We start from the raw sequence: 144179 nt of genomic DNA on the forward strand, positions 1-144179 counted from the left end.
AAATGCTGCAAGATAATGGCTAAATTTAATGCAAAGTTGAGCTTTGTTGGCAGAAGTGGCTCTCGAGAGCATGTTAATATGTTATGAAATGCCGCGTATTTTGGAAGATTCACTTCTTTCTTCACTGCTGCCTCCACATACTTATTGATGTATGACCAAAGACACAGCCTGGCATACCACAACTTTAACTGCAACATTCTCGATCCATCGGTGAGCAACAAATATGCGAGGGAATAGGATCTGTCCAGTAACAAGTGCCTGAACTGCATTCGCCCTGTCTCCTTTCACTTCACACCCAAGCCTTGCTCTTGGAGTAGGTTACCGGGCTATGGCAGTCATGCCTGGCGCCGGAAAAAGACATGGGACTTCGTCTGCTTCGAATCGCACCCACACTAACACACCCACACAAAAAATGTGTTGCCTCATGGTGGTCTTTCGGTAAAGTCATCTGCAACAAGATGACTTGTGAAAACAAACTTTAAAGGATACTAGCGTTTTACCGTGACCATCCATCCCACCACGCCAAAATTAATGGGTTTTCAAGGGGCCCACAAAAATTTCAGGACTCTCAAAGCCCTTGAAAAAACATCCAAATTCAAGGATTTTCAAGGTTTTCAAAGACCTGCATGAACCCTGAATTCTGATAAAGAGCACATTTACAAACTTTAGGTGCATTAAGTACTTTTTTTTCGATTGTTAGTCACGTAAGTGGCCCAAAATACCTAGAGATCTTTAGATTGCTAAAAAAAAAAAGACCAATCTGGTAAAAGTTCGATTCTGCAATTAGCTTGTATAAGAGATATTTTGGTCTCTATCTGTGTTGTGAAAAATAAATACAAAAATTTTTGTCTCAGAAATTGAGCAAATCACACTCCTAATGATGTTCAGGCACATTGCTAGTAGCTTTTCAACAGCAAAGTACTAAGAACAGAGCACCCGTATGTACCAATGTGAGAAGAGCTTTTGCTGGTTACAATGTTAAATTTCTCTGATGAAAAACAAAAGTGAATAAGGTTAAAAATGTCATAAATTCCAAGTTCAATTTTTTTCAGTTCTCATCTCTTAAGTATTTGTTAAGAAAAAAAGAATGATTCATGCACATTCCAATAATCTGGTAAAGTAACAAAACTTACATGAAAGGCCACGACATAACAAATAAACCCTACTTGTACGGCATACAAGCGCATTTTTGCGGCGTAGTTGGCTGGTAATGAGGGTGCAAACCTTGGCTGAAATTTGTGAAAGCCTAGCCGATGGCACAATTTTCTTTTGTATGGTTGTTTTGCACCCTCAACGGTAAGCAGTATTGTGGTACCCTTTTTTACAGCCAGTTCTAGTATAAATGTGGCTACTATATTGGTTAAGGGAATATCGGGGCGCCAGTGTGCATGGGCAGTGTGCTATGATGAAAAGTCTTAGGGAATGCTTATCGTCTCCCTAGGTGCTCCGACCCTATTCTAAACAGCCCAATATAATAATGAAGACCCCCATAGGCAAACAAAAGTGGTTTTGTTTTCTCATACTTTTGTCACCAGTCTCGGCAACGGGGGGTGGGGGGACAAGAGATGGCACAACACGCAAACATTATGTGGAGATGTAAGTGAAGAACATTGAGATTCACTTACAATTTTTCTAACATTGCAGTGTGCTTACCAAGGAGTGTTTGAAAAGGGTCATGGCTGTCTATTGCAGCTTCCTTCTTTTGATTTTCTCGATAAACATACATTCAAAGTAGTTTGCAGAAGAGCTGCATTTCAACACCATCAGCACCAATTATAGAAGACAAAACTTGCACATATGAGCCACACCAATCACAGTCACACCAGTTACCATTTAAAGCCACAGTGTCAAAGATATCACTCATATTGTTTTATTGTCTCGCAAACCACCCAAAATTACTTGAGATGGTTTTGACTCATAAGTTCTTCAAAAAAGGCACCCTTGCCATGACTGTACAGATACCAGGCATCCTGGCATCCAAAAGGCAAGGAGGAAAAAATAGAGAAAATACCCAAAGCTTGAAGGAACATATCACAATTTTAGAATGCATTGTATACAGATAAAATGCATGGGCCCTAGAAGAGGCACCAGATTTGCCATTCTGAACAGAACTAGGAAAAAACGCAAAGAATGTGTAAGAATAAGTCTACAAACGACTTGCGATAGCGGCAAAAAATAGCCTTAGAAGACGCAATGCAACTGTGACTATCTCCAAGAAATATCCACCCTAAATATGCACATCACAAGAAATAAAGGGACCAATAGCACAGTATGAGACAGTCTCGAAACATGCACTAGTCAACTTGCCTACGGCCGGCCTAAGACCACAATGCCACGACAAACAACGTATTGGTGGCAGGCTCAGACAGCCGCACACAGCTTTTTTCCGGTAAAAAAAGAAAAAAGCATGTTGAACACGTCAACAAAACAAAGACGTCGCAACGAAAACAAATGACTCCCATGCAACGATTACACATTACAAGCACAACCAGCCACATAGGGGAGGTTCCTACACCCATCTACACCTGCACATATTTCGTGCAGCGTATCAAAGGCATAATACAAAATGCAAAAGATTCACGCACAACTGAATCATGGAACCCCACAATCGGTGGCTAATAAACTATGTAACTACCCATTATGAAGAAAACACGTCGAAAATCCTTGTCCAGTAAAAAAGTACAATTAATGGTCCTGTATTTTGGCATCTTGGGCATTCCAAGAAGCATGCAAAGCATGCGCCTTGCACCACGAAATAAAAACAATTAGCTTTATAATCAATCACTGCAACTGCACAACATAGTGTGTGCCCGTATCCAATGCAGTAGTACATCGTATGTCTTGTACAAAGGCCTGAGAAAATCCATTGTCCGAGCAAATACTAAAAGACACTGTAACAATAAACACTATGTCGGCATCATCGTGCCCTACTTGCGCTTCTTATGCAATACAGTATGGCAGTGCACTTCAGCAGCTAGAAAATACTGGTCAGTCGACACGCACTGTCACGAGAGAAGAGCTTTCCTGGTGCATAATTCCGCGTAGTCATCAGACCAAGAACTGCACTACTGCTGCCCAGTTAACACTACACAAAAATTTGCATACCAACAGTTGCTAGTGGTCTGACCAAGAAACTCTCAAGAGAGTCTGCTTGGTGTAAATGAAAAAAACAATGCTACTGACATGAAAAAACCTCGATGGTAAGCCAAAAAGAAGCACACAAAAAAGCAGTCTTATCTGTTGGGCAAACCATCTGGGGCACCCACAACACAGAGAACGACCAAACGTATCAATGATGAAAAACTCATTCAACTAAAGCACGAACAATGTGCACAAGGGTGGCAATTCTACAATGCAACAGTACCACCTCGCTGTACAAGACATTGGTAGCCCGTTGGTGCACAGCGCAAGAAACGACAATGTGGCACACTTTTGCAAAGTGCGCCGCTTTTCCAGGGGCACTTGCATCGAGATAACACGGCAAGAATTCCTAGCAGGACTCCAAACAAGCCCTACGCCGAAAGCACAACGAGGTTAACGACTTCCTCCGCAAGGCAACCGGACCCCACTGTACAATATATCTCAAGATCGTCCCCTTCAGCTAGTCACTTTTCAACTTCAACCAAAAGGCTGAGCTTTTCCGTCAATAATGATTTGTCGCAGAGAAGATGAGATTCGACGCCAGCATCACAGACCGTCCGTCACTCATCGGACATTCAGGCAGCACCACTTTCCCCCGCAGTGGGCGAGTCGGGTGTCAGTGCATGGCGGTTGGCTCTGGAGTGATGAAGAGAGCCCACCGTTCTTTCGCTCCACTTCCCATTCACAAGTATTCAAGGGCTTCGGTGCCAAAGTACCGGTCTCCGAAGTTTCCTGGAAATGCAATGTTGGGCAGATGAATGTTTGCTGTGAAATTGACTGCCTACCGATCCAACAACTATACTCTCTATCGATCACAAGAAAATTGTACAAATTATGTCACCATGTGATGGTAATGTTGCAAAATAAGAACACAGAAAAATTTTAGACCTTTAGAGCTTCTACCTGCGAAGACAACAGCACCAAGGCAGTGAAATGCACGGAAAGACCAGACCTGCTAGTTTTGTATAACACTTGTCCGTTGTAGAACACACCGCTCACAGCAAGCTTGACGATTCATGTCTGCGTATAAATTGAAAACCTGCCCAAAGTAAATGTGCAAAGTTTCGTGCTTACATGCAGCTTACGACGCATACATGAGGAGGGAGTTGGTCCAATCTTTAGGGGGGAAACGTCCAAGGTACAGTAGCCTTGTAACAAGGGAATACAGTTTAGGCTTTATGTAACGAACCTCCATGCAGCGAATTCCACAATATTACGGAGTTTTTAGATTCCCCAACACCGCTTTCATTGATGTGCGTGCATTGAAAACTTCATGTAACGAACATGCCGTGGCAGTTGATCGTGATATAACGAACTCAAAGCGCTGACTATCTCTTAGCTAGAATCACTGGAAATCAGGTAGAATCCTACAAGTTTCACGACGATAAAACACGAATTGAGGTGAAAAGAATGTCTACGATGGCAATGAACAACTGCAGTTGATACAAGGTGCCATGTAAGCTGGGGGGGTAAGCTGGAGACCTGAAGAAGATGAAGAAAAATTAGAATTACAGCACAATCATAAGTCCTAACCGCTACGGCGACTGAAGAAAACAAAAAATAGCTGAGTGTTTCTCACGGCCCGCTCCCTGTGCTCTCTTGCCATTCATTCCTTTCCCTACTCCATGCAACTCTTTCAGTGCCTTTTCTTCCTCGACGCCTCCTGCCACTTCCTTCCCACCGTCTATTTTGCCTGTGCAATGCCTTGTGGCATATCACACAGCTCTGACGTCATCAAAAAAACGATATCCATAGATAGATATCCAGACAGATTGATAAAGAGGGGGAGGAAAGGCAGGGACATAAATAAGAATGGTGTTTCATTTGGCTGCCCTGCACTGGGGAAGAGGAATTGGGAGATTAAAAAGGAGAAGAGAGAAGGGGGCAAACAGCACAGCCATGATCTGTCACTCAAGCCAGTCAGTGCCTCATAGGCCTTGATGGCAGTTGAATGCTCAGCAGCTCGCAAATCTAGGGGTTGTGAATTTCACTCTAGCAGTCTTGAACAGCAGTAGAAAATTTATTATCTTATTTGTACCTAGGTTCCAAACATGCAATGCACTGAAACCAATACAGCGAAGAAAAGAACTCGTTATGAATTGCCGTGCACAATGTTAATGGGCACGCAACGTGCCTGACCACGTGAACGCCAACAAACATACACTTGCACTCAACAAGCTTATCACTCAGCGTGACGATCACAGATTGTCACAACCTCTGACACACTGAAGTGCTACTCTGTGTATGAATCACCATACACAAAATTAATGGGCACACAATATGCCTGACCATGCGAAATGCCAACCAACACGCACTTGCACTCAACGAGCTTATCACTCAGTGTGACCGTCACGAATTGACCGTCACAATCTCAAACACACAGAAGCGCTAATCTGCGTATGAATCACCATACACAAAATTAATGGGCACACAACATGCGAACGCCAACAAACACGCACTTGCACTCAACAAGCTTATCCTCAGCATGACCATCACAGATTGACTGCCACAAACTCTGACACACCGAAGCCCTAATCTGTGTATGAATCACCATACACAATATTAATGGGCACACAACATGCCTGATCATGCAAACGCCAACACGCACTTGCACTGAACGAGCTTATCACTCAGCGTGACCATCACGAAATGACCGTCACAACCTCCGACACACCAAAGCGCTAATCTGAGACAGTGCACTCACCAATGCCGGGCTCGATGTAGAACTTCTCAGTGATCACGGGGTCGACGGCCGTGGTGATGATGCGCACCTTGGGGAAGGCGTACGCCACTGAGTGGACACCTGACTCGGCCATCAGCAGAGACACCAGCATGATATTCTCCTCAGGCACATCATGGTCGAGCAGCACACGCACAGCCATGATCGACGCTGCACCAGTTGCCACCGTCGCATCCATCAAGAGGATGGTGTAGTCCTGAGGGAGAAATACAGTATGGTAAGAGTGTGGGCTAGTTGGTGTTCCAATATGTATCACCACAACACAGCAAAAGACATGCCTAAGGCACGAGGGCACACAAGCGCCGAACTTCTAAGTGGCATTGTTGGGGTGAAGCGCTACTTATATTATTGATTTGGCAACATGAAAATTTCTTAGCTCGTCACTTCGTCACAAAGAGCAACTCTTCATTTGTTACATTTATTAACTCTACATTTGCACTTGCTAAACCTGCAGGGATCTGCCGAATGGCCGCTGAATGCAGGTCCACAATAGAGTAATTGGTGTCGCTTTCTGCAGGCTTTTGGCATTCTGCGCAGCCAACTGTCATGTCGCGTCGGAATGCAACAACACAAATAGTAGAGATCGCACTGCAAACACTGCACCACCTTCGGTGTCCAGAGGCTCGACTGAACGAGCAAGTGCACTGGAGGCCTTGTTGACCTCTCTGCCTCGCAAAAAGAGGGGGCGCCTAGAACCGCAAAATGATAACAGTGCCTGGCGAGCCTCAAATATTTTTTTTCTTTTTTTGTCTTGTGAAATTCAGAGATGCCATTCCGTAATTTTAAGCAAAAGAGGTGGAAAAAGTGGAAAGAGAATGTTAAAGAGTGACGCAACACCTTGATGTCCTTGGGTAGGCGTAGGTAATAGAGCTCGGGTTCCCCCGTGTTCTGGTTGGTCTGGATGAGAATCTTGCCCAGCCGGACGTCCTTGAGGACATCACACAGGGCCTGCTCCATGGTCTCAACCGCCCGCAAGATCGACACGCCACAGATCTTGCCGGCTGCACTTCGCTTGCCATTGTAGCTGATGCCCTGCAATGACAGAAACACAACACCACAAACTAATTTCCAGAGGTTTTTTGACATATGCACATTCTGGTAAAAATCTAACTGTAGGTTTTCCTCTCCACCCCGACGATTTAGACGCCGTGTTACAATTCATTTGCACGCAACTCGATTTTAAGATATGCAGTTTTAGTGGCTCCGGTTCAGACTATTTCTGCGGGCAACAATGTGTTTGTGATATCACAAACATTATATTTGCGCGACTGCCCGCTCCCAGTGTGATCGTGAAATTTCGCGGCCTGTATTAGGTTATCTTGGACATTTTCGGTGTACTGCACAACGATTTGCAGGTTTTATTTCCACCATTCAATCGTTTTTCCAATACTGTATGTGACAGCACCGTTTCATCAACTGGAATGTCGCTTCTGGCCATGAAACCGGTTTCAGTTTTGATCTGCTGCTCTTTCGTTTTAAAAATAGTTCTACTTGGAATTTCAAGAAAACAAATTTTTGTGTCGGAGTCAGGACACATCAAGGAATTTAATGCACTCAATAAATAAAAATCATGGAAAAAAAAATACTTCAATTGCCCTTTAAGTCAATGGGTTTGGAGCCAAAAGCTTCCTGTGCGTCACCAAAGCACAAAAAAAGAAATGGCAACAGATATTTATAAGGGGCTGTCAGGTTAATGTGATTTTTGCACCCATGTGCAATGTCAGTGCAAGAACCCCAGGTGGTGGAAATTATACTGAGCTATCCACTACGACATCCTTCATAGCCCAAGTTCTTTTGGGACACTGAACCATACAAACCAAACTAAACCAAACCAAAATGATAGTACTACCAAGGAACTATTCAAATATTTTTGCCTTAACTTATGAATGTGCTCAAATGCATGGAACCAGCTGTATTCAGATTTTGCTTTGCAGGTTTAGGCAAAAGGTTTTGTGAGAGTATGTGATACATATATTTCTTTCCGCTGAGCATAACTCGTAAGAAATAGAGGGAAGAATGCCAAGAACAGAGTATGTGCAATGCCTACGTTGCCCACGACGCGTTAGCCAGTACCACCCACCTGCGGCGTCTCCACGGCAACATCCTTGAAGGGCAGCTGAGCAACGGTGTACTCCATGAGGAGGCGCATCAGCCGCTTCGAGTAGAAAATGAACTCGTCACGCTGTGTGGCGCGGTTGCGGATGAATGTGTGGATGCCGCGCAGCTGCGGAGTCTGGGGCAGCAGGTGAAGCGAAGCGGGCAGGGGTTGGCCGCTGTGTGACTCGGCCATCTTGGAGCGCAGCTTCAAGCCCCGCTGTGGTGGTGGCAAACCCAACCATAAGAAAACAAAGGCCAATCAATCAATTAATTTTCATCAACAGAGGGTGATAAAATTTAGACGACAAGTGTGGCAAACAGCAACTGCAAAGCCAGACAGTTGCTTGAGTCAATTCAGAGTTCTCGGCAAATTTGTTTCATTTATTTACTTACGTAATACTGCAGGCAGTATAGGCCCAAAACATCACTTTGTTGCAAACAGCCACTTAAATTTCACAAGGCCAACTTCAACAATGCTAACGAAAAAATCACCACCTTTCTTTTAACGCGGCAGTAAAGATGCGGGCGCAACAGCAAAGCGAAAAAAGAACTAACCTGCAGCGCCCTTTTCCACAGTACAAATCAACACATATGGCACATATGATAGCGCTAGTCGCCATAGCCGTGATGATCTGAGGTGTTGGCACAATAATTCCAGCCAAAACTAATTTTTCTTTTTTCAATCTTTTGGTCTGTGACAGCATCCTTATACTTTCTCCCTCCTGTCACCAAAAATTTCCGTTATCTCATCTTTCGTTCGCATCTCCTTTGATCTGTGACCCTGGACGTACTTCACCCACACAACAGCTAAGGGTGGCTCTGTATACAGCGAAATCTCACTGACATGATCCTGCTTAACCCTTCCAGGACTGAGCTATAGTCCATCGCTCGCATATAAACAACTGTGTTCAATGCGCCGCCAACCGGAAATTTTTTGTGTAGCGGAACAAGTCACCTCATCTAGGCAAACAGGAACTGTAGTTTTGGCAACACAAAATAAATAATTAATAGGAGCAGGGTGGTCTCAAAAGTCGATAAAAATGGCATTAAGCTCACGTCAGGATATGCTACGAATTCAGTGTGACTCTGCTGCTTTCAGAGTGGAGTTTTCGGACGACAGCTTGGGGCACATGGTCCAAAGACATCGCAAACCCCTGACTTCAAGCTTCAGATGATGAACCGTGCAACGATCAGCCTGGAACTTCAACTAGTGGCCCGAGGAAGCCACATTTTCAATTTCAGCTCGCACTTGAGCAGTTAAACGTGCTCGCTTTGTGTACCCGCTGTTTTATTTCCATTAGCTAGGGTTTCAACACGCGAGGTGGCTGCTCAATCAGCCGCATCGAGTGGGATATTTGAGCACCCAGATTTCAGAAAACAGCTCTTAGAACAGATTTTCAATTTTAAAGGCAAACTAGATCACTCTCCACCGCCCTCTGCATTATGTGTCAACCATAAACGATGGAAGTTTGAAAACACAAAAAATGAAGGCGGTGCCAAGAGCTGAGAAATAAATGCCAAGATGAAAATTAACGTTTCCATAAACTTAACAATGTTGTTGTGAAAAAGGCGCACCTGACAGCCGCACCACATTTTTGCACCTATAATAATAATAATAAAAAAAAAAGCTATGCAGCATATTTTGTACAGACTTAATAGTTTTTATTGCGAAGTTCTATAAAGCCTTTCTCAACTTTCGGCCACTTTTTCTGGCAAGTTCATAGAGCGATGCCCTTTCGTCGTGTCATGCATAAAGCTAAAACCAAAGGAAAGTAAGTATTTGACCGATCATCTAAATACGCAGCTGCATTTTAGTTTGCCGTCGTTAATTGCGTCAATTTTTTCATTTCATGAAACTTTTTTCTGAGATCCTCTAGAGTCCCCGCTTTACTTAAGAGCCCTCAAAAAAGTTCAAACAAAACAGCGAAACATACACAAGCTACGATTTATTAAAGTAATTAAAAAATAATCCACATGGCGAAAATAACTGCCGATTAGGCTGGCGAAAAACCTCGACAATCGAAGCATTTAACCTCAAAACAACAGCAAAGCAAATGATGTCTGTGATTTGTCTACATCAAATTATCATGCATCCCATGTAACAAACACCCAATTCTTTACTCTCAAAAAAGAAGCAAGCCCACGGCGACACGGGCATCCTATGAAATTATGTACATACTCTCGATGTCATTCACTTCTAGCGAACAAAGTGACTATCACTGGATTCATCACAGTTAGTTACTTTTTAAGGATATCTGATGGAACAGCACTAAACTAAGCTAAATCATGCAGGTGTTACGTACAGGGCAGTTAAACTGATCTTTTAGACAGCAAGAATGCATGGAAAAAGAAGTGAAATGATACAATCATGCATTACTGTACTCCAAATAAAGCTGTCGAAAGAATCAAAACTAGGCCAAGTAGAAAAAGCTCGTCCCCCTGCTCGGCAAACTAATTACCACTGACATGCAGTTACTAACACAGCAGCATCAAACTTCACAGAGGTATACAGCACTGTCTGCAAAATGACGAGACTAAATCAAAAGAGAACGAACAAAGGCAATCACGGCAGGGTTACAGCGAGAGTGGTAAATCAGAGTAGCGTTTGATAGTTATCTCGAGCAATCTGATAGCGGCCTCACCGAGACTAGTTGTGTGTGGACATGTTGGACAATCAGGTTGATGGCAATGTGGTTCTCGCCACCTGTATAAGGCAAATGGACACAACAGAGCAATTGTACAGAGGGAACCTGGAGACGGAGACAAAACTTTTTTCATGCAGCTCAAACAGGCTTCCATAAAAGGACAGACAACAAAATAAGCAGGAACAGTAAACAAGAAAGCAAATTATCTTCATGTACATTAGTTGCACACGCACGCTGTTGAACATAAAGCTTGTTTTAATGAAGTCGCTGACATGGCAAATGACTCAACCGTATATGGTACAGTGCTAGAATATGCAGACTTAAATAGACAATTATGAAAATCAAAACTGTGCTCAGCGGTCCCATAAAGCCATTGAAACAAAAAATTACATAAAAATGACAGCTTTTCTAAAGGATGCACTTATTTTTATATAGCGAAAAGGTGTGGCTCCACATTAAAAATTAATTTCAATTTTTTTTTGCTACAATGGAAGCCAGCTTATGTGTGGCCCGGTTCATGCTAAAAATCGTGCCCCTAAGATGAATTGTTTTAAAAGGGCTTAAAAGATGAAAGGGTTTTAAAAGTTCGATTAGCTTCGGCTTGTTAGTTTTCAGCACAGACAGTGAAACTGCGTCAAACCGACCCAAAATGCCAACAGGCGTTTGCCAATAAGTTTCACTTTCTTCGTCAAACCGTTCCGCTGCTGATACGTGTTGATCTGCACGTGATCTAAAAGTCACAGTTCTTATCTGCAGGGCATCACCACCTTTCAGGGGGATCATTTGCCGCTGGTTGCACAGAGTCGTGGCTAGCGCGCTACGGACCGCCAGGTATCGACCTCGGCATTGCTCTGCCCGCTGGCACAATATTCACATAGTTCATAACATTCTGCACAAAAAGATGCTGACATATGCTGATATGACACTAGAGTCCTTCGGGCAGAAAACCTATCTCTTCCCATGCTTCTGCGTGCCAAGTTTTTGTTCGCTCTGATGACACGAATTTTTGGATGATACATATTTTTATGTGACCATGTAAGATTTACATTACAGAGGTTCTACGGTATCTGGTGGCTGCATCCATGTACATGAAAGATGGATATATAGGTCGATATATGATTATGCAGAAAGCAAGCTGTAAGCATACTGTTATGCTCGAAAGCCTTCACGAAGATCGAGGTGTCAGAAATGCATTGTCAGCTACTAGTCTCTCAGGTTCTGCGAGCGCCCTACCAACAAACATCGTCCTTCTACACAACACCTAGTGCCTCATTTTTTGGCCGTTACAATATGCTAACTTCTAGCATAAAACTAACGTGCAGGTTTTCGATTTTCCCACTTGTTTCTTAAGCGGTGACAAAACTAAAAAATATGAGTGTACGGCCCGCGGCGCTTAGCCAGCGGAGATACAAAGTATCCTCCAATGATCTCACATGAGCAGCATATATGGTAACTTAAAGAATCTTTTTCCCTCAAGTACATGGACTTCGTTGAAAGGTTAAAGTTTTTCAATACATAGGGACTTCACAAGTGATGTGTAGTGGATGGACATGTCCTACTGTACATGTGTGCTGGTGGTTATTAGTGTGTGACTATGTGACTATGTGGTGATCTCCGTGACTGTCCAGCGGGGTATGAGTTTCTGGGCAAAGCATCAAGGGTCTGTGCGAGCCTGAATTCCTTGTCCTAAAACAAGGCTTCTTTCGCGTTCTTTCATCATTTGAATGAGTTTGAACATGTTGAGTATTTTTAGGAGGAATGAAGCAATTAACGCGAGTTCCATTATTTATACTTAAAATGCTGCAACAATTTCACCACAGTTATGCAACTTTTTTTTCTGCGGATCTTAAGGCCACACGCACACAGAGATATTTAGTGTTCTACTGCCATTTTCAATGCCTCCGAAGTCACGCATGAGAGATCGAACCTTCATTGGTTACAAAATCACGCGGATGGGTTATGGCAATTGCATGAAAAGTGAAAGCTGAGAAAACAGAAGAGCTAATTCCCACATTTACCAAGTTCATTATCCTCATGTTTATTTTAGTGAAGTTTAGTCATAGGATTTGATGCACCAAAGCAACCCTGATTATAAGCGGCACCATTGTGGAGCAAACCGGAAATTTCAACCACCTGCGATTCTTTAATGTGCTCTGACATTTCACGGTATATAGGAACCTTGCTTCTTGCCTCCATCGGAAAAGAAATCACAATAGCCGGAATTGGAATACATAAGTTTTAGTTTTCAGTGTACAGGCCTAGCACTCGCGCTAGGCCTGGCAACATTCATAAACGTCATCTCACGGTTATCCAACATCTCACTGTTCTCTGTTCTCCTGTTTTCATCGGCTAGCCGCATCGTAACATTTGGTGGAGACCCCCTCATCCTGGTCCAGAGCTTCGGCGCCCAGTGACTTCTTGCGCCGTTGGCGAAAGGTTAGGAAGCATCGCATGGCTGTTCCCCAGCCTGCCGGACCCAGCAAGACCTTGCCGTTCCTCCGCCCTGTCCCCCCCGCCCCGACCACAAGACACGACGAAGGAAAGACTGACCCGAGACGCCACACATGACCACAAGACACAAGAAGAGACCCGAACGACCATACATGACCCCACTGACCAGATGTACTGACCAAAAACCCCACGATCCAAGACACCGCTACACTTCAAGATATCCTCCCCTGCCTATGCCATGTGGTGCGTGCCTTGGCCTCCGCCATCAAGTCGTGGGAATGTGTGGTCCGAGAGTGTCCTGGACTAAGGTTCATCGGGAATCATCGTGCCGAATCATCAACATTGGTAAACTTCCTCGTCCACAATCGGGACGATCGCTCGGTGACCCCGGGTCATGTTACGGACGATCAAGAAAGAAGAAGCGGGCAGTGGCGCCGACAGGAGCGCTCGCGCTAGGCCTGGCAACATTCATAAACGTCATCTCACGGTCATCCAACATCTTCTCCCTGTTCTCTGTTCTCCTGTTTTCATCGGCTTGCCGCATCGTAACAATATCAAGAAGGTTCCATTGTACAAGGCAGGGCACATCTTCGCCTTGTGACTGGTTATGTTCTGCATGGCAGCAGAGTGGACAATAAATGGCTGCATCCACACCATTCTAAGTTACGCCATACCAGCCTGGCATTCGGAGTGAAGTTCACGGAAATGTCAGTGGCAAGGCTGTTTCAGGCCAAGCAACACTGTTGCGTTTACACAAACATCAGGCTAATCTTTTTTTCCCTTAGTTCAAGCAACAACGGACAAAATGAAGCTACAGTGACTAACCATATGGCACGCGAGCTGGTAGAAGAGGCCAACGTTTGTAAAACGTTTCTCTTGGAGCAAATGGCATGCAAGAACATGGAAAGGTGGTGAGGGAAGTTGAGAAAGTGGATGCTCGGCAAGTGTTCAGTGTAAAAAGGGTGAACAGACACAGGAATGGACAGCACAGAGCTCACAGCAGCGGTGGCACAGCTGTGACAGCAGCCTCTTTTCGTCAATGCGGAACGCCTTGTCCATTTTTTTTTACTGTGCCCTCGGATGTGTGGATGAAAGATAGATAATAAGGGGACATGATATTTTCACTGTGGCAATCACAGACAATAGGCGGAAAAAAAAAAAAACAGCGTTTGTCACCGATAATATTTCTCTAAACACCCTGGCCCCTACAGATAATAATATGTATAGGTTTCAATACTTTTCTTCTTTTTTTTTTCTGTGCCAGAAATCCGTCGAAGAAAAACAGACTTGGGTGATGCTGCTGTTATCCCTGCCTGATCTTATAACCAAACCCCTTTGTGAGTCGGATCTATTTCTTATATCGACCACAACAACAACGATGATGATGCTCCACTGGCAACTAAATTATTTCAGACCTGCGCACCACCTTCTCTTCTCAATTAATCTACCTGCAGCTAACATGTTTCTTATGTTCCTCATCCTGACGGTATGCCTAGAAAGTTCATTTTCTTTTTTATTGGCATGCAGGAGGCCTACTGACACATCAGACGGACGGCACTGTGCAGACTGCAGTTTTCACAGTGGTGTCTACTTGTGGCACGCCATGTGTGTGCAGTATTGTTGCGAAGTTTCAAAAAGAATGACTTCTCGCATTTAGGAAACAACGCCGTACGAAACTTTCATTTCATGTTGGGCACGGCTGAAGGCTCGTAAGAATGTTTGTTGCATGCTTTCGTTGAGTTCATTGCAGCATAATACATGAATTAAGTTCCTACCCACGTAGTCATAGAAACGGATGAGCAAAAGGTTTCGTCACAATACAGTCAAATTCACTTATAGCAATACCGGTTAGGACAATACATCAAGTATAACAGTGGACTAGCACAGCAACGACATTTTTCTTTTCCATGACTTTTACTATAAATAAAAACGCTTGTAAAAATGCTCTCATTGCGCATCAGTTATAACAATCGCATCTGGTCCGAGAGCCAATCTTAAAAGAGCCAAAAATGTGGAAGCACTACAACCACATCGGCTTACAATGTGAAAGCATGTGCACGAAGAACTGGAGGAGCCGACCGACGGATCGACCTGGCGCAAGGAAGATGAAAATACCAAGACTTTGCAATGTCTCCTTTGATAGAACCGCCCATTATAATAATGTTTCTGAGGGTAAGCTGATAGCGTGAGCGCAGTTTTCCTTTTCTTTTGCATCATCACTATTCCCTCTGTCCTGCAAGCACATCAAATTTCTCACCAAGAGTTGCTTGTGGAAAGCGAGCTTTGTTCGAAATGCTAGTGATGGAAAGATTAGGGAAGCTCCCAACGGTGTTGTGATCATGACGGTGTGTCAAGACTTGACAATATTTCTTGCACACTGACGGTACAATCCTATGGAAAAGGCGCCTTGCAAAAAGCACAGTCCCTCTGGGGCCTCATTTTCTTTCTTTTTTTTTATCGTCCCCCCGCTTCGGTATGTGCATTACCGCGAAAAGCACCATTATAATACGGGCCTGCATATAATATGTGTAATTTCGGGATAGCAAAAACGAAGAGATTTTTTTCAGCATATAACGCGAATGAGAAAAGATCAAATTTATTTGCAATTCATTTCATTGCCACCTCGCAAGGTTCGCATGCCCTCCCTCCATTTGTGTGTCCAATAGAAAGAACTCTGTGCCAGGCACCGAACGCTAATTCATTAATGCTAATTTGTTCCCTTTCTTCAGCAGACACGCCTGATCAGAAAGTTTTTGAGAGATAATTGTCATTCTGTGTATCATTTAACCAGAATTCCTTGCTAGAAAGATCTTCCAGCAGGGAGAAGCCCGTGCAAAATACCGAGTTCTGCTTGATGGTCCAGACATCCTACATGGTGCATTCGTCCTGCTCACGGTAGTGTGCGCATCGTGAAAAGCAAGCGCCGCAATCATGACGGTGGCCACAAGATCAGCGCGGTGAAACTGAAATCCTCGAAACAGTCAACCAATGTCACCGCTACATACTTTTGCTGGAAACCTGATGCTGATAGTGCTAAATAATAATGAAACTGGAACTGCAAAATTTATACTGAGAAATTGCTCGGATCTGCATATAATACAAGGTGGAAATCTCACACAATAGAAAAAGAAAGTTCCTCGTATAATATGCAGATTTTGCAGGAGATGCGGTCGTGAACCAATCAAAGCTGATTAATACAGATCTTTCTCAGGAAGGAAATCAAAATTTTAAGCTGCTTTACATTCAACAAATGCTCCGATATTTGTTATTTATTTGATTCTTGGCATAACGCGGCTAAACAATCATTGTTTATAACAATATTCCCTTGTCACTTCAATACTTTTATAAGTAGATTTGACTGTACTGCTCTCCTTGTTCTCCAGAATCCTTTTTTCTCATGAAAACAGCTGCCTGAACCAGGCTGGACCAGATGGCAAACATGCACACCGGACCCAAGTAGGAAAGAGAGAAGAATACCCACCTCGGGGAACGATGAGATCAGCATGCACCATGGAAGGAGCGATGTAGTGGTCGAAGGCAGGCTTTACAAAACGCTCGTACTGGCCAAGGCAGCCCTCGAGGTCACGACCGCGCTCCGTGATGTCGCGTTTTAACCGCCTGGCAAGCCGGATATCACTGTCCGTGTCAATGAATATCTTCATGTCCATCATCTGGCACGGGAAAGAAGCCAACAGCGACACAGTGTCAGAAACTGGCACAGTTGTCTTGCCAACTCTCATCTTGCATGGTGTACTATATGCTAGGCTTGGCTAATAACAAAGCATGACAGGGCAAATAAGCTAGGCAGCCACATTATAATCAACATAACGCTACAAATCTGGGCCCCTCTAATATAGTGATTTCCACTGGTAGCACCGGAGAACGTTTTCTTGCTCTGGGATGACGATTTCAAATTCCATTGGTTGACCAAGATAGGTTGTGCGTATTCCACTGGCCATTTGGAGCAACTCGGGTTTTGTTTGGTTTGGTTTGTGGGGTTTAACATCCCAAGGCGACTCAGGCTATGAGAGACGCCGTAGTGGAGGACTCCAGAAATTTCGACCACATGGGGTTCTTTAACGTGTACTGATACTGCACAGCACACGAGCGCCTAGCTTTTTACCTCTATCGAAAAACTGCCGCCGAGGTCAAGATTCGAGTAGCCGAGCGCCATAACCACTGCGCCACCCCGGTGGGGGCAACTCAGGTCACTGTTAGCTCGATCTGCCGACCAGAGTCTGATCTTGCTGGAAGTTCAAGTCGATGATGTGGTAACTTCCAGACGCTGCGGGATTTTTTTGGCTATTTTTAGCCGTTTCAGCAGTATCGGCAGAGGACACTGGAACCACAGTTTCTTTCTTTTTTTTTTTGCTCGAACACGTCGAAGTGAGTCTAAAAAATACCTACAGCAATAAAATTGTGCGAAAGCAAGTTGCTGTATTCCTGCCTATTTATCAACCGCGAAAATTTCACTGCTGAGATGTGACTTCAACTTCCGGAACCAGGTCAGCATTACTTCCATTGCGTGCTCTACCAATTTCCGCTGGTCAACCAAAGCTGACGGCTGATTCGCTCTGTAGCGCGTTAGGCCGGTTTGAGTACCCAGCTCCGATCGACCAGTGAACATTGCCACAACTGATGTCGACAGTGGGCACTTAAAGCGGAAGCCACTGGCGTGGTGAGACCGTGGTACCATTGAAGTAAGCAGCACAGTTATGCCATCACGAAACACCATATCTGTACTTGACGATAGCTCCTTCAAGGCAAAAATACAGGGGCAGAGTGTCCAAAACATTTACTGAAGCTTCTTTCAACAAGACGTGCGTTTCGAATTCGCTGTAATCAAGGAAACTGCTCGTGCTGTTGGGACACGTGTCTTTCTCTCGCCCTCTTCTTTTTCCATCTCTCTATTTTCTCCTTTGTCCATACGAGGCAGCGGAGGTGGCACCATCGCAATTTCCTGCCACTTCAAAACCTGTCAACCATAGCTGGTAGCTCCCTCCTCGTACAAACGGTAGTAGAGCACAGGTGGTCTAACCATCTTGCATGTCACAGAGGATTCAGAAGCACAGCAGACTGATTTCGAGTTCATGGATCACCTAATACTTTCATTTGAAAAACGCAAACATTCAAACTCTTACTGTTTACTGTAAATTACACTTCTACTGGTCTCTGATACATTCTGAGATTCAGTACACAAGGTTTGCATTATGCTATAAAAGCATTGCACTCTTGCAAAACAAAGAAAAGGTGATCCAGTGCAAAGAAAGCAAGCATGCACTTCAACCCCCATGCCTGCACAAGTGATATACCTCCAATATCAATCTCTCACAACACAAATTACCTTACCTACCAAAGGTGACATTAAGGAACGCTTAAGGATTACATCGACACAGCTACTAGAGAACCATGCCTACTACATGAACTGTTTCAGTCACCAGGCTCCTCTAACATACTGGCTTAGTCCTGGTTTAGCTGCAGAACCACAGTCCTCTAGGCAGCGTGCCTAGCAAACCCCTATTTTCAAAATCCCCGACTTTTCCAGGTTTTCACTGATTATTTCAGTTTATGTTCCCTTACGAGTGAAGAGGCTCAAAAGTGTAGCTGCTAGTGATAATGAGAAAAGACAAATAATCCAGAACAAAAAGCAATTTATTAATCATATTCTGCAATTTACAATAGCTAAAAGGCTGTCTTTAGTATTAATGGTCATTAAGAACGTCAAAAGCTTAATGAAAATTAAAAGCGCACTGATGCTAGCCTCAGAGCACGAGAGCTCATTGTCTGCAAGCTGCCCACCCCGCAATCAGCCGAGCCAATCCAATCCAATATGGCTGCACGCGCATTTGGCAGCAAAGCTCACTGATCGCTTTCGCGCTGGCCGCTGGCGGCACTGTTATTCTTGCTTTCTGTCGCGTACTATTCTCACGCAGCACTTCCGCATATTTTATTGAGTACCCACCTCAATGGCGTATTGGTACTTCTATTGTGGCAGCTCAGCTATGCGCTGGCGTCAAAGTAATATATCGCGCCTCGCCTCGAGGTGCGGCCGCCGTGGAGGCCACGCGATAATTAGACCGCGCAAAAAGAAAAAAAAAAAAGGAAAAAAAAAGCATGAATACACGAATAACATACTTGCTGTGCACCTGAATATATTGTGCAATTTTCCCTGACTTGATGAAATTTTTGCTGGTTTCCCCGACATTTAACTGATTTTTCCTGCTGCATAAAATTTCCCTAACAATTCCCGATTTTCCAGGTTGCTAGACTCCCTATCTAGAGTGGAAAAAGCTAAATGTAAAGTCTCTGAGATGTATGTCACATAGCAGCACTTGAGAGACTGCCGGTCTTTTACCTCTGCACATGATTCACAGCAATGTCACACTAACCGAAGCTGCTCTGCTTTTTACACAAAGAAAGCGCTCCAGTATTTTAGCAGAAACTACAGAACACTGGTCACCCTTTTAGTATGAAAAACAAAAACAAAAAACAAAGCATAGAAAAATAAAAACATGTTCCATGCAAAGCAGAGATAACCGCAGAGTGGTGCACTCACGTCAAGGAGCTCCTTGTTGGTGAAGCAGAGGATGCCCTCGAAGATGATGACGTTGGCCCCGTACATGAACTTGAAGCGCTTCTCACGGGAGTGCGTCACAAAGTTGTAGATCGGCACTTCAACGCGCTTGCCTTCCTTGAGCTTCTTTAGCGTCTCGATGAGCAGGTCAAAGTCAAACGCATCCGGGTGGTCAAAGTTGAACTGGTTCTCGTCAGCTAAACGGTGCTGCTCTTCACCCAACACCTGCGGTGCAATGCACGCGCACGTCAAGACTTGCACTAAACGTGCCAGGCAGCCACAGTTAGTGCCAAGCACTCTGCTGACAGTGTCAAGAACTAAGAACAGTGTTGCACACGGTTCCTTGACAAACAGTCTGGCTAGCGTTCATGGCATGGATTAACATAGAAAAGAGAGCTGCATCCCAAACAATCATGTTGGTTTATTTACTGACCAAATCTCCCCCCACCCCCTCAAGATTTGTGGACGTATTGTGCAAAGATTACATCCCAATCCAGTTGCAAACCAATCAACTAGCCCTACTCTTACTAGTCGATTCTGACCAGTGGATAAGAGTGGGGCTAACTGACAGGTTTGTGACAGTCTTCATGACGTGATAATGATGTGATTGCTGCATGATTCAGCCTCTGTGCACGCTTTTGGCATTACCCATACAGTGGCAGGTAAAGATTGCCAGGCAAGACCCTACCCTGCTGTATAGGGAGCTTTCATTTAAGCCATGGTGGTTGGCACTTCGGTCAACATAGGATACGAATATGCCATATGCATGTATAATATCCTGTCACAATAGATTTATTTTCCTTAGAATTGAATGAAATTCAATGCATCAAATATCATTCAGTTGCAATAAAAAAAGAACTGCTGCAATTAAGATACATCAATCTACCTAAATTCCATTTGAAATCACTGTGTAGGCTTTTAAAGTGAATTAAAACCTTTCTGCACAATATTATAAACGTCAACTTTTTTTTTTTTTTTTCTGGTTATACTGCAGGACTTCAGGCATCAAAAATCCAAGCCAAGTATGAAGTCACCCACAAATCCGATAAATGTCAACATTATGGCCGACATGACTGAGAGCAGATATATAGTACACAGATGCACGGAGACACGGGCAGCACGCAACTGATCCAATTCCAAAAAGCTTAAGCGCTGCGTTACAGCTTTAAACACTTCCGAGATAGATGCACGTAGAGAAGCAGCCAGCTAAAAACACAAAGACCCAAAGTGATCAGCACTCGCTAGTAGGCCACGGCTGCTGCTGTGACTGATAGTAATAGCTTCCTATGATAACATGTGATTTGAGTAGCTTCACCCCAGAATTAACATCTGTTTCTACGAAACTCGAGGAATAGATTTCGAGAATTGAAATGCAGCGATTGCGGCACACAGATGAAGAAGATGCCCCACATAGAAGATGCCCCGCAACTTTCAACTTCGGTCATGTGTACTTCTTTTTTTCTGTGTGTTACTTGTTTCTTTTGCATAACAGATGTCCAGCACATGATCAGTTCAAGGCCAAATGTGAATGAGTTTCTCAAACTCATTCGATAGTGAATGTCATTCCAACCTGATGGCATAAATGTTCTCGTATAGCAGGCAAATAAAGGCATTAGATGGGAATGCCATTCAACTGGAATGACATTAAATTTGCTAATGTGACAGGAGTATAACTGGCTTAGTTCCACCTGTGCTAGCCTACGCAGCAGAAACTATGTGCTGTATGCTATCGTAACACTTGTCACATCGTGTCAGCATCATCAGCCTGACTACACCCACTGCAGGGCGAAGGCCTCTCCCATTTTCCTCCAATTATCCCGGTCTTGTACTAGCTGCATCCACCTGACCCCCGCAAAATTCTTAACCTCATCCGTTCATTTACCTTTCTGCTGCCCCCCGCAGCGCTTTCCTCCTCTTGGAATCCAATTTGCTACCCTTAGCGACCATCGCTTATCCATTCTTTGCCCTACATGTCTGCCCATTCCCGTTTATTTTTACCTTCCGCTAGAATATCACTAACTCGAGTTATTTCTCTGACCCACGCTACATGCTTCCTATTCCTTAGCGTGGCACCTGCCATTTTTCATTCTATAGCTGCCGGCATTGTCCTCAACTTAGGTAGAACTAATGTGCAATTCCTTATACAACAATTACAATTCCTCATTACCTTGTAAAAGGAGTCCATGCTGAGCAACGTCACCCAGGGCACGTTCAAGGCCTCGATGATCTTCTTGGCCACCGTTGTCTTGCCCGAGGCACTACCACCGCAGATGCCAATGACAAACGGTTCCACAAGCTGACCCTGGGCATTATACCAGGGTGGGCGCCCCGCCGTATAGATGGTGCGCTGCCGCGTGTGCAGCAGTGAGTCGTCCTTGGCAGACCCCGACCATAGCCTCTCACGACGTATGCGACGCGGGGACATGCACGGCGTCTGTGACTCTGACAGGAGGTCACTGGCACTTGCCACGTCATCACAGCTGCCACTGCGAAGAAGAGAGGAGCAGGCACAAGAGCAAATGTCAGTGCTATGCAACTCTGCAAAACAGGCACCACGAGCTGAAAGTCCCACTGCACAACTACCCAGTTACCTGAGCTCACTCCAGGAGTTGCGAGAATCAATTCTTGTCCTGCAGAAAGTTATTAGACGAAAAGTTAGTAGGCATTTAGGCTTATCCTAGCTGTTATTGCTCTTCGGTGGGCACATGGGTTGACATGGAGAGGGTCATTATAAAGATAGTGCAAGAGATAAAAAAAGACATTAACCAGACAGACATGCATGCAGCAAACGAAAGGAAAACCAACTTCAATGAAGAAAGAATATTTAAAGTGCAGTAACATGCTGACTGTAAAAGTCATTAACGGGCTCCACAAACAGTGCATACCCATTCCAACTATTAAGATTTAAAAAAAGAATCGAATAATGATGCTTCCGGCTATTTTTCTTTTCTTTCTCTTACCACTGATCTTGTTCATCGCTACAGATTAAGATTCATCAATCGCCACCAACTCGAGAGAACAAAAGATTCCGTACTTACTGCAAGAAGCTGGAATAAAAAGATAAATGTCGAGAGGAAACCACTAGAGGGAAGATAAACGCCATCGGCAAGTGGAGGCGCGCAATAAGTGACGCCTGATTAAAAACAAGTACATGCTCACCTCTCGACATCAACTTGATCGGCCCTGTGCGAGCAGAAACAATTAGAGCTAAGAAAACAATCGTCACAGCGACAATCGTTTTCCATGAGATCTAAAGCTTTAGAATCCACACGCTTGCCTAGACGCTCGCGCAGTGTCGCCCAGCTCGTTATCAGGCTTGCCAGTCACATATACAGGCAGTAACGGCAGGAAAGTGCGCCTCGGGCAGTAATAACAGCACACTCAGTATTACACGCACCAGTGTGCGTAATAGCGCTTGACACGCATTGCTGACCCCGAATGCTGTTGCGGTTGTGCAAATGCACGTGGACGTGAACAGGGCAAGTCCCATCACACATCGCTTTGGATTACTGCCACCGCGTTCCGGAACGATGAAGTGCCAGAAACAAATCACGTACCACAACCTCGTTTACAGCGCGACTTCCTCATCCTTTGACGTAACATCAACAGCACGCTCACTGCGTCAGTCGATCGGCAAAAAGAGCACACGCACGACTACCAGTACGCGCTTGAACGATGAGCTCATTTTACAACAGCGCGAGGTCTCACCTGTCGGAACTCGCCGAACTCGGAGGGTTGCGTTCGCTCGTCATGACTGGATCTCACGGCCGGCAAGACATTGAGCGGCAAGAACACAAACACAAGTCTGTGGCAGACCTTCAGCAGCGTATGCTGTGCCCTTCTCCACGGCTACAGCAGAAAGCGCTCTGCGGCGAATCTACTGCCGACTCTGCGACTGGCTGGCTGTTGTAATCTTCACGTTTCGTGAATGCTGAGGCAGCTAAAAATACTGCGCTCACCGCGCCGCCCTTTCCTTTGGAGAAACGCACGTGCAACAGTGCAGAAAAAGAAGGCTACGATGAACCTCAAAACTGTTTAGCGCTGCCGGTGGCAAGACGCAGAACTCACGCTTGCTCAACGCCAACGAGCCGACAGATCACCAACCACCACACTACAACAATCGATACAACACGAGCTCAACTTGTATGCAGTGCGCGACAGGCACAAAATGCCGGCGCTCAAGCCGCTCATCGCGACGCGTGTTCATAAACAGAACTTCAACTAATCGCACGTTCACACGACACTGACAAATCAAAAACGTCTGACCACTCACTAGAGCCCAATTTGAAGTTGGTATAATTATTACAACCACGTAGTTATTGCCGAAAGCCGCAGTAATACAACCACATGTTTGGCGTCAAGCGTGTCACATTTCACGTCAACACCGATCCCACAGAACAACAAAAAAAGGCTTACTTTTCCTTATTGCCAGTAGATTTTTCGCACGGCTGAGGAGATTCAGTTGATTCTATCGATGCGATCTTTTCCGGGACTCCTCGCGGCGTTGTGTTGTCGCGATCGCCGTCCTGTAGCCGCTGCTCCTCTTCGGCTTTGTTTTCGCGCTCTATGGGGGCCATTGCCTCACGGCGACTAGCTGTGCTGCTAGCCGGACACGCTACACCGATCTTTTCATCTATGGGGCGTCCCGTAAGTGCACTGCCGCAAAAACTGGAAATCCCACGTGCTCTTAGTACCGGCTCACAGATACTCTGCTGCCGTCATGCAACGCGACGCTCAACCGATGGCAGCGCGCCAGGGACCGCGCGCGTACTAAAACAAAAACAAAACTGCCCGCAGCGCTGTCGAGTTGGCCAATCACCTTCTACCGCGGAGCGCGATATTACGAATCCTTCACATCTGTAACAAGACGCCCGGTGTAACGTTTATCCGGCAGGAAATGTCTTTCATCGTGCAAGGAACCCCGGAAAGACGACAGCGGAAAAGTTGGAGAAAGTTTTTCGATGGCGATAGTTTCCCAGGCTCGCTATCTTTGATGCAACGTGACCCAGTTGTAATATATCCGTGCTTATATAAATGATCCCCCCTAGACTATAGGCACCATCTTCCTTTTTTTTGTTTTTTTTTTTGCGATGAACTCGAACGCAGATCTACATCAAGCGGTAACCTAACTTGATCTGAAAACAATTCATAGCGCAACTCGCCGCATGGCAAAATTCTCATAAACACAATAGAGACTTCTAGTTTAGAGCTTGCCCTTACCGCCACCGTCTACCGCTATCGCGCGAGCGTCAGTACGCATGCGCAGATCACCGCGCGGGCGACAGATGGCGCCACGTACATTGCTGTCAAATTCTGGCGACTCCGCACGCAGGGCGCGGAAGCGGTAGATGGCCGCGGTAAACTAAATGTCTCTAATAAAAGAAGCTGCTGCATTCAAACTTCTAGCCTATTACACTTTGTCAAGTAATGTTCTATCTGCTGATTTATTTAGAAATTAAAAAAAAAAGTATAACATTCTCTGCTTTACAAATAAAAGGAGGTTAAGGAATTGCAAGACAGACGATGGTTGTAACATAGCATAGCCACCACAATTAAAACAAATTGCACACATACTAAAATTGCTTTTGGTATGGTATGCATGCATGGTAGTACATTGGTTTGAATATCCCAAAATTAAGTTGCATGGGTCACGAGAGATGCTGCAGTGGAGGGCTTCAGAGTAATTTCAACCACCCGAGGTTATTTAATGTGCACACACATTGCGCAGTTCAGAGTGCGAACTTCTGGACGAGTTGGCTAATGCTTTAGTGACAGAAGAACCACTGGAAAGTGGGGTGCAGAACTACAAGAGAAACACATATTTGCAGACAGTATATTTAACATTGCATACGGGCACATTAGATTTTGCCTCAATTTTAACACAGCCAGTACAGTATTATTAAACAATTCAAAAAATAAAAAAATTCTACATTAGTATGAGAAAGGTGGTGGAAAAGAGAGGTGGTCGGTAAGCGTGTCCTCTACTTGACAGGACTGAGTGTTGTTCGACTTTGGAGAAAGTGTGAAATACCCTCTTTCCTAAGATAAAGTTTAAAGGAACAGCATTTGGCAACTATGGACCACGGAACGTGGCATGTATATAACGAATCATCGGAATTTGTTTTTGATAGTATATTTGACTACACCAAACAAGCCAGACTCATTGAACATTTTAGGCTTACAGTTTGGCCTGATAGTAAGATTTCTTTAAGTAACCATATAAGTTAACAGTGGACCTTATGTCGGGGAAGAATTTTACGAGTCTGTTACTGTGTACTGGAGTTGTATTCCACTATCAGCACATCACTTCAAAATAGCCTCTATCAGTAGCGATGAGCTTGTACCAATGCGTGTTAGCTTCAGCATAATGTTGCAGAAGAATGTGGGCGACTATTGAGCACATCACCTCTTTCTTCACTGAATGCAATGTGCACATCACAATACTTCATGTATTACTTTAATAAAACAAGGACAAGCTAATTCGTATTGCATGATTGTAAAACTGCACAAAAAGACCATGGATGAGCAAAAGGCAGGATAAGGATATCTTATTTCTTGCTTGTCCGTGGCCTCTTTGCATTGTTTTACAATCTTGATACTCCAAAGCTATGAATCAAATGCAGAGACAACATAAAGCCTGAATCTATTTATTTTCATCTATGGCCACAGCCTGCTTTTATACAAGCTCTGTGCAGACAAAAGAAGCAACAACATTTTTTTCTCCATCGCACACACACACTCACACACATCCACTCACACGTACACACACGCACTGGAATGTCTGCATTTTCTGGGCAAAAATAAATTAATGACTCCGAGAAAAATACACTATGGTACGACATCGGCACAGCTTGAAATGACGCAGCCGCATGTGGTTCTTTCGATGTCCTGTCCCATGCAAAAAAACTGCTTCAGGACGGCATTGACTGACAGAAAAAAAAGGGCGAGAGGGAAAAATAAAAAGCTTTAACAGCAATGATTCCACAACAATGTTGCCTTACAAGCATGTTCCTTGCATCGGTTGCATAGAGAACGTGTTCTTTCTTTGCGCCAACCACAATGACGTTTCTGAAGACCTCTCCTTCACTACTTTTTCTTTTCCTGTTGTCATGCCACGTTGATGCGCTGCTCAATTTCCTTGCCAACCTGGTTAGCTGTGCATTCAAACATACTAATATATAAAAGCAATGTGAAGGAGGTAAATCACTATAACAAAGCCTTCAAACACATGCCTAAAACGAGAAGAAAAATTACCGGCTAGGTCGGGAGTGTGTCTAGAAAAGATCTCACTATCCTATAGTTGCTCGTGTACCACACAATGCCATTATGACAGCATGGTCGGCGAAACGTCACCGGAGGAACGTGCACTGATGAAAACGCCAAACCCCGTCCCCGTCTTTTATTTTCGCTTCTCCAACGAACACCTTGTTCCCCACCTATTGCACTCTGCACGCACCCTCCAACTGGTCACTTTTTGAGCAACACACGCACGCATTGTGGGCTGCGACGAAGGGTACCGTCATTTGCACAAGAATTAAGGTGCAACACGACAGTACTAAAAACACTACATTCATTTCCAACATCTCTGAAACGCATCCTTTCCGGCATTTTCAATGTATCCTGGCAAAATACAGGAGTGTGGAGGACCAGATTGTTTACCTTGCGAGAGCTGATGCAAAAAAAAAAAATGTATAGGATAAAAGAAAAACAATAGTAAAGCAATAGAAACAAAACAAAAAAAAAGGCAGAAGGGCTGCGTAAGCAAAACACACAATGGCGACTAGTGGTGCGAGATGTTGAAGGCAGTTCCGACGCGGAGGAAGAACTTTCGCAGCACCGCCCGTATTGCAGGCTTCACCTCCATGCAGGTCAGCTCACACAGGTACGGGTAGTACACCGACGCGTGGGCTCGAAACTGCAACAGCAAAGCAGCTTCTTAATTTCAGACAGAATTACTATGCATGTATTCACGAAATGCTCACACATCCCAACCACAACAGTTCTTGCTCCGTGTCGAAATCTTTTCGCACCTGTCTAGAAGTTCACGCAACACCACTCCGAGCACTTCAATGCTTTAGAACAATGTTATCCTTCTCAAATTCCACCTTCACCACAACAAGGCACTCTGGCTTCAGCTCTAGATTCAGTTCAGGATTTTAAAGAGACAGAACACGGCACTCTAGGCATCCAATTTTTTTTTTCACCACAATGTAAAGCTTCCTGTCTCCAGTGGTCGATTCTGTAGCGATCTTGTCAGAAACGCTGAGAATTTTTCGAATGGTGCATGTGCCTGCTTTACGTAGTCTGATGCTGGAAACCATGAGTAGTGAGTGCGATGACTGGGTGTCAACAAAAGTGATACGTCGAGAACTAAAATAAATCTTGTCCGCCAGACAGTAATGTAGGCACTTCTTAGTACAGGGTAGCGTCCATTTTAGTTTGTACAACCAAGCCAGTTAGGCACAGGGAAATATGCCTTGCGGGCAGAAGTTTTAGGGGGCCATGGTCACTGCTTCATCCAAGGAATTTAAAACATGTGGCGCCATCTACTGACAAACACTGAAAACCTATCATAGGTAATGTGAAAGGAAGGTGGTATTGCCGACGAGAGCATCGAAGAGAGTTGCAAATATGATAAAATAACGCAAGCAGTCATCAAAGAACAGAGATCACTGCATACTTACGAAAGCCAGTAGCATTTTCCAGAGATGTAGTCACGTAGGTTGCTAGAGTGATGATTACAGTGTTTCACAGCAAGTTTCAGTCATTTTTATGCAATCTTCAATGCCAAATTAGAATTATAAATTTTCGTTTCTTAGATAATGGAATGCTCGATCTCTACTATACGAGACACGACCTTTTTCCACCATAATCTCACAACCTTCAAGTTTAAATCAAAGCTCTATGACTGAGCAAAGGTGGTGTGGCATGAAGGCGGGTATGGCATGAACCACTCTGGCTTTGGCTACCATAGCAAACGATGCCCCGGGAGGAGAGAATGAACATATGGGCGATGGCCTCACCCGCTCGTCGTCGAGCCGCTGCACGCGTGTGAGGAAGAGGAGCAGGAGGGAGTCCCAGGACTCCCGGTGACTCTCCGTGGCCAGGGCCAGGTAGTACTCGAGCGCCTCCCGGCACACGCCAATGAGTCGGTCCTGCACCGTGTGCCAGGCCTCCTGTCGGCCTTCGTCCCGGTACATGCGGAACAGGATCCGCAGAACACACGCCAGGCTCTGGGCTTCCTGCATGACATCACCCGGATCAACTGATGAGGAGCTGTGCTCACATGCAGTGCTATTAGCGAGTTTCGTTAACTGTTCTGCCCATGAACAACAGAGGACTTGTCCAGCTCAAGCCCCCAACACTTGGCAACAGGGTTCATTAAGCATTGTAGGTGCCTACAGTATGGAAATTGTAATTGAAAAAAGAAGCAAAGAAGCAAGCGGCTTGCAGAGGTTGTGTGACCATTTTGGTTGAAAAGAAACTTGCATATGGTCACGTTGGTCAAAAAGTCACAGTCGCAAGCCATTTGAGCACTGCTCGGTTTTCCAGCCTTGTGACTGCTGGTTGCAAATCAGTAACCAATCAGCGGCGTAGCTGAAGTGAGCGTAAGCTAGTTTTACATCCGGCTTCATGTTGCTGGTGAACAACCAAGATTGACAAGTCTCTTTCCGAACAGGACCAATCTGAGAAAGTGACGAACGTGTAACCTATACAGGTGTGACCATTGGTCGAGCTGAGCAGCTCCCTGGTTGCATGCGACAGCCGGTTGAATGCCTTTGCAAGCCCACACATCTCAGCAGTGTTTTCTAGAAGTATGCAGAAGCTATTTGTCAAAGCTTCTCACATCAAAGCAGAAATGATTCTTAGATTAACGCCCATTTCAGCATAAAATTTAAACATGCTAAACAGGGCTTTCGGGTCGATGTGATGAAAGACCAGCCTCATGAACAGAAATCTGCAAGCTTTGTCACAGTTGTAGTTCAATGTGCATAGAGTTTGGAGATAAGACTAATTTCTTTGAGTTAATTTATAATGCAAAGATATACTTCCAAAAGCTGCCCCGCAATCAGAAATGATGGTCCACAGGCAACAATGAAGGCTAGCATCACTATAGGTTAAACTATAGGTCCAAACATTTCCCCAGCCTTGCTCTTGGCTTCTAATGGGTGAAATGCTTGGAGAATATGGGTCTTTCACCCCAACAAAAAAAAAATATCTTCAGCTTCAACGTCCTCACCATCAATGCAAGCTACTTTGTTACAGATCACAAGATAGTCGTTTGTTGGACACCTTTTGCCCAGCATTGATTAGAAAAAAAGGTACAGTAAAATAGTAGAATTGAGCCACAATATTATTACTATAAGCGCCATCGATTTGAACTCCAACCCAGATCCAACCAACTAGAAGCACGGTCCCGGTTGAAACCCGTGTAATACCGCTGCCACACGGGCACGTAAAATGACATTAAGCACCTAATGCCTTAAGTGTTAATGCCACTCGCATGGTGCCACACACGCGAAAACTAATGGCATTTCTCCTAATGCCATTCGCAACGTAATGAGTTCGCCACAACTCATTCGACTTGCCTTCGATGATGGAATGAATACTCTCGTGCCCAGCGCTTATGCCAGTTAGCGTACATTTTGCATATAAAAATTTATATATTAACTGAAAATCGACACATTCGTAATATATAGTTTTAAAAAACTGGTATGAGTCGGCTGAAACCGCGACAGCACAGGCGCCATTTTGTTTACAGTCTGTATTTGGCCAAACATACGGCCCTTACTGGCTAGTACCGCTAGTACTAATCCTCAGTTTGTTAAAAATGATCACCATTTGCTAAAACAATACCTTTATTCTTACATGTTTCTAACACTGAAATATTCTTTGCAAAATATTTATGATAACTTTAGATCATCATCATCAAAAAGTTAAATGGCATTAGATCTCAGCGTGTAATGGCATTAAGCAGTTTAAGGCATTAGGTGCCTAATGTCATTTTACGTGCCATGTGGCAAGGGTACAAGTCTATGCAGAGTCCTTTAATGCTTTTTACTGGTCATGAAACTCCTCCGTAACGCTACGGGAGAGGTTCATATACCGCCCGCACCTGTCGCACAGCCCCGCCACGGGGCGCTGAAGGGCACTGTTGAGGAGCTCAGCACTGTCGCGACTGATCAGAAAGCATCGCCGCTGGTAATTAGAGTACGAATTTCGACGTTTCGTGTTATGCTGTGTGTTGACATCATGTACTAGTGCGCATGGAACCATGCCGAACACTTGCTGCGTACCAGGATGCCGTTGCGGCTCCAAAGGTGCGACCAAGAAGGTCTCATTGTTTCGCTTCCCTGCTGCAAGGAGCTATCAGAAAAATAGAAGAGTGCAATACTGCGGGAAGAGACTGGTGACTTTACTTTCGACTATAAATATGCGCATATTTGTGAAAAGCCCTTCACGCTGCGGACATCATTCGTGTCTAGGAATTCACTGTGAACAGTGACGCAGTATCACTGCAACGGGGGAGGCCGGCACTCCGGCCTAACGCTATCCCAAGGATTTTCAAAGGCCTTCCAAGCTATTTGACAATTGTTTAAACCACATAGGCGGTCGCCATTAGCTCGAAAACTGGGGAGACCATGGTGATTCCAAATTTAGTGACAGCAGAGGGAGCTCAGCTGGCTCAGTTTACATTCTATGTGACGCGAACAGCGATAACTGTTTGTACACAGCTAGCAAACAGCTGTAGCGCCGAGGTGCAGTTATCGCCATCGACGCATTCCTGACAAAAAATTGCACACACTCGCAAATCGCAGAATCTTGTGCTATTATCTTTAAGCACTCGTTTCTCGAATTCATGACATAATTGAAAAACAAGTGGCAAAAAAAAAAAGCTTGAAGCAGCGATCAAAGTCAACGCCATGGAAGCCGCAGCAGCCGTGCGCCGCGGCTGTGGCCGGGCCCAAGAAGAAAAAACGGCCGCTATTGGCTGGCGAAGACAGCAGAGCACCGCGATGTGTAGGCCTACGCGTGCCCGACAGCTCCAATCTCGACAACGTGGTGGCACCGGCGGCACTGTGCCCTGACATCGGCACATCGCTGACCCTCACCATAGAGCGACAAGGGCAAATAAAGCACAGAAAATGTGTTGCTGACGATTTGCCAACCGATATCCGGTGATTAGCGTAGCGATCACGCGCTACGTGTTCAACACGGACTGCGGTGGCATTTCCGCTTGCGTGCTGCAAGTTTTGTGATCGGAGAGAACAGCGTGTAGGCAGGAAGCAAGTAAACGGTGCTGCGGCTCGTGTAGTGGGGCTAAGCGTGCCCTGCAAGTTTATAAATTTCATTCATAGCAGGTTTTTTGCAGTTAGTTTCACGCCTGCGTCTGCTCCGGTGAGGCATACGCGTATATCATTAGCGCTGTCCTTGTCTTTCGTGCAATTGCCTAATGAGAAGCACATCCTTACATCAACTAATACGACTATCATGAGACAATTTTAACTTTAGGTGCAAATAAAACTCGAAATATGACAGTCGCCTGCAGCTCTGGCAGTGGTAAATGCCCTACAGTGCCCAACTGTATCTCTAGTGGCCAGCGCTGACCCTATATGAAACTTTGGCGGGAGTTTCGTGACTAGAAAAAAAGCATTGAAGGACTCTGGTCTATGCACCACATGCTGATTAATTTGGTCACGGGCAGGCTCGAGCCAGTTCGCACTGAGGTGTGCTTTTTAGAGCAATTCAATAATTAAAACTTTTGAACAATTTTCCTAGTACCCTGAAGGCCAAATTAGCGAGGTTCACTCTATTACTCTTATTGCAATACTGCTCTTCCGAGACACTTATAGCAAACACATGCAAATTTTGCTCTTTGGAATGTGTTTATAGCAACCTAACCACCATCTGCTGTTTAGATGGAACTACACATGCGACAAGCCGCAGTGTGAAAAAAAAAAGACTGAAGCCAAGGCAGATTTTTTTTAATTCCCTCTTGCCAGCACCACTACAGAGTATACCGTGGTGTAGAGGTTGTACCTTTGCAGTAACCATCCTCCTCTAATGTGAGCTGTCATGGAAGTGGTGAAAATGCCGATAGCTCCAGGTCCAACGTATCACTTTCTATGTGACAAGACTGATCTCTAACGTGGGAAAGCCACCCTAACTTACACTTGACCTGCTGCAACCACTGTGTGCTGGCTATGGTGTGTGGGATTGCGAACCTAACGACCATTTTCAATTTTTTTTACATCCCCTTAACCACCATGAGCACCTTGAAAACGGGGCTCGAACTTTAAAAAAGGCATCCCTGTTAGAAGGAACGCTGCTGTTGCCAACACACCCCTTGGTCAACTGTGTACCTTTTGAGCGCATTTTCGACGAAATCTTATGTAACGAATTTCAGCTATATCCAACTATCTTAGTATTTTCTTTTTTACCTGTATGATATAATAAAGTTTCATTGCAACAACGATAAATCACTGAAAGGTGTGATGGTGAATTACGCATTGTACAACCAGGTGACCCTCGAGGCGGTTTGTTTCTTGACTGCGCTACATTTTCATGAATTGCATCCGTTACATACAGACTATGCTAAATTAGGCGGCAAGACTCCATCTTGCAAAGACCATTCTTTACTTCTGCCAGTTGGAAAATATCCGTACCCAGCCAGCTCATAAACTGCTTTCCGATCCTTTCATGCTTTAATGAGGCCATGATGAAGCAAAATAACACAATATCGTGTAGACAGGATGCCATTCCATTATCTTAACGCCAGACAACAATTTCACTGCATTCTTATCTATACTGCACACACAGCAATTCCACATCAACGATGTCACCAAACAGTAGGGGCACAGCAATTCAGGAGACCTTACTTGATGATATAACAGCAAAGATAAGGGAGAAGATTGGTGGTATCACCCACAAGGGCAATCAACAATGATAAGGAACAATGTGAAGGGTGACTCAAGACAAGTTTAGGTCACATATACAGTTCTTGGCTGCCCATGCGACCAACATTATCTAGACCCTTCAGGCTCGTTGAAGAGCTAGAACATGATGACAACGGCAGCAAAAGACAAATGCAAACCTACATGAGTCAGACACTGCAGAAAGATGACGTAGAAAAAATATTTACCCCTCTTCCCTATGGGACACCCCATAAGTGATAGAAAGGAGACCGAGCAATAAATGAAACAAAAAAAAAAGAGACAGACATAAAGAAAATCACGCTTTGTCAACCAGCCCTTTTATTTTTAATTTTTTTACGCTATGTTCATGAATATAAGATGGTTGAAACCTCAACACGAAACTCATCGACCCACGATTTGGGCAGTCAGTAAATTAATGCACATGATAAAACTGGTTTTCTACGCTGCATGAGTTTCAGCAAACCCCCTCCTAGGCTGCAAATATTTTATTTGCTGGCTCATAGGCTGATCGTTGTCAAAATTTGTTCCAGTATTTGCATTTGCAGTGAAACTGATCCTAATCATAAGTGAAAAAAAAAACTACATTGTTCCACGGTTTCATCGCTCAATACAACATTTACTATCCTTGTCCAGCCCAATCCTGACTTCATTTTAAATTAAATCATAAAAATATTGGGGGTGGTAACCATAACCGACCAATACTACAAATTCAGTGTTATGCTTGCCTATAAGCAAAAAGCCTCTCCTCAAGATAAAATTTCTTATATAACAATGCAGACTTATGCCATAAGAGCTAAATGTCAATGCCATAAGAAATGGATAAAACACCTGATGTGCTAGTAAAACTACAATAATTTTCAGAAAAGAACATCAGCTTTCAGCGGTTATCATGACATGTTCTAATGAAACTCATCGCATAGGTACGCAGAGCGGTGTTTTTATGAGTGTTCAGCAGCTTCACATGTGTGAAACCCGATGCCCACGACAGCCACAACAGCCCCAGATGAGAAGCCCAAAAAATTGTGAGCACAAATGCAGGGCTTCACATCATCCGAAGCCTAATGCACAAGCCCCAGACTTCCCACAAGGTGAACCACAATGTATAAAAGTCAGCAGCCTCCTCTTCTTATGAATATCAACTATTGGTCAAATATTTAAGAGAATCCCCCAAGGTGGAGTAGATATATAATAAAGGAGTAACTACCCATTAACTGTAACAAGGGAGTAATAAGGAAGTGATCACTCCCTTTCACATGTGAAAGGGAGTGAGTATTACTCCTCCCTTATAATAAGGGAGTAATCAGTAACAAGGGAGTAATAGGGGAGTAATTGCTAAATGGGTGGATGTCAGCCCTGGAAAAGCAGAGGTCCGGACTTCGATTCCAGGACCAGGAGGAATTTTTGTTCAATCAGGAAGTTTCTGGAAAAGCTGTATAGCTTTCCTTTGTAGTCGCAGACTGCGCTTGGGTGGATGTCAACGAGTAATTACTCTCTTGTTAGAATATCTACAATGGTGAACCTGGACAGCATTTTGGGACATTCTGAAGTTGAATTAATGGCAGCGACTAGGCGCAAGGGGAGGCGCCTTGAGAACTTTTACCGTCAGGGGGCAACTCACCTGAGTGAGCAGGTTGGGCTTGACGTTTCCACGGAAGCCCGCTCGCCACAGGAGGTTTCGCTGCTCGCTGTCCGAGTTGAAGGCCTTGGCGAAGCGGTGCGACTCAAGCAGGCAATCGACCAGCTGCAGCAGCTGGGCTGACGTTAGGAAGCTGTACATGCCCTGTTCCTCCTGCTGCTGCTGCTGGTCCAGGGACAGAGAGCGGGCAAACCGTTGCTCCAGCTGCTGACCGCCACTCACCGACATGGCCTGCTGCTGTGCCGGGGGCGCCACTTCCGCCTGCAGAGAAGACCGCAGACAGAGTTAGCCTGATTGTACGAGAGAAACCAGTACGGCATACTGTCACAGGTACAGTTCTGACAAAGCTGACTGACCTATAACGTTAGAAGATTATCGCGCAACTCGAAGCATACGAATTCACCATCACACTTGCTCGAAATGTAGATGTGACGACAGAAAAAAAGGTGCAGGGCACCATCAATCGCAAGTTTCCCAGTTCATGACGGGCAGCACTGCAATCTCTCCCACTTATTGCCAATAAATTTTAGTTCATCATCACCATCATCCTCACCTACTGAAGGGCGAAGGCCTCTCGCATATTCCTCGAATTAACCCGGTCCTGTGCTAGCTGCATCCAGTTGACCCCTGCGACCACCTTCTTAACCTCATCCACCCACCTAATTTTCTGCCATCCCCTGCTACGCTTTCCTTCCCTTGGAATCCAGTTTTTTACACTAAGTGACCATCGGTTATCCTTTCTTCGCGCTACATGTCTGCCCATGCCCATTTCTTCTTTTTTATTTCCAGTAGAATATCAGTGGCTTGAGTTATTTATCTGACCCACTCTGCACGTTTCCTATCTTTTAACGTTATTCCTACCATTTTTCTTTCCTTAGCCCTCTGCGTTGTCCTCAACTTAAGGGGGGACACGGGTCTTTCGGACCAAAAAATCACGAAAAAATCACTTTTTAGAAAATGTGATTTGTGAAATCAGTAGCTCTTTATCTACCTATCTGCTAAGTTTTTCATCTCTAGGGTCGGTATTTTAGTCACAATGCCAATTTATATAATCGATGTCGCCCAAATTTGGGCCGAAAACGACCCCCGAAACAACCATTTTCCGCGAGGCTTAGCTCCCATTTTGTGCGCGGCACCGTAGCCATCTTGGTCTTATTCGAAAGAGCCGCCTTTCGTCTTCAAATTGCCGCCTCTGCTGTTTACATTCGCCCATTGGTCGCATAAAAAATAGCAAAAAAGAAAACGTGGCATTTGCAATCCCATTGGCTTTCGGGGTGCACGTGACGATAAGGCGTCCCCGCATTGGTGGAGCTGGCTGACGGCGTCTGCTCGGCGCGCTCGAGCCGCGGGGAGACGGCGGAGACGTGACGCCGGCCGCGCTTGGTTCCGAACCGCGAGGTGCGTTCATGGCAAGAATTTGTGAAAAAAGTGAAAAAAAAATAGTTGAATAATCATCTCAAGTGATGCCCTGCCCCGGCTGTGCGCGCTCAGGCCGACGAAAATCGTGCGCCGAACGATCGTGTGTACGAGCCTGAAGTAGGCCTAGCGTGTTCCCCAGCACGGGGGACTGCTACTGCCAGCGGTCGCACCCGCCGCGACAGTGATAACGCAGGCCGCAGATGAGCAGAAAGATAAGCTCAAAACAGGAAAAGCTTGAACTCGTGCCAACTCCAGCAACGAAGCGGTAAACGGATTGTGTTCGTAACGATGACGGCAGCGCGGCGGACAGTCCGCTTGGCGATGCGGAGTTCACGATCGTCAGATCTAAACAGTTTGCCGAGATTGGCGAAGCGTAAAACATACGGCGGCGATATTGGCATTTAAAAAAGTGAACTGGGATAAGGAATCGCCGTCAAACTTATTCTTCAATGCGTAAACTGCGGGACACGTCGTCTTCGTAGAGCTCGCCACGCGTTTGCGCCGATCGGACCTCGTTTATAGTCCTTAGGGAATTCACTTGCTTCCAGTGCAATGCAGAGCACTGGGAAGCAGCAAACAGCTCCAAATTACATTTCTTTTCCGCAATAAACGTTCCTCACCGCAGTCTTGATGCGAGGACGTAGCAAAACGATGTACGTAAAAAAAAAAAATTAAAAAAAAAAAAACGAAAAAGTGACAACTGAATGTGCTGCAAGTGCAAATCAAAATGAAAGAGGCGACACTTGGACGTTGGAAAGCAAAGAGACTACATTCCTGGAGGTTTATAGCCATTTTAAGTTGTAAACGTGTGCATTGCACCAGTGAATGTCTGAGAGCAGAGAGGAAGCGTGCTTCCTCTGCAGCTTTTCAGACTGCAGCAAAACGAAAGCAGAAGGGCAAACCCAATGCAGATTACTGTCCAGGAGCCTTCTAGGCCACAGTGGCCTGCATTGTTTGACATTGCAATTAGTTTTTTTCATTTTTCTCAAAATAAAAATTTTGCCTACCCTTCTATTTTGCGGGTGGCATTGTGGCTCTCCTACTCGTTAGATTGTAATTATTTTTTTTTACTGGCTCGTGAGTGTTAAAGGAACACAATAAAGCTATTATACAAGGTCTCAACTGCATGAAAAATTTTTAAACATAAGAAGATGTAGAAAGGGGGTGGTTGCACTTGTGAAGCTGAAACTTAAAACTTCCATAACTTTGGCTTGTAGTAAGGCAGAAGCACAAAACTTATTTTATTGTGTTCCTTAGACATTCAGGAACAGATCCATGTGCATTTTAGCAATTTCCCTTCAGTAGATATTTTTACAAGCTTCCCGCAAGTCGGGAACAGCAAAGTTGCTGTAACTACTCAGCAAATTTATGTAGAAGAAAACTAACAACATATTTGAAACCAGCACAAGAATTTACATAAACCCTGCAAATTTCATACTGACAGGACAAATATTAAGAAAATTTTGCTCAAGACCCATGTCCCCCCTTAAGTAGAACCCTCTTTGTTAGCTTCCATGTTTCAGCCCCATAGGTAAGTACAGGTAAGATAGGTTCAGGTTATCGTAATTGGCAGAATTAATAAACCCTTGCTACGAGCTCTTCTCCACAGACGCAGCACAGGTGAAAAAATTAAATAAATAAAAAAATCAGAAAGCAAAAAATGATGCCGATGATGATTTGTAATGTTTCATAACGGAAGGGCACCTGAGGCAAAAGAGCGCTAGAGACTGACATTGGATGTTTACCATGTGAAATGGCGAAAAATCATGAAATGCTATGAATGTAAAAAAAAATAAAGGAAACAAAAAAAAAGTTGAACGTAACGGCTGGAAGTATAATCGAAAATTTAACTAGACATAAAATGATCTGATGGCCAGGTAAAGAAAAAGGTAACATTTTTAATAAAATGACAGACACAAATGGTGGACTTGGATACACGAGCCAGTTGTGTTCATTTCCGTTGGTTACTAATAGATATGCACATAGCAGAGCACTACACAATGCACTAGGCATTAACCAATAAAACCTTACCTCTCTGTCCTTGTGGAAATCAAAGCAAGTTATCATAAATTACTGCGCTATACTTCTTGCATCTGCCTGGTCTAGTAGCTGTGACAATTTTGCAGACAAAGCTCTAGCCCAATTCCCCCAGCCCAACAAGCAAGAAGAAAAAAAAAGCATGGCTTCATGTTAATATACTACTGCATCATAGCTTCATGTCTGGCAGGGTGCCATTTTAGGGCCCTCTTTCAAAACACATGCTGCCAATACGTAATTGACAGAAAATTAGGGGGACGCCTAAGGTCCACTTTGCGGGCACGACGCTATAGTGGCCTGTGATCCCCTCCAATCACACACATGCATATTATAGCATGTGGCCATAAGATACCACTTTCGTCACAGCGGGGCTATCGTAGACGACACGAATCCCGAGCGTCGCCTGCAGCAGGTGGCCAGCCGGCCCTAAGTGAAATACAACACGACACAGATACAAACCAAAACTTGCTACCAAGCCGCACAAGCATGCCCTGCATACTGCCTAGTTTTTAGCGTGTCTGCCACGCAACACCAAGGTTTTAATCCCAGCTAAAATTCTTGGAAGTTTTCCTTTCGGCAAAATCAGGTTTTAATAAAGTCAAATATATTTATTTTGCATTACACATCATGTTTTAATCCTTACCCTTCCGTGTGTGACATCCTGTTTAATGCAAGTGTTGTGCAGTGTTCAAACAATCAGGATTTTCCACAGAGGTCTAACGCCGCCACCGACAAATGATGGCTGACGGCAAATTTTCTGCACCACAGAATGAACCCTGAATGCTGTCGCGTCAAAAATGCAGACCCATCAACATTACAGATTGGTGATCTAATTGATACCACACTGTCAAAATTAGTAATTGAGGTATCTCGCAATTAAGCATTAAAATTTTGCTGGTCTCTAACTGGCATAGACTTCTCTGAAAAACAGCAGCTCTCTGTGTGCTACTTTTACGCTGTTCATTAAACTGTTCATACAGCATAAAAGTAACTACAAGTAAAGTAGTAACTAAAAGTAAAAGTAAAGTAACTATACACCGCAAAAGTAGCTATAACATAAAGTGAGATGCCCCTAAGCCTCTCATTTTCTCCAATGCAGAAAAAAAAACAGTTAAAATAGGTCCCATGGGACAAATGTTGTAGGTGGTGAAAAAAAAGAGGGAATGAAAAATGAGAATTACCTGGGCAGCGGCGAGGTTTTCTGCGTCTTCTTTCCGACTGGTGGCCGGGAAAAATACTATGTTGTCGATTGTCTGAATGAGCTCCAGCTGGACGACGCACTTGATCTTGAGGGAGTTGAACAGCACCTCATCTTCTGCGCATTACACAACGAAAAACATGAAGGTATTAGTGGCCCAAGTAGCTTTCCTTATTTCTTGCAGAAACCTGCGATATGCCACTGACATCTGAAGGGAAAGAGAACCTTAAAGGTGTATAGACACATTTTCTGTTTCGATATTTTTGCTTTAATCAATACATGATGGTCCAAAACAGAGGGAATGAGACCCAAAAAGCCTCAGCACAGCTCAATTAATTAATTATCAGGGCAATTATCAGGACCAGTTTCGGTTTCGATCTCTCCAAGCACGAGCGCAATGACGTCAAAGATGTGATGATGATGATGAGTTGTGGTTACACCCTTTGTATCGGATGGGCTCAGAAAATGCCACGAGCGCCCCCTACTGGCATGGCTGGCGAGACGTAAACGCGGAATCCAATGACGCATACGGGCAGCGTTTTTCATCTGCTTGCGATCGCGCGTGCAAGAAAATATCGTCAAGCAGCGCTTCAGCATAGCATAATTAGTATTGCGACGCTGTTCCGCAAAAAGGGGCAGACGTTAGTGACATTGCGAAATACTTTTGAGTTCGACCCCCCTCGCAAGCAACTAAAGCGACGAAGCAGGAATCAACAGCAACCACGAACGCTTGCTCGATTGGCGTGCAGAAAATTTCAACTGGTAGGGCATGTTGAACAAAGAAACTGACTACAGTGAAGATGCTGCTCTCTCATCCCGGTTTGCCAGCACTGTGAGCCAAGCTAGTGTTCGAAAAAAAAAAAAAAAAAGAAAGTCACTACAGAATTACAGCACGGAGTGATCAGCTACCATGGCCTGCTATCGCATTGCTCCCTATAGCTCCCGTGCTCACACCTGCTCACGCGCTGATTGACCTCGAAGCGCCAGGTCTGCATGCTACTGTCCAAGCATGTGGCGCCATCTGGCATTGTAAAGGCACCGCGATCGGCTCCCAAGCTATGATCTAACGCGTATTGCTGTTTATTCGCTTACATGACTCCTTGTACGAATGACGATCAATAACGATTAAATTGGGAGGATTGCTCGGCCAATACTGAGGTGCTGGTAGACGTTATTACAGCAATACAAGCGAACATTTTTTCCCACGTCACTTTGCTGCTGCTACCCGGTGCACTGCGCTTGGCGTCTGCTAGCTCTGCTGTTGAAGGCATCATGCAAATCAAGAACATATTTTATTATGAGTAAAGCGGCGCGAAAGTGCAACGTTTGTTATAGCGTCAGCTTGTTTGGAAACGCCGTCCGCTGGAGCTTCAATGTGAAACTAGCTAGGCTTAGCAACGTCAAGGGCAAGCAGGGAGCGGCGCAGTTCGTCTCCTGGTGCGGCAGCGGAAGGCGCCTTTACTGAATGCTTTGCACTTGTGCAGGCATGTTATAGGGGCCCAAATATAGCAGGCAGTCTGTATATGTACAACAGGTTCAAGTTGTACGAGTCTGGCATAAAATGAAAAGAAAAAATTCTGCTTCCCCTTTTCGAAGTCTGATCGGTGTGTCCGCGCGCGCCAAGTAAACCCAAGCTTTGCGCTTGAAAAACACGCCGACCGTGGAATCAACGCCAGTTTAAGTAATTGTGACGTGCACCTACGAAGGCAGTGTGAAAGGCAATCGAGTCAAGCTAGCAGAAGCGCAGAACGTTCCCATGGACGGCGGGGCCGGACTCAAGCGAGGCGTTCGAATCAGGCACGGTGAGCTACCCTGTGTGATCACTACTCGTTGCTTTCCTGACTCCACGCCACAGTTGTTTGAAGACGTCATGTTTACACATGTACACGTTTTCATCACAGAGATGTCACTGTCGATGAGTTATGAAAGGCGGAGTATTTACTTGGCTTATATTTAAAATAAAATATCTTCACAGCAATGCGAGAGGTTGGGATTGCTTGCGGAGAGTCTGTCTAATCAGGAAAGCGGTCATATTCTATTTGACGCTTCATAAATAGGTGTCTACACTCCTTTAATATGGCTAAAAAAGCTGTTCCGACACTTTCTTCTTGAACGCTATGTATGTGTAGTCTTCTTCAAACTCTAATCCCAATAATTCTTTCTTTTTTCTCAATGAAGGACATGTATTTACTATAATGTAACAAGAGTTTTTGTCATGATTTTTGGCTCTCAAAGTCTACCTTCGCGTTATAATCGAACACTGCGATTCGGCTGGCTAAAGCAGCACCACGGTGCAGCCATATTGAATCTGCCACCATACTGTTTCGGTTTCTGCGGTTCTACAATGTTATGTTGGCAACATGGGTACAAGGAAGCCAAATCAGCCAAATACCAATCCATCCAAAATCAAAGCGTTGCGCTTTTTCTTGTAGGCTCAGAATCATATTGTCCCCTTGATCACGCGCTTGTCGCATCTTTCGCAGTGGATTAGTGTGGTTACTTCTGTTGTTATCGCATTTCGCACGATGGTAACGCGCTGTGCACGGTACGACGCTCACTTTAAAAAGGCTATTGTGATAGCAGAAGGAATCTGAAATTCTGCGGCAGCTCGATGACTAGACGTTGCTAATCTACCTCACGTGGTTTGCAGGTGCAGCAGGAGGTGATATTTAAAAGTGGACCGGGCCGCAAAGGCTTCCGAATCATTTGGGAGGTCGACAGTGAAAAGGAAGACTGGATTTCCGAGAACTCGGCCTTCGACGACAACGATGAATGAGCATTTTTGATCAGACTGCAATAGCCATAATGTCTAATAAGGTACTTTTTCAAGCACTTATATCGCGTTACATTCATGTTTTTATTTTTTCCAACTGGGCAGTATGGAAAGTCGCCCCTCGAGCTACATTCGTGGTCGTGTTACATTCCAGTAAATACGGAAGTCCACGAGCACATTACAAGTTTAAAGGTCCATGAAAAGCCATTCTGAAAGTGGTTTATCAAATGCATATGTCATGTCACTGAGCAATGCAGTAAATGCAGTAAGCGTCACTGAGCAAGCATGCTGCGGTCAAGTCCTACTTACTCTGCGACATTTACTGTACATAACAAATGCACTCCCAGACACCTGACACAAAATTCGACAAGCAACAGTCGCCACAGCAACAAGTACAATTGAGACAGCACATAAACCGTTACCTCGAACTATCCAAGCAAAATTAAACAAACTCAACTTACTGACTTTCTGTTGCACAGACACACTACCTATTGCTCAGTGACAGAGTGGAACTACGAACTCACTGGATCTTGTGTCTGAATCGTCCTGACTGCTCACGGGCTCCTGGTGGACACTGCCATCTTTGTTGGGCTTCCATGTGAGAAGGCTGGGCAAAGCAAGAAAAAGAAAAAAAACAAAAAAAAAAAAAAAGGAATTAGGGACCCTCTCTGTGTGCCCAATACATGCCCAATAAATGGATACCACAACTCGAGCACAGTTGAGGTCGAATGATGAATGACTGGCACAAATGAAAGACTCCTACTTTAATTAAAACTTTCCAGAGCAGGGAATGCCTCTCTGAACGAACAACAATACGAGTTACTGAAAATGGTGCATGGTTAGAGAGACCATACATGTCTTACACAAACACATGGGAGGCGCACTGTCAACTCTTGGATACGGTTTGTGAGCTTCATGAGCGCCTACAGTGTGCTTCTGATGGCACGGTGAGGTGAAGGTTGTGGGAACAAATCTTAGTTATGCAGCTGTGTTCTCATTGAAGTGAAAGATGTTCATGTGTAATGCAATGCCAGTACACATTAAGCTACACTGCGTAGCTTATGTCAATAATTTGGAGGCCACCACAATATACAATTTGAATCTCTCAGCAGTACAGTATCCCAACTGTTGGCTTCACCTCGCAGCTTGTCTGACATCCCTCGTAAAAGGCGACTTTGCTCAAGAGTATCTCCAACTGCAGCCTACAACTTCATGCACAGCCAGAGAAGACTGTAAATGATTCTTTGTAATTCTCTTCACACATTGGTACAGTACTGTATCTCCCATTGTTCTCTGCAGGTAGTTTGGTCGCTAAAGCACTAAAGAATGCAACCTAAAAAGTATTGATACCCAGGGACGATGGTAAATCCTTTATTAAATTTTTGTAGAAAAAATAAGACGAGAGAAATTCCGAACATGCGGATACAAACTGCTGTTTTCCACATTCAGAAACGCTGCATTAATCCCGTATGCCAGAGAATCGATGAGAATGAGCACTTTTAATTGAGCTGCTGTCTGTTGTCATAAAGAACTTACCCTATTTAACGTAAAGTCTCATTGCTTAACCGGAAACTGCAAGACTATCAATGTCTCCCCTACAGCATCTCCCTTTCCTTAGTTACCTTCGTCCTCCATCCTTTACATCACAATGCATTGTAGGTGCACAACGTAAGAAAGTTGTTATGGCGTTCCTTTCCGGGAAACAAACAATTAAGACGAAAGCCTTAGATCTCCGTGTTTGAAGGTCACATTGCAAGGTACGGAAGACTAGAGAATGCTGGGAAAGAAAAAAAAGCAGTGCAGGAGGGAGGAACGTTTCGAGAAAGGGCAACAGAGTGCAGTCAGGGAGCGCAACCAGAGCTTCATTCCACATCCCTATGGGTGATGACATATCAGGCCGTAATCAGGGAAGAGGAAGAGATATCAACAGAACGTCCAACTAGGCTTTTACCTTCACATTCTTGCAAAGTTCTAAACCTCCCTTTTAATTTTGCGTCCAGCAAGATTTAAACTAGCTGCAAATAGGTGTCCTTCGGTAAGGCTGACGACTGGGCAAGTTGGTATGAATACTATTCAATATCGGCCGAAAAGATGCAACACAGTGAACACGGCCTCTGTCCTGTTTGCTCCTCTGTCCTCGTGTTGCGTCCTCTTAGCCGGCTTTAAGGCAAACAGGTGTCTGTTTGGGAGCGGGTGGAACACCACTCACGTGGCCGGCAGGGTGGTCCGAAAGATGTCCAGCATGCACTGGCATGTCTTGTCCCACGTCTCCGTGCTGAACTTGGTGCCGTTCGAAATCACCAGGTTCTCCAGGCAGTTGGTGCCTGACCGTGCCAGCTGCTTATTGTCTGTACACAGGAGAGAGAGAGTGCGGCTCAGTAAAACAGCCCCTTTCTATGTTACAATTGTTTCCAAGTTCCTGTGAAACACCAATAGCCCTCCTATGGCTTACTGTGACAAGAAAGTTTCATTACTAGAAGATACCTTTTTTTTTTTAAATTATTTTTCACAGCTTAGTTTACCAACTGTACACTGTAAGTCTTATGAACTTTCGCAGAATAAACTATGTGAGATGGAGAGTAACTATCTATGAACAGTCATCCCAAAGCCGGCAGCTACTCGGGTACAAAGCCACTCCAAATTCAAACAATCGAAGACAAAATCACAAGCCCACAGAAGTATGCCTCGGTGATTATAGGACTAAACACCTCTCGGAACATTCTTTAAGCTCATAAGGCTACACTGCGGAGCTTAGGCTTTTGACATAACACAAAAATGCACTAACGATTAGCACCTCACAAAAGAACGAGCAAAAAGGAGAGTTTCACATGTCTGTCAACCTGGGAAAACCTACCATTGCGACAGATTTTTTTAATCGTGCCAATGACGTGGGTGCATTCAATGTCTGGGAGAACTGGCAAGTACGATTTCTAGTTGTGTTTCAGGGTAAACCCCAGAAAATAAGCAACGCTTGGGTAGCCAATGATGTTGGTACAGTCGTTGACGGTGATGCTTGCGACCATGATCAGACTGCACATTCCGCGGTGCGTTTTTCACAAAAAACTACTTTCGTGCAGAGACAGAATTTTTCATGATATAGGGCAACGCTAGTAGGATCGGAAAGTCCAGTCAAAGTGACATGGGAGAACTGGCAAGTACGACTTTAAGTTGTGTTTCAGGGCAAACCCCAGAAAATAAGCAATGCCTGGGTAGACCTTACCACCCGCTTCAGCGCAAAATGCACACAAATTCAATGTTTCTGGTACGGGTTGACATTTCTGAACACAGGAAACACTGAAGAAGTTTTTTCTTTTTTGGTTGCTCAGAATTACACGGGCAAAGTGTCATGCTTTAGTCTTTAAAATCAATACGGTATCGATGCACAATTGATTCCCCATCAATACCTCACAATCGAATATGTCGCAGGTTAAACTGATCGCCTACACGCCAGGTTCCAAGAGAAGAAGCCACACAACGACATTGCCATCTTTACACCATGCCAAAAGTGAAGCGCTGACATGCCTAGGCAAATGTGCAGTCGGCCCCATTTCAGCTTTACCATCATTTCTTCCAGTCCTTCTACACACGAAAAAAAATAGGGTGCCAGAGTTTACGAACAAAAAAATCCCAGGGACACCGATAGAAGCAATGCCACACTGCACACGAACCCACACTACCACCGAACAAGCAGGGCTGCAATTGGATGACCTATTCCAGAAATGTGGAGCACTGCGTTATGAACGAAGAGAGAGAGAGAAAACAGACGTTCATAGCCGAGCCCGAACCAGCTGTTACGACGGCCTTGATCTTGAATACACCCGCTAATCTTATCGAGAATCACTCTTACCTTGTTGCACGCACCAGTGCAGCTGCACAAAGAGTTCGTCCAGCAGCAGGTTGCCCAGGACGTCGTAATACTGGGTGAACACGTCCACGATGGCATACAGGGCGTGGTTGCACGTCGTTGTCATCCACTCCGCCTTCTGTGCAAGGGCACGACATGTCAGCGGAGAAGAACCACCAGAAACAGAACACACAGACACATGCATGCACACGAACACAGCGATAATTAGCTACTGAAGGTTCTATTGCATCTTCGTATTCCTCATTTGGAAGAAGAATAAAACCAAAAGAAAGAAGAAGAGAACAAGAAAGCACAGAAGGAGAACCACGATCGAACCAAAAACAATGAGAAAGCGAGGAAAAGTTCCTGCTGTTACATCTTGCCATCACGAGTTTCCAGTTACCCAACTTCTTTTCTTGTCACCGACAGAGTGTCTCACACATCACATCTTTCTTATCTACAACATAAGCTTCATAATGCACAATGACATTGCGTACACTGTGAATGCACACGCACGTGACTTTGTGAAGTAAATACTTTGGCCGGAACTATATTGTCTGCTTTCCATTTTCTACTGCTTTCCAAAATGAAAACGCCTGCACCAAACTGAATGTGGGTCATTAAAGTTATGAACAGAATATTTTTTAGTAACAATGCTGACATCAGCTAGGTAATCCTATAGCTTGGCTTGATTTGACAGTGGACAATGACCTATAATGCAGAGCTGATTTTAAGATATGCTCTCAGATCTGTTGCTCCTATGCTTAAGGAAGGATGTGACCTTTGTGACTGAAGCGCTTGGAATCAATAAAGTAGGCTCACATCCTGGCAAGAACACTATGTACAGTACAGAGATTTCTAAATTTATTACTGATGAAACATGTATGCATCATAGAAAATAAGTAACCTATTCCGTGTGCAATTTAACTGATTATAGTGGTCAATTACAGCCCCAGAAAAGCAAGTGAATAATTACAGACAAGTATAATTGAATTGATTACTACAGCATTTACGTTTTTTTAAACTTTATTGCCAATACAAACTCACTCAAACTGAAATGAACCAGTGCCGCTTTCTTGAAATCTTTTTACATATTGTTAATTTTCAACAGCAGATGCTTTTCAAAGTTGTCGTTGTTAATTTTGCACTGTTACCTCATGGAGCCATCAATCAGAGTGTTCGTGGAGACCACTGAACACTCTCTCAATGTAAGGACTCGAAGGTAGGCATGAAGGCATGCATTGCATATGCCTAGGAAGTGCCCATAGAGCCACGTGAAGCTTTTGTTCCACAAACATCACTTGCTTGATAAGGTGAATACATTACTTCACAGTTTCGAACACCAAACATTTGGATCCAATCAAACCTTGAACACTTCGGTGTCTGACCAAATATATTCGAAATTGTCGAGTGCTCGCACGTGCCTACTTCTCTCACCTCGTTGTGCCTCTCGGGCAGCTTCATGTTGTCGAAGATGCGGAAGATGATCTGGAACAGGTCCTGCCACCAGTGAGGCCGGAACGACGAGCCGTATGTCTTGACCACTTCGAACATGACCGTCAACGCCCGTGTCCTAATGTCCAGCTTACACCTGCACGGTTCCACCAGGCGATGTAAGAAATCACTGGATTATGCCGATGTTGTGTGGGATCCCCACACAAAAACTGCCATCAATAACATTGAAAACGTGCAAAAGAAAGCCCTTAGATTTATTTATAATACTTACAGTAGAAGAGCCTCGGTCACTGAACTCAGAGCACGGTCCGGCCCCCCAACATTAGAATTTCGGCGCAGACTACATCGCCTACAAACTTTGTTTAATACAGTCAATAAACAAACAAAAATGGATTCCGACATAAATTTTAATAAGAGAACAGAAACAAGAGGCAAGCACAGCAAAACAATTGTGATGCCACAGGCTAAGACTAGCGCTTATCGCTTCTTGTTCTTCCCTCGAACTGTTCTTCCTGGAATGCCCTACCGCAAGAAGTCGCCAGTATGACCTCGGTCGAATCCTTTGCGTCTGCCGTGCACTCTTTGCAATGAAGTACGATAATTTTAGAGTATCCGGTCTCCTGTTTTTTCAGTTTGCAGAGTGTGTGTGTGTGTGTGTGTGTGTGTGTGTGTGTGTGTGTGTGTGTGTGTGTGTGTGTGTGTGTGTGTGTGCGCGCGCGCGCGTGCGTGCGTGCGTGTTCTTTTTAATGTTCTTTTTTGTAATTTTGAATAAGCTGCTTTTGCCCACGTAATAATCTGTATTGCGAGCCATTTCCTTATGTTTTCTTGTCACTCACATTCTTGTTTACCTTGATTTGTAGTGCCCACTTTGACTTGTATTTTTTGTACTTACTCACTCCGGCTTGGACTGCCAAGAGGCAGTTGGCAGTATCAAATAAATAAATAAATAAATAAAATAAATAAATGTAGCAGCATATGGTACCTATGATGTGGAACACTGTTTAAAAAAAGTAATGTTTTAGTTTCTTTTTTTCGGTCACACTAATAATCATGCAGCCAATAATGACCGATTTCTCATTGTTCAAAAATAGATTTCATTGCAGTGCGCTAGCTCAAAAGGCTTGTGTAGGTCTACGTAGCAAAGGATTTTATCCAAGCATTTGTAACATTTCAACAATACTAAGTCTAGTGATACATAAAGATAAGAATCAGGTTAAAAAAAAATTAAGATCACGCAAAAGAAGCTGGGAACTTTTTGCTGTACATGTCCACAGTTGGCTAAGCCTCTGTTCTTGCAAATGCCATACTTATCTAAACACCTAACAATGAGAGTAGACAGAATGCAGTGGTCGAAACAGTGCCACTACAAATAACACACTCAACAAATGGTCTACATCCACAGCTTCAACATAGTTTGGAGGGATGCGCGGCCCACCTGTTGACGATGCAGGAAAGCTCGAAAAGGATGGGGAACCAGCCTCGCACCCAGACTCGGTCCTCCTCCGGCACCGTCTGATCCTCCATGTTGTGGTCGCGGAAGGTCCGCGGCTGCTCCGCCACGTACTTAGCACAGTGCCGAATCAGCCGGATGGACTCCATTGATGTGTCGGGGAAGCACGCATTGCACGCAAACTCAGACAGGCACTTCACCGCGTCCTGTACGACATGAGGGCAGCAAGGTGCACTGTGTAAAGCTTTTCACAAACATTTATCCGATCCACCAAACTCAGCCCGCCTACATTTTCTTTTTTTTTTTTTTTTTCTGCGTGTGATTTTTTCTACCCTTCAGATTTCATTGAAATTTTTGTGGCAGATTTTCCAAAATTTTCCGGTCCATAGTGCCAGATTTCACAGTCAGATGGTGTTTTTACGCAGCGGAAATGAATTTTGAGATTTCCTACCATGTGGCTTCGACAGGAGAGATTTCAGTGTTCAATATTTCGGTGTGACGTCGCTGGTCGTCGATATTCCCTCGGCCATTGCTGAAGGACAAATTTTGAGGTTGGTTTTGATGATTTCAGGCAAATAATGACCTAGGCTGTTGACAACGGTTGCCAATCTGCTAATCTTTATTCCGATATTATGTACTGTGCATATTGTTACTGAGCGGTATTCGCTGGCCGTGCTGACGAAAAAGAAGTGCGACAGACTCCCAGAAGAAGAAGACGCAGACGAGTGCTGTGCTGTGCGAGTGCTGTGCTGTGATCATCCTCAGTGGTGTGGACAACTGCCGTACTGCTATTATTTCCCGTAACAATATATAGATTTTATTAAGGTAGCCATGGCATCATTGGACAGTCTATTGTACCATCATTGATTCAGCAATTTTGCCAACAGCTTTCTGGTTTTTGCTCCCCTAAAACACTTTTACTACTTATTTCGAACAACTGTTTTGGAACTGAAGAGAGGGTACTCCAAAGAATATGATTTGATTATGAACTGAAAATGCTTAACAAACTACCAGATTTGCCCTTTAACTATGCCCCAGAGCAAATGCAGCTAAAATACTTCTATCAGCAAGACTTTGCTGTCTCTAGTATTCACAAAGGAACACAAGCCATTGTAAGGATAGACCTTGACAAAAAATCGAAACTTGGAAGATGGCACTATGAGAGAGCTCCTGTACAATTCAAACTTCTGAAAAAGCATCTTATGGCAGAAGTCTCCTTACAAAAAGCAGCATTCATGTACGATTCTCAGCAGGGAAATATCAGAGCTCAAAAAGGGCACAGCAGTTCGTTGCATTGAAGTGCAGTGGTGGTCACTGTTGCCATGACCAAGCAAGTGTATTTTCTTTCAGTACATTCCCAGTACAGTGAAAGCTCGTTAATTCGAATTTTCATATGGTCCGGCCGAACTCCATAGAGATCGATTAAAAGCCTGTTAAATCGAACGCGAGTCGGTTCTGCTACGGATAATTCGAACATCGCGCCGCAGCATCTGAGCGACTTGGCGCACAGCAAGTGGGGAAAAAAAAAAAAAAAAAAACTCCACGTAAGAGCAGCATATGCAAGAGGCCTGCGCAAGTCCAAAACGGAGACAGAAGATGAAACCAAGTAAAACCATGGAAGAGTGGGTAAAGTCTAAATGGCGCCATGACTGGCGTAGCAGCCGGCAGCGCCGAAGGGAGGGGGTTGGCGTCCGCAGCAGCCTGCTCTCTTCCATGCAACCTCCGAAACTCGCAACTAAATACTATTTAATTCGAGCCTTGTTAATTTGTAAATACAGATAAGCTCTATTGCCGCGGTCCCAGCCAATGCTCATGAAAGGCTATAACTTTGGACGGGCGCTACGGGTTACGCGGACAAAAGGTCCTTTGTCTTTCTTTTTTTTTTTTTAAATTTTAAACAGGATCTTCCATTTTTCCACACGTCAGCAGTCAACGAAAGCATGCGGTCAGCCACGATCATGACGCTTGCTTTTAGCATCATTTGCTTCAAAAAGCGTTTGCTGCTAACGCAACGTCATGACATCCGCAATTGAACTCTGAAAGCAACCTCCTCGTCGAGCACTGCGAACGCGCTGACCACAAAATCACCTTTGAGGAGGTGAGCATACTTGATGTGGAGAACAACCCTTTCAAAAGACGTCACGTCGAGTCATGGCTCATCCAGCTGACAGCTGCAGCAGTGAACAAGAAACCGGGGAAACTACCCTCCGCATACACAATTGGACTTGCCACGTGTTGAGAAAGGGGAAGTGGAGGCCGCTGCCTGCTACTGCGGGCCTCAAACTTTAGTCGCCCCTGAGGAAGGGACCGAATTGGTCCCGAAACATCGGGTTATAATAAATAATTTGGTTGGTGATAAGTGTTTCTCTTTTGAATAAGCGATATGATAGAGGTAGTTATATTAAGAGTTTAGCATAACAGCTTTCATGATATGCGCACAGATACATATTAGCAGCACTATACTGTGGCTTGTGCTGAAAGGCATATTTTGCCACTAAGCTGGAAAGCAAAAGCAGAAAACAAACTCCCTTTCACCTAAAGTAAACACCACACAAATAGCACAGCACCTACTACCGCTTCCCAGTACACAACTTCCACCAGTCATGAACACACAAACTGACCTGAAAAGAGTCGACGAGAGCCAGAAAGTGCTGGCCATAGGTCTGCGTGACAATGCGACCCGTCGTCTGGAAGGCAAGTTCCACAATGCCTTCATCCCGATCTGATGCCGCGATATGGAACACACTGAAAATGTTCTTCCAGCCGGACTTGATGTTTGCTGCCTGCAAGGGGGAGGAACAACAATTAACCTTCAACACAGAAACTAAACAGCCTATAGTTTCATCTGATGCAACAGAAAAAGCTGAAGACAAAAAGGAAAACCACAGCAACTGAATGACCTGTTTGAATTTTGAAATTTAGGACATGCTTCACATTTGAAACACAAATTCTAAGTGTACTCTTTAAGTAAAAAAAAAAAAAAAAAAAAAAAAAAAACGTGAATTGGTTTTTAAGAAAGGAAGGGCGCAGTATCTGTCACACTTTCTCTGTGGACACCTGAACCTCTCTAAGAAAAGAGAAGGAAGGTGGGAGTGAAAGAAGAAAGAGGTGCCTTAGTGGAGGACTAGGGAATAGTTTCGACCATCCGGAGATCTCTTTACAGATGCCTCTCCTTCCTAACCTAAATTAAACTGGCTTATAGGAAAGGAATGACACTGTATCTGTAACACTTTCTGTGGACTCCTAAACTGTGCTATAAGGGAAGGAATGAAGGTGGTAGTGAAAGTGCGTAATGGAGTAATTTCAACTGCCTGGTGGCCCTTGACATGCATTAACATCCCACAGCACACAGGCGTGTTTGTGTTTCACTACAATGGATACATGGTCGCCGGGATCGGGATCGAACCAGGGTACTCTGGCACAGTAGTAGGCCATCTTAACCACTGAGCCACCACAACAAGTTTACTCTAGCGTGTATTAGAAGAAAATGGCTAACACCCACATGTGAAGCCCAGAGAGAGTGGCCCAGAGCACTTACCTGCGAGTTGACCATCTGGGCAACGCAGCGAACGACCATGTCGCGGATTGTGGGCGACCGGTTGCGCTTCACGATGTGCTCAAAGGGGCGCAGGAAGTCCTTCTGGAAGCGGAAATTGGGGAACTCGCCCTTCTCGATGAACTTCATCGAGAGCTGGCGCAGCGAGTCCAGCGCAAAGAAAGCCACGTCCTCGGAGGGTGAGCAGCCTACGCGGTTGAAGTGCTCACCCAGCACCTCCCAGATGCGCGACCACTGCAGTCGAATGCGGCCCATGTTGTAGTACGAGATCTCCACGATTTTCTGCAGGCTGAACATGCGTGGGTGCGACGGGTTGGCTAGCTCTTCCAGGGAGACCTGCGTTTATTTCGTGCGTTTAAAAAAAACATAATTAGGCATAGAAGGAAGACCTATAAGTCCGATTCGGACAATGTGCACATTCTTTCTCAGCATCCCAAATTGCTACTGAAATTCCATCACCCTTGCTTGGGTTCTTATTTTTATCTGCTGTGGCAGCAAAAGAAGGTTTGTTTTGAGGCAACCTTCTTTTTTTTTTTTTTTTTCAGCAGCATAAAAATAAAAAAAAATCAGGGACACTTAACTGCCAACTTTAAGAGTATGACAGGAAAGCGTGCCAATCCACATAAAAGGCCTCGCTTTAACCCAGCCGTATGAACGTGCCTGCGTGGCATAGGGGTAACGTAACTACAAATCTTAACAGGCTTATTCTGGTACCACCCTCCCATATAAAAGGAGAGACCTGAGTCGGCAACATATGTTCAGGCAACCCTGCGTCCAGTCAGTGCACGGACATGTCAGCAGCCAACTACAGTGAAAGGTCGTTAATTTGAACCAAAGCTCCATAGAAATCTGTGTACAAAAACGGCCGTTAATGCAAACACGAGTCGGTTCTGCTATAGATATTTCCAACTACGTGCCGCCACGTCTGGGTCACTTGGCATACATCATGGGACCAAAAAATAAAAAAAAAAAGACACATCCGCGAAAGAGTGGCATAATTAGAACCTGCACACATACAAAAAGGGGACAAACATAAAACCAGATAAAACCATGGAAGAGTGGGTAAAGCCTAAATTGCACATGCACCATGGGTAGGGATTGGAGGCCGCAGCGGCGGCTCCATACTCTCTTCCACGCAACTTCTGAAACTTGCAACAAAATACTCATTTATTCGAGTCCTGTTAATTCGGAAATATTGATACCGTATTTACTCGCATAATGATCGCACTCACGTAATGATCGCACCCCTGAATTTTGAGGTCAAAATTCCATTTTTTAAATTCCCCGCGTAATGATCGCACCCCGAACATGGAGCCGCCTGGTGGTTGATCTGCAGTCATCCCGCAGCGAATGCATTCCGACGAGTTCCCAACCTAGTCTAGTAACGTTGGAGTTCTCATGATTCCAAGCTTTGCGGCGTTCGCCATTTTGCAATTCGGCAGCGTCGTAGCGTGCTTTGTGTTTTTGTGCGAGTTTACGCCATTTCACCATGGGGCGGTATGCCAGTTACACCGCCGCGTTCAAGCTCAAGGCTGTCGACTATGCACTGGAGCATGGCAACCGCGCTGCTGGTAGGCATTTCGGCGTGGACGAAATGAGGATACGCTATTGGAAGCAGCAGCGCGAGAAGCTGATGGCTACGAACAAGACACGGCGGGCTTTCCGTGGACCCAAAACGGGCAAGTTCCCTCGTGTTGAGGAGGCGGTCCTAGAATACGTGAGGGACCTGCGCAAGGATGATTGTGCAGTGTCATTAGAAATGATACAGACGCAGGCGCGCACAACTGCCAGGAAGCTGGGAATCGCCGCAAAGGATTTCCACGCTAGCTCCGGTTGGACGACTCGCTTTATGCGACGGAATGGACTTTCCCTGAGGCGGCGGACGTCGTTGTGCGAGCGGCTCCCAGCCGCGTATGAAAGCAAAGTGATAGACTTCCATCACTTCGTCACTAGGCTTCGCGAAAAATGCGGTTACCTCATGTCGCAAATTGGAAACGCCGATCAAACTCCACTGACGTTCGACATGCCCCGGAATACAACTGTGAACGAGAAGGGTGCTCGGAGCGTCCTCGTGAAGACGTCTGGCGCAGAAAAACAGCGATGCACAGTCATGCTTGCTGTGACAGCCGACGGGCGGAAGCTGCCACCATACGTGATCTTCAAACGGAAGACTATTCCGAAGGGAAACTTTCCCCGTGGCATCCATATACGTGCACAGATGAAAGGGTGGATGACTGCAGACCTGATGGTCGACTGGATCAAGACTGCTTGGGGAAGAAGACCAGGAGCATTTCTGCTTCCCTTGCTTCTGGTTTTGGACAGTTTTAGGGGTCACCTTGTGGACAGCGTGCGTGCCAAGCTGAAAGAGCTGCGCACGGACATTGCAGTCATTCCTGGCGGCCTGACTTCGCTGCTGCAGCCTCTCGACGTGTCTTTGAACAAATCGTTCAAGGACAACGTTCGACGACTTTACGCGGAGTGGATGGCGATGGGCCAGCATGATTTGACGCCGAGCGGAAAGATTAGAAGGCCATCCGTGGAGATGCTGTGCTCGTGGATCACAGAAGCGTGGAGCAGTATCCCCGACGAGGTAGTGGCTAAGAGTTTTAAGAAGACAGGCATATCTAACGCTTTGGACAGAACGGAAGATGACTTCCTGTGGTACAGTTGAATCCCGCTATAACGAAATTCACGGTGCACGAAAAAAAATTCGTTCTCGCGGAACTTCGTTATCGCAAAAATTTGACGTGAAACGCAGAAAGAATTGCCCAAGCAGCAGCAAAGGCGTTTAATGCCAAAAATCTGTAAGCTTGGTTTGCTTACGCTTCACGGCGAGCAACGCCGTCACGCGATTTTCGCACTCGGTCAGCAAACCCATTGCAACATCGTCGTCTCGGACAGCAACGAAATTCCTGATGACATCAAAAGCGTCCATCACCTGTACGGCGGTTGCCGCAGCCGGCGCTTCCTGTACGTCGTCGTCTTCTTCATCGGAAGAGTCCTTATCATTCCGGGCAGCTTTTATGATCTGCTCATCACTCACATCTTCGTGAACAACAGCACAAGCGTCAGCGCCGATGTATTCGTCGAGCTCGAGATTAGGCGGCACGATTCCTATTTCTCCCAGCGTTTTCCAGGCGGCCGCGATCCCCGGAGCCGGTGACGCCTCTTCGTCGTCGTCTGTAACGCCTGGTGTTAGGCCAGCAGAGTGTACGGGTCGACCTTCGGCAAATCCGGCGTGCCTGAAACAGTTCACAATTACTGAGCGCCCCAGTGTGCTCCAGGCAGCAGACATAATCTGCAGTGCCACGTACAAGTCCACCTTCGTGTCTCGGCCGGTTTCAGTGTTAAAAATCAGCCGCTGAATTAACCTCCCGCGGTAAGCGCGCTTCAGGCTAAGAATCACGCCCTGATCGAGAGGCTGTAAGACAGACGTGCAATTGGGAGGGAAAAACCTCAGCTCCGTGTTAGTGAGCTTGACTTCGTCGGAGTGATGCGCTGAACAATTGTCCAAAAGCAAGCAAACTTTACGGCCCTGCCGCTTCATGTCGCGGTCGAATGCCATCATCCACTCGGTGAAAATAGCGCGGGTCATCCATGACTTGTTGTTCGCCTTGTACTGCACAGGTAGGCTACGAGTTCCCTTAAAACAGCGCGGCTTGGCACTTTTGCTATGACTAACGGCGGACGCTTGTCCGAGCCATCCATGTTTGTGCAAAGCAGCACTGTGATGCGTTTTTTGCTGTGTTTGCCGCCGTGACAGCGCTGCCCCTTGAAGTCGAGCGTCCTAGCCGGCAACATCTCGTAGAATAGCCCGGTCTCGTCGGCGTTGTAAATGTCTGCAGGCGCGAAGTTGCTTAAAATTCCAGCCATGTTACTCGCCTTCCAAGCAGCTGCTCCGTCCACGTCTGCTGACATTGACTCGCCGCACAACACTTTTCCAACGATGTTATGGCGGGCCTTGAAACGGTTTAGCCAGCCAATGCTGGCTTTAAAATCATCAATGCCAAGTAGGCATGCATAGTTCAAGGCTTTCTGCTGGACGATGCTTCCGGACAGGGGGACGTTGCTGGCTCGTGCTTCCACAAACCACGCATGCACTGCTTTGTCCAACTCTTCATGGAGGGGCCGCGTCACCTTTTTGTGCTTCGAGGATGTGCCTGAAGCAAGTGCCATTCTCACGCTGTCCTTATTGCCTAGAATCGTTGACAGCGAACTTGCAGGAATTCCGAAGTCTTCAGCAATTGCCGCTTTCTTCCTTCCGCTTTCTGCTTGGGCGATTATTTGAGCTTTTTGCTCAAGGGAAATAGTTTTGCGTTTTTTCACTTGCGTTGCCATCGTGTCCTGCGGATGAAAACTCGTCGTTGTCGAAGAGAAAGGCAGCGAGTGAACAACGCGACCACGACACAAAGCCAAAATGGCGGAACTGCAATCACGTGATTTCATGCTTAATGTGGCTTTGGATTTGACTTGGACTTCTCGCCAATAAAACTAGTTTCGGTTTCGATTTTGAACGCGAAAATTTCGTTGAAGCGGAAACGCTCTGCAAAAATGGTTCGTTGTGCAGAGAAATTTAGGCCATTAATTCTTATAGGATACTCGCGGGGAATAAAAAATTATTCGTTGTCGCGGAAATTTCGTTGTGGCGGTATTCGTTGTGGCGGGATTCAACTGTATTGTGAAGATGCTCCCAGCGACGACACTGCCGTTTCTGATGAGTCGTGCAGCATTGAAAGCGAGGATGGCGAGGATTCAGACTTTGATTAGAGTACTGACGAAAAAAAATAAATGGGCATTGTGCACTCCATGTGATGCTTAATGTGCGTGTTTATTGCGAAGGTAAGCCTTACTCAGCTTTTATTTTTGGTTGTAATCGAGATATATGTTCTAAGACGTCTGACCTGCAACTTGTTTGCGTTTTCGGTGCTCAAAAATTTTTTGTGGAAAATTTACCCCGCGTAATGATCGCACCCCGAAATTTGCGCCAGTATTTAAAAAAAAAAAGTGCGATCATTATGCGAGTAAATACGGTAATTGCTGTCGGTGCGGTCTCAGACAATGCCCATGAAAGGCTATGACTTCGGACGGGCGCTACGTGTTACATGGGAAAAACTTTTCTTTTGCAGCGAGAGTCACCCATCCTTCCATACATCAGTCAACGAGAGCATGTGCTCAGTCGCGATCATAACACCGGCTTTTAGTATTGTTCGCTTCAAAAGGCCTTTGCAGCTGTCGCACGTTCCAGTAGGTGCACCTGCTCCAATCGCCCATGGCATGATAAAGCTAACATACTGAAAACGAGGCTTGCACAACTGTACAAACTCTGGCACTCAGCCAAGTTCGAAAGGTAAACACTCCGGTAAACACACTGTGATGTTATCGCTGCGCAGCATCTTGGCGCACTACCAAGGATGCGCTGTGGACCGTGATGGCGCGAAAAGGGGGAAGAGCATAACTGACGTCATTTTTTTTTTTTTTCATATTTGTGGGTAAACATATGGAGTGGGTGGGTACATTGTGCGAGTGGGTTTATTACGCGAGTAAACATCATACATTTGCCATGACGCAAATGGTTCTTGTGAGTTTTTTCGAGGCCATTCGATAATTCAAAGATCGAATAATTCTAACTTTTCCCCCGGTCCCGCGAAGTTCAAATTAACGAGCTTTTCTGTACTGCCTGCCAGCTCCACGCCCGTTACTTATCTTTCCCAGAGCTGATTTCAAATTTTCTTGTGAACGGGACCTTTGTAACACTATCGTGAAACAAAGAAAAAGTTAGAAGGAAAAAGAAATTTACTCATTCATGGTGTGGTAACTTTAGAAAGAGCTCACTGTATTAGATGAAGCCGGGTCAACACGGCAAGCACTCTCACCTGGCAGAGAGCCCGAACAAAGTCCACGATGGCGTTGCCATCCAACCGAGTGGAACCCGTAAAGATGCGGTCCACAGCCACGACCACACTCTGAGAGCTGGTCTCCCCCATGGATTCCTGAAGCATCGCCATCTGCTTTTGGTCCATGGGCAGTCCGGGACGCGTCACTAGGGCACCAACAGAAGAGAGAACCCCGTCTGAGATAAAACATCTAACTCCAGAGCCTTTGAAACAATTTTCAGTGCTTTGACATGAATACTGGCACGAAAAAAGAAAGAAAAAGATCATCCCAGAACACATAGGCAGACAATTAACGAGGTGGATTTGACACAGAAGAGTGAGCCTAAATCCTGACACGCGTCGAAAAATGGCAGAGCTGTGGCATACACATAAGCACATATTCTTGCAAAAAATTTTGCACACTGCACTTACAGTGGAGTGTTTCATGTGGAGCCTCAAAATTCAACCTAGATAAAAGGCAACACGAGAATCGGTAAACAATTTGGTAATAATATTAAAAGCAGGGCACACTAACATGACACCACCATTTTATGATGCCTACAGGGAATGATGAAGTGCAGTACTCAAAAGAAGCTCTGAAGCGTAAGCCATAAGGCTTCCTTTTTTTCTCTCTTATTTCATTTCTCTTATTCAGAGTAGCCAGAAATTGCAAAAAGGTGGCATATATATGTTCGATTAAGGTTTGTTTTTGTCCCGACTTAAAAGCAAACGCCCTGAAGCAACTCAGACTGCAAGGAAATGCTGTAGTGGCGATGGCTCTGCATAACTTTAACCACCCTAGGTATGATATTGCCTTGTTCATAACGGCTATGGATGGGGAGCACTGATGTACTCGTATCCTGCTTTATCCACACAAAACATCTCAAAATCGCCCTGTCAGCCTACATGCAAAGCCACCTCTGCATTAGAATGCTAATAAAAAAATTTCCCTCGCACCAAGAGCCATGGCTGGCATATCTGTCTTTTCAGTCCAAACATTAACGATCGACTTATATGTCAATCCCATATTATTATGTGGAAGTTCAGAGTTGACAAAATAGAGCAGAAAACAGCATGTTCATACCTCGAAGTAACAAACCTCAATGTAACGAAATCCTTGATGGAACAACGTATTTCGGTTTTTGCAACTTCGTGCCCATAGAAAACCACGTATTTTTAGCTTCAGTATAATGAAGCAATTTTTAGTCGCTGACACTGAGAAACCAAGATGGGAAAGCCAGCATGGCTCGCCACCATCAGCCTTAATTTTTCCGACTCCCAGATGTTATGAGGCCATAGCAGCGGCAGAACGCCCTTAGGCGATTGGGTTGGCTTGCACCGATGATGGTGAAACGAAAACTATACTGGGGGCGCTTTGCATCCATCACTCACGTAACCTCTAATTTCACCAATGCTGTCGAACCCGGATATATCGAACTCGAAGGGGATCACGAATAGTTCGATATATCAATAATTCGATATACAAAAATCAGCTTGGGACAGCACTTATGATGCGAAAAAAACGATACCGCATTTGTCGCGTAATCAACTCACTCGCATAATGAACCCACCCTTCACTTTTGCACTCGAGAATTTTGAAAAAAAAAAAAAGCATTAAGGCCAGTTCGCTCACATGCAAGCGATTAAGCGATCTAAGCGACCAGCCACAGCGACAGAGCAAAAAATTTCCAACTTGTTGGAACTGCGTCCCTCTGCCCGTTCCAGCCACCGTGGCAGTCAGTGTCGCCACAGCAGAAATCGCCAGCGTTTTAAAACGCTTGCATGTGGCACTCGGTTTCATTTCGTCCTCTCATCCACAGCTCATTTCTTGGCAGCGTGCCAAGATGCTGCGCAGCGATAACATGATGTGTTTATCTTTTTATAGCTCCTGCAGCGGAGGGGAGCGTACTTGGCAGACTGCCCGTGAAGACTTGATTGCACAAGCCTGGTTCGATTTATCACGCCGTGGCACTTAGAGCGGGCATAGTCCACTGCCACAAAATATTGGAAAGCATGATACAGTAGCTGCAAATGCTGTCCGAAGCAAAAAATGCTAAAAGCCGGTGTCATGCTCGCAGCTGACCGCGTGCTTTCGTTAATTCATACATGCAAGAATAAACGACCCGCAAAAAAAAAGAAGAAAGAAAAAAAGCCACCTCGTAACGCCATATCTTACGCTACGCCGTGCGTACAGCACAACGATAAAAATAGACGACTCTCGGAAAACAAAAATATATAGATTTGCCGCTTGTTAACTTCCGCAGGCGCCATAGCCGGGTTCGCAACACACGCTGGGGAAAGCGTCCGACGTTCTGCCTGAAAACGGGCTGAGCTGGCTTGGCGCATGCGTAGCGCGTGCTACTGCGAACGAAGGCCGGGAAAGAGAAAGGAGAGAGATAGCTCGGCAAAAGAATAGGCACACTCTTGCGCTTCGCTCTGTCGCGTTTTTCTCCACTCGTTCCCACCGGTTCTCTCTGGTTCATTCAAGCATATGGCTTGCAAACGTCACGTGCTGGCGCGCGGGAAACGATAACCGCAAATGCGCGCGCCTTTAGGGAATGGGCGCGGCGCTGCCCTAGTCGAACTGTCCCCTCTCATTACTTCCGCGCGCGGTTTGAAAACGTCACGCAGCAAACGGCCGAGGGTGATGCGATCCTCTTTGGGAAAGGCACACTTTCCAGTGCGTGGTGCGGAGTTCGATATATCGAACGACCGGTGAAATTGAGTTCGATATATGACGCGGCTTTCCTATACATTTACATGGGATTTTCAAGGGGATATTCCGTGAGTTCGATATAACTGAAATTTGATATATCCGGGTTTGATATATCCAGGTTCGACTGTATTCAAGTCTCTCTCTGGGAATGGTGTTGAAATATATGCCAGGTAATAAATTTTTATCTGATGAAATTTAGATTTTACAACGTAAACTGCGGATTTGATTGATTTCATTATATTAAGGTTTGACTGTAGTGCGTTTGAGCATGCTGCACAACTACATCCATGTTTTTTCTGTAATGTTTCACTGTAAAACAGCTGAAATGCACACAACAGGACAGAGAAGCAGACAAAGCAGCACACTTGTCTGCTTTTTCAATCTGCTGTAGTGTCTTTGAATGGGCAGTTCGTTTCGCGACGCTTAGACCGCTAGCCTTCAAAGCATCTCAACACTCGTTCGTTGATTGCCAAAAGGCCCAACTTTCCGCCTTTTGCCAAGTCCGGTTACTGTGTTGCCCAGCACTGTTTGATAAGACGGAAACTCACACTCCATGGGATCGAGCACGCTGTCCTGGAGGGCCCCGTGGGCGCCACCACCTGCAGACTGAGCCGATCCGGAGCCGGAGCCACCGAGGTAGCGTGGCTTGACCCCCGTGCCGATGAGCTGGGCCAGCTCCAGCTGGGAGATGCAGCGCAGGATGTCCAGCCACGACTTGCCCAGGTAGTTGCCGTCCATGTGCGCCACCGTGATGAGTGTCTTGATGGTGTCGATGTTCTTGGTCTTCATCTCCGTGATGGGCGAGTTGGCCGTCAGCAGCGTGAAGCGTGCCAGCGCTTGTACGTATGCATTCCGCTCCAGCTGCATGGGGGCAAAAGGCAGACGACGAAACGATGGCACTAAATCAAGATAAGAAACATGTGGCCCCTATTCAGCCACTCTAAAATATAGAGGCTGGATAAAAAAGTGTACCCACTCTCGCAACCACAATGGAAGTAAAAGATGGTTGAGGTTTAACCCTGGTAAACCTACCTACCATATTTATTCGCATATAGGTAGACCTTTTTTTGTCAGAAATGTAATCTATAATTAGCAATCGACCTATATTCGTGACCAAACCGAGCAACAGTAGCGAGACAAAGGGCGCTCGCCGTTTAAGCAGCGCCGGCTACACTGGTACTATAATTATGTATGCTTGCAGTAAATACACACACAAAAAATAGCATTGGCAAGTCTAATAAAAGCGTTCGAAACGACTTTGAATGCTGCCAACTGCATTTGAGACGGCCATGCTGGCGACCCGACAATAGAGCAGTGCTGGGTGACCTCGTGGTCGAAAATAACAGCGAATTGCAGTGTGCACCCGCATCGCTCTTTTGCTCATTTTTGTGGTCTTATCATGTGGTAGACACCTTATGAAGCAGTGTACATTTAAATAGGTACCAAAGCCAATTTATAGAGGAGGTCGTTGGATGCCGCTGGATGTCGCCGTCAATAAACCTTTTAAAGACCGCGTCTCCAAATACTACAAGGAGTGGCTAGCGAATGACAGTGCAGCCATGACACCAACGGGACGTCACAAGAAGGCCTCGCTCAGTGAAGCGGCGACATGGGTCAAAGATGCGTGGGAAGACATTCCAGCGGAGATAATCAGGACAGCATTAAAAAAATGCTGCATTTCGAATGCACTCGACGGCAGCGAGGACGACATCATTCGGGATGCCGAGATCACCTGTGAAGCATCCCAAGAGGAAAGCAGTTCCGATGATGATGTAGCTTCTTCTGACAGCGACTAGCGAAATTTAGTGGCCAAGTTCATTATGAATAAAGGTTTGTTGTGTATGTTTCTCGGTTTTTAAAAAAATACAAGTCGACTTATAATCGAATAATTTTTTTTTTTATTCCTCGGTGAGCCTAGTGTATAGGGGTCGACCTATATGTGAGTAATACGGTAGTAAGGCGAAACGAAAGCGTGGCTTTGCTTGGTTCTGCTCTGGTTATGCTGAGGTTTAGACATGGGCAGACATAACTTTGCAGCGATTAAATTGGCGAGACTATGGAGTCGAGGATGCCGTCAACTACATGAGGGAACATGCGATGCTGTATTTGCTGTCAAAGGTGAAGGTCGAAGGTCAAGTGCTGGTGTGCCATAGATAGTACCATGGGTAAGCTATATAGCCACGCAGTGACCCTAGCGTGTTTAAGGTCAAGCAGCCGGTCAGGTTGACTTGGGCTGACACAGCGTAGTTAAGCCTTTGCTTCAAAAATGCATTTTGTTCAGAAACCAGTATTTGCGTTGGGTATAAGGTTTCAAGAACAGGTGTTGTTCAGTTACACTACGCTCAAACCTTTTTCTCTCAAAATACAGCAAGCAACCTGCACATACACGCCAGTGTCGAATTGAACATGTGCGATTTCAAATCATTAAAAAAATGAACACACGAAAAAGAGGCGCTTAAATAGGCTCAAACTGCCTCGCCTCTCCTGAGGAGCCAGGCTTGTTTCGGCAACATGCAAAAAGCACACCAGGCCCGAGCTCACTCACAGTCATGTGAAAGATGCACGCAATGCGGATGGCACAGCGAATTCCGTCCAAGCACAGCGCCGCAATCTCCGGATCATCGCAGTCCTGCAGCCCAACACTGAATGCAGCCAGAAACGGTGTCCAAGCCAGCTGGAAAACAAGTCACACATTTGATAACTGTATCAGGAAGTTACCAAATGACAGAACAATTGGAATTTTCATGCTCCACTGCAGAAGCAGCAAAAAAAGAAAGTAAGAAACTAGATAAGACGGCTATATTCTTCTGAAGCAGTTGTAATGACAAAGAACACTCTTGTAAAGAAGAAGTTCAGAACGTTCTCTTCACAGGTCTTGATACACAGCTCGAGACCTGAGCACATATGTACTAAAGCGGTAGCAATGCCGCTGAAAAGAATGCTCAGAAGTTCTTAATTGCTACAAGAATGTTTGTCATTACACGATACATATATTCCAACATAACAACCCTTGAAAATGAAGCTTATTCAGTGTTCAGTCTACCAAATGCATTTCAGATTACACAGGAAATCACACCAAATCACACTAAACGGTCAAGGTGGTTACCAATCCTACCAGTCTGACTACAATTTGCCATAGGATCCTCAAATAATCACACCAGGAAAATACATAAAAGAAATTGAGCAAGTGGACAAAAGCGCACAAACGATACAGTTTAGAAAGCGACCAAGAGTGATGCTTTTCCTTGCGTTGAGCTCTAGATATTCTCTCATGAAGTTTCAGAGATACCCCAAACATGAAATGAGAGACACGGGCAGAGGAAGTGCACATGCCTTGAACATCGGCCGGACGTGCTCCAAGTGCTTGGCGCAGGTGAAAGACGCCTGCACATGACTGACGCTCTCCATGAGTGCCTTGGCGGTGCGTGCCATCTGCTCCATCTCCATGTTGTACAGAAGCCGGCGCTTCTTTTCACTCGACACGTCTGTGAGGGTGCACAACGAAAAAAAAAAAGGACGACAGTGTCAAGCTGATATCAGGGCATCACAACGACAAAAATATTTCACCCGTCTCAGCCTCCAACCAAAGGTGCAATGCATCTGCAGCAAAGATTGTGTTTGCAATTTTCAAATCCCGCTCTGTGAAGAAACATTTCACTGAAATAAATCATACCCATTTAGTTAATTGATCACTTGATGCCTAATTAATTACTAATTAGCACCAGTTGAGTAGCAGAATGCAGCACTCAGGCTTCCGCCTTTTACTACTTTAGTCACTAAAGACCCTTGTAATTTTTTTTTCTGCACTTGGTTCCTTCGTCATCATCACTACAAATAACATGAATGTCAGCAATTTTTAAATAATGCATTTTTAAAGGTGTCATCAGCTGTTACAATAGATCAGGGATTCCCACAGGTTGGTTTCTAGGAAACCTAAGGTTTTCTAGGAGTGCTTTCCGAGTTAACCTGACCTAGTTACATAAATCCATGCATGCTTCAACAACCCCTCAGCCTGCTCCCATTTTTTTTGTGGCCCAGTTTATTCTGGGACTCACACAGCAATTGTTCAAGAGAATCGTTACACATTATCTCACAGTATGGCCAGTCAGTGCTAACTGAATTTGGGCATTTCCTGTGTTTCTGTATGCTTCTTTTTGCATGACTTTTTCCCTGTCGAAATCGAGGGTATGAAGAAAGTTCGCCGCTGTACATGAAATAACTTCTATAGCTTTTCTGCCCCATAGTAATGGGACTTTTTAGACACTCTTTACATTCCGCACACTTTTCTTCGATAGCATCGCTTACACAGTTCATGTCGCAATAATTAAAAAAATCAGAATAATTGGGCTAGGTTCCCTACTTTGTTTTCCAGTCACTCGGCTGGCGGTGGTCTTGACTTTGATCTCGTTGCCAGCAATCTCATCGTAGATGGCCGACAATTCTTCCTCGGGTATGTCCTTGCTGTCGTTGATGCCACGGTTCATCTTGATGTAGTCCTCCTTTGTCATCTTTGTCTTCACCTGCCCGATGACGAAGTTCACAGAAAAATAATGGGACACCATCAATAGCTTACCAGTTTGCACGTGCCTCATCAATAATTCTTATAAAGGGCATCTTGTTGCATGCCTTATATTTAGGGTTCCTGGGCAACTCTTGGAACAGTGCCATTTTTGAGCTGTTCACGCTTATGAAAACTTTCGACGCCAATTTAGCGATAGGCAATGTAGTGAATAAATGAGAACATACACTGCTAAAATATTGCCGAAAAGAGTGGAATTGAAATGGAATGGAGGAAAACTGCTATAACTTGCACTGATAAGGAGGCTGATAAGAAGCAGAGACAGCACATCTTATGCATGTTTCTCACACTTCACCATTTCCCACCCACCTTTTTCTATGCACTAAGGAAGCAAGAGAACACAGTATCAGTTTGGTGCACAGCTTGTCAGCCCACTTAAAATGAAAGCAGTGTTAGCCCAGTCCCCTTGATTTGACAGTGGCACCGTCGTCTCGCCCATAAGGCCACCTGGCAACCAAATTAGATTTAGAGGTTTAATCAAGACCAAGGTGCAGAATATACACTTCCCTTCAGCAACTGGTAATGTGTCCAATCACTTGAGGGCTATTTGTGCTTGATTGGTCATTGCAATGTGTGGTGTCACTGTCGAAGAATCTGCAACTTTTTTTTTTTTTTTTTTCATTTATGTTTTCCGTAATTTTGCAGTCGAATAAGAAGTCCCCCTAGATGTGGCTGCCAACAAGTTTTCCATTACTGCAAACCATCGTATTTCACTCACTACCAAACAATAGCTTTTCATTGAAACCAAAGAATGCAGCGCACAATAAAACGCCGGTAACAGGATATGACCACCAACAGAATGATGGTCAAGTCGTGAGTTGTAGGGATGAGAAAGGGGGCAGCGCTCTCTCACCTGAGGGCTGTGCAGGTCAGTGGTGAGCATAATGATGGAGTACGCCAACACGTAGGCCGTGTCTGCGCTCGCAAACAGTCGGTTACTGCAAAGCACAACAGGGGCGGTGCAAAGCCGATTCACAAACAGAGCACCAGCATTAAAACACACACACGCCGAAGTTCACAGAAAAGATCAGCATTACAAGGGCTCCAACCCCGAAAACATCCTCATCCCTTAGATTTCATTCTCCAAATCACCTGCTCACCTCCTTCACTGCCAAGTTGGAAAAACCATCAATTGCTTTAGCTCCAAACAGCTCCCCATATGCGAATTCTTTCCTCTCTTCACTCGCGACAAAACAAAAAGGGTAAAAATGTGCAAAAAGTTATGCAAAGATATAAATAACATTACAAACACTGGTAACACTTTTAGCGTTAAGTAACCGTATGCCCTGGTGAGCATAACGGCCATCAAATTAACGTTTACACCGGTCCACAGCACCACACGTTTGCGTCCCAGGTATACCAAAGATCGCTGCCCTCAATATACATTTTCTTTCTCACTTCAAACATTTGAAGGACAATTTCCTGTGCACGTCTTGAAAATTTTAAGCCAATTCTTTATCCAGAAGACCATCTTGAACTAGTCGGCCATTTGTGCTCCCCGTGCTCGTTAACGGCCAGTCAGTGGTCCAATTTGAGATAACATAATATTATTTAAACAATAATGAAAAAAAAAACAACCTCTGAGCTGAATTACATGCATGAGACCACTAGGCGACAATTGCGTAGGAAGTGTACATAATTGCAAAACAATGGGTCATGATGACGCCAAGAGCAGGAAAAGTTTTACAAGTCCCTCTACCTGGGAACACTTTTGGTAGCAATGGCACGTAAGTTACACAGCTAAAGTAAGTCCTCTCTTCCTACACAGAAGAACACAGTCCCTGCTTGCAGTTACAAGTTTATTCTTAAAAATGGCATATAATTTACACTTAATAATCAGGGCAAATTTCTAGCACAACTGCCAACTTTCAATGTTCAAAGTCAACTAAATAACTGTTGATTACAACTATTTTGCTTCGCATATTTAATTACAAGATGCCTCCATAGATGGTACTCACTACGCATTGATGGAATGAATGCGCCATGCAGTCAGACAAGCCAGGTACATCTATTAAGGACTCCCTAACCCTAACGGTGTATAGCACTAGCCCATGCAGCAACAGCTTGGGTGGCTAGAGTTGACGTCTTTTATTAGCTCTTACCGAAAGCCCATTACTGACCTATTAAGTGTAGCACTGTGTAGAAAATATCAACAGGCTACTTAAATGCAAAGAATGCAGGGAAAATCCCAATGCTAAGAGGGGCCTCTCACTTGGGGTTGGTCTCGCAGTACCGGGCGGCAAACTTCTCCATGAGCCGATCGATCTTCTGCGCCTCGCCGGGCAGCCAAAAGCCCTCAAGAAAGATACGCAGCGCAGACACAAAGTCCTTGCCAGCAAAGTCCATCTGGTCCACGTAGGCACACATAACCTCCTTGTTCAATCTGCAAAAAGACGAAAAATTAAAAATGACAAAAATGCGATGGGAAGCCATTGAGTGACAAGGTTGTATGTACACTTGCTCACTAGAATAGTCCACTACTCTAACTAATGCCCACATTGGGGGCTGGTCGCTTCACAGCACGATCGACATGCCATATTTTGCGATCTACAAGTAGCACCTCTATAATAGTTGCGCCCTCTGCTTGAACAAGCACTATAAAGGCAGTTGAGGATTCCATGGGGTAGAGAGTGTGATTCAAATACACGTCCGCAGCACCCACCGCCAAGATCCTCAACTTCTGGTAAGCCAGCTTTCTTTCTACAGCTCGCCTTTCATAGGGTTGGAAGCAGGCTCAAGCATTTTGGAGCAGCTTTGGGAGCAGTAATGAAGAAATTTTGGAGCAGCTTTGGAGCAATAAAATAAGAGTTTTGGAGCACTCAAATTATGTTTTGCAGCCTGTTTCTTGGCTCAAATGGCCTTATTATAGGCAAACTTTCACTGACATAAAGACAGCCTATTTGAATGCTTGCAATTCAAAATTCAATGTCTTGCTGAATATGCACGCATCTCTGACAAGACATGACAAACAGTCAGGACATGTACAGATCCTTAAAGTTACAGAACTGACCTGAGCAACAATTTGGAAGAGGCTACCAGCAAATGGAACGCTTGCTCCTACACTTCATAACTGAATATCAACTTTGAAAAGTCGTTTATGATTTTGACTTGACAGATTCAAAGGTGGAGCCTACCACTTTGATGCGCTCATATACCTACACTTTTAGCCCACATCGATGAGCAGCCAATTTCTGCTCTCTACCTTTTCGATCCTAAGCCTGTCCTGATATATTTCTGGGCATTGGTCAGTAGTGGCTTCAGGGAGGATAGATGGCACTGAACAGAGTAGCCTTTTCCTTCTCCACATTCTTTACTGTAAGGCCTTTTGTCAGTGGCCACTCATATTATCGCTTGAGCTATGATAGGACTTCCTCAATTTCAGTACACTGACAATAGGCCCTGTGTGGCTTACCAACACTCTTGAGAACTCTTTTAGTGATTAGCACCTAAGTGATGTCACCCCCAAAACAGTTCAAGTAGGCTTTCATCTCGCATAGCAATGACAGCCTTGATGACCAAGTACCTGGTGGTTTGCAAAGCAGTACCATTGGTACAACTCGTGTGGTTCTTTGGACAAGCAGTTAACAGCTAGTACTAGTAGTAGTTCACGGTGTCTGCTTCACTCATTGCTCGCTTCCTTCAGCACCGGTGATTCAAAAGGCTGGGAGAAAGTGCGATGTCATGTGCACGGAGCATATATTTCTGTCTTTTGCAATCAACTCCCTTCAATCACTTGTGACTCGTTTCAAATTTACTTGCAAACACACATCCAATATGCTCCATGCTCTGCAGTTTATGAAAATTTTATATGCATTACACCTCTGCCACTGGTGTGCTGCCCATAATTTTGACTACGCGGCCCCTATATCGTGTACAAGCAACTCTCGTGTAATCACCTTGCTGCGCTTCTCACAGTCATTCAATCAAATTGCATCGGATTGCATTTTTTGTAAGCAACATCATTATTGGTCGCTAAATTTGATGGCAAAACACAGTGGCAGCACATTAGGAGCAGTTTTGGAGCAATATTGCATTTCGGAGCATAATGGAGCTGGGAAAGCCCAGTCTGGAGCAGATTTGAGCAAACGGAGTAGCACTTTCACCCCTGCTTTTTAGAATGCAGCTCTCAAACGTCCACTAACTAATCAGCTGAGCGGTAAAAGCAGCTCAGCTTTGCAACAAGTAGAGCAAATGAGGAGCACAGTGGAGGATGAAAGTGACCGAACACAGAGCATAGCAGAGGATAAAATAAAGTGCGCGCGCGCACACACACACACACACACACACACACACACACGCACGCACGCACGCGCGCACATACACACACACAAAGAAAGATAACTCACTTTTCATTTTCTCCCAGAAAATCTCCTATTTGTTTCTGGAAAGAATAAAGAAAAAGAGCCATATGTTATTCATACAGGCATGAAATAATACTTCCTAACATTTCACAATATTACTGTCAGCATTCATATTTAGTATACCTGCTTTCGCATACCTATTTTTTTATTATGTGTCCATACCCCTTCATGAGGCTTTACTGTTTGTTCAGTTATCTGTGCAGTTCAGTTAATATATTTACGTAAATTTATCTCATTTTGCTAGTGGAACATGCCTACCCAAATCGATGCACCCATCTGAATTACTTCAGACACAGTATTTTCCCCACAACTGCACCTTGTTAGGTTTCACCGTATTCATGTATCACCCATTATATGTGCTAGAAAATATTTGCTGTATCTATCTTTTTCCCTCAGGACTTCATTTTAAAGGTAGCTATAAGGTTGTTTTTATTTACAAAACATATATTTATGAAGGATTGTTTCAACATAATTCTTAATAATGAATAATATGATCTTTGCTAGAACAGCTCCCTTGCAAATTGACTCTTGCTTTTTCTCAAAACAGTAATGAATAAGTTTGACTGATCGGCAAATGCTAGTTGCCTATTTTTTTCATTGTGGGTAATACTGTAGTGTATGCGTTACGTTTCAACATAAATGTCATGTTCCTTAAATGGTAACATCGGGTATTATAACAGAATAATGTGCAACAAAGTGACAGGAATTGCTCCACACTTTTAGGATTTTGCAGCCACGTTTTTTCATTGCATGAAATAGAGAAAGCACTATCTCTACTACCGCAGAGTAAGGTATGAGGAGCGAGTACGCACATTAAGAACAATACACTTCCCTTTTAGACATGAAAATATTATTCCCGCAGTCCTTCATTCACAGTTTTACGTTATGCAGAAATGAATTAAGAGATGGCTTGATGCAGCAACACAAGGGTCAACTGACTGCTAGCCATTTCAGTGTCTGCCCCAATGATTATTGGTGCAAAAAACGGGATGTCAGAGTTCGACACCTTAAAATTTACCGTTTGCCAACGTACACTGATGACCAAGATGGAGAAGACAGCTAAATGTGCTGAGAAGAATTTTCTGCGCTGCCTCCCATGACCAGCTTCTATGACTGTATTCAGGGCTCTTTAAACCCGGTGCCTTGTGCTCCGTGTAACTGTAGGAACACATGCCTACCCCTTAGGTTCGCTAACTCACCCGATGAGTCCACTGTTCATGCAAAAATCATGTAGTAATAAAGGCGGGACCACTTTTTCCTAGTCTGCACTGGCCAGGGGAGTACCATAACTCCCAGAGTGCACTGTGGTGGCGGAGCACAACTGCCTGTACAAGATACTGGCTCTATCAACGCTGCTGTGTCTTGAAACCGGCGCTGCCTTCGCGTACCTTGTCAAGACGCTCGTCCGAGTGGAAGAACTCGGCGATGTCCCAAGGACGGGGCCCCACGAGTCCATGCTCCTGGAGAAACTGGAGCCCTCGCTTGGGCTTCCGGTTGAAGAGATCGATGCCCTGCTCCATGATCTCCTTCTGCTGTTTGAGCACCTCCAGCTGCTCGGGGATGTTGCATCCACTGGCAGTTGAGTTCAGCGAGTTGCACGAGCCCCCATGGCTCACCAGCGTCCGGTCCTCATCCTGCATTGGTCCAGAACAACATGCACTTTGCATCAAGAGCAGAGCCTCAACTTGCAGCCATCTCTTAGCATTAGTCAATACAGGTGTCAATGCAATTAGTATATTGTAGCGCCCCCTAAGATGTTGATGTTGAGATGCTACATGCTATGAAAGATGAAAGAGGACATCGTTCTCTGCTTCTCTCACGTGCGTATCCCTAAGAGTACTCCGGCTGATAGGGCGCACATATAACGTTACCCCGTTCTTCGCAAAGGTCTCCACTTGGAACAACATAATAGAAAAAAAAAAACTCACTAGTTCGCACTCGGACCGACAAACTAAGTGGCATTTTGTAGGCGCGCGTGAACATTCTGAATTTTGAAGTTTTTCGAATAGTATGCTATTTTGCACTGCGCTTTCACTCTTTAAACTATTCAAAGCCCCCAAACGTTCGGAGATAACGAATTTAAACTGTAAACTTCTAGCTCACCTAAACCGGCTGGAATCATCCGAGAAATCTCCTAACTGCAGTATTTTTCCCTTGTAAAGAGAGTTAAGTTGTACACCTTCATTTGCAGATGCGGGATCATAATTTTTTCGATCGCACGACCAAGAGAAAAAAAAGAAAGCAACTGTGACGATGCCCACTACAACCAACCACACAATAATGCACAAATGCAGTCAGCGGAGAGTTCTTAAGCTCTCGCCAAGCCATACCTCTTCTGACCATGCAGTGGATTTTTGACAGATCCAAGTATTCAAAGTAAGTGCTCTCGTGAAATAGTATGCAGTCAACAATCTCGATAGTTCTGAAAAGTACAAGTAATGAAATTCAAAAAAGTGGTCGCAGTCTTGTACGTACAGCAGCTTGATACTGCATGGTCATAAACTACAAGTGCACCAATATAAGGTTAATTATTAAGTGTGCCTAATGCACTGCATTGATTTAGTTTAGAAAGTGAAATTTCTTTTCGTGCTCATCCTCCATGCTACAATGCCTGTTGTTTGACTATAATAACGAATGCGAACCAAGTGTATGTAGGTGATTTCATGAGGCTTTTAACCCTTTCGCTGTCATAAACGTACCAGTACGTTTTCGCTCTCCCCCCTCCATAGTGCCACCGACGTACTGGTACGTTCCCTATCGTGCACTTAAAACTTTGCGCCTAAGCGCGAAGCTGGCATGCTTGGACAGGCTGCGCCATCTGTAATAACTTTCTACAAGTTCGCATTTTTGCCTCTCATGTTGATACGTATATACTGAAGAGTATGGAGCGACCGCGCCCACCCCCACCACCTTCTTTTCTGGGGGGCGCGGTCGCTCCGCGCGTGCTACTCTATAGCGCTAAGCGATCATGCGGCACGTGCGTGCGCTTATGGGTTCAAGGGTTGTTTGCCATGCTGTTTTCGTTTCTGCTATGACACCGCGTCACGTTCAGGGGCTCGCGCCGTTGGCACGATTCGATCGCTGCTTTCGCTCACTCTTGCCACGTCCTTGCTTGCGGCCAGCAGCAGTAAAGGAGGTTGTTTTCATGGTTGTTTTAGCCTTTTTTTCCATCTCCCTCTGTCATCTTGATTTCACAACGTGCCATTTCTCTCCATTCTGCGGGACATCGATGGATGGTTACTTTCAGATGGCTGACCGGGCGGGGCATTAGACTGCAGACTGGAGCGATGGCTCTTTTGGTTACAAATACGAGCCGAGCTTGGATTCGGACTCTCAAGAAGTATTAAGCAGTTTTTCTCATATCATCCTTATTTAACTAATTTATAATTAGGCTGATAATGATGTTAATTAACAACCCCTGCAGAACACTGAAATGTGCATATTCCGTTGGCTATGTTATTTGTATAGCAATCACAATAAAAATAAATCGCTATGCTCGTTCCCTGAAACCAAGCCGACACTGGGGGTGCGTCATAGCCAGAAACGCCCGACAGCGAAAGGGTTAAAACAATTGGTTTTGTATGGCTTTTAAGGAGGGTTTAAAATATCCCACAGTCACTAAGCTCTGAGGGACGCCAATGTCAAGGGCTCCAGAAAATTCTACCACCTGGGAATCTTCAAATTTGGCACGAACCTGACTCGAGCTACTGGCTCGCTAGGCTGTGACAAAGACGAAGTGATCACGCTCGCGTGAAATGTGCTCGAGCTGGCTCTGGTCTGGGCGATTAAACCTCGGCCATTCTACAAACCTAGATGTCTACGACAATGCTTCATCTGGTCTGTGACATGTGTACTGACATTGCACAGCACATGGGTGCCTTTCTTTTCACTTCCTTCGAAAAGCAGCCGCCATAGCTAAGATCGAACCCACAGACTAAAGATCAGCAGTTGAGCGCCCTAAACACAAATCCACCGTGGCGGGGGATAACGATTACCAGTTATAATGATCAAATTTTTCAGTTTTATTGCGAAAGCAATACAGTAAAACCTCGTCATAACGAACAATTAAAAAATCGGAAAATAATTCGCTCTATTCATAATTCGTAACATAAAATTTCGTAGAAAATACATGCAAGAGCAGCAAAATTCAATCAGAGAAGGCACAGCAACTCGGCACAGAGAAGGCACAGCAACTGGGTCACGTCCATTTATTTACGTGCAAAGAACTGCATTATCGCGGCCTGCTTTTTTGTGTTGATTGCGCTCCATATCACGCCCTGTTCCACAGTTTGCAAACACTCAACAAGGGCAAACTAACTGCTCTGAATAGCACTGCAGTGGCGGCGCACTAAATCCAATGCAGCAAGCGCTTCTTGTGAAGTCGGAATGTTATCGTCTGCAGGGTCAGCCTGGGCTTCGTCTGCGGAATGTTCAGAAACTTCCATAGCGATTTCGGCGTCCGTCAGTACAGCCGTGGTCGCCGCGATGTCGTCGCCGCCTACAAAGTCCTCTACAGTCCTTGTTGCGGATATATTACGAACAAAAGGCGAAAAATCGTTCCAGGCTCATCGAGCTCGCGGAGCTCCACTTCTGCTTCGTCGGGATCGTCCCCATCGTCATTTGATGCACGGGCCTCTGCTGGAGCAAAGCCTGCGAGCCGAAAGCAGTTGGCAATCGTTTCGCCTTTCACGCTGTCGATCTTCAAGTCCTGCTTCACGAGAAGAGTGCCAATCAGTCTCCTTTTCACGTTCACCACCATCACAGCACTACGAACACCCGCGCACCACACTCGACACGACGACCGACGCAGGCTCCGCTGCGACGCCACGCCGCTGCTAACACTAAAACCAAAAAACGCGAAAGGCGCAAAAACCAAAAAGGCAAAAGCAACATTTGATCGCGCCGCTGCCGCCGCTGCTGAAACGGCGCTGTCAGCGATTATGAGATGCGAACAATTTTCCATGGCCTCCGAGATCACCTCCACGCGTACAAACAGGCGCGCGGGGGTGATCTCGGAGGCCACAGGTTTCTTTGGCTGTCAACTCCCAATGCCGCCGTAGCATCTGTGGCGCTGTTAGCGCCTGTGAGGTAGTCCTGACCGTTTGCTGCGCCGCACAACATACATGTAGTGCAACGAAGCCTGCCTCCTGCGCCGCGAAGTTCGTAATATCCGTTTTATGCCGAACCGCGTTCGCTATGGGAAGTTAAAAATACATGTGTTTGACAAATATATTTAGGAATACTTCGATATATTCAATAATTCGTTATATGCATGTTCGTTATATCGAGGTTTGACTACTACTCTAGGTTTCGAGCCTTCAGCGTAGCGCGGCCGGTAGCCCCGTCTTACCCACGTGACACTAGGGTGAGCACTGGGCTACCAACTCAAGCGGTCGGCAGCATGTGACATCACACCCTACGTGACACAAAAGAGAGAGATGGGCTGGCAGGAGCTGCCAACTTGGATCTCTTGTTTCACATGAGATGGTTATGTCACAATCAGCCTGCTAGGACCCTGGCATTCGCGTTACCCCTACAGGCCACTAAGGCACATTCATACGGCTTGGTTAAAGCGGAGCTTATATGTGGGCTGAGGAAAAAGAAAAAGAGAAGAAGAACGCTCGGTCACCCGCAGCTAATGCTTTCGCTCAATATTTGGTTCCGCAGCGCTGAACCCTTGTCATTTTTTCTCGATACTTTTATAAGTAGACTACACTGTACAATCTCCTTAACTCGATACTGCTTTTCTCAATACTGTTATGAGTGGTCTACAAAGTACACCCTCCTAAACCAAGTTCAGTGATAACCCTGGACCTTAGCTCTGACTTACTGCCTCGGATGCTTCCAGGTTGCTGCCAGCCCCCATGGCGGTGCTGGTGGTTGTGGAGGAGGTGGCATTGTTGCTGGGGTTGGTGTAGAGATCCTTGCTCCACTCTAACATGCACTTGAGGATGGAGACAAGGCACTCGAGGCCCTTGATGCGCATCGACTTTTCCTGGTGCACGGTGGCACCCAGCTCCAGGGCCTGGCGCCCCTGAGCAATCTTGGACAGGTCGTTCACCAGACGCTCAAAGATGTTGGCCGCATTCAGGTCGCAGTCGTAGTTGACGTAGATGTCCACCACGCTCTGGGCGTCTGCACAGATCCGCGTCAGCACCTGCACAGGAGGAGGCCATGACCGGGAGAGTGGAAAAATTTAACATTAACCATCGTGAACTGCATCGTATGAAGCGATGTGAAGCCCGCAAGGTTAGTCGGCGTTCAAGACGGTAAAAGTCAGCACAAAAGCTGTGTGATCACCTTCGCCACAAAAACTCTGCACAAGTTAAACTGAAACAAGAGAGGGAAAGAGACTGTGGTTGCGCTGTTCCTCGCCTCGTTCGTGTCTCTATGAAAAAAAAGTTATCGTATTTACTCAAATGTAGGTAGACTACGATTCTAAGTCGATACCCAAAAGTTGAAGGCCTCTCCAGGAAAAAAACCTTCCTCGAATGTAAGGCCAGCCGGAAAAAAAAATTGAGAACAACAGCAAGGACAGCATGCAAATGACATTTATTTGCATGAGCCTGCTCCCCCCCCCCCCCCCCCCCCACTTCCCATTTCAGTTGTCATTGCTGATCTCCTCATCACTGCCTGTTCATATAGTGCCGCAATCTTTTAAGCCATCAAGTGCATTGGAGATACTGTAATTTAGTTGCGAGCGTGCAGTGAAGCTTTCTAGGATGTTCTCACAGGCTACAGCGGTTTATCTAGCTACAACGCCTAGTGGCGCGTGCTTTGTGCGGCCTATGGAGTTAGCTCAGGTGTTTTACAATTTTATGTTGTGCCTTGAAATCCTCTAATCTAAACCAACCTCAGAGTTTTATATCTGGTGTATTTTTTTTTTTTAAGCTACCGGTGTGCACTCGAATAAATACGCTAGATTATGTTGACTGCAGGAAAAGAGCATAGCACAGTGGTGAGAAAGCTGGAGCTATACCTGCTTCTTCGAAGGAAGCTCAAACAATAGGCACTCAAGAGAGGAACAGGATGAACACGTTCCAAACAAAGCAGACAGAACGACCACTTCAGAAAAACAGAAAAATACAAGATGGATGGCAGCAAGACTAGTGAACCTACCTGGATGACCTTCCACTTGTGGCCGAAGGAAGAGCTGGACGTCTCGAGGATGTTGAGAAAGATCTCCTTGAAGAAGACCTCGATCTGCATCTTCAGGTGGGTCTTGAAGTTCTGCAGCAGCGCCAGGAAGATGGTGACTGAGATCTCAAACACCTCCGGCACAGACGAGACGCCATTCTTGGACAATGCCACACACAGGTACTGCTTGATGGCATTGACAAACATGTCGTTAGTGCGGAACACGGGACCCGCATTCTGCAGGATCAGCAGCAGCAGCTGCAGGGAGAGCACCTTGGAGCGCAGCTCGTGAGACCTGCACGCATGTCAAGGAAACGCAAAGCCCAGCTGGCCATGAGGGGAACGAACATTCCAAACAGAAATAACTATTAATAAAAGCAGCAGTACAAAAATGCAGCTCCAGCTGATCTGCAATTCGCTAGGTTCCGATATGTCATACATTGGGTTCAAATATGAATAAGAACAACGAAGAATGATATACGAGAACTCTCAACACCACACTCGCACTCAGTACTAATTTACGTATGTGCCAAACACGCACACATACATGAAAAAAAATTCCGACAATTATGTTGCTTCTTAATGTGAGATTTGAGCGCAGCTCATCAGCTGTTTCAGTTTTCTGATAGACTGAGGCGAAGAATTAGAGCAACACATGCATGTACAATTACAGACAAAATTTGAGCGCAGCTCATCAGCCGTTTCAGTTTTCTGATAGATTGAGGCAAAGAATTGGAGCAACACATGCATGTACAATTACAGGCAACTTTCAGGCAGGCGGCTCGCAGTGGCGAATGACGGTGGCTATATGTTTTGGCTCGGGTGGTGCACATATCGAGATCCGCCGCCACAGATCCGACGCTCTGATTGCCGCCGCACAGGGGTAGCATTGGAGGAGGAGTGAAAAGAGCATTAAGTTATCGGGAGGTCGCGGGAGGCAGCACGTAGGCCCATAGGAACTTTGAGCGGCAAAGAGATAGCAGCGACTGACTGATTCCGCCGACGCTGGTAGCGAGTCAAGTCAACGTGGCTCTGCATTTCGGCTTGCGATGCACGCACCATAATCCGCTGATGCCAAGCCGGCACTTTAACAACCGGAGAACACTGTCGCCGACACGCAGGAAGAGGGCAGGGGAGGGGGGGTACATGCAGCGGCGAACAGTGGCGGCAAGAGCGCGCTCAGTAATCGAAATACACGCGCGGTCACCGCCACAAAGAAAGCGGAAGGGTAAAACGAGGGAGAGGGTACACCCAGCCGTTAACGGTGGCAGCAGGAGCGTGCGCTGCCCCGGCTGCAAAGCTGGTTACGAGGGACAACGACGGCGGTGACGTGAAATGCAAGAACGGGCGCCAAAGAGCTGTGCTCTAAAAAAAAGGTTTTAGAGCACAAACCGATTTAGCGTGGTTAGGCCAAATGCAAATTGGTTATGCACTATTTGTTTTTCACTTGTTTCAGTTTCGGATTGCACATGCTCATTAGTATAACATTGCGTGAAAGACTGCCCGACATTCCTGAATGTCGCTGGTATTCTTGGAGTGAGGCCGAATTAACAAGGTTTTATTGAATATTCTTACACAGGTCAAGCCTCTATTGTTCTCGAGTCCCCTTAATGCTTCAAGGTACAGGGCTAGGGAAAGAGCTAGGGTTTGCACTAGGTTTAGTTGTCCTTGTAACATACCGGGGATCGGGTTGCCCCTCGGGTAGGGGCTTCATGGAGAGCTTGCAGAGAGAGCGGAACACCAGGAAGGCATCCTTCTGCACCACGTGAGCAAAGTGGGCCTGCACAGCAGATGTACAGCCCACCCCTTCCACACTGGCTGCCACACTCTCCTGGGAGCCCACCCGGGGGAGGAGTGAGGAAGGTGGCGCTCCAGCTGGTGCCGGTGCGTCACCAGAGCCAGCCACCACCCGGTTCAGGATCTCCTGCAACACCGTGGCTACCACTTCCTCCGAGGACTCCTGCAGGAAAACGGAAATGCGACCATCAACCGCATCTCACACATTCTCCATAGCATATACAGTCCTAAGCTACCATATTGTTCAGCTCAAGTTGTAAGTGATCACCCGACTTAGATATACAGTGCAGTCCACTTATAACGATACCAGATATAATGATATATTGCTTATAAGAATCAAATTCTCGGGAGTTATAGTTTTCCCATTGGCCCAATGTAAAAATAAGCCAGATATAACTATTGATTATCGGCGGTATATCGGATACAACGATAGCTTTATCCCTGCCCGGTAGATGTTTACCATGAGAATTTGTATGTTTAATAAAACAAAATACTAAGAAGAGAATGATGTGAAAACTCGACATATGCGGCGAAAATGGACTGTTGTGGAGAAATCCGCGAACGCCATTGCGTGCGGTTAGGAAATGAACCCTATCATCACCACAATTCCTGTCTGTCGCCGCCCAAAGGGTGCGGCCGCATCGTCATCGTTATCACAATCGTGGAAGATGGCGCTGACCACATGGACGGCGTGATAGCACTTGTGACGAAAATGGCAGATTCATTGGGATTTCTGGCAGGTTTCAAGGTTGCAAGCCTCATGAAAAAATACGGGCATTCGCACTCTATGATTTTAACGATCATCAAGGCTGGGGATGTCATGCCTACAGTTCATCGAGTCGCTAATCAGTTTCATGCACGCAAGAAGGACTGCCGCCAGCAAACGTGCTACTTAGAACGATGCACACAGCGATTGTCAAGCTTCAGCTGCTGCTCGAGTGCGAATTTCCGGCTTTTTTAAGTATCAAGTTATTTTATGGCTATTGATGCATCCTGTAATAAAGTGTTTAGTGTTCTTCAGGATGATTAGCATTGATCAACCCGATTTACTCATCACTGGTAAGTAGGCAAGCCTACATGCAAGAAAAAATATGCGGTATGTGTTTTTTCTTTTTTCTTTTTTTCCCTGGTCCAGATATAATGATAATCGGTTATAATGATAGGATTTTCCAGTTTTCCCAATATCATTATAAGTGGACTGCACTGTAAGCCCCACTTTAACCAAGCCATACAAATTTGCCTGTGCGTCCTTCTAGCTAGGACACTAGCTGGTAAAACATTTTTCTTTCAGCTGCATTCTAACCCCCTTCTTGCTAAGACATGGCTTCAAAAGAAAGGGATCTTCGTACCGTCGACGACTAACTGCTCATTGTGTAAAAAAAAAAAAAACACAGTTGAACATGCCTTTGTAGATTGCTGGTAGGCCATCTTTCATTGAGATATTCTACGGCCTACTCTTAAAAGAAGAACTCCCACAAACCCATATGAAATTTGACATCTCCCCATTGAAAGTGATTAAGGTGTACCGTTTGCTATGCTTATGGTCCTGAGCCTTCGCAGTTTGCCGAAGACAAGAATGGTTGTTCGTCATGCGATAACTTCATTGAAACTGTTTTGTTTATCAGATAAGTGTATTGATTGCGAAGCAAACACCGTGAGTGAGTAAGCATTCTTAATGATCTGGCATGCCCGAGGAAATTTTAATATGAACATGCATATTGTGTGGGACTGATGTGTTGCGCATACTGATTTGTATTTGCATGGCGTTGCCTAAGCAAGCAACAAAGAAGAAAAAAAAGTGCCGGCCTATAAGCAGAAAGCCTGGCTCGGCATCGAAGAGCTCTGGAAGTCTGATTCTTATCCCACCCTTCCATTTCAAATGAACAACTTGGGTTATTTTCTATTGAACAAGACCTTTAATGCTACCGCATTAGAAATAAGCCCTTAAGGTGCATGCAAGAGCACTACAATCTCTATATCTGAACAAAACAGCTCACCCCATGACTCCGGTCATCCGTCACGCTACTGGTGTCGTCATCCTCAGCAGCACTGTCTTCTGCGGCTGCTGACACTGGGGGAGGTGGGGTCTGCGAGGGCTCAGAAACAGATGTAGGTATTGCTGAGCTGTAACAGATGAAAAAGGAAAAAAGCCATTCAACACTCACGCCAAACTCACCTACGATGCATTTCAGGATTCAACTTAAAATTCCCATAACAGCTGCCCATGACAACAGCAACAATAAACCCAAGTGAACATGTCTCATGCCAGGCATGGACATGCACGAAACGATACAAAAGGGATTAACAACAGCTTAAGAAGGAAAAAGAGTATGAGATCCCCTCATTTCCAGAAAAATCACGTCACGAAACCGAATAACGAACGTTCGCTAAAACACAAAACATTCTAGACTACTATCTCACACTGCCCAAATGCATAACAAGCACCCTGCACTAGCTCAGCTAATAAAGTAAAATTTCATTATTAGACCCCCCTCCCCCCATTAATATGGGAATTCAAACAATTCTAATTATGAGCGTAGTACCGGCCGACGCCCGTTAATTCAAACATGGGTGGGCTAGCACTGATTAATTCGAATGGAGGGTGACACCGAGGTACGATTCGTTACATCATCATAGCGTCACATTGGCCAGTGCATATTTCTCTCTCCTGCATACACATGCTTCCTCTGTGTTTGTCAGTATTGCTCAACCATTGCATCTTGAGCAAGCTTCACCACATAGGCATTCATCCGATAATTACTGCGATTAAAATGATCTTTTGCCATCCTTCAGGGCTATCCGATCATTAGAGCTTTTCGATAACCCGAAAATTTTCCATGCTCCCTTGAAGGCCAAATCAACAAGATTTTCTTGTAGCAGTCAATGTGAAATATAAACTAAGCGTAAGAAATGGAAAACAAAAAATGAGGACGGCCACAAGCAAGCCGCTAAAATCTCAATTTTGGTAAGGGCTTGAAAACGCTTTGAATGCTACGCGTTTATTAAGGCGAAAGCCTTTAATGGCTCATGCTGTCGTGGACAAAATGTGTCCCACTTTTGAGGCGTTCTGATTGGCCGAGGTGGGACGACTTCATAGAGGTCTCGACCAATCCCAGAGCACCACCATAGTATGTGCGAATGCGTGCCTTAAATGGTCATATGTCAATCAGTAATTCATGACATTATTTATTTTATAATAGGAGATTAATTAAGTAATCGAATAATTAACTAATCAATAATTATTACTGATTAGTGTAAGTTGCGCAGCAGAATGCGGCATTCAGGCTTTCGCTTTTCACTACTTTAGTCGGTAAAGTCCGTCGTAATTTTTGGTATCCCCCTCCCTCCCACCGCTCTGCATTACAGTCGAACCCGGATATATCGAATTCAAAGGGGATCGCGAAATAGTTCGATATATCGATAATTCGATATACAGAAATCGGCTTGTGACGGCACTTACGATGCGAAAAAACGATACCGTATTTGTCGCGTAATCAACCCACTCGCATAATGAACCCACCCTTCACTTTTGCACCCGAGAATTTGGAAAAAGAAAAAAAAAAAAGCGTTAAGGCCAGCTCGCTCACATGCAAGCGATTGAGCGATCTCAGCCACAAGCGGCTGCGACAGAGCAAAAAATTTACAACATGTTGGAACTGCGTCCCTCTGGCCGCTCGAGCCACCGTGGCAGCTCGGAACAAGGTTTCTGTGTCGCCGCGGCAGAAATCGCGAGCGTTTTCGCTGCATGTCGAAGGCGCGCACCACTCCGTTTCGGTCGTCTCATCCACAGCTCATTTCTTGGCAGCGTGCCAAGATGCTGTGCAGCGATAACGTCAAGGCGCAGAGCGGCGTGTTTATCTTTTGATAGCTCCTGCGGTGGCGGGGTGCAAACTTGGCAAAGTGCTCGTGATGGCTTGATTGCACAAGCCTGGTTCCATATATCACGCAGCGCTTGGAGCGGGCATCATGATCGCAGCTGACCATGTGCTTTCGTTGATTCATACGTGCAAGGATAAACGACTCCCCCCCCTAAAAAAAAAAAGGAAAACCTGCTGCTTTTTAAAGTCCGCAGCCGGCCATATCTTACGCTACGCCCCGCGTACAGCACAGCGATAAGAATGGATGACTCTCGCAAAAAAAAAAAAAGAAAACATGCACAAAGAGAGAGGGAGAGATCTGCCGCTTCTTAACGTCTGCAGGCGCCATAGCCACGTCAGCCGCCGCGCGCAAAGTGTTCGCAACACACACTGGAGAAAGCGTCCGACGTCTGTCTGAAAACGGGCTGAGCTGGCTTGACGCATGCGTAAGCTTGTGCTGAAGGAAAGAGATAGCTCGGCAAAAGAATGGGCACACCCATGCACATGTCTTGCAAACGTGGTGTACTGGCGCGCGGGAAAGGATAACTGCAGATGGGCGCGGCGCTGCCCAGACCAGCCGTCGCCGAACTGTCCCCTCATTGCTTCCGCGCATGGCTTGAAAACGTCACGCGGCAAACGGCCAAGGGTGATGCCACCTTTTTTTTTGGGCGTGGTGCGGAGTTCGATATATAGAAGACCGGTGAAATTGAGTTCGATATATGACGCGGCTTTCCTATACTTTTACATGGGATCTTCAAGGGGATATTCCATGAGTTCGATATAACCAAAATTCGATATATCCGGGTTCGATATAACCGGGTTCGACTGTATCTAGAGTGTTAAGTCAAACCGTGACGATGTGTGCGTGTTCACACAACCTTTATTCTAAGGTAAACAAGGCTAGGCTCAGTGACTACATTGCACAAAGAAATGCTCCACAGGTTGCGATGCAAAATAATACGCTCCCTCCCTCGTGGAATAACCAGCACAAACCAATCAGAAGGCAAGAGGCCACTTGTTCACTAACTTCAACAACAAAGGCACCACAGAAATTAACGCCTGCATTATTTTGACACAATATATACTGTGTTGATGATAAACTGGTAACAATACTGAACTCCAAATTAGAAGCAGCTTCGGAATTAAAAGAACTTTCCGCTGTGGCTCTGGCAAAAACTATGGATGTATGAATATTCGAAATTTTGAATATGAATCGAATACATGTCGGTTATTTGATTTACATTCAAAACAAAAATCTGATACTAATAGAAATTTCCAAACATTCAAAAGCTATTACACACACTGAAAATTTTCGAATTCACTGCAGATTTCGCACTTCACTGCGACACCCGACCAATGCAGTAGGCCTAATATAGCAGAATCCAAGTGCTATGTTCTCATGCGGTGTATTTTCCTGGCTGCTACATTTTTGTGAGCCAGTCTTATACGGATAGCGTGGTATACCGGATACATGTTTCACAGGTTTGGCCAGAAGCATGTTCCAGAAATGTCATTAACGTTTTTCCTGCAGCCCACCCCTCAAATATGCAACTGCTAGGTTCCAACAGACAAGCACTGTGCAGGATTATGGCAGCAGAGGTAGATAAACTGTCCATCCCAGTTATATTGAAACTGGATATACCGAATTTGCTGTATATTACTGGGCATATGAAGAACACTGGCAATCACAATCTGCTTTTTTCTCATGGCCACTTCTGTGCCGTTTCTGCATGAGAATGTGGACTGGAAATTGAACAAAATAGCACTCGAAATATGAAAGCCTATAGAGCCATAATGCCTACGACAAACAACCATGACCCAAATTTTACATGTGCTTCCTTTGGATCCGCTACAGTGTTGAGAGGAACAGCCATACGGTATGTCCTCAACCGATTACTATGTCTGGATTTCCACTGTACCTGGAGTTCTCTATCGGCTGGTCCTTGACATCCTGTACTGGGCCTATCGTGTCCGAGTGCCGCGAGTCTGTGTCGGCCGTGCCCAGTTCAGTGTGAGCGGTAATGGTCGTGGCGGGCAACGACGTGATGTGCGCACTGCCACCGACGGTGGCGTTGCCGTTTGCAGAGGCCGAGCAGGCCTCCATGCGCGCAAAGATGACATTGAGCATCTGGGTGAGCGTGGCGATGGCCGTCGTCTGGTTGACCAGATTTCGCGAGGCCAGGTAGATGTTGTAGCATGTGCGCACGGGCTGCAGCACGCTGCCCTCGTGCACCTCGCACCACTGGCTCGTGACTACCGTCAGCAGAGCCTTGATGATCTGCAGCTGGACACCGTCGTCAGTTGTGGGACCCTGCAGGAACAGTGGGTGCGCCATTTTGGAGCTGCTCAGCACTTTTGCCCAACATGTTAAGTAAATGCACAAGGACTTAATTTGCACGAAACTAAATGACATGTTTGGAATCAGCCCACAAAAAAATTTGTTCCCATAAACTTCCTAACTGGTCACCTAATTAAAATGGTTTCTGAAACAAACACTCAGCGCTTCATCCAATTACTTCTGTAGTAAAAACAGATTTCCAGGCTCTTTCTGAGCATGTTAAAGGGGTCAGGATACCAATTTTGGAATGTAAACTGTTTATTACATCTTATTCCTGATGTGCCAAGCAACTAAACCTCAAAGTTTCAGCTGCATTGGAGCTGCAGATAGTTTTAAAACTAGTATTTTCGTTGCTTCGTGAACCAGTTGCTGATCTGGCAACAGGCGCAGCCGGTGACGACATAGGCCAACGCCGCATCTGCTGCATATTTTGTGAACGAGCAGCATCAATCACGGTTATGCGAAGCCGCGGTAACGCCAGCCAAACAGCACTCATGCCGCTAGCGAGGTTACCGCAAACTGAGCTTTTCGTCGATCTGTTAGCGCTTTTAACCTAGAGAATAGCGGCATCTGTAGGCAGGATTCAGGTGCATGTCGACGCCCGAGTACGAAAAGATGCAGTTCTGGAGGTGGTGACAGTAGTGGAAGGATTTACGAGGCAGAGAAACTACACTGTCACCTATGAAACCACTCAGTGCAGTGGATTGCCATGGCATGTTTCAGAGACTTTATGAGCAACATCACTGCAACATTGCTCCTCCTTCCATGATTACTGGCCAAAAGGTGGTTACCATGATTACCAGCCATCGGTTACACTGGCTACTATTCAAAGGGGTGTCCTTTAACCCTTTTGCTGTCACAAACATACCAGCAGGGGCGTGATGGCCATTAACATCTGAGAGCGAAATGGTTAAAACCGTTTGCCATAAAAGAATAAAATTCACCAGCAGTGGGCTTTCAATACTGCCATATATATGACTGTAGAACACAAAATGGGAGCCCACTTGGAAGCAGCCGCAGATGGTCTCGACGATGCGGTCGATGAGCAGCTTTCCTGGCTCCATGGGGTCCGGCAGGTGGCCTGTCAGGTGGCCATAGGCGATGAGCTTCTGGATGCAGTCTAGCGCCGTCATGACAATGCGTGGCGACTTGGACTGGCAGGCCAGCTCAAAGGGAAGCAGGTATCGCTCGGCCTCCAGCCCTGCCTGGCCCTTGGGCAGCGGCAGCGCCGACGACGTCTCCTGCAGCTGCTGGTCACTGCAAATGCACGCTCACATTCTTCCCTGCTCCATATGTAAGTAAACTGCTATTAGCATTGCTCAATACTAACCAAAGTGATGGTTCATCGTTTATAGGGTTTACCGTCCCAGAGTGACTCAGGCAGCGAGGGACGCTATAGAGAATATTCTCTACACCAGTACGCAGATATGGACAGCTCCGGTAAGAAGGGCAACAAACCTGACACATGCACTCAGCCAATGACTACATCCTACGTATGGGTGATAAGCACTCAGGTATGAGTGACAAGTACACTTCTTAGATATTTTTTATTTTCTAGTGTAATTTTCCCTTCGAAAAGTTGTCTTTACTCTTCAGTACAAACTTGCAGCTTCCATTTATATAGCACCCATCCATCCATACATGTCAGTGGACACGACAAAATAACAGCCAGTCTGCTAATATCAGGGAAAGTGGCTCATAAAGCATGAATCTGTAAATTTCTAGTATATACCAGCTTGAACTAGCCATTTTTCCAACTTTCCAGTCCACAAAGGTGCTGTGGCAACTCAGCTAACTTCGAAAAACCAGCTGGGGAGAAGGTCAACAAGAAGCTCAAAAGAACAACCCTGAAAATGACTTTCAACTTTTTCCAAGAAGTCTAAAGAGAATGCCAGCAGCCGGAGAGAGATGCATGTTTGAAAACTGCAGCAAGAACCATTAGGACCCTCACTGGCGTGTCTAAGATTTTCCATAATTATTAAAACATGACAACATAACACCTGTGGTAGAACTTTCAAACTCAATGCACGATGGTACCTGACAACACATATGAAACAGTGCACTGCACCTGCTTTAGTCTTGCTCCCAAGTGTAGCGAGAAAATGCACCAGACAGGTGTGCTCATTCACGGCTGAATAATTCCAAAAGTTGTCACTTGTTTCCGGGGAAAACAATTCATCCTAAGTGACAGAAAAATCTCAGGGGCCATTCGTATCATAGAAGTGCCAATCTGCCAACTTCTGCTCAAACTGAGTTTTCAAATAAAAAAATAAATGGCCCAGGAGCAAAAGCAATATCAATGCTTCTTCCTCCCGTGCTGTCACGTGCTTAATACAAAAATGTCTTTCAAAGCTAAATAATTCGGTTTACTTTACAAGATTTTAGCGTCCCAAAGTGACCCAGGCTATAAGGGACGCCGTTGTGGAAGGCTCCAGAAATTTCGACTACCTGGGCTTCTTTAACGTGTACTGATATCGCACAGCACACGGGCACCTTGCTTTTCGCCTCCATCGAAATGCAGCCACCATGGCCGGGATTCAGTCCCGCAATCTTGGGTTTCGCAGCCTAAATGTTCCAGCAATGTTCCAGAATATAGTACTGGAACCTACTAGGCATCAATTGTGTCGCATGCAGCAAGAGACAGAAGCATACGAGCTACAGAAATGATAGCTGCAGATCTAATACACTCAAGAATGCTTGGCTGCCTCCAGCATCACTCAGAGGGGTTTTTTCCAGTATGGTGTTTGACAGAAGTTCATACGCAACAAGTAACAAGCAGTCAGTGAAGCATTAAATGTGGTTTTTGCGTGCAGGCCTCGCTTAGATAAGCCGTTGGAGTGCAAACATGACAGCGCAAAGCAGCTGAGGGGCAACCATCTCTAGCTACTGCTGCCGGCAAAATTGTGTGCACTAATCTGAAATAACGATGAAACAAGCCCAAAAGTACAGTTAGAGAAAGTCAGCATCGGCACTCATAGCTTCAGCTGTGGTTATAAGCATTCTGCCTTTATATCTACTTTCTGCAAATTCTTCTACTTAAGTGATAACTGAACTGACCTCAGTCTCTAAACTAGAAAGAAGATATTTATTTCGGGTTTCCTAGGCTTCTTACGCACAGTTAACCCTTGATAATTCAATCTCACAGAGAACTGAATGTTTTTTTTTTTTTTTAGTTTTGTTGGGTTTGAAGGGAACTTGATCCAACGACAGCCGTCAGTTAAAATAAGCTGAGGTTTTTAACCAAGCAAGTCTGATTTACCAAGGTTCCACAGTACATATATATCCCAACAACCTCCACATCTACCCTATTCTTCCATCCCCCCACTACACAGATTATTAATGGCATTCCACTAACACTGATGCTTATGGCACAGTTAGTTTTCTGTCTTAAGTGGAAAAGTTTCAGCCCCGTGCCCTTCCACTCCCCTCCCCCCTTTGCAAATTATAGCACCAGCAACGACTTCTAATGTAAACACTGCCTTTCATGGTGCAGTGCTTGTCATAAGTTCCCAGGCCCCTTTGTGAATAGCGAGGCCAAGCGGCCAAGCCTAGTGTGGTGTGTGTGTGCTGAGTGACAGTTGAACGCTTCTTCGGCGCGGAGACGTAAAGCTGGGTAGTGGGGCACTATGCCTCGTTAATAAAGTTTGTCTCCCCTACCTGAGCCCTGTTCAATGCCGGACGCCTCGCCCAACTTCCGCCCAGCCTTTTTTCAGCCTTAAGTCCTCGCCCAAGCCCTCACAACTGGATAATCCCAGGCCCTCTCTTGGATAATCTCACTGCTTTTAAGCTCACTGTTATTATCATTACCCACTGCATGTTTAGCACAGAGTAGATTTTTTTCATCTGCATGACTCGATAACTGCTCCATTCACACGTGGCCTAAGAAGCTTTCCAAATACACTACGACCACCAAACAGAACTTTCAGAAAACTTCCCCCATCAATTTACATCTCAAAAAAAGCTACGTCTGTGCAGCCTTTACTTTGACTAAGTTCAACCTCATAAAGTTTTATTTAGTCTGCAACTTCGTACAGGAATAAGGGAGAGCAAAATATGAACTAGTGATCCCATCAGAGTACCTAGGATAATGTTATAGCATTATGACAGATCAGGTGCTAAGCCTGGTACATACACGCAGCAAAGAAAATGACCCAATATAAATGCAATACTCGTTTTCAATAAATTTAGATTCATTCATTCAATCAGGAAATATACGACCTAAGTGCAATGCCTTAAAGGTGCAATCAAAAGTGCATGGCGTAATGTTACTAGGCATGATAACAAGCTTCCAAATAAATTAGAAGTAGCCTAAAAAAAAAAAAAAAAATACGCAGCTACATACCCAGGTGCTTGGTTCTTGATTTCATTTTTGATCTCTTCTGCAAAAAAAAAAAAAGCAAAAAAGTCAGTCAGTGCAGTAGTACCTAATTAGAAACATCAATCACCTGAACAACAGATAGAATGTGTAAAAAGCACTTATATCAATCATAGCATATCTTAGAAACCTAAAAGGTATTGGTTGCTCGTGCTAAGCAACAATATGTTAGGCTGCACTGCACATAATGAATTCTTGCATGGCATTAATAGGATGCAGTGTAAGAAGCAAAAATGACCGGAATTAAATGATTTCGGCAGAATCAGTAATGTCCGGCAACACTGCGTGCCTGCTGCAACTATATTTGTTGATCGCCAACAAAGCGAGCCAGCAGCATAATAGGTGTTTAGGAAAATAATGAAGTCGTGTTAAAACTCGTGTCTCCCAAGCCAGTCAGGCAGTGGAATGTCAATCAAAAGTGAATCAAATATTTGCATTATCCTTGTTTCTGATATATTTTCTCATATTTCGCTAGTGTGCATATATTAGTGCATTTTTCCTCCCACTGTATTAGCTTACAATGACTGTTTTAGCAGCATTCTGAAAACACTCTTGTCCCTCAAGGTCATAGAAAGGTAAGTGAAAGAAAATGAGCCTGGATAGTTCAGAGGTATGTAAACAACTCGCATGACGTCTCTCCTGTCCTCGGCGGTTCAGAAAGGTAATAACAGCAATTAGCTAGTCCGCTGACAAAGACAGTCATACTATTCATTTATTATAACAATGTGACGTTTCATGTTTTATCTACTTGAAAATATTGTTTACATGTCGCGTTACGCGAACGTGACAGCAGAGTCAAGTTTCTCTGTAGTTGGCATTACATAACATAAATATAAAATACCTAACATAAAAAAAGTACAACCTGTCATGCACCATAAAAAGTGCATGCCAGCGGTCTTTTGAAATACAATCAGTAACGAACTAGAAGATAAAAGGAATAAATGTCTAGCGGCTTGACTGGCTGACCGCGAACGTATGCCAATGACAACCGACAAAACAAATCGGCAAAGGTTGATGAAATGCAATCGACATATTAACCCAAAGCATGTAATGCAAGAGTGAACAGAGGCAAACAGAACGACAAAACGAACTGTCAAGGTAGCGCAAATCGTCTTCCGACACGCGGATACGCACGCGAACGAAACAATTTCGGCCACGAAGTCTGGAGCAACTATGTGTAATATGACACGAACACTCCAGCGGGACAAGTAGCGACAATCAGTCGTCGCAACGGCGCAGGGACCTTGCAGGGAAAATATAAACATCAATGCTGAATAGAGCTCCAGATGGTTCCGGCGCGGCGAACAAATAATAACTAAAAGAAAATGGGCACGGTCCGAAAAGCTGCGCATATCATGAATTCAATCAGACGCGGTACGTCAATTGCAGCTCCCGGCTAAAGCACTTGGCACAGAAACACTTGACCTAATCTTTTAGCGTAATTAAAAGCGCTACTGCAAATCCTCACACCTCGAACGCAACTTCAAAAACAAAAACTACGCGAGATCGAAACACCTGCTCTCGGATCACGTCTCGTTCTCCACTGAAGCAAAGCAGGCCCCACACACAGGAAAAACTTATCTAGCCGGGACGACACGAGGCGGTGGACGTGGTTCGAACAACAGCGTAAACAACGACGAGTGAGCAAAACGAAGAAAAAAATAACATGCTGCGCTGCGACGAAACAAGCAGATTTCAGAGTCCACTTACCGAGTGCGAGCTCACAGGCTTTCCTCAGTTGCGAGTGATAGGATCGCTTGATCTCCCGATCGTTTAGTATCTTCTCCAAAGCACGGGTGATAAACATTTCGCCTGTGTTCGAACCTGTGCGCATTCTCTCCGTTACCTGATTGACATCGTTCGCACAGTGACAACGCTAGAATCGGCGCGCCGTGACGAGATTCTGAAGTTGGCCTAGCAGTCAGCCCAAACACCAGCCGCAAGACGCCATGCTGAAACCGAAAGGTGACGTCAAATTTCGGCCGCCGAAGTTGAAACCGCCGTTTAGTACTTACATTGCTTACATGCCACTCCACGTCGTCCGAAACCACCCGAAACTGAAACTGACCGTTTACGCAGTTTACGCTTTAATTCAGACGTACCCACTCGAGCAAGTGCAATTTTTTTTTTTTTGTCGCAGCTCACATCGAGCCCATGAATCGCGATGTTGGTAGCAATTTGGAGCAACGTTAACGTGGCTAAATACGGCCCGATCGCTCGATTAAACGCATTTAGCCCCGGAATTCACCCATTTATCTGTCTTGAACCATGCATTAGTAGCGACTACCATTGCTACAATCTTCAAAGCGCAAATGACGCAAGCTTATGTTATAGTGTTCTCATGTCTCAATAGTTCCATAAGCAAACAATAAGAAAAGCGGCGGATACCTGATGATGATGATACTCATCAGCACGGAGGGAAACCTTGAATGCAGTCGCTTTTTGTTCTGCGCGCGCGCAAGTCAAATTTGCGCTGAAGCAAACTTTGCATTGAAAACAAAGCAACAGGGTGACGACGTGTGAAACTTGGCAGTTCTTTTTTTATTCCTTGCCACCGGGAAACAAAACAAACATTGTGCTGTGCTTGCATGCAGCACTGCCATACTCCTAGATTGCGCTGCGTTCCTGCCTTAAGAAAAAACAGTGGTCTATTCTCGACTAGGCCTGAGGCAATGCTTGCTACAATGGTTTTGCATCCACAATCTTGAACCAGTATCCACACTCGCAGCGCTTTGGGTCCCCTCGGTGCAGCCACATCCAGTTGATGTGAGTCTGATCCTCTTCACCTGAAACGAGGAAATGGCAGAAAATGGAAAAGCTCAGTTAAATGAAAAGCCCTATGACAAGACCTGTACCTCACACTTTAATTCAAGCACTTAAAGGAACCAAACTTGTAATCACAGCCCCAACGGCATACAATAATGCTTTGCATCCATCTTATCTTTAAAAACAACCGTTCAACCATTCAGTATTAGAGTTAAATTTGACAGCTTTGCGTGGAGCTGATAATTTACAAACAACCTGAATACCAATAAGTGCAGAACCATGTCACCTGACGACTACCACCTGCCAGAGAGGCATGAACATATTTTTTCATTTGCTACGCCAAGTTGGATATTTCTGGTATATGGTGCTTTCAACACTGTAGCGTTAAAAAGGCAAGTGGAGGGGCTACTTACAAATGCAACCAATCATACGCTTCTCTAAGTGGGATGGGATCAGGTTTGGGTTGTCCTTGGTGCCTGGACCTCTCTTGAAGACCTTCATGTCGAACGGATCCTGCACGAGGCAAAGCAAGTGAGCGGACAGCAGACACCGACACATTTAGAATATTCAGGACACTTAGGCTCCGCCTTGAAGGCACGACACGAGAGCTTTATTGGGCCCGTTCAGAGGCCTGGGGCCCTCTTCGCGCATAGACATGGACACTTTCCTTTATTTACCACAAGACAGACAAGGCTCCCTTTTAGACAGGTTGACCAAACATGTTTTGATGGTCCAGAGATAGCACATTTGACTCTCAGACCAAGGTCACAGGTTAGATATCCATCAAACTACCTAAATTTTCTTTCCAGTGCAATTAAAATTCTTGCATGCCATAACGACGTTTGGGACATGTTCAGGCTTAATATAATCCCAGTTTAGTAAACATTTCAATTCAAATTTGGCATGACATCACAACTCTCCCGAAAAGTTTTTTTATTACAATGTCATTCAGCTGCTTCATTTAGCTTCGGAGGTGTGCAAGACTCAGCTTTCCAGTATGTATTTCGGGATGAAAAGGAGGCTTCTATGAAGCACACACTTCAATTTGTGCAGCAATATTTCATGAAAAGCAAAAGATTAGTACAAGATACCACTGACTAGCTTCAAAACAGTAAAGATATATTTTTGGTTGTGCAATCATTCTGCATAATGATTCACATAACATTAGTAAAAATATTTCACCAGATAGGATTTGTCAACATTCAGTAAATAAATTATAACTGATTTGATTCCCCCCCAAGCCATTTCGGCTCCTACAATCTAAAGGCTCACTCATACTTTGACCCGCGGAAGTTGCGTGACCATTTTGGTCGAAAAGCCACACTCACAAGCCATTTGAGTAGTGCTAGGTCTTCCAGCTTTGCAACTGCTGGTCGCAAACTGGTAACCAATCAGTGGCTCAGCTGAAAAGAATGAAGTCTACTTTACTCTATATGGTGAACAATCAAGATAGAGAAGTCTGGAAAGCGACCAGTGGGTCGCATTTGCAAGCTTGAATAGACCTTAATGGTGACTGTGACACCAAGGGCTTCGGGTCATGTGAGGCATAAAAAATAATCAATATAGTAGCTGTTTGTTCATTAATCTTGTAACTAAAACACTGAATCAGCTATTCTATAGAAGACTTTAAATGTCTCACATAACAAGGAGCCCAATTTGATCTCATCTGAAAGAAGAAATTCAATTATCAACTAGTTACTGTATGCAGTATGAACTTGCGTGGTGACTCTTCTGTACTAATTAATGCCTTCTGTACAATTCCGAAGGCAAAAATAAAAATCCAGAATTTTGGTGTGACTTCTTTATAATAAAAAAATTATTTTAACAATGTGTTTGCACTTTTCCGTCAGCCTCAAAGTTGCCCCGTCTACGCGGCCCACCATATCTGCCTTACCGGTGCATTATGGACTTGTTAATTCATACCGGATCCTGAGGATTTTGTAGTTAACAGCGTGTAGTAATAAGACGCTCGAATAAACCCCAAAATTAGCCCATAGTGACAGTATTTGCAATTAAATTGCATTTTCTATGTATTCATATATTAAAAAAGCTATTTCCATCATCACTGCTGCCACTTCCACCAAAAGTAGACAGCTGGGCTAGTTGGTTCTGGATAGGATAGGATTATGAAGCACCCTTCGAGAGCACAGAAATGAATTGACAGACTTGAAACCACAGATGCCGGCGTCCATAGTGACTATGGGCGCACAAGGGTGTCTTGTAATGCTACATCATTTCCAAGTGACACCTATTTTTGCTTTGCTGATAGCATGCACTGAAAGTGTCATTTGTTCAAAGTGTACTGCACGCAAGTAACAAAAATCTGCTCGTGCTCTTCAGTTAGGCAGTCACATTTAATCATGTATTTGCGCGAATTTCTTGTAAAAAAAATATAAAAATAAAGACCTATATAAAGACTAATACTAAGGGGGTTGGCAACAAACTCTTCGGGTTCCCAGTCCACACGACAAGCTCCTCGCGATTAAAAAGACTGCTCTTTGTGAAACTAGAAATCTTAGAAATGTCCTCTGGCATCCAAACCAATACTTTAAAATGAAGCTGACCTCAATGCTAAAGTGCAAATGGTTAGCAGGACTCAAAGCGTTGCCTCTCACATGTAAGCAGCTTTACATAGCAGCAGGAAGTGGCATTACCGTAAACTGCCCTGCCATTTGTGCAGAGGTGAGCACGCTTGTCCCATGCCGCAGCGATGTGCAGAGGGGCAAGCAATGTGAGATCTTATCATACTTGTTTTGCACTGGGCCCTGGCTTTCGGTCGTTCAATGCAGCTGCGCTGCAGTGCTCGAGTGCAATGACAAGCAGTGAAAACCGCTACCAGGCCTAAAATTTCGCACTTTTCACTCCACCCATCACAACTCAAGAACTCTGAACAAACCTGCCCCCGTCTGTAATCTTTTTCGTGGGCAGTTACCCCCTCCATGCCTCTTGTAATATTTTTGAAACCAGTTCATTCCTGGTTGTGTGAAAGGAGTTTCAGTGTACGGGCGCCACACCCTCTTGCTTTTGCAGAAGCAGCAGTTATAACAGCAGATGCAATATTGACGTTTAACCATAAAATACCAAATTACAGTCAAGCACATGTTTTCTCTGTCATGCACTGATCACAGTGCAGTCTTTTCCATGTATGGCTCCACAGTGCCACGGCAAAATACCACATTGCTGAAGCAATCTCAGCATTCAAACCATTCCAATAAATATATGAACGCACATCGTTTCCAGCTGCATGGGCTAGAAGCTCCTGCTTCTCGCGTCCAGTGGCGTATTCCATGCCCGAGTACAGTCCTAGAAAGAAAATAACGCGAATAAGTGTGATGTTCCGCCGTCACATTTGAAAGTTTTACTTATCTCTGATATCTTAAGGAATACAAATTCATGGCTGATGAAGTTGGGAGCAATCGGGTTCTACGCCCCCTAAACTAACCACTGTGCTCGTCAGGTTACTAGCAGCAGCAAACTGTTACAGTTAGCTTTGCTTTAACTACGAACTGTAACTGTGATCACGGTCCTAGTTTGCTGCCAACTCAAAGCAGTGCCTCGATATCAGATGCCAGGAAGCACCATGCAGTACAACAAGTGCTCAATAAGATAAATATCTCACAATCAGTCCACCGCTATAAACTGCAGTGATGCGCACTCAAATAATGCGACCAGTGGCACTAGCAGACACTTTCGCATCAACAATGTTGTTTCATACATTCATAAAAGCCGGCAACACATCGTCTCGAGTCGATCAGCGGCGTGTTTACGGGCTGTTTAAACTCCGCCAATGCGCAGTCCCTGGGCTTAAGCCACACTCGCAAGGTAGGTTAGAATGCAGTCAGGCAATCAGATGTAAAGGAGGTGCACTTCTGAGCTAAAAAGTGAAATGCAGTAGTTTCCAATGCGTGCGGCTAGGCTTAGCCGGTGTCCGACACACGGCTTGCATCGTCCTTATTCTCGGCACGGTGCTAGAAACGAAACCGAAGCACAATAGTGTTGCAGCGATAGGACTTACGTGGTTCTTCCTCGGATTTGTACCGCACTGCATTGATGCAAATCGTCTGTCGTGCACATCGCAGAAGTGACCTTCCTAACACAACGGTAGCAGCCATCCTTACCACTGTGAAGTTCACCGTGTGCGATGCTTGAAGGAGAACACAGGCTCACAGAAACTGCGCAAATACTTTTATAACACTAAAATACTAATCTCACAAGAATAAATTTATTTTTAATTTTAAAATAACAAGAAATTGTTTATATATTATTAAAAATGTTTTATTGATCTGTGTTTGTGTTTGTGCGAGCCTACGTTCTTGTCAATGGCGGCTGCCGGGTGATTGTAATTATTGGCAATCTCGACTTTTGCGTGACGATTCTTGACCGTCCCTATTCCACAAAGTGCCGGCATCATGGACAACCACATGGCGCAGAAAACCTGGGAGATGAGCAACAACGTCGAGACAGTGCAGAGTGTCGACGATCTGTACAAGTACAACAAGAAACAACAACAGGACATCCTCACCGCCAAGCCGTGGGATAAAGAGTATGAGTTTATTTTGCTTTGTCTGGTGCGCCTCCCGCGTCGTAATTCTACACATCAGCAACTGTTCACTATCTGCTCTAAAATGCGATAAGGCAGTGAGGCTGTTGTAGGAAATCCTGTGAGCAGGTTTCGCTCGCTTGTTTAGAACCTGGCTAGGGGCGGAATGTTGTACCAATGGGTTTAAATGCCCACTTGTGGTTTTATCACTGAATTCCAACACAGGTGGAGATAGCCTGCGGCGCTTAGTTACTTTAACGCACACATACGTTTTTGTCGAACATCGTAACTTTGTAAACGACGCGTCCAATCTCTTATGCAAGATGATTGCTTCTGGAAGATTAATCAGTGTTCTGAAAGAAGTAGCATCCTAGGAGCGTGTTTTATAGTACGGCATAGAATTCTATAGGACATCAAGTTTCCAATTAGCTCGCAAAAGTATATACGTTTTACCGCGATTAAGTGCTTTTGACCATACATTACAGCCCGCACTACTTCAAAGATATGAAAGTTTCTGCCCTGGCCCTTTTGAAGATGGTGATGCACGCGCGTTCTGGAGGAACGCTCGAGGTCATGGGGCTCCTGCTTGGAAAAGTGAGTTGCACCAGCAAGACAAGTCTCCTGTCGAACTCATGTTCCCACTGTGACTGGGCTGCAGCATGAGATGCATTGACAGGCATCTTGCTGATATTTCAACTGTGCTGCGGCTTGAAGGCTTTTCACTGAATTATAAGGGCTACTGCGGGAACAAAGTCCCGTATTTTTTTTTTTTTTTTTTAGGGAGTGCTTAAGAAGCTTACTCTACTGTTTAAAGTCAAACGAGCCAAGGGCTGCAGGTTACCAGCGGTACCAAACTAATGAGGTTGGAAATTTTCGTAACAAATTTTAATATTCCACTGCTGCTACATCGCCTTCTGGCAGCTCAGTCTCTGGGCAATGAATTAACGATGTAATTTGCAGGGACAAAATACTACTAATTTCCCAAAGCGTTGCGGGATCTGCGCGCGAATAAGCATATTCATAGTTGCAGCTCGTATTGGTTCAGCAAACCTCTCGAAGTTGCTCATGCAGTTTGACAGTGCAGTAGGAGCTTCTGTATGCATGGTCCACTCGATACTGTCTGGCATGGGCTGTCACCCCTGTGAGATTGACTCCTTGATTCTTTGATAAGTGGCTTGTGTGTTGAACGAGTCTTGCTAGTGAGTTGTTTGTGTTTGCCAACAGGTGGATGCCAATACAATGATAGTGATGGACTCATTTGCATTGCCCGTGGAAGGAACAGAGACGCGGGTGAACGCCCAGGCCCAGGCGTACGAGTACATGGCGGACTACACTGAGAATGCCAAGACAGTCGGCCGGCTGGAGAATGTGGTGGGCTGGTATCACTCACACCCGGGTTATGGTTGTTGGCTGTCGGGCATCGACGTCAGCACCCAGATGCTCAACCAGCAGTTCCAAGAACCATTCGTTGCCATTGTGGTAAGCGCGCTTGTTATGCCTCAGACTCCATAATTCTCAATCTGAAGAATCTGAAGGGTAGAGCACTTATGTCTTAGGTCTTGTGAAAAAGTTAAACTTTGGCTGTTGACCTCATCACGTTTCAGCATATTCCTAAGCGGCAAAAGCAGTTGTCCTAATATTGGTACTATATTGAGATTATACTGGCCATGTATTGGGTCGAACAGTGCCAACACAGTACCAATATTGGGCCTATGGTTTGTGCTGATTGGGTTAGGGGCCTCGAATCACAGCAAAATATATGGGCATTAAGATTTTAAAACAGTAGCCTTTTTTTTTTGTCTAAGATATACATTTTCTATGGCAAAACCTCAGTTACATTCATTTTTTTGCACAATAGGAATGCATTTTGTGGACGTGGCTGTACCTGTTCACTTCTAAAATTGGGAAGTCTGTGCCTACCCTGAAATAGGAGACTTTATATTTCTTTGCAATCTGGTTGCTCGTGCCCCTTGCTCCAAACTGTGTCATAAGGCTGACCCTTTGACGTGCTGGTACAGTATGATAAAGTAGAGCTGCTCCAAAAGCTCTGATGCAGTAGAATCTCAGTGATGTGCTCGCAGTTAATGAGGCCGCATAGAACTACCTGACCAAACTGTACTTTTTGCTGAACGTTCGGCCATGCCACTACAGACGATAGACAATAGTTTCTACCGCACTCTTCAGCTCTAAGCACTATCTGCATGCAGACACCACCGCTATCGCTGGTGGTGGGAATATGCACTGGTAGCATCTAGCTATGGCCATGCAGTCATGAATAAGTCCCGCAAACCATATACATGTCTGCATATAGGGAGCTTGCATGAAGTGATGCATGCTGGGTAATCTGCCATGATGTTGTTGTTGGCAGCAGATAGCGCAGCATGCTACTGCCACATTAGCCTCGTCTACATGGTTGCGTAGTGCGCGCAGACAATGCTGGAGCGGTCGGATAGGCCAACTTGGGGTTCTTCACAATTCCAAACATACTTCTGCACGAGTGCAAGAAGGCGAAGGATCCCTCTAACGACGCCTACACGAATGGCTCGCTCGGGCCTACAGACGGAGATCGACACCAATCCGGGAAAGTATCAAACTACTCACCAGAACTAGTAGTCATGAATGTTGGCAATGTCGACGGGTGGTCATAGGTCCTGACGCATACTGCAGTCAGTCGTCTGCGCGTAGCTTTAGCAGTTCCGCGCCACATTGCTTTGCATTTCTTCATAGCACGCCCGATTTTTCGTGCATAGCGTCAACGCGTACGTTCCTCACTGATATCTTGCAAGATACCTTGCACGCACGTAAGCGCAGCTCACGAAAAGCCGCGTGTTTGCTCGGTGCACCGTTGAAAACAACAAGGCACTCACTCCATTCAGCCTGGCAGCGCTGCCCGCCGCCTGCTACCAACGACAACATAATGACGGATTACCCAGCATGCATTGCTTCATACAAGCTTCTTATATGTATTTACCAAGCCAGTGCATAGAGATTTAGGGCATTTTGGATATGAATATCAGCTGATGACAAATTTTTTGCGACCGCATGAGATTAGCGCAATTGAGAATCTGTGCTACTTTCAAAACAAAAAGGGAGGGTATTCTTAGGTGCAGCTATTAGTGTGGCAAAATTATCAGTGCTGCATCTTGTGTGTCTTTTACGTGGCACGACTTGAGAGATCCAACCGTTGGTCCTAGGTTTATCACTTCTTTGACTGTGTCCTTTGATAGTTCGTGCCATAAAAAAAGGAAGAGCTTCGAAATGATTCGGCAGTGCACCAGCATCAGACTGTCGTCGTGCCTAGCACTGGAGGGCAGGCCTGGGACAAGCGTTTCACCAACATGCACAAACGGGATTGATGTTATGTGTCACGTCTTTGCTTGGATGAGGTGGGAAGTTGCGTGCTTCCCACCGTGCTGCAAAATTCTCGATTGGCATAGATTATGGGATTCGCTTCTTTGCATTGCCTAAAATTCTCAGAGAAGCTTCGAAATAACGATTGTATGTACACTAAAATTGGTGCCATGTTTTTTTTTTTTTTTTTTTTTTTTTTTTTTTTTACGCTGTTAATCCAAGAGAAAATGCTGCTGACATGTCTATGAAGCATTTTTTTTTTCCTTCATCTTATACCTGTAGTTACCTCAGTCGTGGAACTGTGAGGATGCCGACAGAGTGTACGGAGTTTCTGTGAAACAGGCTTAGAAGGCGGCTTAATTTGACGCTGTAATTGTACTGCAGGGCGGATGCTCCTTGCCTATGTGAAAGCAGAAAAGGAACTGATTGACTAAAAATTATTTATATAACTTTATGTTTCTATATGCGTGTGCATGCCTTGTGTGTACACGATGCAAATGCACACCACACCTGTCTATCTGAAATGCTCACTTTCCTGCTTCAAAAAGGGATTTTGGGCTGTCCAAAAGGTGCTCCTAAAGGAGTTGAACTGACCACATAACCGCACTCTATACATTAGTTGTTATATGTTCTTTTCTTTTTTATCGTAATAGTTTCTATAAAATGATGTTCAGGTGCAAGAATTACAGCTATTTTATATGTCATCTGAGTATATATTGCTTTGGAAAGGACTCAAGCCACTATGGTGTGAAGTGAAGGGTCCAAAGGTAGTCTTGTCTGGTTGGCATGGTACACAACAAAAATAAATGGCGCCGACCAAAAGAACAGAGATATGAGGGCATTTCCTCCAAAATTGCATGTGAGGTACATTTTATATATCCAGTCGCTATTAAGTAAGATATGCTTTCACATCTCATTTTTAAAGACTGATTCAGTGTTACACTCACATACTTTTTTATATGCAGTAGCTGCTAGTTATAAGTTGTTGACGCTTGTTTTATAGTAACTGTGGCCTGTAAATATATAGGTGTTTGCTTCAGATCAGCATTGGTGGCTAGTGTTTAAAATGCCGAGGCATTATTAGTCTCTAACTCTTGCACTCCTCGCCAATCCCTTGTGCAGATTGACCCCGTGAGGACCATCTCAGCTGGAAAGGTGAACTTGGGTGCTTTCAGGACATACCCAAAGGTGTCACCAGTGTTCTTTTATCTTTTGCATGTTTGTATGTAGGCATGTTAGGAATATTTTTGTATTACTTTACTGTAACGCGCCCCCCATTGTAATCTATACCCAACTTGAATCATTCTCATGGAAGCAGAAAATCCAGAAAGGTAAATGCAAAATGCCCAGCAAAACATCGGTCCTAACATCTCCAAAAAAGTGTCAACTACACTGCAAAAAAAAAAAGTCTAAAGTGTCATACGGTAAAACACTATGGATATGTCTAAAAAAATGCAAGAAAAAAAAAAACATCAAAAAAAATTGTTATCCAAATCGTCTAATACTGATGATGATTTTGAGAAAACAAAAAAATTCAATCGTTACAACTGATTATCGTTATATTGTTTGGACTGGCAAAAAAAACCACCAAAAGAATTCACCCATGCATTTTTCCACACATGTATCTGTACCTACTGGCAATGAGTGAATCACGTTGAATGTAAGTCATTGTGAAGAACATTGAAACTATTACAGGTTGTAGAAATAGTCATAAAATAACTTCAGCTGATTAAAGCAGAAATTGCACTTGCTTGAGTGGCAGCTGAAGCTTAACAATCACTGCGTGCATTGCTTGCAGGGGCCAAATTAGGCAATGATCACACACACAAAAAGATGTCGCAGATCGGTCTCTTACCGATCGGCTACCCCCTTCCTATTGATCGATTCTGACTGGCGGACCTGTCTGTGAATAGGAGCGAGGACTAATCGAGAGTTTTGTGAGAATTTTCGTAATGATATTGTTGCGTCATTCAGCCCTCGTTGCGCATACGCTGGCGGCAGTCCTTTTCTGTGCACAAAACCTATCAGCGACTGGATGAACTGCAGGACTTCCCCAGTCTTAATCATCGTCTTAACCAATCATGTAGTCCTGTTGTAATAGGCACATAGTCTTGTGGTTCAGCTTTCGGGGAAAAGGTGCATTGTTAGGACTGGGTAAATGCGGTAAAAGTGTAAAGCAAAAAGTCAAGGCACTGAAAATGAGGAGTACACACACAACGTTAACTACTTACAGCTTTATTGCAGTATACCTCACATATTTTGCAGTATACCTCACAGTGACATTCATACAGTTGAATGAGAACAGGATTTTCGAAGAGCATTTTGAGAACGCAGATTCATCATCGAGCTTCCTGAATGAAAGATGTAGCTGACATCTCAAAAGCTGGGCTTGTTTGGAAAGTAGCTTGAATGTTAACATGAATGGTGCAGTGCTTCGTCGGAGCATTATGAGTATCTTAAAGTTAAGCTCAGGATTGAAAGGAATCCTGGTCTTTGTCAATAAAGATCAGATAGTTACCCACATATCTGAAATCCCTAGCTACTTTCATATCGTCAAAGTCTTTCTTTCTGGACTTGTTAAGGTTGGCTAAGAGTAGGTCACGTAGGATTAGTTAAAAACAAGAACCGGTACATATCCCTCCTTTTGGAAGTCAGGTCTTTTGAAGGTGGGCCGCAGTTAGGGTGGGTGGGAAGGATAGACAGGGGAACTGGAAAGCTATGTGACATTGCATGCAGCATTGCTTTATATTTGTGATTGTGTGTTCATAGTTGACGCATGGGGGTGCGGAGACCCGCTGGACACTTCCTTTGTGTGCGCTTTGTGGCAGGGCTACAAGCCTCCAGACGAGGGCCCCGCTGAGTACCAGACCATCCCACTGAACAAGATTGAAGACTTTGGGGTGCACTGCAAGCAGTATTACTCGCTCGAGGTCTCCTACTTCAAGTCCTCGCTTGACCGCCGCCTCCTAGACTCCCTGTGGAACAAGTACTGGGTCAACACACTTAGTTCATCCAGCCTGCTCACGGCAAGTTGCCCTTCCTCTTTTCGGTGGCATTCCATGGACTTGACTAGAGTGCATCTTGGCAGATGTTCTTGATCTTCTTTTTTTCAGTCTTGGGGAACCTGAACAGTTTTTCGAGAGCTGAAGATGACAATCAGCTTGTGTTTTTGCTTCTGTTCACTGCCTGATTGGCTGCTAAAAGCAGTTACAATATGATTAGCCCGAAATAAAAAGAGGCACAGAGAGATTTGAGGGTGAGGCATGCATGCACCTAGCAGCTGGGGGGGCAGGGGGATGAACCAAAAGCTCTCCAAGAAAGCCCTGTGGTCTGTGGGACACAGTTTGAAACCCTGTGAATAAAGGAATATTTACTCGGATGTAACATGAAGTACGAACTTTTTTTTTTATAATGTTTGGCTTTCAAAGTTTATCCTCATGTTATAATCGAATACTGCGATTTGGTTGCCCTAAAGCAGTGCCAGGTGCAGCCATATTGAATCTGTCACCACTCGGTTTCGGTTTCTGCAGTTTTACAATGTTATGTTGGTAACATGGGTGCCAGGGAAGCCAAATCAGCCAATTCCCAATCCATCCGAAGTCCAAAGTCAAAGTATTGCGCTTTTTGCTCGTGTGCTCAGAATCACGTTGTCACCTTTATAATGCACTTGTCGCATCTCTAGCAGTGGATTAGCGCAGTTACCGTAAAAACCCGCGTATAATACGGATCCGCATATAATACGAGGTGTAATTTCGGAATAGCAAAAATGGAAAAATATATGTTTTCAACCGCATAGAATGCGAGTGAGGAATGATCAGCAGAAGTATTTATTTGCGCTTCCTTTCGCAGTTGTCCCTCGAATCGTACATGTTCTGCGCCTTCGCGTCCAACATTACCCTGCACCAGGCGTCAATAGTGCCACGAACCTTCATGTGCCACTGCTGTATCGCTCCCCTTCTCGCGCTGACATGCGTGAGAATTTTACGGACCATGATGAGAAGAGCACCTCATGTTCGCCCCGCTAATCAGTTCTCCGGCTGTTTTGAAACCAGTAGGTCGCTTCCAGCTCGGGCACGGGATGGCAGTGCACAAGCAGCCGGTCATCATGTGCCACACTCGCGCTTGTTCACGTCTTGCACTGTGCACAGGCGCGCGGCGTGTGTGACCCAGAAGTGTTCTCAGATTCGGAGTTCTCACGATCATCGTCATCCGGTATGTGTATCGTCTGCTGAGAGTCCTTTGCTTGAGACAGCTTTCTGTATAAAATCTTTTTCAGTACCTCTAAACGCGTTCGGATTCCTGCATTTCTCGAAAACGCGACCGGTGCACTCCTGGGGAGTACTGGTCAAGCGTCCGCGATTCAGCACGACAGCATGGCTCGAGAGGGCCGTGAGATACCCGTGCGGGGTGTGAGAGATAATGCGAGGTGTGCTCGGCCTGCTTCTGGTCGCGTGTGCGTTGTGGACACTGTGGTCGCGATAGTCCTGGCGTCAGCGTGGTGAATCCGAAACCGTCGAAACAGCCGGCCGACACCATCTCTAGATAGCGCCTCAGCTCACTGGAAGCCTGATGCTGATAGCGCTAGTTAATAACGCGGCCAGAACAGCGAATTTAGGCTGAAATTTTTTCGGATCCGCATATAGTACAAGGCGGAAATCTGACATGATAAAATTGGGGCAGAAATCCTCGTATTGTATGCAGGGTTTTACAGTACTTCTGTTGTTAAGTTAAAGCTCATTAATTCGAATTCCACGAGACAGCTAAGCCAGTTCGAATTAACCAAAATTTGAATTAATGAAATATAGCAAAAATGAACACGCCTGAAACACGGAGGGCACGAAAAATATTTATTTGCCAAGAAAATCAGCTATCACCTTCTGCCTCTTTTCTCTGAGGACAACAGTCCCCACTCTATCTTACAGGATGCGAATGCGATGCAGGGAATCTTCTTTTTCCTCTAAAAAGCTGAAGAAAAGGCGCGCGACATTCAGCGTTTCCACTGCTTTTGCCATGGACGGGCGCACGGGTGCCTCTTCCTCTTCGTCGTCCTCGTCTTCTGCATCTTCTGGGACAGACCACTCACCAACAACTGCAGCAATAATGTCGTCATCAGATAGGGCACCGCACACTGCTGCATCGCAGTCCACTTCATTGTAGTCATCAAAACTTATGTCCTGAAGCACAGTTCGCATCATCGCAGGCAGGGGTTCCTGACTCTCGTCGTCGCCACTTTCCTCCATTCCAGCAACAAAACCACAGTGGTGGAAGCAGTTCACAATCGTAGACGGCGTTACCTGCTCCCATGCACGCACCAACATGTGCATTGCTGAGAGCAATGTGATGCTGTGGCTTTTTTGGTTGCCCGGGCACAAAATTATGCACTCGAGCATATGGCACCTGTGGAAGCACCATGTTTCTAATGACGCCCTGATCCATCGGCTGCAGGGTTGCAGTCGTGTTGGCGGGCAGGAACACCAATCTGGTAGCTTTCAGCTCGGCGTTGACCTTGTGCGCTGAGCAATTACAGTGAAATCTCGTTGATACGATTCGGCTAAATACGCTTTTCGGCATAATACGTTTTTTTTTTCGTTCCCGGCCGATGCCCTATAGAGGTAATGCATTTTTGTATGGCTAATACAATCGTATTTCCACGTCGGTTTGGATAATACGATCATGGAAACGTCTTCCGTAAATCTCGCGCAGTTTCGATTTTCGTGCCAGGAGGCAGCAAAAGTGTCCTAGCGGGATCTGACAGTAGCTGCAGTGGTCGTAACTCCCCTAGCGCTCATGGCCGATTTTCGATGTTGGACATGACCTTTGCTAGATACGTGTAGGAATCACATCTCTCCAACTATGATGATGACATCAGAGCCAGTCCTTTGCAGAGGGTGGGCAGAGCTACTGAAATTATCGCATCGAGCGAAACTACAGGCACGGCGGACTGAACACGCGACGACATGCGCTTCGTATGCTCGAGGCTTGGCCTGGCTCGGCTCGGCTCGAGTCCGGCCGTGCCTCAGCACAGCGTCTGCAGCAGTGTGGCGGCCTCTGGGAGCCATTTTCCCAAGCTCGCACAACAAAAGCGCCGAAGCGCACCGAAGGTTTTTAGTGCCATCTATCCTAAGACATAGTAATCACGGTAAAATCACGTGACCAAGAAGCAGTGATTGGCGCATGCATTGACGATGCTGTAGGCTTTGTTGGCTTTGTGTTTGCCATTTCTCGTTGCCATTTTGGTTTTCCGAGCGTTCAGCTTGCACTTAGCACATGTCATGGGATCGCGTCAAACCCGACACCATCGCCAACTGCTTCAAGAAGTGTGGCTTTTTTTGTGCATCTGGCGATACGGAGGAACATGGAGCTGACAGCGCAGAGATTGACATCCCGGACTGGGGTGACCTCGATGTCGGCGTGTCTCCGGAAGAGTTTGTATCAGCAAACGACCAACTGGCGACATGCGAATTGCGCACCGTCCAAGACATCATTGCAGATGTTACCGCTGAAGAGGAGAGCGACGACGATGACAACCAAGACGCCGGAGATTGCAGCGGCGACCGTCAGCCATTAAATACTGACGGTGCACTCCAAGCTTTGGACGGGCTTCGTGGCTTTGTCGCGTCTGCGGAGCTGAGTGAGGAAACTGCTACTCGTTTCTACGAGTTCCAAAAAAGCTTTCTTCAGGACCTCGAAAAGCAAAAAGTGCAACGCAAAGTGACGGATTATTTTAACGTGCTTTAATAAAAGCAAGTTCTGTGCCAAGTATGTATTATTCGCGATCTTTTGGAGTCCGTTTTGGATAATACGATTTTCGGATAATACGCTTTTATTGTCGGAGCCCGTGGGAATCGTATCAACGAGATTGACGATGAGCAAAACTTGTCGGTTGCTTAGCTCCATCTTCGGTCGAACTTCAGCAGCCACGTTTTGAACAACTCGCCCGTCATCCATGCCTTTCTGTTGGCGACGTATTCGGTCAGCAGTGTTCGGATGTTTTCAAAACACCAAGGCTTATGTCTTCCCAATCACAAAAAGTGGAACCTTCTTCGTGCCGGTCGTATTCGCGGCGACCAAAACGGTAATCCGCTCTTTGCTACTCTTACCACCAACAAAGCTGTCGCCTTTGAATGTTATAGTTCTGTCCGGTTGAAGCTTGTAGAACAAAGCTGTTTCATCGGCATTAAATATATCCTCTGCCGGGAAACTGTCCAAATACTGCCGCAGGGCACTGCTTCGCCACGTCACACAAGTCTCCGCGTCCACTTCTGTTGCTTCACCGGACAGCAACCGGAAGACAAGATTATGTCTGTCTATAAAGCGGTGGAACCATCCTTCGGAGGCAACAAAATCTTGCACATTCATGCGCAGGGCGAAATCTGCTGCCATCACCATGATAATTGGGCCACTCAGGGGTATATTATTGCTTCTCATTTCCTTCACCCATGTGATGACTGCGGTCTCAACCTCGGGGTACTTTGCTGATCGTAGCCTTTTTCTGCTGTTGGATAAATCTGATTTGTATGCATCCTCGATGGCCTTTCTATTGCTTACGTACGTCGACAACGTGCTTGGCGAAATACCATGCTTTCTCGCTGTTTCCACTTCGCTGATCTTCCCTTGGTCCACTCCACACAAACTATCCACTTTCTCCTGCACCGTTTTGGCGCAGTATTTTCCGTGCGAACACATCTCATGGACACAAGCTCAAGGCAAGTGGCGTGCAAAACTAGGGCTCACAACACCAATCGTCTCTTGCTGCACAAAGGAAAAAGGCCTAGCCTGCCCAGTCGCCCAACTACGCCAGCGTGTCGACTGTTCTGCCACCTGTAATTAGCCGTGAAAGCTTTAAACGGTGGTTTTCAACAACGACGCTTGATGATTTATCTGTTGCCGTGTTCATGTAATGTCAAATTGTCGATATATCAAACTCATTGGAATCTGTTGTATTGCAGTTCATAAACTTCTGACTGTGACTGTAGTCTCTCTTGTGCATTTCAGATTTGCTGTATTGCTCACATATTGAATGTTCTTTATTTTCTTGGAAAAAAAAATTGGTTTCTGCTTTCATTTTGTGGTGTTTTACATATGTACGAAACGTTTATATTTTGACAGTTGTCTTTTTTTGTGAATGCATTCATTATGCAGATGTGTACAATTTGCAGTGGACCGCAAATGTCCAATTCATTTTACCTGACGGTTTGTTATTTTCAGCGTTAAATCTGTTAAAGATTCCCTTGATCTCAGCCTCACACAGGTTGGCCTGGAGAGTTGAGATTATCGAATGTCTATTATATTTGCTCATCTTGGCTGTGCACCAGGTATGCATTTTCCAGGTCATTCAACATAGGGGAACCAGAAGTGGCACTGTAACGAGTTTCATTATAAACCTTGTCGTTCTCACAGAAAGTACCCAGTGTAGGAGAAGTACTGTTCAGCAGAGTGAAGTTTAGGGCCGGTTGGTCAAAAATGTTATAGAAAATGAACCACAAATTGACGCTACGCTTTGGACATGATTGGGCAGTGAGAGGGAATTGGATTCCAAGGGAAGAAAAGCGTAGCAGGGGGCGTAAGAAAGGTAGGTTGATGAAGTTAAGATGTTCGCAGGGGTCAAGTGGATGCAGCTAGCACAGGACCGGGTTAATTGTAGGATTATGGGAGAGGCCTTCGCGCTGCAATGGTACAGTCATGCTGATGATGATTATGGGGATGATGTAAGGAGTGTGTATTGCCATTCGCTGAAAACTGCAACAAAGGAAGTGCCGGATGGCGTCACTAAAAATAAAACGCAACAAAAAGGAAGTCAGTAAAGCTACACGTTTTTTTGAGTATACATTGCAGTTCATAAACTAAAATGCATGTGCAATAAAATAGTTCGCTGGATTAAAATTGCTTGCAGTAATCCTCTGATTATGGCAGTTGCCTCCGTCGCACCATCTTTAGTGTGTTGAATTAAAACGAATAAGAGCGCATTTAAAGACCGCGCTACCCGTCGCTTCTGTGGCACAATGGATTAACGCGTGATTTCGTTCTCTCAACGGTAGGGTCCTTTGAGCAGCGTCACCTGGCGACAGATAGCGGAAATATTGTAAAAATGAATAAGATCGCATTTAAAGCCTGCCGTACTCGTTGCCTCAGTGGCGCAGTGGATTCACATTACTTACCTGAGCAGTCTGCGAATAAAATGCAGTAGACTCGCGATAATTCAAACTCTGATAAATCATACTTTTGGTTAATTCAAACAAAAATCAAATTTTCGGTTGGTTCGTCATGTTTTCAATGTATTTCAACGCCGCTTAATTCAAACACCGCAATTCGGTTAATTTGTACTTTTTGCTTGTCTATACTGGAAAATTATTGGCTATCGTTTCCGCCACTGGCGAAAAATCTGAGTTCTTATAACACTTCAACAGTGGAAAATGTGAAAATAAGCGCACTATGACTTAAAAAAAGAAAAGAAAGCGAAGAAGGGCCTAACAAACAAACGTTCAAAACGAAACAAAAGCCTCCCGAAAGGCGCTGCTTAACTTTTTGTGGCTTGCTAGCCGGTTCAATAGAGAAAATTCGAAATTAAAACAACACTTAACCCTCAAAAATTGTGGAAAAGACGACTGTCCGCTTACGCTTGTCAAAATTCTCAAAACTGCAGGAGAAAAAAAAAGGATGCAAAAGTGACTAGCGTCAGCCAACTGCAAATCAAGTGACCGTTGGTGCTTTTCTTTCCCTGGTCGGTTGCCCGCGTCGGTAGCACCATGTCTTCGCGAGGGAAGTATTGGACGCTCTCTGTGAAAGAAAAATTGGCACTCATAGAAGAGGTTGAGGCTGGAACGAAGAAGACTGCTGGGGCGTTGAAGTATGGGATAACGAAAAGTACGCTGACAAAGATTGTGAAAACGAAAGACAAACCGCAAAACAACGCAAGTCGCTTCGCTCCTGACAGAAAAAGGCTTAGGGGGGCGGCTCATCCGGAGCTTGAGAAGGCGGTTCTCTTTTGGCTTAAGCGCGCTTGGAGCTCTAGTCTACCAGTAAGTGGACCGATATTGCGAGAGAAGGCCGAAGAACTGTCTGTGCACATTGGAAGTGAGGATTTCAAATGTAGTGATGGATGGGTGTCGCGATTCAAGGAGCGACATGGCCTCGCTTTCAAAACTTTAAGTGGAGAAGCGGTAGCGGTGAATGAGGCGATTACTACCGACTGGCAGCAGACGTGTCTTCAGAGCATACTGCTTGAATACTCCCCGGCTGATATTTATAATGCTGATGAAATGGGACTATTTTTTAAGTGCCTGCCTCAGCAAACATTGTGTCGCAAGGGGGAACGTTGTACCAGCGGTAAGCTGAGCAAGGAGCGACTCAGTCATGGTTTGTGCCAATATGGATGGTAGCCACAAGCCCGAACTTTTCGTTGTGGGCGAATCAAAGCATCCGAGGTGCTTTAAAGGCATCCTGAACTCTAGCCAGTTCATATGCAGCAAATTCACGTGCGTGGATGATGCAATCTTTGTTTGAAGAATGGCTGCGTAAACTTGACGTGGTGTTCAAGCGTGATAAAAGAAAAGTGCTGATGATTGTTGACAACTATCCCGCTCACAGTGATGTGGAGGGCCTGGAGGCAATTCGTCTTGAATTCCTCCCTCTAAACACAACTGCTGTTCTCCAGCCCCTGGAGCAGGGGGTGATCAAATGTCTGAAGACAAACTATAGGAAGCTACTCCTTAAGAGGATGCTAATATGCATGGACAATTTCATGTCATACAACGTAACATTGCTGTCGTCGGTGGGATTACTAGCTAACGCATGGAGGACAGTAACACCAGCAACGATATGGAACTGCCTCCAGCATGTCTTCCGCATAGCAAGCCACAGCAGTGATATTTTGCCTGACTGCGCTCAAAATGAAAATGAAGACTGCCTCCAAATGGTGAGCGATGATGCAGGCCTAGTGCTTCTTTCCCTCCAAGCACACAACATAGCTGCTGACCTCAGTGAATTTGCAGCTGCTGACGATAATGTCTGCGTGTGCAGTGAAGACACTCTGCACGACTTCGTAGCTGAGGTGCTGCCAGCACAGTACAGCAGCAAAAGTGAAGAGGGGGAATCAGAAGAGCAATCCTCTGTAACAGCAGCAGCACAAGCCTTCAGCTACCTTGCCAGGGTCCGAAAATTTCTGACTGCAGCAGAAATTTCTGAAAAAAAAAAAACTGGCTGCTCTTACTGCAATAGAGAACTTTGTTCTGAAAGCACATGTAAGAAAGAAGCAATCAACAATGCATCATTTCTTCAAACGGTCTAGTCAGCCATAAATTTCTAATAAACTTGTTCTGGAGCCTTCACCTCTGCTGTTTTTATTGTGTAATAAAAGAGTAGAAGTGCTTAAAATGTGATTTAAGTGGATGCTTAATTATAATGTGCACTGTAACCTTACTCAGAGTCATATATGCGAGAATTTCCGATAATTCAAATTTCTTATAATTGAAACAAAATCCTGGGGTCCCTTTGAGTTTGAATTAATGAGTCTACTGTATATGTTCGAATCCTGTGTTTCTGAACTTTTTTTCTGAATTAGTTTTTTAAATTGCAACATTAAAATAAGCTACCAATATGTTTCCCGGGGGGTGTTCCCTTTTAGGTTGCATCATGGGATGTTTTTAATTCTTGATAGCCACAAAACCAGCCGTGAACACAGCCACGAGACAACAGCATGACAACTCTGACACTGTTTAATTATTTTCAGCGTAATCATTTCCTGCCTTTAGTGAGTATATGTTACCTTTAGGTTGCGTTTAGACAGACGCCTCAGTAACAATCGCCGTTTAACCCGCTGAGAGGCAACCAGTGACAAGAAAGAAATTGCGGGACCCTACCGTTGAGGAGACAGAATTACGCTGGATTAACACCACATACCTGATTGTAAGACATATGTTACATTCATGTAGGTACATTTTTTAAATTTTTTTTTAAATTAACATTCAAATAAATTACGACCATATTTCCTGGTGTATGTTCCCCTTTAGGTTGCATAATACAATGTTTTTTGTTCTTAACAGCAGCAAAACCAGCTGCGAACGCAGCCAGGATGTGACAGTGTGACAACTGTTACACTATTCAGTTACCTTCACCGTAATGAATTCCCGTCTTCAGTGAATGTATGTTACCTTTAGGTTGCGTTCAGAGACAGCTCTCAACAACAATCGCCTTTTAAGAAGCTTTAAAGTCTTTTTTACAGACTTACAACTATTTTAATAATATTGCATTTCAGTTTTCGTACTGCACTTCATGCTCAACAAAACGTAAGGTTGTGTTTTATATTTGAGTGGCGCACCCGGCACTTCCATTGCTGCAGCTTTCGGGGAACGGCAATATATGTGAGGGGTACCACTTCCTTGCCTGTGTCTTTATATCTCTAGGTATCTTTAGAAGTCTGAGGCCTTTTCTTTCATGTAATTCTCTGTGCAGAATGCCGACTACACAACGGGGCAGGTTTTTGACCTATCAGACAAGCTGGAACAGTCTGAATCTCAGCTCGGTCGGGGCGGCTTTGTCTTGGGCCTGGACCCCCACGAGAAACGAACGGAGGACAAACTGGCCAAGGCTACGCGGGACAGCTGCAAGACGACCATTGAGGTCATTCACGGCCTCATGTCCCAAGTGATTAAGGACAGGCTCTTCAACCAAGTCAACGTTTCTTCCACTCAGGACCAGCTGTGATGCTATGTCTGTGCTTGCGCTCTCTAGGTGACTTTTTCCTGGTTTTAATTTCCGACTTGTTAGGTGTCTTGTCCTCTTTCATTTTCTGTTCAGCTCTGCACAGCGATGTTTACAGAGAACAGTGATGTGAGTTTGCGGTGTGTACAGTAGCTAATATGCTGCCTTTGATGCTTTATTTCTAATAAATTCCCCAGACTGAGCAAGACAAGGCTGATTCTTTCATGGTGGTGAGGACAGCAATGCCGAGTGGTCTGTCTAGTAGTTCATCTACCTTTTATTAAATCTTACTAGTAGCTCCCCATACACTTTGTTGAAAGGTGTTGTACACTGATATGTGAGTAATACAGAAATGCTTTGCTGTTGCTGCATTTATGTGAGAAAAATATAATTTTCTTACTATGAGCCAGCCAATTTCTTCAATACAGCTGAATAGGAACTAATGAAACATGGTGGTTCGGATAGACAGTGCTCTTAGGTCATAATTTTCATAATTATTGGACACTTAACCTTTTGATTTATGCAGTCATAAAAATTCATTCAAAAGCATTTTTTCATCACCAAATACTTTTCTGGGACTATTTTATTAAAAACAAAAATAATGTGGGTGGAAATTGTCCGTTCCCAAAAAAAGGAAAAAGTGGAGCAGCGTGTCCCATTAATACATAGGGCATATTCATCACATGGCATAGAATGTGTTCTCAGATCCACATCAGGCATCAATACAGTAGAAATGCTTCAAGCGCAGAGCTTCTATCTGAGATACTTTTCCGATGCAAAGGCATTTCAATGCATCGAAATTGTCATACTAATGCATTTGGACATGTCTTGTTCGCTGGGCCCGCCGTGGTGATGCAGTGGTTGAGATGCCCGACTACTGTGCCGGAGTACCCGGTTTCAAACCCTATTGCCAGCGGCTGCGTTTCGAGGGAAATGAAATGAAAAGGTGTCGTGTGCTGTGCGATGTCAGTGCACTTTAAAGATTCCCAGGTGGCTGATATTACTCCAGAGCCCTCCACTATGGCTCCTCTTCTCTCTTTCCACTTTCACTCCCATCTTCCTCCCTTCCCTTACGGCGCGGTTCAGGTGCCCACAGAAACGAGTGGGACAGATACTGCGCATTGCTTTTTTTTCCTGAGTAAGGCGTGGGCCTTTTGCGCTTGCTTGCAGTGGGTAAATTCAGTAGTGACAAAACCTCGTCCCCTTCACTGCTCTCAGCACTTCCAAGCAGAAAGCCTGTCATTCAACTTTCGAGGCCTCCTCTGGCCTCAGGTATTTTTGTTCTGTGCAAAAAAGAAAAACAATAAATAAAGAAATTGTAGCATTCAGCTTCAGCATCATGTTCATACATGCACTACATTTGCTAACACTAACACTAAAGGCGTCATAACGCACCACTACTACAAGATTCATACTTGCAACATTATATTTGGCAAAAAATAACTTATAGTACACCCTCCTTTTTCTATTAATGTTGTTGCAGTGCAAGAAGTAGGTAAACTTGCCTACAAAGCATCTCATTGCATCTCATACAGCTTTCAAAATAGGCAAAAAAGAAGTTCGAGAAAAACTGAAAAAAGCAAAGCTAATGAAATTTTTGGCTCAGCTGTTAAGTGCTGAAAACTGCACAGAATGTTTTTAAAGCATCGTAGAGGGATCCACAGCACTCAATGCCATGTGACATTTTGATTGTTTGTTCAGTGTAAGAAGAAAGCTCATAAAGTGCGACATGAGCTTGCGTCCCACCATTCATGAAAAGGTTAAAGTTGGTACAGTATTTTCATTCAAAATAGCGACGCATAATAGAAGCTGTAGCAGGAATCGTAAGGCAATTTGGTGTGTAGTTTTCATACCAGTAATGGCCACGGTGGCGCAGAGACGCTCTAGTGGAGGACTCCGGATATTTCGACCACCTGGGGTTCTTTAACGTGCACTGACATCGCACAGCACATGGGCGCCTTGCATTTCGCCTCCATCGAAAAGCGGCTGCGGAGGCCGGGATTCGATCCCGTGAGCGAAAGATGCCCGTTTATTTATTGCAGCCAAATATATACAGGCACGATGACATCACGGTTGTCACATGGCTCGAATACAGGCACATGTCAGCACATCCCCCTTTTCGGACATCAGAAATCTCGTTATCATATATTTGAGGCACTACTTCACAAGAAAATTTACAAACATTACAACCAGGTAACAGACAGTTTTGTTCGTTTGCAAAAAGCAATCCTTTTGGCTCAGAACGAGTGCATATACACACATGAAAGATCACTCATCATATCCCCAGAGAACGGGAGGGCAAACTTCTCTTCCTGATCTGGTCATCATGGCGAGCCGTAGGCACCTGGGGTTCCCTGACCATGTTCATTGGGGAACTCGTAGCTTCTTTCTGCTTTCCGAAAAATTGGCGAGCGGTTTAACATTTGTCGATTACTGCACAGCGGAGCACCTTGTTCTGTTCGTACATGAAGGACCGCGGGGCAGCTGCAGCACTAAATACAGTAGCCCTGGTTTTCAAGTCTTGAGCCTAGACGGGATCATCGACCTCCAACCAAACGAGATCCCTAGCACGGTGACGTTTGTTGTAACACACTCGCGATTTTCAATTCGAATGATCCTTAGCTGTAACATCAGTCATTCTTCTCTGTGCTGGGCCCCGCAGCTGAGGTGTCATCGGAACGCGTGTCCTAAGGTGTTGAACCATCAGGATTTCTGCAGGACTGTAGCCCAGCACTCCTGGTGTCGCCCTGTATGTGAGAAGTGCGAGGTAGGGGTCTTTTGATTTAACTTCAAGTCGCTTGATTGTTTGTACCATCCTTGCCACTTCCCCATTAGCTTGCTGGTGCCTTGGGCTTACAGTCACGTGACTGAAGCCATACTCAACAGCAAAACTTACAAACTCTTAGCGTGAAAATTGCGGTCCATTATCTGTCACTACCGTCTCCAGAAGATCAAATCAGTCGATATTGTCGACCATAAACCCTGACTGCTCATTGGAGGGTCAAATTTTAAAGGTAAAGCTCAGCTACTTTGGTCATCTGATGAGAAGAGAGGAGTCGCTGGAGAAAGATTTGATGTTGGGAAAGGTTGAGGGTTGCCGGAGAAGGGGTAGGCAGCGAACGTGATGGTTAGATGGCATCCTCGAGGCACTGCAGATGAAGTTATGTGATGTTAGGAAGATAGTGAGAGACCGGAAAGCGTGGCGTGACATGGTCCATAGGGTCACGAAGAGTCGGACACGACTGAACGCCTAAACTGAACCGACCGTCTCCAGAATGCCATGACGAGCAAACATTCTCTTCATCCTTTCTATAACGGTTACAGCTGTAGTTGATGGGAGAAGCACAATTTCCAGGTAGCGAGACAGATAATTGACCAGCTCCAAATAGTGGCGATTGTTGACAACACACAAGTCAACACCAACTTTCTCCCATGAGAAATTCTGAGTAGCAGTGGGTATCAACGGCTCTGCATTCTAAGTAGCACATCACACGCCAATTTCACAGTCTTTCACCTGCTGCACAAGTTGTTCGCTAAGGCTTGGCCACCAAACCAACTCTTTAGCCAATGCTCGGTTTCTAGAAATACCTTGATGCCCGTCGTACAACTTTTCCAGCACTTCTTTTCTGAGGGACTCGGGCACTATGAGTCTGGTTCCTTTTAAAAGCAACTCGTTGCCTTCAACTATAAAGGCGCGCTCTTGCCAATAAGAGACGAGATGGGAAGGAAGCCTCTGTTTTTCTGGCCAGTCTTGGCGACACAACAATCGGAGGGCTTTGCAAACTGCATCAGTTTCTTGAGTCTTTCTCACTCTTTTCAAAAAATTATCTCTGGTTTCAAGTCGCTCAATGCATCATTTTGCATAGGAAGAAACTTCAGACGCAGTCAATTCTCCAGCTATTTGCTTGTCTCCAGTGATTGGCACTCGCAAAAGAAAGTCCGTAGTGACTAAGTGTTTTCCCGGAACATAAACTACCTCAAAACGATAGCAAATGAGCCGCAATCTGAACCACTGAATTTCTGGTGGGACCATATCAACGGGCATTTTTCCTAGTAAGTAAACAAGAGGCTTATGGTCCGTTCCGAAGAGTACGTCCAGACCTCTGAGGTATTCATCGAATCTTTCAGCAGCCGAAGTCAGGGCTTACGCTTCCTTTTCTATTTGCGCATAGCACTGCTCAGTTTTCGTGAGGGAACACGAGATGAACGCTACGGGGCGTAGCTTACCGTTACGTTGCATTTAAAAAAGGACTGCGCCCAGGGCTGAAAGACGAAGTGTCTGCCGAAAGAATCGTGGGAAGGTGAGGGCCTCACAAAGCCATGCATTTCGCAGACCAGATAAGAGATTTCACATTGTCAAATGCGGCGTTCTGCTCTGGGCACCATATCCAGGCCCTATCTTTATGCAAAAGCTTGCACTAAGGGGCAGTAGTGTGAGCCAGGTGCGGTAAGAAGTGCCCCAAAATGGTTGGCCATGCCCAAAACGCTACGTAATTCCGCTGCATTGCTCGGTGGCTTCATTTCTTTCACAGCATTTACCTTAGCTTGATCGGGCTATACGCCTTCCTCACTTAGAACATGATCCAAAAAAGTGAGCCTTTTAACACTAAAGACACAATTGGATTTGTTCATGGTTACATTGGATTCTGCCAACCTGGTCAAGATGTTATCAAGTCTAGAATCATATTGTTACTAGTTGTTTCCAAAGAATAAAATGTCCACTACATTGAAGACTCCAGGCATGTTTGCCAGGATTTTGGACATTCTTTTCTCGAAATACTCAGGTGCTAAAGTAATTCCGAAAGGTAACCTGGCGAAACGGTACCGTCCAAACGGAGTAATGAAGGCAGTAAATTCCTCCGAAGCCTTGCTTAGGCATACTTAATAGAAACCAGAATTTGCGTTCAGTTTAGAAAAAGTTTTGCAGCGGCTATAGAACCCAGAGCTTGATCCACTGTGGGGAGGGTGAACTTCTCTCGTAGAACGCACTTATTCAATTGTGTAAGTCTACACAGATCCTGATATCCCCGCTCAGATATTGCTAAAAGGCAATATTCGTGAATGCAGTTTATCCAAATTTGTTAGACCGAATACTGAATTTTTCGCATCCGACCTTTCTCTACGTAGGAGGAAATTCACTGCCTGGAATTCTAAACATATTGCCATGGTTTTGTTGAAGATTTTTTACAGAGAATTTTTTGTCGCATTTTTCTGCCATTTGCATGTATCCTAATGCTGGATACTGTGGCAAGTACAGTGGCGATTCTACGTTGGCAAAAAAGGTGTACCATAAATCAATACAGATCTCGTCTGCAAGACATTAATTAGACATTTTTTATTACGTTGGCAAAAACGGTGTACCACAAATTAATACAGATCTCGTCTGCAAGACATTAATTAGACATTTTTTATACAGAGTACCATTCATTACATTGCATGCCTAAATTCATTATAGAGTAAAATTTTGCCACCCCCTTAATTCAAAATTTCGAACAGTCGGCTTGGTCTTGCTCAGCGGCCATCGAATTCAATGGAGTCGGGCACTCGTTAATTCTGATGCTGCTGTTCTCTTGCGCCGGTTAATTCGAACATGCTTCCGAGGAGTAGGCATGTCACAGCACGTTTGTCACGACAAATCACTGTTGGAAATATTTCTCCACAAGCCCAATATGCAGTGTTGTGTTTTCTTACATTAGTGCACCTGTGGCTTGCATGTATGCACCTGTTCTTTTCCCAGGCGTAGTTTCGGCCTCTGGAAGACCACTGAAACTATGCTGGAAGGGAAGGGGGGGGGGTGCAGCCAATAACTGCAGTGGCAACAGTGGTTATAGGGTGCTGATCAGCCAAACAGCCAATCCAAGCTGCCCTCAGCGCCCCAAGTTCTTATTTTTTTTTTTTGGCAAGGAAGGCATAACGTCCAATCTCGTTGCTTGCATAGCCCAATCTTGTCAAGTGCAGCTCGGCTAGAGCACATGGCAACATAATGGCTACTCAGAATTGTGATCAAAATACTGCGCAACAAAGTATTTGTCTATGAAAATGGAAATCTTCAGTGCCTTCAAAAAACGTCATGCACAAATACGACCCGAAAGAGAGAACTTTATCATTGTACGTAAGAATTGAATCGCAGATTATGCAGCCATACGACAGTGCAAAGTTTAAAAAATTAGAGGGTGTCTTAGCACGCTTTTAAGAGGAGAACACTGAAAGCCTGCCCTTCCTCTCCTATAATTTGCCTCTCGCTTTTTTCTTACTATTTGCCTCTTATGGTTTCCTCTTTTTTCTTGGTCGTTCTGTGGTCATGCTGAGTCGTGCCTCATCACCACTCATAGTTAAGCATCGAGAGGGTGGCTATTCCTGGCCCTACGGGGCTGGGATGGTAGGTCAACGCCGCTTGCGGCGGGGGCTAGTCAGCCACCGAATTTTGATCGGTTGTAGGCTGTCATTGCACCTGCCACCGCTTAGGTGGTGGACGACGGCTGTTGCTGCTCGCGTCTTTCTCTCCCTCTTCTTTTAGAGCGCTGCTCTTTGGCCCGTTCCTGGGTTTCGCGGCGACGTTGGCGACGGCCTCGTAACCAGTTCCGGACCCCTTTCAGCCCCCCAGTTCGGGCCGACGCTTCGGCAACCGGAGCCTCGCAGGAAGAGGGGGGGGGGGGGGGTACACGCAGCGGCGAACATGGGGGCAGGAGCGCTCTCAGCTATCGGATAACAAGAGGAAAGGAAGGGGGGGGGGGGGGAGGGGGTCGCCGGAGGCAGCGCTGGCTGCGACTTACTGATGCCGCTGACGGCGCTAGCGAGTAAAGACAACGTGCTGCGTAGAACACCGCCACATGCCGTCGCTGCCATGCAGAAAGAGGAGGGGGATCCCCTCTTCCTGTGTGGCGGCGAGGGTGATCTCCGGTTGCTGAAACGCCGGCTCGCTATCAGCAGATCATGGTGCGTGCATCCCGTTCTCACTCTCTTCACTCGCTAGCGGCATCAGTCAGTCGCTGTTATCTGTCGTTGCGCAACGTTCCTATGGACCCACGCGCTGCTTCCCGCGACGTCCCGATAACTCAATTGCTCCCTTCATTTCTGCGACCACAAAGCGTCTTTAATGACAGCCAAGAACTGTTAGTGGAGTGTTTCCTGAAGGAATACGTGTAAAAAATTAAAAAAAAAAGTGTAATTGTACATACGGGTCTTGCTCGAAATCTTTCCCTCAGTTTATCGAAAAGGTGTAACAGCTGATGAGCTGCACTCAAATTTCGCATGAGGAAGTAACGTAATCGTGGGCAATTTTTTTCTATCTTTTGTACTTTCTCTCTTCTGTCCGCACGAGGCAGTGGAGGTGGCTCAGCTACAGAGCCAGTATAGCAGGCCCGTGCATTTTCTTTTCCTTCTTCCTACAGTAGTCAGGCGCCGTAACCACTGCGCCACCCCGGCGACTACTGTTCCCAAGGATGCGGGATCGAATCCCGGCCTCCGCGGCCGCTTTTCGATGGAGGCGAAAGGCAAGGCGTCCATGTGCTGTGCGATGTCAGTGCACGTTAAAGAACCATCCGGAGTCCTCCACTATGGCGTCTTTCAGTCTGAGTCGCTTTATTGGGACGTTAAACCCCACAAACCAAACCGAACCTTCTTCCTACAGCCACAACAACAACAAAGTTACTGCATCTTTCCATTCCTAAAAAGTTGAATGCAGGTGTCTACAGAAACAAATGTCACAGATACTGTGCCTTTCCCTTCCTTGAACATATTATTATTATTATTATTATTATTGTTGTTGTTGTTGTTATTATTATTATTATTATTGTTGTTGTTGTTGTTATTATTATTATTATTATTATTATTATTGTTGTTGTTGTTGTTGTTGTTGTTGTTGTTACAATCATGTTGCAACGTTAACGTGAACACTCAAGAACAGTGACCTGCTTTTGCTTGTCAACTAGACCAATTTTCTGGCGATGATTAGCCAGAGCGCCACGACCCCGATATCGCGAGCGCTCGACCGGAGCACCAATTCGGAGCGCCTCGCTCGCGCTGAGACGCCTACCTCCATATTTGCCATTGGAACGCGTTTGCTCCCGCGGGAGCACTTAGTGCAAGAACAAGTGCAAGAAAAGCGTTCCTGCCATCTCTAATCCTACACTTGAACGCACGCCAAGGAACAACTCGCAACAGGAGCGATGGCGTACCATCCAAACGCGCACTACTGCGCCTTTCCTCCAGAAGTAATCCCACACTTGAACGCGCACCACACTCGCTGCCTGTTTCGGATGAGTCGTCAATGCATGTCTCCGAACTTGCATCGTCTATGTCGGAACTGTCACCTCCATAAAACAAAATTAGCGCCGCACGGCGAGACGCAGAGTCCATGTCGTCCATCGCTTTGCGAAGCACCGCGACGATGTGAAGCCGAGCTGCCGAAGCCGGTCGTGACGAAACGGAAACGGGTACAACGTTACGCTGGCTTCCGGCCAAACCTGCCGATTTCGGCAGAGCAAATATCGTTGCTCCATGGAGCGATCCGGGATCGACGCGAGATCCCGATCTGCCATTGGAACAGACATCTCGCGCTCCCATTTTGCCATTGGAATAGAATTGCTCTCCCAGGTGGAAATTTTCTGCTGGTTTCCTGCTGGGATTCTGCTGGTTCCAGCAGTGCTGGTTTATTAGCACATTCCCAGCAGCTGCTGGAACCAGCAGCTGCTGGGACCAGTAGCTGCTGGGACCAGTAGCTGCTGGGACCAGCAGCTGCTGGGACCAGCAGCTACTGGGATCAGCGGGTATTGGAACCATTGGCTGCTAGGTTTCAACCGAGGGCTGAATATAGTCAGAATTTGGTGGATTGGTTCTCTGGGGGCTTGTCAGCCTACGAGAATTTGGTGCAGTGACTGCCTTGGACTGCACAAAGAAAATAAAGGCAACAGCAGAGGTTTCAGTCATGACTCATAGTTTAATTTTATTTTCCATGCCCATATACATTCTGCAATCTGCATGGACACATTTTCCCTTCGAGACTGTGGTACTGCAGCAGGTGTGCTCCAGCTCCAACTCAGATGGTGCCATGAAGGTAGCTGCATGAAAAAAAAAAAGACCAGAAAGATATACTACCAAAACCATGCTACTGCACATAAAAGATGAATAATGGAAATTGAAAGCATCTACCCAAGAAGCACATATTTGGTGCAAATCCACATGATAACTGGTCAAGTGTGATGCAAACCACATTTAGAGAAAATTTTCAATGAACAGCGCTTCTACTAATGTGTGGGTGGCTAGCTTTTGCATGTGCCTGTGCAGACTGCACCAATGCCCACAAGCACCCATGGTGTTTCATTCATTCAACCATGAGAATACCACTCCTAGGAAAGTGTCTGCATTGCTTTAGGCAGATGCCACGTAACAACTGGTGTGGTATTACCAGAAAGGTTAGATGAAATGAGGGGCTCGTTATGATACAATTTAAAGGAGCGAACAGTCTAGAAGTCCAAGGTAAACATTGGGGATAATTTTTCTTTTTAGGTTTGTTGTCGATGTTGACAAGAATGAGTGTTAAGATGATTTAGGGAGAAAGAATATTAAATGAAAAGTGGAAGGAAAAACAATGCCGCTTTTCATTTAATATTATTTCTCCCTAAATCATCATAAGACTCATTCTTGTCAATATCAACAACAAACCTAAAAAAAGATTATCCCCAACGTTTACATTGGTCTCGTAGACTGTTCGCTGCTTTAAATTAAATCAGAGAGGTTAGAAGTATACCCATTGCTAGCCAGACATGACTGTTTAGCGGCATATTCTTTTAACCTTGTTTGGTATGCCACTCAAGTCATACACCCATACCCTGCAAATGGATTGACATGGAAAGATAGTCTAGTTAGTCTATTTGCAACGAACCGTGTCGAATATGTGTTAACTTGCGATTAGACGTTCTTTGAATCCTTGGCTGTTCACCATTGTTCGTACAAAGCGAACAACAATCGGGCGACAAAGATATTTTACTTGCCGAAAATAGCATCAATGATACTTCGGCAAAATGATATGGCCTATTTTAAACTAGGGACGACAAAATTACCAGCTCACTTTGATAGTCACTCGACTAGTAAGCGGCTCTCATCACTGCCGAACTGCGCTGGCAGTGGTGCGCGCTTGAGTCACTGTTCTTTTCCTCCGTGCCTATAATAAGCTCTCGCAAATCCACTAGACGTTACACAACGCGAGGACTAAAAAAAAAAAAAAAATGAGATGCACTTTTTTACTTACCAAACACACCCATGTCCTAGGCCTTGCAGATGTCGCATCACATTTCTCACTCTTGACAGAAGCCACCTTGACCGGTTCAAACTTACGTAGACGTTTCAGGGGCCGTATTACAGACGGCTCACACTCACAATCACACTCACACTCACAATCTTCCTATTGGCCAGCGGCAAAACGGTGGGAGTGGCCGTCCTTTACATCATCGACGTCTGCTGTTTACGTCATGAACACACTTGAAGTGCTGACGTCGACTACGGGCCAATTGTGAGCGGTGGATGTGAGCGACGCGAGCCGCTCACAACTCGTTTGTGAGCGCGCTCACAAAGGAAAAATGGCGGCGGTCTCTGCGGCGGCCGGCAGAGACCATCATCGCGATCATCGGCAAAGGACGGTGTACGCAGACTGACGTGCCGGGCGAGATGTTTCGACGCATGTTGCTACTCGAGAAGGATATAGGACAGTGACTGTGCGACGCGACGAACTGAGATAGGTGTGTGCGGCCGAGTGCGCTGTCTGTGTGGCGGCAGATAATGTGTGCACTGCGCTTTTTCCGAGCTCCTAGTGGCTTCCAAACCGCTACTGGCAACGAGGCGAACATCGGCCTCGCGCAGCCGACACTTCGAAAGCGTTTGCGGCATGCAGCAAGGCGGCGGCGAAGAAAGGCTTCCTTCGTCACGGCAGCATACCGGGCGTCGTCGGGTTTGTCGACGGCCCATCGGGCGTCTACGAGTAGCCTTGTGATGTCCCTGTCTTCAGATATGAGATGCCGACATGATTTGGGCCATGAACCTCCCTACGTGGTATCTTGGCATGATGCTTTCTTCTGGCGGCCTTCTCGGCTGCACACAGGCATGACAAAGGCCGAGGAAGGCCTTCTGCGAGGCGTCGAATTCACGACAGTGAGCCGTGCTGCTCTTTGCAAGATAAGTTACGGTAGGCTCCACATGCCTCACATGTATTGCCGTTCTTGGGCTTTTATAAAAGCTGAAACGTAAGACACGTCGTACATTTCTGAAATGCCTACGTAAGAAACGAATATGGGAATGCGTGTGTTTGATGCCTGTATTGAGTAGGAATGGGGCACCATTTATACCGATATGAAGTGCAAGGCTGTCCTTACAGAAGTGTTGCTGAAACTTTCAATCATTCATTGTCTGCACTCCCATGAATGTCATCGTCAGCAAGACCTGGCAATGAGCTACTTGATGCGACTCTTCCATTGTGTCAGCAAGGCTGTTAAAGTTTATGAGGCTGTTGAGGTCGACAACGACGAAGAATGTGCTTAACAGCGTGCCATTTTCGGTTATGCTGGTGAAAGGGGCACCTGTTGGAGACATGGCTGCCAGTGTCATGGCATCCCGGTCCGGACTCTCCATAACGGCTATAGAACAAGGCATACACCTCCACAAGGTTAATGGTGGATAACTGCGTAGGCGTGCTGAAGAGCCGCTTCCAGTGCTTGCAAAAATACTAGACGCTCCTCTACCAGCCAGAGCGTGTAACATGTGCCGTGTTGCATAACTTCTTTGGATGTCTTCCTGCCTGCAGACGAGGAGGGTGCTGCTGGCTTGGACAAGAAAGGGTCACATCTGTGTACCGGCTACTTGGAAGTGGGATCACTATTGCCATGCATACCTCTAGGGAAAAGCCATACAGAATCATGTTAGCCTGTTCCACAGAACCTGCCACCAGAGCTGGCTGGCACAGCTGCCCATGGTGCGGCAACAGCTGCGGCGTCAATGCCAGCACAACAATCGGCTATGATATACCACACGTAGCTGACCAACTCATCGCAGGCAGCCAAGTGCAGCGCCTTCTCGTTTCATGTCTGTGCCAGAAACCTTTGTGATAATGATGAATCTTCTCGAACCTCATCTGTCAAGTCAAATTTGTCTTCGTACCCCCCCCCCCCCATTCACTGTTGCTTGCAACCGTGCATGTTGATGTTTGTGTGTGTGCCTGTGTTTGAGTACATAATTAAAGTGTTTCATAACGAGGCAGCAATTGTGATGCCTATCGGAATGGGAAAGTCTCACAGAAGTTTTTTAGAAGCACGTGTATCAACTGTGCCCCTTTATTTTCCTGCAGCGTTTCACACGCTTGAATATGCAGCAGCGAAGCCAACTGCCTGCAATAGCAGAGGCAGTTATTTGCACGTGCTGCACGATTGTGCTACACAGAGAAGACATACACGAATAATTTTTTAGAGCCTGTAAGCTGGCACTGTACTCATCGCAGGTCTGACACACTTCAGAAACAAATGAAAGTATTGTGCATAAAACTGCGACTCAGAGGCATGACACAAAATAATAGTTGCTTAATGATTACAGGCTTGCATAGTAGTTGTCATAGGTTTGGCACATTTCAGAAGCAGGAAACAAAGTATGGCTCTTAACAGTGCAGAAACATGACACAAGTAGTGCTATGTACAATGTTTGCATAAGGTAGTCTCCATTAGTGAACCTTCCAGGACTACAGGCCTGCATATACTGTTAGGACGCATAGAAAGCATTTGCTTAATGCTAAACAGTGTAAAGCTGACAAATTGAATGCATAATATTGCGAGTTTTAGTGCTCACAGTGATTGTAGCGTACGCAGAAAAACATCACATATGCATCAAGCAAATGGTGTGTGGGCAGAAGGTACCGCTCAAAAACAAAGCAACTCAGTCATGAGAACAAAGAAAAAAAAAAAATACAGAGCACACTACAACGAAAGCTACAGCGAAAGCCCTGTCACGGTGGCACTGCAGTGAATGAAGGCTTCGGGATCAGTCACGGCAGGGGTGGAAGCATTCCCATGATCATGTTCTTTTCTAAACTATCCAGCTACATACAAACAGATGATAATGCAAGGACAGAGCTTCATTTTGGCCTACACTACATGCTTCACAGTCGTCTTGCATTTCCTAAAGAGAAACAAATAGAACCACGGAGCCTGCACGTTGCACTTTAAGCACTTTTCTCATCGATACTAGTAGGCGCCGACCGAAAACACCTTCGCAAGTTGTCTTTGTCCATTTCCATGTCAAGCGCTCCATGAAATTTTATCGCTGCAGGCCCTGGACTTCGACTGCATTCTATTAGATTTTCAGCATGCTCACGGCACTTGCACGGTACTTCGATTACCGACGACACTAAAAAAAGCAGCACCTTCTCGGGGAATCAGCTGTTTGCTTGCAGGCCGCCATGTGCACGCCATGACGCCGCCGGCGCACCCTCGCGGCAACAAAAGTTACCTAATAGCAAGTATAACTACACAACTAAGAACGCTTCAACTTGAGCTCAAGGTTAATCAATACTAAAAATAGTATCTTGCCAAAATAAACCTTTGTTTGTTTTATTTATTGCGTATTAGTTGCGTCGTGTTAGAAAAAGTTAGGAGACGGTCCCTGCTCAGTTTTGTGCCACACTGTGGCATCAACGTTTGCCGAGGATTCGGGACTACTAGGGCGGAGCCACGCTAAAAGTCGCTGGTAATTGGACGATTTCGCATACTCGTCACGATTGACGTCTCAAGGCTGCGTCACAGCTTCGTAATTTTGACGTCACGCTCACAAACTTGTGAGCGGAGTCCGTAATTCGGCCCCAGATAAAATGTCTTAAATAATTCATACTGACGACGACGTTTAAATATTGTAAAAAGCACAAAATACTCCTGCATTCGCAAACACGAGCCAGCACAAAACAGCTCACTACGTAAATGTCTAAACTTCGGAACGGCTTCTTTTGGCTTGTTGAGCGTCAACCGGAGACTGGTTACGATAGTGTCGTAAGCGCTGAAAATGCGCGTTTGTCAAACGGTACGAACAAATACTACTGAGATATTTCAAATTGTGCTAATATTACTATTTCTATACCTTCTTACACGTAATTGCATTCGCTCTGCTCTGATCGTTGCACCAGATCGTTCGAAGGCGCGTCGTCTGCTACGCTAGCAGATGATGAAGGTGACAGCAGTAACAGCCTCGTGCATTACGCCGTGATAAACAAAATTGTAAAGATCAGATAACATTTTTTTTGCATCTTTGATGTTTGCAATAGCTCATAGCGGCATACCACTGCGGCTACCGGCCGAAAAAAAAAAAAAAAAAAGCTTAGCTTCTTTAAAAAGGTTTTTTTTTCGCAGCTACGGTGATATTTTGATCACGGAGCAGAAACATGCTGTAAAAACGGGTATATACTTTCCGTGCTGCGTTTTTGTAGAATGAATGAGCTCGCGATAGGGGAATGCAACAAGTTCTCACGTGCGTAAATGAACTTCATTACATGCGTTTGTAAACTTGGGTGGGTTGTTTGCTGGTTCCAGTAGCATTCCAGGAGGGAACCAGCAAAATTCTAAAACCAGCAAAGAAAACCAGCAAGCACCCTGCTGGAACCAGCAAAGCCAGCAGGTTGCCTGCTGAGACCAGCAGACGTACACTGCTGGAACCAGCACAGCCAGCAGGTCGCCTGCTGGGACCAGTGGAAAACCAGCAGGTCGCCTGCTGGGACCAGTGGAAAACCAGCAAGCACCCTGCTGGAACCAGTACAACCAGCAAAAATCCAGCAGGCTACCTGCTGGTTCCAGCACAAACCAGCAGCTTCCAGCAAGAAACCAGCAGAACATTTTCACGGCCATAGCAGAAAAACCTGCTTCGGATCTGCCATTGGAATTCAACATTAGAAATTTGACGATTGTGCCCATTATGAAACTAAATATCGCATTGTTTTATCATATTGTAGCAATCCTCGCCGTCTCGCCCGTTTGCGGATTCTGGCTTCGCAAGAGTGTTAAAAAGCTCGGTACGACAGACAGCATCGCCATGTGTCTTACGCACCTGGAGACTAAGTGCGGCTTTGGCGACCTCTCCCGATACGTGGTGTAGCCCAGAAAATAGTGGCGCATTACGCTGGCCCTTAAGTTGTCCTCGACCGCGTGGACTATACTATATAGTACAGTGTATAGCTCGTGAAAGTCTGATGCAAAGCAGTAACCAGCCTCTCTGTTGGTGCTCTTTGTGCTAATTGCTTTGTAATGTGTTTAAAGTAAACATGTTGGATTCATTGACTTAATATATTATTACGACGGGGTTTGACGTCGGAGCGCTCAACAAAAGGTCGAGAGGGCAGGGATCTAGTCAACGGCTGCGAGTCCAGCACAGACACGAGAGTCTCCTTGTCTTTCTCAACGTCCTTTTTCCTGTCTTGTTCTATGTGTTTCCTCTTCTTCAGGATTGCTACATTTCCCCCCGGGACAGCCGAATCCCCCCTGGGCGAGGGAGTTAGTCTATAGAGGCTATATTGTCACCAAGCAAGCAGCACAACAACCGAGCTGGCCCTTTTTAATCAAGCGAAAAACTCGAGAGAGACGAAGATGACGCTTAGCCACGTGCCAAGCGATTCGGCCACTTGGTGGCGCCAGGAGATGGTCAGCGGTGTGGCATTGCCCCCCTTCCAAGGGGCATCGACCCGATGCCGCAAGCGTAGGGGAATAGTCTTAAAGCGGGGCAAGTAATACGGGAAAGTCTCTGGCTCTGGTTTGGATCCTGAATTGGTTTACCGATTGTAATAGGGCTTCATTCTGGCAACGTGAACTATTTCAGATTTCGGCTGCCGAGAGGAGCGTACAGTGCCTTGTGGTAGCACCTCGTAGTTCACCGCGCTGAGGCGGCGGAGCACCTCGTAAGGTCCAAAGTATCGCCGCAGAAGCTTTTCAGAGCGCCCTCGCAACCGTATTGGGCTCCATACCCAGACTTGGTCGCCGGGCGTGTAAATCACCTCTCGGTGTCGCAGGTTGTAGCGCTGGGCGTCGTGTACTTGTTTTTGCCGAATTCGCTGTCGGGCAAGCTGGCGTGCAGCTTCTGCGTCACGAATAAATTGGTCAGCCCCCACGACAGTGGAGGGAGCAGAATCTGGAAGAAGCATGGCATCCAGCATAGTCAAGGGTTCGCGTCCATGAACCAAATGAAATGGAGTGAAGCGTGTTGTTTCCTGGAGTGCAGTGTTGTATGCGAACGTGATGTACGGCAAAATCCGGTCCCAGTTCCCATGATCATCGTCTACATACATAGAAATCATATCGGCAATTGTCTTGTTAAGCCGCTCAGTCAGTCCATTAGTTTGAGGATGATAGGCTGTTGTCTTGCGGTGGGTGGTGCCACTGAGTCGAAGTACTTCACTCGTGAGTGCCGACGTAAACGAGGTTCCTCTGTCAGTTAAGACGACTGTTGGCGCACCATGACGGAGTACAATGTTGTGAATGAAGAAATGAGCAACTTCATCTGCGGTACCACGGGGAATGGCCTTGGTCTCACAGTAGCGGCTAAGGTAGTCAGTGGCAACCGCTATATACCTGTTACCCATGGAGGACTTCGGAAATGGGCCCAGTAAGTCCATGCCGACCTGTTGAAATGGGAATTTCGGGGGATCGATAGGCTGTAAGAGCCCAGCTGGTTTAATGGGTGGTGTTTTCCGCCGCTGGCACTCACGGCAGGTACGGACGTAGCGGTGCACAATGGCAGCTAGCCTGGGCCAGTAGTACTTTCGGCGTATCCGTGCCAATGTGCGAGAAAACCCGAGATGGCCGGAAGAAAGGTCATCGTGGCACGCACGAAGAACTTCGTCATGTAGCGTTGTGGGTACTACAAGCAGATAAGCAGTTTCTGTTGGACCGTAGTTCTTCTTGTAGAGCACACCATCACGCAGGCAAAATGACGACAGTCCGCGCCTGAAGAGCTGAGGAGGAGATGACACGGTTCCTTCGAGGTATTCAATGAGGGGTAAAAGTTCAGAGTCAGCCCGCTGCTTTCGGGATAAGGTGGACGTCGCGATAACACCAAGGAAAACGGAATCGTCGTCGGAGCCGTCCGCGTGGCAGGGAGTAGGGGCGCGGGACAGACAGTCAGCATCACTGTGTTTCTTACCGGACTTGTGCACGATTGTAACGTCAAATTCTTGCAACCGAAGGCTCCATCGAGCAAGCCGACCCGATGGATCTTTCAGGTTTGCCAGCCAACACAGAGAGTGATGGTCGCTCACGACACGAAACGGACGACCGTACAAATACGGACGAAATTTCATGACTGCCCACACAACAGCGAGGCACTCCTTTTCGGTAGTTGAATAATTAACTTCGGAACGGGACAAAGTGCGACTGGCGTAAGCAATAACACGTTCTGCACCGTCCTGCCACTGAACAAGGACCGCACCGAGGCCAACGTTACTGGCATCCGTGTGCAGTTCCGTGTCGGCCTCTTCGTCGAAGTGGCCAAGTATTGGCGTACATTGGAGACGGGACTTGAGTTCCGTGAAAGCGTTTTCCTGGTCGGGGCCCCAAAAGAACGGCTCGGCGTCTTTTGTCAGGCGGGTCAGAGGCTCAGCGATCTTGGAGAAATTGTTAACAAAGCGACGATAGTACGCGCAGAGGCCGAGAAATCGACGCAAGCTTCGTTTATCCGCTGGTTTGGGAAATGAAGAGACAGCGGCCGTCTTCTCTGGGTCTGGGCTAACACCTCGAGCACTGACAATGTGGCCAAGAAATTTCAGCTCGTTAAAAGCAAAGTGGCATTTTTCGGGTTTTAGAGAGAGACCGGCAGATCGGATGGCCTCGAAGACAGCGCGCAAACGTTTCAGGTGCTCGTCGAACGTGTCCGAGAAAATCACAACGTCGTCGAGATACACGAGGCATGACTGCCACTTCAGACCAGAGAGTACAGTGTCCATCATTCGCTGAAATGTGGCAGGGGCCGAACACAGGCCAAACGGGAGCACTTTAAATTCATACAAACCGTCTGGCGTAATAAAAGCGGTCTTCTCACGGTCTCGCTCGTCAACCTCTATTTGCCAATATCCACTGCGGAGGCCAAGGGACGAAAAGTAAGTGGCATGGCGAAGGCGATCGAGGGAATCGTCTATGCGTGGCAGGGGGTACACATCCTTTTTTGTGACGTTGTTGAGGCGTCTGTAATCCACGCAAAACCTCAAGGTTCCATCCTTCTTTGCGACGAGGACAACAGGCGAAGACCAGGGGCTCGTCGACGGTTGGATAACGTCGTCCTGGAGCATTTCTGTTACTTGGCGGCGGATGGCATCACGTTCTTTTGAAGACACCCGGTAAGGACGCTGGCATAGTGGACGTTGGTCATCGGCAACTATAATTCGGTGCTTCGTTAGTGGCGTCTGTCGGACCTTGGAGGTTGATGCAAAACAATCTCGGAACGAATTGACAAGATTCTCTATGCAGCGTTTCTCACTGGGCGAGAGGTGCGGGTTCACATCAGTCTGAATGGCTGTAGGCGTCGCATTGTCGGGGTCTGACGTGTTGGTTAAAGCGTACTGGCCTGTACATTCTCCAAGTTCTTCAAAATAAGCGACCGCCGTGTTCGCCGTCAAATGTTGGGGTTCACATGTGAAGTTTGTCACTAGCACGTTGGCTTGGCCACGGACAAGTTCGACAAGACCCCGAGCTACACAAACTTGTCGAGTTAGAAGCAGTGACATGTTAGCTTCAGCAATGCCACTCGTGCCAGTGCTATGATCACATTCGACTGTGACGAACTTGCTCGCACGCGGAGGGATCGTTATGTGGTCGTCACAGACACGCAACATCGTTTTCCGGAAGTCCGTGTTGCTATCAACGGCTCGCGTCGTTGAAAACGATACCATGAGCTGCTCCCGAAGGTCTATAACCGCACCATACTCTTGAAGAAAATCCATGCCGAGAATCAGATCTTTGCAGCACTCTTGTAATACGGCAAATGTGCCAGTGAAAGTAAAACCGCAGATCTCTATACGGCAAGTGCACATGCCAATCGGCGTCATTACATGACCACCGGCGGTACGCATCATTGGCCCAGACCAAGGCGTCAGAACCTTACGGAGTGCCGTGGCTAGCTGGCTGCTCATGACGGAGAAATCGGCGCCGGTATCCACAAGTGCGGTCACATAACAACTGTCGGCGGTTACAAAAATTTCCCCGGAAACAATGCGTTCGCAGCACGTCGGTAAGTTCATCGGATCGGGTCGTCGCCGCTCGGGCCGTCGCGTCAAATCGTCGGGTGGAGGCTGTTTAATCTGAAAAGTAGCGGCGGCCCCACCCCCGGAGGTCGCCGTGTTTAGTTTTCCCGGTGAGGGGACGTGCCTCTGAATTGCCCAGAGGAAGAGTACCGAGTGGGCGAAGCAAAACGCTTCGGAGATGTCGATCGCGACCGCCGTTGTGGTGACGTTGGCTGCATCTCGTTAGCAGCCAGGTACTCCTCAATCTCCTGTGGTCTTTCGCCATAGCGGGGTCGAGGCGCGTTTGGTGGAAATCCTCTCAAGCCTATTCTCCGGTATGGGCAATTGCGAAGAATGTGACCAGGTTCGCCGCAGTGATAACAGAGCGGTCGTCTGTTGGGCGTGCGCCACAAGTGCGCCTTGCTGATAGCGGGACGCTGGTATTGCTGTGGCTCGACGGGGCGCAGATCTTGTTGCTGCTCGACGGGGCGCATGTAGCGAGGCGGTGGTCCGACAACGGGACGGAATGGATTTGGCTCGGGAGCAGGTCGACGTAAGACATCACTATAAGACATGATGCATGGCTCCGGTTGTGGTGCTGGCGGTGGTGGTGGCTGCACCGCTCGCCGAATTTCATCACGGATGACGTCCACGGTAGAATAATCATTTGCAGAGGGAGCATTCAAGTGGAGGTTTTTTAGTTCTTCGCGGACAATGCTCCTCACAAGCTCCCGCAATGCCTCGTTGCTGGCTGCTGGCACGGACGCGCAGTAGAGTGTGGCCGCTACGCTTGCCTGGCGGCCGTATTGGGTACTCCGTTCCTGCAGGGAACGTTCCATGCTGGTAGCTTCTCTCGCGAAATCTGCGACAGTTCTTGGGGGGTCGCGAATGAGGCCAGCGAACAACTGCTCTTTCACCCCGCGCATGAGGTGCCGTACCTTCGTTGCCTCAGGCATGGTAGGGTCGGCCCGATTGAAAAGCCGCATCATGTCCTCGACAAACATGGCCACACTCTCATTTGACTGTTGAGACCTTGAACGAATTGCAATCTCTGCATTTTCTTTGCGTGCACTCGAGCTGAATGTTGAAAGTAACTCACGGCGAAAGGCTGCCCAGTTGACAAAGGATGCCTCGTGGTTCTCGAACCACGTCTTGGCCGAGTCTTGCAGCGCAAAATACACATTCATTAGCTTCCGCTCGTCGTCCCATTGGTTAAATGCAGCCACACGGTCAAAACTGGCCAACCAGTCTTCCACATCCTCTAACCGGTCACCATGAAATGATGGCGGTGATCGAGGTGCGAGAAGGACGCACGGTGGAGCGTTGCTGGAAGGCTGGCTTGTCTGGCTGCTCGTCGTGGATGTCATGGTTCGTAGCGGGGTGGACAGCGGTTCAAACTCAGGTTGTAGGCCTCGCAGGCGACGGCTGGCTTTATGGACAGGAGTCGCGTCCACGCGTTGATGAGCAGCGTCACTGACGTCTTCGGGGGCAACGTACATGGGATCTTATCCTGCACAATCCACCAAATGTCACCAAGCAAGCAGCACAACAACCGAGCTGGCCCTTTTTAATCAAGCGAAAAACTCGAGAGAGACGAAGATGACGCTTAGCCACGTGCCAAGCGATTCGGCCACTTGGTGGCGCCAGGAGATGGTCAGCGGTGTGGCAATATAGTCGTTCTACGGGATTGGCAGGGATTCATCCGGGCGACATGAGCGAGTTCCTTTCTAGCTGAGCGACGACAGTTGAGGTCATGCGTGCGATTTCGTAATTGAAGTCACTGACGCGGTCGAGGACAACTTAAGGGCCAGCGTAATGCGCCACTATTTTCTGGGCTACACCACGTATCCGGAGAGGTCGCCAAAGCCACACTAAGTCTCCAGGTGCGTAAGACACATGGCGATGCTGTCTGTCGTACCGAGCTTTTTAACACTCTTGCGAAGCCAGAATCCGTAAACGGGCGAGACGGCATACTATACTATACTATACTATACTATACTATACTATACTATACTATACTATACTATACTATACTATACTATACTATACTATACTATACTATACTATACTATACTATACTATACTATACTATACTATACTATATACTATACCATACCATACTATACTATACTATACTATACTATACTATACTATACTATACTATACTATACTATACTATACTATACTATACTATACTATACTATACTATACTATACTATACACCTGTGGCTATGGAGCCAAAGTTAGGCCGGAAATAATTGAACGACCTCGTCAGTTGCTCCTCGCTATTGTGGGATGTCTGGGGCGTGCGGATGCAGTGAAAGGGGCGTTCAGTGAGCGGGCTCAAAAGAATAAAATTATGGGGGTGTCATCCGTTAATAATTAGAAGTTGTTAACGATATGCCAGTACCAGTGCGCCCAATACCAGACACCCTTGGAGTGAGTGGGGATAACTGTTCCGGTCGAAAAGGAGATGCCCTCGACTTGCGTGGCAAGCTCAACCGGAAGTCAACTACCTTGTAATGACAGAAGGGGATGGCCGTTTGGTGTCCAGCTTTCCCAGGTTCAAGCCAGAGTAAGGGTCGGAGTCAGAAGTAACAAACTAAACAAACTGTACACAGCAAGAGACGTTACAGAGAAATTCACACCACACAAAATACACAGACGAGAGGTTCAGGCAACGCTAAGCATGCAACTAAAAAAGCATTCAATAACACAGAGGCTTTACAACACTGAACAATACACGAGAGAGTCAAACAAACACCAAATTATTCACCGGGCACTGTCGCAGACCGACGTCTGGAGAGTCACGATGTGGCCGCCATGTAAGATAAGTGCCGCTCCATCGAAGACCTGGTGATTTCCGAGCAGTGGGTTGACCCCAGGAGCCGAGCAGTAGCACTAACTCACCGCAATACTAGCTCAAACACTGCCAGACTGATTAAGCGACGCGACAGCCGCGTCTGTCTGTTACTACGCGCCAGGCCCGCGTGCACATAGAGGTAACTTTCGCCCTTTTAGCGTCTCCTTCTCCTCCCGCCGAGCCGCTCGTCGTCATTGGTTAGGCGCGGCCGAAACTTCTCGAGACGACTCACATCTTTCAGCCTGGTGAGTCACCGTCATCGCCGAGTGATGACCAGGAGGGTGACACTGATGCCTGCAAAGCTAAGCGCTCTCCTCGGGAGGAAAAGGAGACGTTTCTAGAATGCGCTAGAATTTTCTATGCACACGCCACGCGGGCTTCCTTCGAGCCGCACTGGCGCGCCTATTTCGTGATATGGAGTTTAGGCATGGCTTGAACCTAGTGATAGAGCGAAAGCTGAGCGTTGCAGCGATAACCTGTTTAACACCCGCTTTTCAATCCGCTGTTTTTCAAGCGAAAAGCTTCACTACGAGGTTCAGAGCCGAGCTTCGTGTATGTGTATGCCGTATGCTGTATGCCGTGATGTCACAGCCAAGGCCAGCTGCGCAGCTTTGTCTATAATTTTCGACTATTTCTGTGTAATTTAATAAACGTTCATCCATGTTCTGGCAATCAGGCGGCTCCACGGTTACCCGGAAGTAGAGATCTCGGGCTAACTCGTGTGCCGCCTCGTTACCAGGAACAGACGCGTGCGCTGGAGTCCATATTAAGCTGACTTTTCTATTCAGCTGCTTTCCGATCAGGATTCGCACCGCTTCTGGTGCGATCCTGCCCTTTGCGTAATTGTAGATGGCTGTTTTGTGGTCACTAATTATGAATTTTGCTTCCGTTCCTACGCAAGCGAGCGCTATCGCAACTTCTTCAGCTGTTTCGGAGTTGCGGCTTCTAATAGTGGCCGCCGATACGGGGGCGCCTCGGTCGTCGACTACCGAGGCTACCGCAGAACCCGACTTCCCACTCGCCGCATCAACGTATGCAACTGCCTTGCTGTCCAGTGGCTCGAAGCGCTTTTTAAGTGCTTCTGCTCTCTTTTGCCTCCTTTATTCGTTGTATATAAGGTGCTGGTGTCGAGGAAGAGGGGAGATGGTTAGCTTATCGCGGTATATCAGTGGGATGCTCGACTTTTGTTGCATCCCTCTGTCTGTCTGCAGGCCTACCATATTTAAAATGGCTCTTCCTGTTGTTGTCTGGCTTAGCCTTTCGAGTTGCGACACTCTGACTGCTTCTGCTATTTCTTCCCACGTATTGTATACTCCCATAGCGAGCAGCATCTCTGTGGATGTACTCATTGGTAAGCGCAGGGCCCTCTTTATGCAGCGTCTAATGTGTTTTTCCTCTGCTATAAGGTTTAAATACGGCGTAGAGTAGCCTATGCGGCTTATGACATATGCTTGCATAAGTCTGATCAAGCTCCTTTTATGCGAAGCATATTGCTAGAGGTAAACCACAGTCCTTCGTGACGGTTACACGCCGTGCAAAGAATGTATGTAAAGGATGTAAGGAATGTAAAGGAATGTATCAGAGTCAAATAAATAAATAAATATATATTTGTTTGAATCCTTTCCCTGTCTCATTTTATGAATACAATCTAGTTGCTCAAAAGTAAAAAGATTCATTGAATCGTTTGACATATAATTTTAATTGTTCGTTGCTTCTTACAGGCTAACAAAGGAAAATAAAGCCGCATAACCACGCAGGATAAGGTGCGAGGCTCGACAATGCCTATCGAATGCGCTGGTTTACAATTAGACATGAATGGAAAAACCTGTAATAGGCCCTTCTAGGGAAATCCACTGGCTTTCCAAACTTGGAAATGCCATTGGACTAGGGAGGTTGTCCTGCCTGGGCTATGAATGGCAAGGCCATAATAAACCGATAGTGGTGGAAAAAAAAGTTGAACGATGAACCAGTATTGGCAAAGATGACCAGTAATGGAAATGGACTACACTCCCCGACAGCCAATGCGGGTCCGATATTGACAACATCGGATTATCATCGATCCAGTGATGCTGTGCTGCTTGGGACCATGACCAGTGTCGCTGCGGGAGGAGCAAGAGTGTCTGCTGGACTGGCTGTGCAGCTCGATATTGAGCCTGACATTTAGTGCAGTTCTTTGCATTTGTCAACATTTATCTATTCCTGGGAATCAGGCTCTTGGCAATAACCTTGCTCTTTTTAATATCAGGGTGGGTGGCATGTAGCAAACCATGTACTGGCTTGTAGTGATCGTGGAACCACGAATCTTGATTCACATAGCAGACTTTCCTCATGGAGACAGAGCTCAGTGCTTCGGATATCGAAGGGATTCTATTCTGGTCCCGCTGGGATGCTTTCTGCTCTCAAAACAGAAATAACAGATGACCAAGAACTAGATCGTTTTTTGTGGCTCATGCCACAACAGCATATGACAGAAGTCGCGAATATGCCTCCTCAAGAAAGAAGACCTCAGCAGGGCGATGTCTGGTGAAAATCGTAACTGGTCTTACTGGTTTATGGAACAATTTCCAACTGGTACCAATTATTCCAATTTGTTCCAATGGGAACTCAGTAGGAACTCAATGGGAACCAACTGGGAATTGTTCCATAAATCAGTAACACCAGTTACGAGTTTCACCATTTCGTCGGACACTGGCAGTCTATTAAGAACATTAGCATAACCGAGCTATTTTCCGAGCTTGTACACAAGTTTGTACTTGCAAGCGGAGAGCTTCAAGGCTGACCACTCGATGTGAAACTGGCTCTGGAGCAGGCTTGTGGCACCCAACAGTCCAGGAAATGGCTTGTTGTCAGTGTGTACCTCAAGCAATATGCCCCACAAGTACTGGTGGAACCGATCTACACCAAACATTAAAGCCAGTTCCTCTTTGTCAAGCTGAATGTAGTTTTCTTATGCTTTTGACAAGCTCCTTGAGGCAAAAGCAATGGGGTGTTCTTGGCCATCAGCATCTTTGTGAGCCAGAACTGCACCTCTGCCATAAGGCGATGCGTCGCGGCGGCGGAACTGCGTAAAACTGGGGCTGAAGTTATCAGGTGCTTTAATGCAGTGAAGGCATCGTTTTACTCATGTTCCCATTTCCACTTCCTTCCATCCCAAAGTATATGCAGCGGACGGAGGAGTGCGGAATGATTGGGTAAGAAACGCCTGTAGAAACTGACAAGACGCAAGAAGCTTTGAAGTTCCTTGAAACTTTGTGGGGCAGGAGCATGCAAAATGGCAGCCACCTTGACGATATTTGGGCAAAGGTCCTCGTTGCTAATGATGTGCTCTAGGTACTCAACTTGTGCCACGAACTGGAACTTTTCTAGCTTCAACTTCAGGCCGGATTTTTTAGTTTGCCAACAACGGCATGAAGGTTGCGTCGTGCCACATCATTCGCACAAGTAACAAGAATATCGTCAAAGTAGAAGGTTACATGTGGCAGACTCGCCGCCTCGCGCTGAAATAGTGCAGGGGCAGATGAGACACAGAAATGCAAGCGTGTGTACAGAAACAACCACTTATGTGCTGCAATCGTAACATACTCTCTTGAGGCCTCATCAAGGGCAACTTGTTGGTACGCGTCGCCGTAAGTCCAACTTCGTAAACTTATAACCTGCAGCAAACATAGTTCGCAGATCCTGAATCCTTGGGTAGGGGTACTGCTCCACAGTTGCTGCTGGGTTGATAGTGACACAAGTCTCCACAGATTATGATGCGCCCATCCTATGGTCACAGGGACAGCCCATTCTGCTGTCTTGACTGGAACAAGGATGGGATATCTTACTAGTCTTAATTTCTTGCGTGGCTCCATCTGTCAAGGCATACGGCAGTGGGTTTGGCTTGAATAACCGGGGTGGAACATGTGAAGGAACGTAACATGAAGCTTTAGCACCCTTGAACAAATCCATACCTTCTTCATTCATTCATCAAACACTTCGGCATAGTTTTGGACTAGGTGTTTGACATTTGAAAGTGCAAGAATATTCATTTCAACGACGGAGATGACGATACTCAATCCATGCTGCCAGTTGAGTTCTATAGGAGAGTGGGTAATTCGTATCCGATCAGAACTAAAGGAAGGTTAGCCATCTTGTAATGAAACTTGGCACGAACTTGAGCTTCACCTTGAACGTTTCTCAGCTCTACGCAATAGGTTCGCGAAACCGCTTGCCACGGCTGCACTGGAACCGAAGGCATAATCTGTTGAAAATGCAACTTTGCAATGACAGAGACACTTGCCCTCGTGTCCACTTCCATGCACCATTAACGGTGAAAAACGGAGTCGGAACGCGTCACCAACTTGCCACATGGCGAAAACTTCGGAAGACGACGTTGCAATGTCGTGCTCACCGCGGACAGCATTCCCATGGTGACGGTTAGTCAATGAATTTGTTTCGTGATGAGAACGAACTTGGCTTAGGAGGGCTTGCTTCAGGCTTGGCTGGCATTTTGTCTTGTGTTGCAAATTTTCGCCAAATGGCCTCGCTTGTGACAGTTACTACAGACGGACTTCTTGTGCTTACATTCGCATGCAAGGTGTCTATCGATAGCGATAGCAGGTGACGCCCCCTGAGCCCGAAGAGACACCGATAGTCGAGAAAGCGGTACTCGTGGTAGCACAAGTTTCTCCCTAGCATCATTTCTGCTGCTTTCATTGCAAGGGTGGTCTACACACCATTCTCGAAAGTGAGGCCCGTTTCCTCCAGCAGCCTTGTCCGGATGTCCACATTTTTGCCATACACGGTGTGATCGCGGCGCATGTTCTATTGCGAAGCAATACTAACCTCAGCCCGTCAAAAGGCGCGGCGGTGGCAGCCACGCTTGACCTTTAGCGTGACCTGGCTGTGTGACGTCATACCATCTGTGTAAGAGTGGGGGCTCAACTCGCGCCGCCGCCTTGCGCGGTGGCAGTTACCGCCTGACATAGAGTTTCTTACTCTTACCTAGAGGGAAAGCTGTGCTGCCGTCTATGGGAGTTTACATGGAGTTTCCAGACGGCCAGTTCAGCCACCATGGGCGCTCAAAGCATCATGGGCCGGAGAGCTACCGAGTGCAGAACTACAACTTTTGGCCAAAACTAATGCAAAGATAAGCGTTGTTCTACCGTAAATAATGTCCTAAGATTGAATATTGTGACTATAAATTGCAAAAAGAGAGAGAAACAGCATGTCAGTGTGATATTTATCCAATATAAGCGAGGGCTCTTTCTCCTACTGGCTTAGTTTTGAGCAGCACAAATACCAATATTTCGCACTTAATAGGCAAAATTTGAAACAGAAAAACGTTATAAAAATATTTATGGTTGTGCAATCACTTAAGGAAGTTTTCAGTGGCATTTCGGGAAACAAAAACCATTTATTGGCGACGTCTGCTTTTGCGCCTTCGCTACTATGGCTTTCGCAGTCTATGTACGCACCTTCAGATGATGATGATGACGAAAAAAGAAACATTGCAGCAACGCCACTCCACGTACCCGAGAAAAACCGACTGTCCCGCAACAAGTAGCACACCGGCCGATGATTCTTAGCGCGCCCATGGTGGCTGAAGGGCAGCGCCCTCAGTTTTCCCTCTAGTTAGTGTAAGGAACTCTATGCCGCCTGACTTCTGCTCCTCTCAACAGTGGCGTTGCGCGCTGCGTGACGTCATACCATCTGTGTAAGAGCGGGGGCTCACCGTCGCCTTGCGCGGTGGCAGTTACGGCCTGACTCCGCTCCTCTCGTCAAGCCATGAGATGCCGCCTACAGGTAAAGCGCTTAGGCAGGCTGCAAAGAGGAAGCGAAAAAGCGAGCCACAGAGACAGAAGAAGAGCGAGAAGAACGGCTTTCCAAGCGACGAGCGCAAGAAGCAGCTAGGCGGAAAAGGCGGTCAATGTGTTCGGTAGCAGAATCGACGACAGAAGCAGGGGAGGAAGGTACGAATTTGTCCGATAGTTTGGAACGTGCATCTACTAGCAGCACTACCAGTTCGGCGACTAAAGTAGTGAAAGGTGAAAGCCTGAGAAGTCTCACCTTGTCTAGCGTTCCTGCCAATCCCACACTTAAACGCGCGCCAAGGAACGCCAGGCGACAGGAGCGATGGCGTACAATTCAAACGCACACTTGTCGGAGAAAGTGTGTCAGATACTGCGCCTTTCTTCCAGACGTATGTAAAACCATAGCTAAACATAGTACAGTCAAGCTACACCATAGCCATAACAGCAAACATAACCGGAGCATCACCATGGTGAATATAGCACAGCCAAGCATCACCACAAGCGGTATAATAGTAGTACCACGTATTGCTTCGCAGTCACCAGGCTTAACCAAGCTAAGCCACAGCCAATTTTTTTTAAAGTTCAGCACCGAAATTGCAGTGCTCCGATAGGCTTTTAACCGCTGAAATGAATTATACTGACGGATGCCCCCTCAGCACGAAGGCATGAGTTGAAGCGGAAGCTCTGTACGATGGCAGATGGCTTCGGGCAGTGGTGGTTTCTAAGAACCAAAAGAATCTCATCTAGCGCCTTGTCACTGGGCGAGTCGGGATTGACCAACTTGCGGAGCAACGCCAACTTCTTCTGCCCGCCGCTGCTGATAAAGAGGGTTGTTCGTCTTGCTTTGGCGACATTGTTCGCCACGAAGAAGGGTTTGAGCCTGCCAACATAACACGGCCAATTGTCGCCACTCCCCCGCCCTCCTCCGCATCAAACGGCTCCAGGCTGCAGATGTTTGGCATTTTTACAGATGGAGTGGGCAGTATTTCAGCGAAAACTATACTCTGTTTCATACATCAGGTGCAACGCAGCGAAAGCTGCGCAAGTAGTCCGCAAGAAAAAAAACAGGAGGCGTATCACTACGCGCTCGTTCTGTAGGCGAGTGGTTCCTGCTGAAACGGGCTCTATACCGAGCATACACGTTTCCAATAACATGCTTCGCATGCTTAGACATCTTCACAGAGCGGATCTTATAGAAAAAATGCGCACCAAAGAACCATTTTCTCAAAAAGAGATGCGCAGCGCGGAGGGTACAGCCAGCGAGATCTGGTGGCACAGCTGGCAAGGTTGCGGGGCAGCAAAACGCGGCACGAACAAAAACGACATAAAAAAACATACAAATTAGCCGAATCCGACCTTTTCTCCCTAAAAAAGGTGCTTTTCATGAAGTTGATGGCAAATGTAAAATGTATTAAGCTTGCATACAAGCAACTACTATTTTCTCACTTCAAGAGCAGGCACTATTTTTTATCGCGGATGCGGAGAGCGCAAACAAGAGCTGTAGCTTTGGTAGTGTTGCACTTGATGTATGAAACAGAGTATAGGAGTGGCCAGCGTAACACAAAATTATCAGCGCCACGTGGGAGTGCTGTACACAAGCCGTCATTATAGCAGTGTTACTTTACCCTTTTGCGGACACAAGCCAGCCTAACAAAGTGTTTCTTTCAGTGCACCGCTAGCCTCTTCGTTTCTCGCCTGCGGAAATATCACTACCTCGTGACATAGAATGTATGTATGTATGTATGTATGTATGTATGTATGTATGTATGTATGTATGTATGTATGTATGTATGTATGTATGTATGTATGTATGTATGTATGTATGTATGTATGTATGTATGTATGTATGTATGTATGTATGTATGTATGTATGTATGTATGTATGTATGTATGTATGTATGTATGTATGTATGTATGTATGTATGTATGTATGTATGTATGTATGTATGTATGTATGTATGTATGTATGTATGTATGTATGTATGTATGTATGTACACGCACGCACGTACGTATGTATGTATGTATCTATATATGTGTATGTATGTATGTATGTACGTACGAAAAATAAGAGTCACGTAGTTCTGAGAAATCCAGCCTTTTGTACCATTTATATACTCGCACCTTCCATCTAAAACAGCGCACATAAAACACGAAACACAGAGAAGAGCAGGACGGACAAGAGCGCACTAGCAACTGATGCGTGGTCGAAGAAACACCTCTCACTCGGTGAGCGTGTGCCACGTTTCACAGGCATGCGCATGTTTTTTCGACCACGCATCAGTTGCTAGTGCGCTCTAGCCCGTCCTGCTCATCTCTGTGTTTTGTGTTTTATGTGCGCTGTTTTAGATGGATCGCTACCAACTAGCCCAAATTTCATCATTACTGAACTATATACGTACACACACGGTAAGTCTGATGACAGCCCAAACGCTCCCCTTTTTAGCGCGGATAAGTGGACGAGCAAGAGAGTGGGCCAGCAAGCAGGCAGGCAGGCAGACACGTGGCACCAAAGCTATTTTGCTAATCAATCAAATCATAATACGAATAACGAATAAAATAATTTCATTTAAAAATCGAAATTGCTAGGAAATCCGCCATCCAAGAGTCAAAAAAGACTAAACATCTCTCGGTCCTTGAATTGTTAGCGCCAGATGCTTCCAACATACAAACATTGGAAGCATCTGGCAAAGGCGGGGATATCTTGTTTTTGTTGTGGAGACTCACGTTTATTGTCCTGCCGCCCCCAATCCCTCATTTCGCCCTGCCCATTGTCTCCTTCCAAAGGGCACAAAAGCACTCAAGGGAGGCATAGGTTGGTGCTAGTGTAGTGTAACGGATACGCATAGGTGAACTCAGCCTTAAACGTAAGCTCAGCACGGTAAGAATTGCCGATTCTCTTGAGAAACTAGAATGTGTATTTGTGTGATTGGGGAGTGGTGGTGAGCTTCACTAACTGACC

General features: G+C 45.7%; 4 protein-coding genes and 1 long non-coding RNA gene across 11 annotated transcripts; 1 reads left to right on the plus strand and 4 right to left on the minus strand.

Annotated features, from left to right (window-relative positions):
• Window positions 1–1095: 1095 nt before the first annotated feature.
• On the minus strand, window positions 1096–24563 carry l(2)k01209 (uridine-cytidine kinase-like lethal (2) k01209). 5 transcript variants are annotated; one of them, XM_084578497.1, is made up of 10 exons: window positions 24065–24563; window positions 22240–22278; window positions 21816–22134; window positions 19631–19873; window positions 16556–16745; window positions 10621–10682; window positions 7962–8195; window positions 6719–6913; window positions 5846–6077; window positions 1096–3873 (listed from the first exon to the last, which is right to left on the minus strand). In XM_084578497.1, the coding sequence occupies exons 1-10, from the start codon at window positions 24223–24225 to the stop codon at window positions 3824–3826; spliced, it is 1725 nt and encodes a 574-aa protein (XP_084434623.1). In that variant the 5' UTR covers window positions 24226–24563; the 3' UTR covers window positions 1096–3823. The 5 variants fall into 5 exon arrangements, with proteins under 5 accessions (XP_084434623.1, XP_084434626.1, XP_084434625.1 ...); XM_084578500.1 differs by lacking the exon at window positions 24065–24563 and adding an exon at window positions 23357–23767; XM_084578499.1 differs by lacking the exons at window positions 22240–22278; window positions 24065–24563 and adding an exon at window positions 22808–23319.
• Window positions 24564–26279: 1716 nt separating this feature from the next.
• Sec71 (ADP ribosylation factor guanine nucleotide exchange factor Sec71) lies at window positions 26280–91965 on the minus strand. 2 transcript variants are annotated; one of them, XM_084578496.1, is made up of 28 exons: window positions 91697–91965; window positions 89954–89990; window positions 86616–86868; window positions 85193–85584; window positions 81414–81540; window positions 79299–79579; window positions 77602–77914; window positions 76313–76639; window positions 71871–72116; window positions 70468–70502; window positions 68334–68504; window positions 66975–67059; window positions 65903–66062; window positions 64876–65027; window positions 64088–64216; window positions 62091–62403; window positions 58827–58993; window positions 52936–53289; window positions 52019–52180; window positions 49383–49603; window positions 47930–48083; window positions 46496–46628; window positions 44858–44996; window positions 43173–43255; window positions 39859–39992; window positions 35204–35482; window positions 28672–28890; window positions 26280–27563 (listed from the first exon to the last, which is right to left on the minus strand). In XM_084578496.1, the coding sequence occupies exons 1-28, from the start codon at window positions 91818–91820 to the stop codon at window positions 27429–27431; spliced, it is 5325 nt and encodes a 1774-aa protein (XP_084434622.1). In that variant the 5' UTR covers window positions 91821–91965; the 3' UTR covers window positions 26280–27428. The 2 variants fall into 2 exon arrangements, with proteins under 2 accessions (XP_084434622.1, XP_084434621.1); XM_084578495.1 differs by having other exon boundaries at window positions 46496–46631.
• A 541-nt stretch (window positions 91966–92506) lies between these two features.
• Window positions 92507–96919, minus strand: LOC146178741 (cytochrome c oxidase subunit 5B, mitochondrial-like). The gene is made up of 4 exons (XM_084578505.1): window positions 96768–96919; window positions 95982–96055; window positions 93166–93265; window positions 92507–92772 (listed from the first exon to the last, which is right to left on the minus strand). The coding sequence occupies exons 1-4, from the start codon at window positions 96862–96864 to the stop codon at window positions 92666–92668; spliced, it is 378 nt and encodes a 125-aa protein (XP_084434631.1). The 5' UTR covers window positions 96865–96919; the 3' UTR covers window positions 92507–92665.
• Window positions 96920–97054: 135 nt separating this feature from the next.
• On the plus strand, window positions 97055–113553 carry CSN5 (COP9 signalosome subunit 5). Of its 2 annotated transcripts, none has more exons than XM_084578502.1 (6): window positions 97055–97295; window positions 97778–97886; window positions 98517–98771; window positions 101766–101831; window positions 103472–103669; window positions 113094–113553. In XM_084578502.1, exons 1-6 carry the CDS (start codon window positions 97162–97164, stop codon window positions 113343–113345), a joined length of 1014 nt encoding a protein of 337 aa, XP_084434628.1. In that variant the 5' UTR covers window positions 97055–97161; the 3' UTR covers window positions 113346–113553. The 2 variants fall into 2 exon arrangements, with proteins under 2 accessions (XP_084434628.1, XP_084434630.1); XM_084578504.1 differs by lacking the exon at window positions 113094–113553 and adding an exon at window positions 103757–103918.
• An 8713-nt stretch (window positions 113554–122266) lies between these two features.
• LOC146178743 (uncharacterized) lies at window positions 122267–123690 on the minus strand. The gene is made up of 2 exons (XR_014700645.1): window positions 123592–123690; window positions 122267–122401 (listed from the first exon to the last, which is right to left on the minus strand). It is a non-coding gene; the product is annotated as an uncharacterized LOC146178743 (long non-coding RNA).
• Window positions 123691–144179: the final 20489 nt, after the last annotated feature.

The sequence above is a fragment of the Amblyomma maculatum genome, chromosome 9 (assembly GCF_055883805.1).
Source record: "Amblyomma maculatum isolate TAMU_Amacu chromosome 9, ASM5588380v1, whole genome shotgun sequence".
Lineage (NCBI taxonomy): Eukaryota > Metazoa > Arthropoda > Arachnida > Ixodida > Ixodidae > Amblyomma > Amblyomma maculatum.

Bases quoted from the DNA above. Each gene is read 5' to 3' on its own strand.
- Sec71 (XM_084578495.1), bottom strand. From the start codon at position 91,820: ATGCGCACAGGTTCGAACACAGGCGAAATGTTTATCACCCGTGCTTTG. The intron at 76,640-77,601 runs GTAGGTTCACTA...CCTCCTGTGCAG, and splicing joins ACAAGTGGAAGGTCATCCAG to GTGCTGACGCGGATCTGTGC. The intron at 48,084-49,382 runs GTGGGCCGCGCA...GGAACCGTGCAG, and splicing joins CTTTCCTGCATCGTCAACAG to GTGTAAGCTGGACATTAGGA.
- LOC146178741 (XM_084578505.1), bottom strand. From the start codon at position 96,864: ATGGCTGCTACCGTTGTGTTAGGAAGGTCACTTCTGCGATGTGCACGA. The intron at 93,266-95,981 runs GTGCGTTCATAT...TGCCTCGTGCAG, and splicing joins CCCATGCAGCTGGAAACGAT to GATCCGTTCGACATGAAGGT. The intron at 92,773-93,165 runs GTAAGTAGCCCC...TCCTCGTTTCAG, and splicing joins GCGTATGATTGGTTGCATTT to GTGAAGAGGATCAGACTCAC.
- CSN5 (XM_084578502.1), top strand. From the start codon at position 97,162: ATGGACAACCACATGGCGCAGAAAACCTGGGAGATGAGCAACAACGTC. The intron at 97,296-97,777 runs GTATGAGTTTAT...CATACATTACAG, and splicing joins GCCAAGCCGTGGGATAAAGA to CCCGCACTACTTCAAAGATA. The intron at 103,670-113,093 runs GCAAGTTGCCCT...TTCTCTGTGCAG, and splicing joins GTTCATCCAGCCTGCTCACG to AATGCCGACTACACAACGGG.